The 144,179-nt window shown below is 39.8% G+C and overlaps 2 protein-coding genes across 4 annotated transcripts; one reads left to right on the top strand and one right to left on the bottom strand.

Moving 5' to 3' along the window:
- The first annotated feature begins 57,897 nt into the window (after nt 1-57,897).
- Nucleotides 57,898-105,121, top strand: DEUP1 (deuterosome assembly protein 1). The gene is made up of 14 exons (XM_068425121.1): nt 57,898-57,941; nt 65,152-65,323; nt 67,177-67,272; nt 74,481-74,615; nt 77,523-77,636; nt 79,722-79,934; nt 82,994-83,139; nt 83,768-83,873; nt 85,438-85,635; nt 86,663-86,749; nt 89,627-89,826; nt 97,313-97,450; nt 102,418-102,463; nt 104,951-105,121. Exons 1-14 carry the CDS (start codon nt 57,898-57,900, stop codon nt 105,119-105,121), a joined length of 1,866 nt encoding a protein of 621 aa, XP_068281222.1.
- Nucleotides 105,122-111,792: 6,671 nt separating this feature from the next.
- On the bottom strand, nt 111,793-142,415 carry SMCO4 (single-pass membrane protein with coiled-coil domains 4). 3 transcript variants are annotated; one of them, XM_068425123.1, is made up of 3 exons: nt 142,207-142,415; nt 137,605-137,676; nt 111,793-114,253 (listed from the first exon to the last, which is right to left on the bottom strand). In XM_068425123.1, exon 3 carries the CDS (start codon nt 114,131-114,133, stop codon nt 113,954-113,956), a length of 180 nt encoding a protein of 59 aa, XP_068281224.1. In that variant the 5' UTR covers nt 114,134-114,253; nt 137,605-137,676; nt 142,207-142,415; the 3' UTR covers nt 111,793-113,953. The 3 variants fall into 3 exon arrangements, with proteins under 3 accessions (XP_068281224.1, XP_068281223.1, XP_068281225.1); XM_068425122.1 differs by lacking the exon at nt 137,605-137,676; XM_068425124.1 differs by lacking the exons at nt 137,605-137,676; nt 142,207-142,415 and adding an exon at nt 134,329-134,408.
- Between the last annotated feature and the right edge of the window lie 1,764 nt (nt 142,416-144,179).

The following is a 144,179-nucleotide window of genomic DNA, read 5'->3' as shown; positions in this document are numbered from 1 at the left end:
ACATTGGAAATTTGTAAAGTCCTCTAACTACTTGCCCTTAAATGCATCAAGTGTCCTGATTTACAAAGTACTATATGAAGTACAAACAGCCTGAAAAGAAACAACAGTACTGAAAAGAAAGTACTGAAAATGATATGCTAAAATCTAAAACTCCTTAAGAAGTTATCTAGTTAATTTTTTTTCCAAAATCAACCATTCTATTTTTCTCTTTGCAAATCTTGCTTGATCTATTTCTGCTTTGAATGTTAAACGGCAGCTTTGCAAATGGGTAAAACTGACCCTTAATCTCTTTTACAGTCCTTAGTCTCTTTTACATCTAACATGATCTAAAAGAGCTTCACCATAAGCACTGTGATCCAAAGTACGTCAAAGACAATGGGAACCTTCCTACAACTTCAGTAAGTTTAGTGTCAGGCTCTAAATAGTGACAGATCCAAAAGACTAAAGCACTAATATGAATGTGTCGCTTAATTAATGAAGAATCTTATACTTACTTGAGCCCAACAATTTTTATAAATAGCTCTGTGAGTAAATATATACAGAACTAATATTTTGAGCCAGTTAATTTAGCAATAATTTCCTGCATTGCAATTAATGAGATCCCATTGGAATAAATATTATCATAGCTGATCCAAAGCAGAAGCATAATCAAGCAAGTTTGGGAAAATAACATATTGTCATGATAAATGCCAACCAGATTTGTTTAATAAATGATACTCCAGGCAGAGTCCCCAAACAAAATATCCTTAGAGACCAAAGCTCCTTGAATCAAGTTTCCACTAATGAATGATATATGTGCAAATCTGTAACCTCTGTAGTAGTCAAAGACCAGATCTAGGTCTCAGGAGAAGATGTTCGTAGAATCATAGAATATTTTGAGTTGGAAGGGACCCATATGGATTATTGAGTCCAACTCCCTACTCCTTGCAAGACTACCTAAAACCAAACCATATGACTAAGAGTGTCGTCCAGACACTCCTTGAGCTCTGACAGGCTTGGTGCTGTGACCACTCCCCTGGGGAGCCTGTTCCAGTGACCAACCACCACAGCAACAGCCCCCAGGCAATTCACAGGCGCTTGAAAGGCTGAGTCCCACAAAATATCTCCATTGAGATATTTTGATACGTTTTTTTTACAGATAAAGAATGTCAGACCTTGGCAGGTTGGGCGGCTTGCTCCAGCTTATACGGTAGTGTTTCATTAAACTGTTGGGAAAGGAGAGAGAAAAAAATGGAGTTGTGACTACTGGACAACACTTTTTAGGGTCTTCTTAGCTCAAAAATGCTTTACAAAACTTCAGTTATCCAAGATAATCTTACTCTGTGTGGGAGGGCATGGAAGCATTGCACAACAATTTAAGGATCTTCAGCTAAAGAAATCTAAGATGATCCTCAGCTTTTCTGAGGATCTGATCCTGTAAAACAAATAAATCATTGCAAAAGAGCTGATCCCTTAAATCAATCAAATAAGTGGAAATAAATAAAGCAACATTATCCACAGTAGTATAACAACATTGCTTCAATTTCAATATTAGTATGCTGAAATGATGTCTAATTTTTCCATTAAGAAAAATAGGGTTTTTAAGAAAAAAAAGGTTGAGAAATCTCCATTAATTCAAAATATCTTCTGCAAAAATGTGAAAAGAGTGTATTTAGCATGCAGTGTGGAAAGAATTTTTCCTGACTGATTCCAAGGGATGGTTTATTCTGTTTTAATTCCAGTAACTTTGCACATTTTTTTCTCAGATACTCATAGTAATGATCAGATATCTATGCATGCCTTTCACACGCACACGTGCACTGGGCGAGAGCTTATACAGACTAATCTGTGTCTTAAAATTCTGCCTTCAAAGTGCTTCTGAGTGGTTCACATTTCAAATACCAAAACTATCAATCTAGTATTTATGGCTAGCAAGAAATGCAAATCCATCTCATCACTGAGTATTCATGTAGTACCTGTCTTCTGTCTGATCTTTAAATAGAAGTTTAGTTTATCCTGACTTTGTTCCTTTTGCATTGTCACTGGAACAGATGGAACAGATCATTAAACAGAAAAATGGTTCAAGAGTAATTTTCAACAGAAAGCTTCAACTTCTCAAATATACATCTCAACACTTATACTCCCTCCTCAGTTTGCTTGGCTTTTCTGGAGTCACGTTTACTTCTTACGGTCAGCTTCTGTTCCCAACCAGTGCTCGGGCCAGCCTAGCCCATGAAGGGGTCCCTGTCTGATCCCCATGCTGCAGCACAGGGAGAGGATGGAGAGGGATGCTGGGAATGTCATGTGCATGGATGGGGCTTGATGCAGCAGGAATGGCACTCCCTGTGGCAGGGACTTCTTTCCATTGGAAAGCCTTTCACTGGGAGAAGATGTTTAATCATTTAATTATTAGGGTCAGTTATTTCTGTGATTTCAGTTAATTTACAGTTTTCATTTCCTCAAATCCAAAGGCAGCTTCACTAAAAATAATTGTCCTCAGTTGACTGGGAAAAGCAACTGAGGGACGGGGCTTTGAGCAACCTGATCTAGTGAAAGGTGTCCCTGCCCGTGGCAGAGGGTTTGGAACTAGATGATCTTTAAAGGTCTTTTCCAACCCAAGCCATTCTATGATCCTATGATTTAAGACATGTTATACCTTCTATTTCAAAACAAGTTTTTTCATCAGTTATCTTTAAAATTTGAGTTTGCAGACAGTATGTCCCATGGGAGATTTTGTATGGTACATAAAATCTGTGTGTGTGTGTGTGCTTGCACATGTGTGTGCACCTGGTTCTACCTTGATCTCTCCAATGTAAGGCCATCGCAGATGTCTCCAGTATCTCTCCACTGTGATGGGAGACGTAGCTCCTGTGCTCCCTTTCTCCACAGAGCTCATCCCACTTATCCCAGAAGGCAGCCTCTTCCGCTTTTCCAACCTGCTATGAAGAAACAACTTCTTGAGGGACTGTAATTGTGGTAAATCTAATACAGGAAAGTCCTTCTGGAGAAACATTTCCCTGGTGAGTCTATCACACACTTCCTAGGGATGGAAGATAAAATATTCTGTTCTACTTTCAACAGCAGGAACCATAATTTCAAATTAAATGGGCCAAATGAATCCTGAGTTTATGACAGATGATGTTATTCAGTGCTCAGCGAACTGGTCTTCCACCAACAGAAGATGTGTAGTAGATAGGTCACAATAACCTAGGCTCTCACCTCTCTACTGTGACAGCCTGGGGTGAAGGGGGCACAGGGAACAAGTCAGAAAGTACTGATGACAGAGGAGCCAAGCTGTGGTGTGCTGTGCTATTCAGTCCTCAGTATTATGTTTGAAAACTCCTTATAAGTAGTCCAAATACTCCCTAAAAGTTAGGTGAGAGACTGGACAGAAATTATTTTTAACATACAATCTTCCAGACTCACATGGAATGGGAAGCAAGTACTCATATAGCTTGTGTATTTTAGTTCTGTTTGGTTCTTGCCTCCTTTCTGGAAAGCAATGCATTTATTACAGCGCTGGTCACATAATCTTTTGTCTTTCTGTGCCCAGGAAGAATGCAGTTTTCACTGACTATATTTTAGCTTCTGTTTATTTGCACAAAATGTTTTCCCTCATGTGATAAGCCATATTATTCTGCTGCACAGGCCTAAACCTGATACAATTTCAGTGGAGTTCCCCTGGGGACAGAGGAATGGAGCATTAGGATCACTAATTGTGTTTCTAAACATATCTCATAGTAGCCTAACAGTCTGTGAAGAATTCCGATATCTATAAGGAAAAGCTGGACAAAAATCAAACACATGGCTCATACAGACAAATGGTGGAAATCTGCCAGTAATGGCAACATCATTTTCTTCCCAGCTCTTTTTGGGGACAATGCTCAAATTATTTCTCTAATTGACCCTCTTCAGAAAAAAAAATCTTTCCCTGCCAACTGTTTAATGTCTGTATTTAGAATGGGTTATAAAGAAATTATATTGACATAGGTTAGCTTGTAGGGTTTAATTAACACAGCTGAGAAGTCTGATGCCCAGAAGGCATAGCTCCTTTAACGTGGCGTGAGCTGGTAGAGCCAGAGCCCAAGTGCTGAATATGGATTCTGCACTTGTCAGAGAAGGGCTGCTGGAGACCTCCTGGAGTTAATCTGTAGGGTTAGCATGTGCTCCTTGCCAGAATGTACTACATGGCCCACAGCCTTGTGGAGGAAAGCACGGTGTTAGGATCAAAGTGAAAATAACCAGGCAGGGAATGTTTGTGAATTTGTCTTTTGTCTTCTACAGAGGACAAGAGAGGGACTTCACTGTACATTATATATGCACATGAACACGAGAATCATCCATCCCCATCCTTCCTACTGCTTTGCTATCCAACCCATGACTATAGTCCAAGTAATACAAATTTTAATATGTACATTTAATATAATACATTTTAATACAAATACATATATAGTATGTATTTGTAGGTATATAGTACATACTATATATGTGCTATATACTATATGCTATATTATATATAATATATACTATATAGCACTAATATATACTATTTTATATCTATATCTATATATCTTACCTTGCTATTTGCAATTGTCATAGCAATAATCAAGTGTGAGGCATCTAAGAGCAGCTGAAAATCCATATAGTTATTTGTATTTTCAGGCATGTAAGAATCCTTTAAAATATGTTTTGAGATTTAGGCTTCTGAACAAGTTAAGCCTGTTTGAACCTGGAATTGTTAGTGCTAGGTCAGTGCTAGGTTAATGGTTGGACTTGATGATCTTAAAGGTCCTTTCCAATAAAAATGGTTCTATCATTCTATGCTTCCATGATTCCAACCAAAAAAAATTCTATGATTCTATGATTCTGTGCAGTAGTGAAACTCTGCATAGCATAAAAAGTGAAGGAAGTTTTGCTATAGTTTATTTTTTTAACTTGGGCTAGGCTAGGTGAGTCTACTGCTGCTGCTTCAGCAGGACATTGTCCAGGAGTAGAGAGCCAGAAGCAGATATCAATAATTTGACGGTGCCTAATGAGCAGGCATTTCTCACTCAGAGACTGGATTTTGGCAGGTTATCTGAAGTTTTGAAGTATTTGGACCAGGCAGACAACAAAGAGCATTCCTAAGTTAAGATGACCCTATGCACTGAAGTTCTAAAAAACTGAAATACTTTTTCTTTAAAATTGTTAGCCTGTTTATTCTCCTAATTACCCTGGCAAATAGCCTGGATTTTATGGTTCCTTTTCTGTTAAAAATCTTCTGATATTAGTTCAGAAACAGGGTTCTCGTGCACATTTGCGATGAAAGACATTGCCCATCTGGTTAACTGTGGAGTTGGCAATATGGAAGGAAATAGATCAAGTAATATTGTGCAAATTTCCCTGGACCAGGCAAAACTTATCGGACTAAGTAATTAGTGGAAGATAAATGCAACAGAAATAGCTGCAGTGTTTCCAGATGAAAATGTGTTGTCATGTTAGTACTAAGAATAATAATAATGACATTCATCTGATATGCAGCGACTGTGTCTTTTTAATTACCACAGTTCTCTTTCCCTCATTTATTGTCCTAACAAAACTGTTGAAGAAATTTCATTTTAAGTCTGGAACTGATACAATTAGAAATATCAATTTCAATCTTAACTGAAGTCACCCAATTAGTTAGTGTAATTAATGGCAATTTTAAATCAGTTTCCATTAGAATGTGGTGGGACCTGACTCTCATAGGATCAATAACCATTTTCTAGTTTTCGATAAACAGTGTCTGGAATAACAAAAGGTAGAGGAAGTAAATAGATACTGATGTGATTTGAGGACTGGAGGTGTGGAATTCCCATAAAACATGTATTTGGATGTCAGAGTGCTCACATTGGGTACATACACCCAACTGGTGTTTTCAAAGCTTTGTACTTGTACGTCATCTTATACAAGACCAGACTTTCAAAGTAACTTAGCTTCCATTTAGGCCCAAAATACATGGTCAGGTATTTTTGGGTGCATTTCAAGCACTGAGGTTTTTTTGAAACCTTATTTTCATGACTTTCCTGGAGCTTAAACTTCCAATGATGTGATTCTGATTACGGAGCTAATTCTGCTCTGCCAAAAGCATTTGGAAAAATCCCATCTAACTCTCTGCAAGGCAATACTCAAGTGTGATCTGGGGAAGAGCTCACTCCCAGGACAGCTCCCAAAACACACCATGGGTGAGACTACACCATTTTTTTCTGGTTCCTCCAGTGCTGTTGCAGAAAGACCAAACACCTCCCAGGTGCCCTCATGCCACGTGTTAGGCCTGGCAACATGTACCTGCAGTTTCACGCTATGAAAACAACACACCAGTAGGCTCAGAATCAGCTCTTACAACATTACAGACACCCCAAAATGTGAATACACAGAAGAGTAACCTCATTGCAGGGCTTACAGGGGCACCAAACAGCATCCAGGGGAGACTCATGCTCAAGTGCAAGGCAGTGTGGATGCAGAGGGGCAACTTGCCTTCAGCTATGTGGACTTGGCCCAGGGGTCAAGGATCACACTCATTTAATCATGTAAACAGGACCTCACCTTACAGTTTGGATGGTAATGAGATACAGGTCTCAGGACTTCAGGCTCCTTCACAGCCTGAGGACACATTTGAGGTGTACTCTCTAGTTAGTACCAAAACTTGGAGAAAACCTGCAGGAGCAAGATCTACAACAACTGAATCATAAAGCATGATAAAACTGCTAAGTTAAGGTTGCATATTCAGTTTCGGAGTTTTGTACAGTTTAACTACTTTTATTTTCAAACTTACTCCTCGTTTAGACGGTGAAGCTCTGTAGAGCAGAGAATTGATTTAGTTATGTTTGGAGAGCGACAGCCTTACCAGGCTGTAAGCCCAGAAGTAGTGCTACATAATATGAATAAAACATTTCTAGTAGCACTCTTTATTTTTACTGATTTAATGTATCATTCATGAATAAAATTTTCAGTAGAAAGCTAGGTAGCTATCACCTCTCATCTTGCTTTCGGTGCAGTTTAAAGGGTCAGATTCTGTGCCAATGCTACATTCATTCTACTGAAGTAACTGGACCTGTACTGATTTACACCAGGTGCTGCTTTAGTCCATTTGTAAAAGCACAGCAATTTGTTAGATACATCCATGGTCGATGGCATGGTTCTTTCATGAGCTAGCCCAGCTAGTACTATTTCTGCCTTGTAATTTCTTATTTTTAGATCAATACAGTAAGTACCATTAAGTATTCTTTGATTTTAGGCTTTTATGCCCCATTATATTACTTTTAAATTGGCAGCCAGATGATATAACAGATAACATGATGGACAAATCTGGCACCAGTTAAGACTTAAAAGCTAATAATGGTCTAAAAATATAGATGTTTGGAATTACCTGAGAACAATTTTATCAGAGCATCTTTAGACATGAGTAGGTCTTTTATTCTAGCAGTAAATGATCTTATCCTATGGCTCTCTTGCTCTCCACAAGTACAAGTAGAGGTCAGAAGGATATTCCACTTTTGAAAGTAGAGAGACTGGCAGAGGGATCCTTGTTCTCTAACTAGAAGTAGGACAGAGATTCCTTCTCAGCCATGTTTGTTGCACATTGATTGGAGACATATCATATCACTCCTGCATGAAAAAAATCTAGAACTTGGAGCAGGTAGAAAGGAGACTGAGAGATGCACAGTGAGACTTTCAGCTTTTATGTTTAGCAAACTAAAAAAATTTAGTTCCTAATAGAAAATCCAGACAATGAAGATAGGACAAGTATTTACGAAGGAAGTCAAGTTTAACTGTGCTACAAAAACTTTGTGACAGTGTGAATGACTTCAGTTAAACAACTTCTGACTTACAATGACACGTGAGATCTAGATGTTCTTGGAAATACAGTATTTACATTTGATGTTCAGTTTCCAAACATATATTTGTTTAATTCATCAGCAGTTTGGGGTTTTTTCCCCCCATATTCTTCTCTTCAATTTTTTTAACTCATAGGAAGGAGGGGAGAGAGAAGATTTTTGGTTTGTTGACCAAAAGATCCAGTGGAATAAAGCTGCCCAGGAAGTTTTCATCATTTTTTCTCCTCTTTTTCTTTTCTATAACTTTATCTTCTCTGTACTTGGAAGAGTTTTATTTCCCTCATGCCAAGCTCTTTTGTTTTTTTCCAACTTAAGAAGTGCAAAAAATAAAACTGAAAACTGTTAAGATTGTTCATTCTATTACATCTAATGCCAGAAGATAAGAGGAGAAAGAAAACAGTATCCAAACTATGAAAACTTCTAACATGTTTTGGTTTGAAAAGTTGAAAGAACAAGAGGTTTTTTGTTTCATTTTAAAGATCAATAGAATCATGAATGAGGAGACATAAAGCATCCCCAGTTGAAAGAATCCAGCTGAGAAATGCATTTCCATAAGAAATTAGGCTGATATAGAAATTCTTTGCAGTGTTTTTTTTTTCTGACCAGAATAATTTCTGTAATTTCTCATACTCCTGTTACTCTGTACAGGACTTTGCATGAACAGAAGATATATAGTCTCTATTTTGTTTAATTGGAGCTTCATTATTTAATCTACCCAGAAATGATTCAAAGTGTTGAGCATAAAAGACCTATAATAGCTGAATAAAAGAAATTTAGTCTCCAAAACTTCCTAGCTGTAACTTAGGTGCTCCTCATATCTCTGTCACTGTAAAGCAACTTCAAAAACTTTTCACCCTTATAAGCTGAAATTGGTAGATGATTAATAACTCCTACATAGCAATAAGTAAGTGATAAAATAAGTGTTTAGGCTACTTAGGCTATGCCTAAAAAGAAAGGAAAATTAATTCTTTCCAGAAAAAAAAAGTCCACAGCAAGAGATTTTATGTGTGTGTGTGTATTTGTCTGAAGAAGACTCTAGTCTGACAAGAGAATTACATTCTTGGCAAAGGAAGACTTAAAAATGTAGGGCTTGCCTTGCTGGGCGGGTCTGAATGGCTGTTTGTCATGTGTAATGTTTTGAAAGGTTTGAAATATGCAATTTTGTAAGACAGTGGGGCCTAGATCCTGCCCACCTCTGAGAAAACAGCCTAACAAAGCCCTGGGATAAGAACCAGCAGTTGCCATTATGCAGAGTAACCCTCAATTTGCCTTGTTCTATTGCAGCAGTCGGTCCCTGAGCTACTAGGGATCCACAGTCTGGATTTTGCTATGCATGAGGCTGTGGTGTTTGTATTGTTCTCTTTACCACCCATTTACAGGTCACACTGAGCAATCAAGGAGGTAGAAAGTCTATTCGCATTTTATTCTAGAGCTGTTCTAGCAGCAAAGCTCAGAGCCCATATCTGACTGACAGTTTAAGATTGCATCTTTTCATACACTGTTTAGTACTTCTAACTCACCAAGAGCAGTTCCTTCAAACCCTTTCTAATTAAGTGACTAAACCACACAAAAGACTAGAGGTTGATTAAGAATTTTTATGATGTTTTATACAGACATTAGGTGGTGTGTGGAGCAGTGAGCATATCGTGGCTTGTGGGGGTTGTTGCAATGAGTTGTAAGAGCAGCTCTGCTTACTCACCAACAAGTACCCGTAGAGTCTTTATTTCTGCATGTGGCACAAGTAGGTGAGAGAAGATGCTGAGAAGCTGTGCCGAAGCGCTGTCATTCCCCGTTCCCGTTCAGCTTTACACTTCTCCATAGGCAAGGCTGTGTCATTCCCTGGGGAATACCTGTGACACTTCCTGCAAACCAGAGGCAGAGAGAAAGTGAAATGCAGGTGGCCTAGTTCCTATCTCAAGTCTCAAAATAAGCTGCTCCTTAGTATCTGAAATTAATTTCCCAGGTAAAATGTCCCAAATGTGGCACTTGGCATTATTTGCTTCAGAAAACAAGGTGGAAAAATCTATCTATCTCCAAAAGATGACTTACCCTTAGAAAGGGCTCTCTGTGAGCAGAATTCGTCCTGTCTCCAGTGGAGGAACCCACATCCATCTCATGTGGATTCATGAAAAACTCCCATCGAGAGTCCTTGCCTTTGCCTTTGCTCACAGGCAAACTCAGCTCGGGAGGTTTTGGTGTCCCAGTGTCACTCAGTTTTAGCATTGGGTGAAGCAGGCAGCAAGGAAAGAAAGGTGGTAACGACACTGCAGAAATGACAGTGAGCTCTGATCTGAAACCCTGTGTACAGCTCCACACGCCCCAGGCCAAGAAGAATAAATTCAGCTGAAACAGGTGCTTTGAAGGATGGTTATTTCAGTCAGAGGAAGAGAAAACCTGTTTTGGGAGGAAATCTCAGAGCTGGGCTTACTTATTCTAACAAAACAAGAACTGAGACATAGCTGGCTTAGAAGGTAAACAGCAAGCAGAAGAAATATTTAAGGTAAAGAAAGAACATGTAGCTATAACTGGTTATGAATAAGTTTTAGGCTTCAGATTGGAAGAATGTTTTTAAACTGATTCAAGTTGGAAAAAGTTTCAAAGAGGATTAATAAGGGAAAGGAAGGAAAATTAGTTTTAAGTTTTGCCAGTAACAAAAAGGATGGTGTATGATGGCTTTCTGTACTGTGAGAACCTGGACCCACTGATCCAGAAAAGCCTTTCACAGTTCCTGAACTTCTTTATTTCTCTGCTGAATTTAAAAAACTCTTCAAATCTCTTCATATATTTTCAGAAATATCACAAACATAAAGAACCATATGGGGTTCAAAAGAGCTGAGCATTTAATGTGGAAAAAAAAAAGCTGTTTGTTTGATAATATTAGCTTTATCTACTAGAAAAGTAGCATCTAACCTGAATGCCTTTGCAGATCACTTTCCAATTCATGCCACAATTTCAAACCTTTATGAGTAAGAATAATTGAAATCTGTCCACACCACTGGTTGTTACCCTATAAGTAATATCAAAGATCAAATGGATGCCTAAATGAAGATATGGAAGGGTCTAATTAAATTAAAGATTACATATTATATAAGGAGAAATAATTATGTTTAAAGCAGACGATACTAAGTGTCAGAGGGAAGTTATATCATTCTTTTGATTTGAATAACAATCAAATGATACCTATAAAAACTCTAAATGCCTTAATGCGTAATTAAACATACACCTATAGATTGATATTCACCAAGAAGCAATAAATATTCAGTTGAGAGCAACACTTCAATACAGCCAGAAGCATTAAATAATTATTTATACATAACAAACTCCTCTGGACAATAGAGCAAAGGAGGAAAAAAGCCTTTTCCAGTTGTTATCCTTTGGAACATGCCATCAACTTTCCTTCAGATCTGATCTTGTCTCACTGGCAATAGTGTTGTGTGTTTGTCAGAAAACTCAGTTGCTGTACAACCAACACAGCTGCCTGATGAACACCATATCTCGCGATCTAGTACTGACAATGAATGTGGCCTCATGAGAAGTTTTACAGAAATTGTTACCAAGAAAGTTCAGACTTTAAAAACTAAATCTGGATCAAAGTTGCCTGCAAAGGACGGCTTTACTGCTTGTGTCATAAATGTCCTAACAAATGGCTATATCAGCCGATATAGATTTTTTTTTTGTGACACCAGCTTGTCCGTGACCACAGGTTATAAAGACTTTTGATGTGCCTGTGCTTGATTTACAACTGTAATATATTTGTAATGATTAATAATGTATTAATCCCTTAATAAACCCTCCATGAACAGAATCTAAAGATCTAGACAAGTTTAAAACTGACATTCCTGGCTGTGATAGTTGTGTCAGAGGCTTGTAACATATATCCCATATTCCCCAAACACTAAAATAAATCGTGATACATAGAATTTTAAAAATATGTCACACACTGCAGTCATAGAATAATTTTAGGCCAAAAAGCAGTGCATGTCAATGTAGATGATGGACAGATTTTTCTCACACAGACACCACTATTCATAACCCTGTCTCAAAGAAGTGAATAAGCAATTCAGAGTTAACGTTGACTAGTGGAACAGACACCTGTAGAGTGCAGGAGTTACTAAACCACAAATATATGCTTCAGTAGATAAAAAAAAAAAAAAAGTAGGGAAACATCTTTGGAAGCAGTAATTTTAAAAAGCTTCAGAGAAAGAAAGCGAGCATCATTCTCTGTGCCTCAGCCCAGTGCCTCTGGCAGCTCCCTTGACCACTATCCCACCCCGCATCCCATAAGCTCTCAAATTCTACTTTGAAGTTAGTCCTGTGGAGAACTTGTAGCAGGAAGAAACCCAAACAAAAGGAGAAGATGGAGTGAGATGCCAACTTTATAGGGTCTTACTTCATTTCCCTGAGCCTTTCTCATGAAAAACAGGTGAAGAACCTGAAAGAAAGTAACTCACAGTCTTGACTATCACTGCTATTCCTGCTAACTCCTTCTATGGCCCCCACAGTACATGAAACACCAGATTTCCAGTTCAAAGACCTGCAATAAATAGAGGTAAGACTGAACAAGGGATTATATGCCCATCTGTTTACCTCTTTAATTCTTGCAAGAAATTCCTTTTTACTATGGCTTTGTTTTTCTCGGGTTTATGTGCTTTTGAAGGGACACAAGATGGTGGAGTGGCACATTGTATCTAGCTTCACAAAGAGCAAACATTTTTAAAAATTGACTTGTCAGGGAAAGAGGTAGATGAGCTTTCTGGGAACTCCTGATTTTCTCCATCAGAACTTTTCTGTTCTGCTTTCCAAGCACCAGGCTGAACATGCCAGCTGTGATTCCACCAGAATCTATGAAACAGAGATGTCCAATGCAGCTGATGTTTTGGCTCTTCAGTTTACAGAGTGCTTATCTTTACAATGAGGAATAAGTCAGCCTTTTTAAAAACTATTATTTATCCTGGCAGGAGAATGGAGAGCAATGAATTAGCAATGGCAAACATTTCCAAGAAGATGAGAATAATGTTTTAAGTCTCATTTTTATGCTGGTGTCTGATGTGACTTGAAATATCTATATACTATTTCTGTTAACATAACCTTGGAACAAAGACAAAAATGAGCAGCCTTTGTTCCAGACTTTGCAATATGCCAGAAGAGTTCAACCAGCACCACAGTAAATGATGCAGCTGGCAGGTGACATGTGGGTCCTGAGCTGGAGATAGAGCTGGGAAAAGTTCAAGCTCCTCTAGTTTACACCAAATAAGGCTTTCCCTGCAAAAACTGAATAGACTCTTAAGAAACACCTGCAAATATAGACCTAATTAAAACACCGACTTGCCTACAGAGCAGCTGATTATCTTGCAGAAAATATTCTTTCTGTAACTCTATGTCCTTTGTGTGCTTCCCTGTTTATTCTCTTAAATTCTTCTTTTTTAGTTTCTTGTGTGGACACTTGCCTGAAAACAACTGTAAAGCTGACTCAGAAATTATAAACTTCTGGCTGCTTTCTGTTTACCACAGCACACAGAAATTCAGAACTATTTGTATTGAAAACAGGCAAAGCAAACCTGAAATCTGAAATATTTCCCCAAGCCATTTAATTTTTTTAAGAACACGGACTTGAGTTAGAGAAAATCTGGTCCCATATGTCATTTCTGTGATGGAGATTTCACCTCTTGCAAAAGACCCTGTATCTGTGCTTCTCAGTTTGGGAAACAAGCAGGAGGACTCCAGTGCTTGTCAGAGCTGTTCTCATTGCCATTACATTCACAATCCAAAATATACTGAATATTCTTCTTAAAAGTCAGCTTTTTGCCAGGAGTGCTCATTCCCTTCCATTCTCCCATCAATAATAAACAGAAAACTGCTCACAGACCTGCCTGTGCCCTGTTGCTGTGGGCTCTGCTGCCATCAAGTGGAAACCAGCACAAACACTAAGGACCCCATCTGATAAATCAGGAGTGCAGGTGTATTAATGCCTCAGGTGTCACCCAGAGGCCCCAGGGATGGACTACCTGCAGTAGAGCGTAGCCGGCAGCCACCCTTAGTCACTGATGGCAAAGCCGGCTGCTCCAAAATGCTGCAGAGGACTGTGCCTCAGGGCAACTGGTGAGCAGTGGTGCAAGGCCATTCTTTGTGAGAAATGAGCATCACTCATCCTCATTGAAGTGTTCGAGTCAGCAATATCTGAAGTACAAATATCTAAAACCACCTATAAATTGAGATGTCCCTCCAGAGTGTCAGGCAGTGGTGGGGCGAGGGCAGGAGAGACGGGGACCAAGGCTGCGGCAAAGGACAGGGCAGTGCCATTCCCACCGTGGTGATGTCCCACAGCGCCCAGCCAGAAGAGCAGAGCAGGGACAGGGATGGGGACTGGGGTCAGCCACAGCCCAGGGATGGCCAGACCAGCCCACGGCGATGGGCAGGTCTCGGTCTGGCAGGAATTAAGTTCACATTTCCCACCAACCTGAGCAAACAGCACAAGTATGGGCTCGTCCCAGTGATGCCTTCCCATCACCGCTGTTGAAGCCGAGCTGCTTTGCAGCAAAGTGTTCACAGGCGCTCAGACCAGCAGTATGGTGTGCTCTCCTTTGCCTCCTCTCCCTCTGGGAACATGTTTCTCGTACATCATTGTTTTGGTGCAGAGAGAAACTTCTCTGTTTGTACCATTCACAGCACATGGAGACTTACCTGGCTGGCTTCTGTGTGCTACAACATTTAGAGTCACATTCACCCCACAGATGCGAATAAGAAAATAAGCTAAAAAACAAAATAGTAAAATAATTTCTGTTTTGTAGACTTCTGGTGCTAGTATGTATTGAATATAGCCACTACTGAGGATGGTGCATGTTTTCAAAGACTGAAAATGGTGTAGAAATCTTTTCTAGACATCATCCAATGAGTGCAAGGAGAGCAGCAAAGAGCAGGCGTTTAACTGCTTCTCATGCAGGAGTGGCCCCATTTCCCTTCTGACACCAGGCACAAGGGTGGCCAACTCTCCAGCACAAATCACACCACCAATAACAGTGACCTTTCAAGCACCCTAAAATATGAAATCAGCGTTCAGCTGTTGTCTCTCACAACGATAATCCTGGAGGACAGCCCGTCTCTCTGACAGCAGGTTTTTCCTGGGAGGCAAAGGCAGCTTCTACGGTTTTTTTTCCTAAGCCAATTTATGGAAACCACACCTGCAGACCGAACTACAATTCCAAAAGTTTAGGATTAATGTTGCTCACTGAGAAGCAGTTTGTTTTCAGTTTAGTGTAGACAATTTGTATTGCAAATCTCAACTTTTTTAGGAATGAGACTACATATCAGATTTTCTGGTTCATGTTTACCCAGGATTCAGTCATCAAGGATTCAGCCCAGCGTACAGATACATTTCAGCAAAATATTCATCCATGCCAGTATTGACACGATGCATGGCAGTAGTGCTGGGATCCTTTGATACATTTAATGCTGGATTTGTAGGGAATGGTCAGCACTGAGAGAAGTGAACCCTTATACTCTGTAAAGTGTGTATAAGGCACAAAACAATCACAAAGTTCTGCTTTTATCCCAGGCTACTATATCATATAAGTCTTTCATAAACTGATCAGGTTCCTTCCTAAACATACTCTTGTCTATTCTCTTTAGTCTCCATAAATTTACTTCTCAGATAGACAGTTAAAAATTTTATAATTTCCTAACTAAATTCTTTCACTTAAGGTGGTTTGGGATATTTTGTCAATTTTGTCTTTCAGTTTAAATCATCTTCACTCAGAGTATATTTCCCTGGCTTGTCTGTCCTGATGTATTTATATGGAGCAACTATATTTCTTGCTAACCTTTGGTGTGGAAGGTTAAACAAGCCAAAATCTTGCCAGATCTTTCTGCATTAGTAGTATCAAATCAGCATGTACTTGCCTTCCATTGCACAAATGAGTATGACCAAGTAAAAGAATGGCAACTGAAAATAAGGACGAAAAGTATTGGGAAAAGGGGGAAGAAGCTCAGAGCCCTTTAAATGGGGATGGGAACATGACAGACATCTCTGCTCCCGCAGCCATACTGAAAAATCACAGCAGTTATTTGGTCTGAATCGAAATACAACATTTCTATTCAAATGTTTCTACAAAGTAAACTGGGATGAATGTTTTGGTTTAAGTGGAAATCTCTTGTTCAATCCTAAATGAAGTGTTTAATTTTGTTGTCTTTTTGATTATTTGGTCTTTTTGTAGGCCTTGCGCTCCACTGTCGTGTTTAGAAAAGTGGTCTTTTTTAGATGCCATTTAAGAATTCAGAACTTTGTAGGCTTCAGATAGATAATGTCAAAACAAACATTTCAGCAATACAGAATACTTCATTCTGAAAATGCCAAAATGAAATGTTTTGACATTTTCACAATTTATCCTCTTCTTTTGCAGTCGTAACTATTTATCAGATTCACAGTGACCTCAGAGTTTGCTTAACTGAAACATCCGGTTTTGGCAAAGTTACTATCCTCAGAAAAGAAAATGGTCCATATCTGCCTACTGGATCTGCCTCATCTTACTTTTCATCCCGGGAAAAAAGGTGGTTGATAGCGGTATCAGCAAAATGACAAGTAAAATGGAGATGGTGAACAGGATTCAGATGTTATCTGCTTCTCCCAATACAAAAGCTAAGAAATATCAAATGTAGGTAGCAGATGGCAGTTTAAAAAAAAACATTTTCACTGTAGAGTTCATTTGTACAGAATATCATGGAAACTATGAAGTTTACATGGGCTAGAGGGATACATTTCTGGAAAAGAGACCTTAGAGAATGACTAAAAACATAGACATCACCTCTGGCTCAGGAAGTCCCAAGCTGCAAGCTGCTAAAGGCTAGAATATTATGGCGAACCAGTCATGTGCTTTCTCTGCTCCCTGCGGATGTACTTCTAGACATTTTCTGAGGAAGGATACTGAGCTAGAGAGACCTTTGATCTGACCCACTCCTCTGTTCTAAACCGAGTTAGTGCCCATAACACAAAGAAACAGAACTAATGAAAGAACTAAGCTTGGCCACTCTGCCTGTTGAGCATAGCTGTGTTTCAATGGTCCAAACCCTATTAAAAATGTTAAATTTGATGTCTGCAATGCTATCCTGAGTTCCTACTGAAAAGTGAGCGGCTGCCCTTCTGGGAGGCTTTAACAACCCAGATATTATCTGTTTTATTTCCCTATTGGTAAGCTTATGATAGCTTGTCCTGTCAAACTGTTTACTGTACCATACTAGTCTACTTTATTTCTTCTTGTCTTATGTAGGGATTCAGATCTCTTGAAAACAACAGTGTCAATAAATAAGCAGAAGGCAACCTGCTAAGATCTTAAAGCAAAAGAAGAGAAGTAGAGAGGGGAAAAAAAAACATAACTTCATTTAGATGTTAACTCAATAGCTTTCAGCCCATCAAACACCAATACTTTATATTTCCCTTCACTCCGCATAAACATTTAGCACAGCGTGGGGGTGAAGCTGCTCCTCAAACCCAGCTCTGCCTGCTCAATGCTGATTTCTTTTCATCCTTTACAGAATGGGCTGGCAGCATCATTCTGCTTTCTATTCTAAAATGAGCAGAGAGAAAATTAAACTGATTACACTTTTTGTGAAGCCTCAGTCCTTTAGTTGGGTTCTTAAGCATCATGGTGACAGCTGTTGGTCTCACTTGAATACGTAGCCTCGAAAAAGGACTTGAAAATCTGCTCTGTGATACATAAGCACCATGTGGAAATCACTGTCAGTGGAGCTGAAGAGCCTGTGCATGGAGCACTGCAAGAAGAGTCAGGCGGAGGGGAAATCCCAGTTTTTGTAACACCTGTAACAGCTATTTCATTAATTATTACTCAAAAGAATAATTATTTTTGCCACTTTCAAAAGGATATTAAGTGCCTTCACAAAGAAAAAGATTATAATGCTATAGAAAGTATAAAAGTGAAAGTGGTTCTCAAGCCTTGGTTCATGGATCACTTGCTAGAAGTTTGTAGAGTTAAAAAAAATGCAGTTGGTACCTTCTGATTCCCAGCTGCATTAAAAACTGCAAATATTCAATATTGTCAAAATATTATTTTCTCTGTCAACAGCTGCTGATTTTGTTACTGGAATGGTGCAATACTGTAATTGGGACTTTATTGTCCATGGTGGTAAAGGGAGTGACAGAGTTCACAAAAGATTATGTGAATCACACACCAAAAAGCAGGGTAAGGTTGCAGAAGAAACATTATGGAAAGACTCATTGCTTAAGGACTGTGTTAATTAAATATTAATCAGGGCCTGAAGTATCATATTGAGAGCTACTGAGCTCACTTAAATTTGTGGCCCAAATTACAGCTACAAAACACTTGGAAGTGTGCCCAATGAGGCACAAAACATACTGCTGAAGTACTTGGTTATAGTTCTTCAGCTCAGTGCATGCTACTGAATGAAGGGAGGGAAAATGAGGAAGAAAAATCAGGGTGGAGAAAAACGGTGGAGGATGACATGCAGCCATAAGCATTGATGCCACAGAAAGATGCTACTGTTAGAATAGTGAGAGGCAGGTAGGTGTGGAGAAAGAAGAGAGGTGGCCACTGTTCGTAGGGAAGGTGCAAGGGAAGGGGGCAGCCAAGAGAAAGGGTGGGCTCAAGATGAAGGAAGCCCACCACTGCCGTGCCTTGCAGTAGTCTACCCTTGTCTCTACTCTAGTGCTCCCATGCGGTGCCAACCACTTACACTGGACATGCCTCAGCAAGGCTGGGATTTGCTTTCATCCTAAAGAAGAGGTCTAAAATAAGTCAGGTGTTGGAGCAGCAACTGGTGGTTTACTCTGAAGCAGAAGGTCGTACTATTGCAGCAGTGGCTTCTAGGTGGGTGTTCAGAAAGTCCCACCTGGGTCCCTTGTTTCACCAGGTGAAGGTGCCTTGTTTCATCTCTGTTCCTCAATTCCCATTCTGTAACATGAGAATAGCTCTCCTCCACCCTAAAGAACTTTGTGACAGTAAATACATGCCTAGATATTCTGAGATGACTGGATGAAATGAAGCGGTATAAAAAGCCACATGGAAAATCTCAAAAGAGAATTAATAATTTTTGTTTTCAGAGCAAGTTTTTGAAGTTTTAGAGCAATAAGGAATGGGGGTCATCCACTGAATGAGGGAAAAGATGGTGATGAAAGAGGTCCTGCAGAGAAAAAAAAAGTATTTGATGATGCACGTGATAATTAAAAACTATGTAATAATGCAGCTGGACAAGAAGCCTGACGTCGGATTGTGCGGTGTTTCATTTTTTAGTGCTAGTCTTGCAATTTTAATAACATTCATTTACTTCTAACTGGGTAACACACATCAGAGAGATCTCAGGTCACTAAATGATAGAGCATTCACTCCTTAATTGATCTAAAATATGCAGCAAGTCTTTGCATATGGTAAGATGCACTTTTTTGAAGATATCTTTTTTATGGTACTATCAAATACTTCGGTGATTTGAATCTCAATAAGCATATTGGGGTTGTTTAGCCTTGAGAAAAGGAGGCTCGGGGGAGATCTTATTGCTGTATACAAGTACCTGAAAGGAGGTTGTAGTGAGGTGCATGTCGGTCTCTTCTCCCAAGTAACTAGCGATAGAATGAGAGGAAATGGCCTCAAATTGCACCAGGGGAGGTTTAGATTGGGTATTAGGAAAATTTTCTTCATGGAAAGGGTTGTCAAGGAGTGAAACAGACTGCCCAGGGAAGTGGTAGAGTCACCATCCCTGGAGATATTTAAAAGACGAGTAGATGTGGTGCTTACTGATATTGTTTAGGGATATTGTTTAGTGGTTGACTTGGTAGTGTTGGGTTGATGGTTGGACTCGATGATCTTAAAGGTCCTTTCCAACCAAGACGATTCTGTTATTCTGTGATATCAGGCATTGAAATTACTGGTTAATTCATTGTAGCTTTGTGCACCAGGTAGCTCACAAGTACAACAGTAGGGCTGATGAATCCATCTAAGTTTTTCTTATATGTATACATATATCTATATACACAGACAAACACATACCTGCATGCACTTGTACACACACACCCCCCTTACCACTCTCATTATAACTTCCCCTTTGCCCAAGTCTCTCTCATTGAGGATATTTTAGAATTTCAAAAGAACCCCAATTATGTTCTCCTGCACTGTATGTCTTTTTAAAAATGTTTTCTTTTGCCATTTCCCCCCAGTTTGGTGGCCTCTGCAAATTTGACAAGAGGGCACACTCTTGTCACCTCCTCCAGATTTTTGGTAAAGATACTAAACAGAACAGGTCCCAGGACAGACCTATGCAGCATCCCACTTGTTAATGGCCTCCAAGGTAGAGTATGACCCATTAAATGTGACCCTTCAAGCTCAATCATGCAACCAGGTTTTACCCATTTAGTTTTACCCCCATCTAGATCATAGTGCTCTAACTTGAAACATGCTCATTTTGTTCATTTTCCTGTACACAATCCTATGTAACTAATATCAAAAGTCTTGTGTAACAAAGGTTCATATAGGTGTATATAGGAATTTCTGTTCTCATAGGAGACAAAGTAAGTTGCATCCTAAAATATGTCCTTACAATAACAGTAAGTAGTCTTATTAATGCAATGATTGTGAGAATGCTGCAAGACAGAAAAAAATCCATGTTCACATGGCACAGGAACCCAAGAGGACAATCATTAGCAGAGACATTGAAAGAAAAGAAGATGACTTAGAAAAAAGACAGTGAATGCTAATTCTCTGCTGCCCATCATTATTTCAGGGGAAACTGGACTCTTTCCAAAGCCGGGAACTTTGTGCATTACTATGCAGTAACGAAAGAGCCATTTGGGGTCAGCAGTAACTGTAAAATAAATGGACAGCAAAGGAGCCCCTCATTACTCAGCTTGACTGGAGACAGAAGAATATTTGATGATCATTTTCATATTCTGTCCCTGAAGGTGACCATAATTAAGCCAAGGCAAAATGATGATGGCTAAATGGGATGCCACTGACATTCAAACATTGTGTAGAATCCTATGGCATGTGAATTCAGAGCCAGTAACACATTTCTGTGGTCTAATTAAAAACAATCACACATATCTAATGAACACTGTGTTAGCGCAATGGGAGAAAATTTTATTTTAAAAATTGTCCCAACAAGGGAAGGTGGAACATTTGTGAGAGCTGAAAAAAAAGCCAAGCTGATCAAAGGAACAAAAGGTCAAACATATTTCATTATTGCTTTTAGTTTTCTGCAGGAATTATAAACAGAAGGTTCACCGAGAAACTTGGTGCAAGAAAAATAGCTTTAGCAGCCCCTGAAACTATAGTGGGCAAAGGTATTTCAATGGCATTCATTGTAGCCTGAAAGAAGCAATTGCTCACTTTTCTGGGTGAAACGTATTAACCTCTAACAGGGAGTGAGTCAATAAAAATGACTTAAGACTTCTTTCTGGCCTTAAACTCTGCGAATCTATGAATACGAGATGACACCTGTGCAAAGCCAACTGTTTGTCATTCACACCATGATCTTCTTTATCTTTCCCAAAGTATTAAAAGGACAATGTTCTCTATCTGGCCACTTGCACATCTTAAAATCGGCTGTAATCATAAACCAGAGACTTTGTGAGTTGTTGCTGCCCTCTGGATGACCTACTTGGAAGCTGTGAACTTGGGATATGTGCGCAGAATTGCAGCTATGCTGCTACCAGCACATGATAAAAGTGGGAATACAACTAGGTCTCAGTTCTTTTATTTTTATCAAATCCTTCTTTCCAAACTATGGATTTCACATAAATCCTGTAGCTCTCACAGCTTTGTCAGGACATAAACAGCAACAGTGACTGCAGAACATGAGCCCAGGTTTTACTCCCATCACAAGACACAGAAGGCAAGGGCATCTTCCAATGAAACAATTCCTTAATCACAAAGTTTTGAGCACGTACTAACATGAAAAGATCTTCCATGAGGTAGGGAGCAAAATGTAAGTACCTCTTAGAGAGGATGTAGGTGAAGGAATGGTTTTCCAAAAGCCAAGATGGATGGGAAGGGTGACAGGCATAGAGAGAGGGGAGGTTGTTGGGAAGTCCTCTCTCAGTGCTCAGGCACTGGCATTAGGGAAAGCACCCCAGGTCTCTCCCTGACTGCAGAAATCAGCTGCTTCCCTGGAGGGTCAGGGGGGATGTATTGCCCTGCTGCAGCCCTCATCAGAGGAATCTGCAACTTGTGTGATGCCAAGGGCTTTCCATTTGCATCTCTGCTCCTTTTCCCTCACAACACTCTGGTCTGCCGGTCACTCTTCTGTGCAGCTGTGCACCTTCATACCCCGAGGGTGCTGGGGCACAGTTTTGTACCCCTCTATCCAAAGTGCTGTCATCCTCCCAGCTTTGCACTCCCAGTTCTGGACCACAGCCATGGCTGTTGCATTGGATTTCTTATGAGAAGCAATAGCCATCACTGTGTGAACCACCCTTTTTATCTTTCTCTCCCTCTTCCCCCTTCGTTTTGTGGCTTTTAGTGTATAACATTGTTAGGGAACACATAGCGATAAGAGATAGCAGTGTTTTAGGTAGCCAACAAGCCTTGCCCAGTATACATTTGCAAAAAGCCGAGGAACCAGTTAGTGTGGACAACGCGTGTGCGATCAAAATGTGCTCTGAGCAATATGAGTAGCATAATGAGGAAGGGTGACTAATAAAGAGATGGAGCACATCGGGGTGAAACCATATAGTTACTGTAGGAAGAACATCTGGGGGGATCACCAGCTACACTGGAGAGGATGACTGTCTGGGGAGTGCCCACCAGCACCACCAGCACCACCACCACTGCTTCATCTCCTGGCTAGCTGCTGCAGAAAATTTCCTCTTCTCTTTCCCTTTCCCTTTTTCCTTTCTCATATCTTTTCCCTTTTCCCCCTATTTCATTTTCCCTTTCCCTTTTCTCTTTTCCCCTCTCTTATATCTTTTCCCTTTTCCCCCTATTTCATTTTCCCTTTCCCTTTTCTCTTTTCCCCTCTCTTAAATTTGTATTTTTTTTAGTCTTTACATGAAAATGTCCATTCCCACCAGAGCTGATGTCCCTCAGTTCTTTATATCAGAAGTCATATCCTGACACACTCTCTGTAAAACATCCATGTGGATGTCGTTGGATAAAACAGTTGGGTAATGAGTCACTTCAGTGACCTATTGCTGGTGCCTAGGGTGCCTAGGGTTTCCATTTTTAGTTTTCTAACGATTTCCTCTGAATTATTGCCTAACGAGCCTAAAAGGTCTTGCTGCTTCTTGTCTGTTCTTTTTGCATTTAAAAACTCTCGTCCACAAAATGCTGTATCTTTATCTCTGAGCCAAACATTTATTCTTTCAAAAAACTGTCCTCTGTGCCTCTCTCACATTCATCTAACAGCCTGGAAGAATACCTACTGGATAGTTACTGTGTCAGGAGCACTGCTGGTCATCTCTGCACACTGTTTTATTACCCATAACCCTTTAAGCATAAGGTTTCAGAATAATTCCTTATAGCATCTTCAGGTGATGAAAAATGGGGTAAAGTCTTTATCATATATACTTGTAAAACTGCAGTCTCAGCATTTTTAATATCACCTCAAGATCCTGCTATACTTTATAAGGCCATTGTGGAAGGCAGCATGCACCAGTGGACAAGGCAGTGTACTAAGACTCAAGACTGCTGGGGTCTATTCCTGTCCACGTGACATCCTTTCGGCAAGTTATTCCACCTCTGTGCCTTCGCTTCTTTATGTGTGGCAAAGAGAACATTGATACCAAGTTCTCACTGTTGTCTGCAAAGTACTTTGTCTCTAGAGATGAAAAGGGATTTAGATAAGTATGGGCATCTTTTGTTAGATCCAGCTTGTTGACAATTAAAACTGTATGAGCAAATAGGTCCTAAAATTAGACCATTGTGAGGTCAGTTTATTTCATTTCACCAAATCTAGGAACTTGGTGACAGCAGAGGACAGAAGCTGCTGGAAGACGCGTGGAAGTGTGCCCAGTCAGTTTCTGCTACTGTTCTTTTGTACAATTGGTGTAAATGAAACATTCACGATTCCCAGCTAATTATTAGGAGTGTGACTTATTTCACCCGTTTTACCCATGTAGAAAGTAGGAGTCTAATTCAGACATCTAATTTCCTGCTATAGTCGAGGGGTAGAAAGTCAGATTCATTGAAGAGCAGTCCATCCACCTGTTAGGACACTACTCTGCACGGTGGCATCTTTATCTGGTACTTTGTCTACTACGCATACTGTAAATGCAATGTCCTATCATTATATGTACATTTTTGCAGTTGAATTTCTTTGGTTGCTCATAATCTTTTTGTGAAAAAGTTGTCTGCTGAAATCCTTCTTCTCAGTTGTTTTCAAGAGATGTCCTCTAAGGTGACTGCAGAAATTCTTTCTATTATTCCTTAAATTCATGATTTGACATTTTATGCTGTTGAATTTTTTTTCCATTTCCAGTACTTTGAATCTAAAGATCATCTATTTCTTGTGTGATATCCTGAACCTCTTCTATGTTGATCACTTCTCATAACACAGTGTCATAAGCAGGTTTTGTCAGCATGTTTCCACATTTAATCCTAAAATGATATGAAAATATTTAAGAAATCAGTCACTAGGATGCTCTTTGAGGAACTCCACTCCTAACTTTTCTCTACACAGTACATTCCCCTTCAAAAGCACCTACTGCTCTTTCTCCTTTAACTAATTCGTTATTCACCTGAAATTTCTTCCGCTAATTTGCATCTTCTCCAATTTCCCGAGTGGCATGGTAGGCCAGACAGATGACATCGATGGCATTTCTTTCGTCTAGAAAACGAGTTAGCAAAGAAGGATGTCAGGCTATTCACACCCGATTCACATTCAGTAAACCAAGCTGCAATTTATCTCATTCTCCCTTTTTTCATTGTCTCCGGTTTCTTTTTCCATTAAAATATGTGTCAGGGCCCTGAGGGCACTAATAGGTCTTAATTGCCCTGACCAGCCTTGCCTGAGGCCTCCACCCAGCCCTTCCAGCTCCTCTGGGAACTGCCAGCCCTGGCTGTTCCCTGACAGTATGTTCTTAAACTTCTCATACCTTTGAGATCAGAATAATGGGCCTGTAGTTACATAAACAACGCTTTCAGCCATCCTTAAATAACATCACTGCATTTTCATGCTTTCCCTGACTTGTGATCTGTGTTGGAAGTACTGCTATTAGACCAATTGCTTTGTGTATTCTCAGATCTCTTGACAGAGAAATCTGTAATGGAGATGACACACTCACACTGACTTGAACTCATCAATCTCTCTGACATTTTTGTGTGCACCTCAGTTCTGGTAATTTTTATTTCTATATTCTTAATCACAGAGCTGTCCTGCCTTTGCCCATATGTTCAGCGTCATTGTCTTTACTAACAACTAAGAAGTACAATGACAATTATTGCTTCATTGGAAAACTTTCTGTAGATCCTCATTCAGTTAGGTTGGTCAGTACATGCCTAACTTAGAGGCCAGTGGGAAAATTTGCATGTTTAAACACTTCACTCTGTTGGACACTTGCACCCAGTTGCTAAGCTTGCTGTCACAAGATTAGTGACATTCTGCACTTCAGCTCACATAATGTAGACTTCAGGCATCTCAAGGAGCTGACACAGGTGTCAAGAGACACTTTCCAAGACTAAATATTGGAGCTTGCATTTTAATACAGTACATTATTACAGGCAGGTATTCTCATCTAGCAGCCATGCACCATATGGTTATCTAGTTTCAAGCAGATTGCTAACCCCAGACCGCCTTAATGCAAATAAATCATGGCATTCTCTTAGTATATTGGCGACTGCATCTGTTATCCTGCACCTGTCACTACTGCGGCAACAGAATGATTTATGGTTCTAAACTTCAGCTCGTTACGAAATGGCACATGGATAGACACATGTGCCACCATCAGTTTTGGGGACAGATGGAAACGTGGCAGTGTCATAAACTTCAGCCATTATTTCCTGATAATGTCAAAGCTCTCTGATGGACAGTTATTTTGAGAAACACACCCAGAAACTGGTTACTCACCAACATCTCCATGTTTCTTTCATAACTGGAGCAATGCTCAACATCTGCTGGTTTAACTTGTTATTATATGAGGTTCATTTAAAACATTTGTCCACATAGGAAAAATGAACATCAGTACATAGCTTTAGAGTACAAACAAGAAAAGAAATTCTCTAATTATTTGTTGGTTGCAACTGTCTCGAATGAGTGGCATGCCCCTCACTCAAAAGAGAGAAGCAGGAATATGTTTTGTAGAGGTAAAAATAATAATTTGACCAAGTTCAATAAATTCAATGGAATTTTATAAAATTTAACAGTGGTTTACCAATGTTCAATAAGTTTGATGGCAAGGTGTACCTTATTAATTACTGCATGGAAGAAACATAAAAAGGAAAATTGAGTTAGACTCGAGTTAGAATGATTCACACAGAGAACAGATATGCAAAAAGGTAAGGAAGACCCTCTTGTTGAGTGATGAGGTTTAGAGTGGACCTGCTTGCTTTCTGAACTCCTAATGGAGCTTAGGTGCAGCTAGATCCAGTCTTAGTCTGAGACTTGGACAACAGTTTATGTCTAATGGAAATATCTACACAAAGTTTATAATAATTAGCACTTAATAGCTCCATGAAAGATCTGACATTGGTAAAATGTCTGCCTGCCTCGAGGAGGAGCAGCCTTGAGAGGTGTCTGAGCTCAACGGGAGATCACCATCATGCAGCCACACTGCCTAGCAGGGAGAGCTCAAAGAAGGCTCACTTAGGACTTCATATTTATGGAATAAAGTGATTGGCTCGTAGTCAAATTACATGTGATGGAAAACGTATGCATGAGACTCCTTGTACCCACAAGACTCCTCAACAAATGAGTCTTGGAAAAGCTACCCGCTATTTGTGTGTTAATCACATGATCAGTGTTCCAAGCTCATATGCCTCGATGCTCACTGTGTCACTCTGTTCCTTTACGGGTTTCAGAGAACAGATTGGAACTAGAGGGGTTCATGGCCCAGCTATGGCTCAGGCCGTTACCTCCTTTGGAGCCTGTACCAAACTACTGTAACTTTGTTTAAGTGGTCAAGTGCATCTGTCACAACAACTCAATTTAAAGGTGATTTTAAAGGAATTGATTGTATATATATAGAATCATAGAATCGTTTTGGTTGGAAAGGACCTTTAAGATCATCAAGTCCAACCATTAACCTAACACTACCAAGTCCACCACTAAAGAATATATATACAGCTTAGAGAGAAAACAGACCTACTACTTGTTCAAGAACGAGTGATGAAATATATTGATAGCTTGGTGAATAAAAAATAACTGCAATCTTGTTTTCAAAGTACTCTTTCTTAAAGATAGGATGAATTTCACCTAACCTTACCAATCTAATATAAACATATCTGTCTCTTGTGGCCCTATGGACAATGAAGGGCAATTCCTCCAATCTTAAAAATAGATGTCAAAGATAACTATCTCTCAAGTAAGTGCAGAAGACATTTTTCGTAGTGCGTGCCAAAATTTAATCACATAAAAGAAGATCAATCCCAAGACTTTTCTAAACATCAAGGTTAGGAATTAGCATGGATTGCTCAGATGAAATTATTAATTCATTTGTTTGCCCTAATTTTTTTCACAAGCTCCTTGCCCTAGCTTCCATCTACCTGTTGACTGTACTATCATATATTACCAAGAAACTCTTATTGATGTCTGGTCTTTTCAAAGTGTTTAAACATAACTGCTAATAATTTCAATTACAATTTCAATTGGTGACTGTTTGAACACCATGAAAATGATTCAAGTAGCTTGAAGTATTACCAAACACCTTGAAGAAATTTACTTGGGAGAGTCTTGGTTTTTCCTATTCTTCCATTTCAGCTTTCAGAATTACCACACTGTATACTTGGGGAGCAGCAGAACATGGTTTTCTTCATTATCACATAAATATAACACCTGAGACAGCAAGATGAGATGGACCAGAAATGTATTTCTGTGTAGTCTTTCTTCTCTTCCATGACCAAATTGGAGCAACTGAATTTCTAGTGCCTAATAATTTCATACGTCAGTACAGGCAGACTATTTTTGATTGTGCTTTTATTTCATATCAAGAATCTGTAAATGGCACCTGATCTGGTCAGAAATTTTCTGTAACAAATTGTTGTACTGGAGTCTTTCATTCACATTACTTTTTTGATGGTTACTCACCTGGTTTCATGCCAGCTTGCCTGCTTCCTCAGCAGACACCAAGAGACACGAAAAAAACTTCCAGTTCCTCAGCTTTTGAGCTCTGTGACTACAGAGGATTAATCATGACAGCTAAATTCACTATTTCTTCAGAAAATTGCTGGCTGAAAGAGCATGCACTTGAGTAGTTACCTCTACATTCAGGTTCTTAAGAGCTTTACCATGTCCCAAACAAGAAAACCTGTTGGACTTCCAACTCCAGAGCTCTCAGACTCTATCACAGGCCACCAAGCAGGAGCTGTCTAGATCCCCGGACTGTATCTGCAGCTAAATATTGAGGAATTTTGGCTCCATTAATATTTCTGGAGTATTAACTTCTCGTCCCAGTTCTCAAAACTATTTTTCACAGATGTAGAATTTGCTTTTTCAGCAAGCTGTGAACTAGACACCTTGCACTAACAGATGTTACTATACATCTCAGTAGACATCTCACAGCTCACTAGAGCTTTTATATTTGTTTGATGCCACAGTGCAAGATTTTTGGGGTTTTTAGATGTGCAAAATTGTAGCTAGGGTACTTAACAGTATTTTTGAAAAAGCCTATAGACATCTAATTCCACTGATTTCAAAGGTGATTTTGCATTCTGTATGCTGAAAATAAGCATTTGTGAAGATATTATTATTGCCTCCGTGGCAAACACTCTGCAAAGGAGGACAATGCTCCCTAGATTAGATTTTTTTAAAGTTTATATATATTATGAGAATTATTGATGTTCTAAGGTTGTGCTTTAGATCCTAGAATTTATTTAAAAAGCAAAATTATTGTCAAATTGTTAGCAAATTATCACTGTTTTCTAAAAAATGCATGCATGTATTCCCATACATGAACGGAAACCGGCCTTTGAGAACACACATAAATAAAATTCAGGATATTGGCCAAATTCTGCCTTGACATAAACACAGTAAAATCTCACTGTTTTACTGTGAATTCATAGATTGTAAATCAAGACAGATTTTGGCCAGTGCTGAGCAACAGAAACATACCAGCCTTGGAGGAGCTGTAAGTCACAAATTTAATTTTTCTATTAAAATTGAGCTGGCTTAGACCAACTGCAATTCTCAGTCAACAGCTTCATCCATATGAGAAACAAAAAAATACTACGCCAACCTTATGCTTTCAAGTGAAAATACATCATCAATGTTATTAGTTATTTAAGGATGGATCCAAAGCCTGTGGAAGTCTCACACTTATTTTAATAGACTTTAGAGCAAGTCTTTCAGAATCATAAACAATCAATAGTAAATAGAAAATACTGCAAAAAGCAATATCTCAATCATCCTACATTGATTTATATCTCCTACAGCTGGAAAACTACCCTGTGGAAGTTATAAACATATTTCTGATATGTGAAACTGCATATGCAGGTGAATCTGCATTAAGAAATAAACTTTCTTCATGGTTTATCTTTTGTTTTCTGCATTGTATATGTAGGCTATCTCAACTTGAAACACAGCAGCCTGAAAGGAAGTGGGAAAGTTGGTAAAAAAATATATATTATAGTTTCAACATTCTGAATGAAATAGAAAAGACAAAGGAATCATTGCTGTCTGCAACTGTATGAGAGAAAGCTATTTTTAGTTGAGCATAAAATATTCCTGTAGATTACCAACAATTACATACAAATAGACTTCTTTAACAAATGAATGGCTGTCAGATTGATATTCTTTGGGAAAATTACTAATGATACCAATTTTCTAAATTTAATCATAAATTTTGTGATATTTAGTGCTTTTCTTGTAGTTCCAGATTCCTTGAATACAGTAATAATGTAATTCCAGGTTTCATTGGAAGCCAAATTAAGTTTCTAATCCCTAGAGCCAAAGAGAAAGCAGCATGCCAAGGGCCAAACACCAAACAGCTAACAAAAGGATCAATTAAATCTGCAGGGGTTTTTATCCCAAATCATAGTTATTTGAACTATTAGGATTTAGCAGCACTGAACTATTGTTAAGGATGCAAACAGGCTATGCTTGCGTCACTTGGAGACTTATTATGTTCTCATTATAACATTATATGATTATATTCACATTTATGCTATGTTAATCAGTGTAATTTGGGGGCTGAAAGTAGAATTTGGTTTGTAAGACAATTTTTCTTATGTTATTGGCAGTCCCTTTATCCCCCTCCTGAGATACACACTGGTCACAAAAAAGACTGGAACCCCAGGCAGTACCCCCAAAAGAGTCAGTTTAGCAGAATCACTCCAAAAGAGAGCAGCAGCAATGGTAAGAGATTCAGAAAATGTGGCCTGTCATAAGAGGTTGAAAGAACCAGGATTGTTTAGCCTAAATGAAAGAAAAGGGAGTATGTTTGTATGCTTTTATATAAAATATTGCCAAAAAGTGGAAAGGATTAACTCCTGTGATGGACAGGATGAGAAGTCACAAGATTAAACTGTAAGAAGGATCATTTAAGCTAGATATTAGTAAATGTAATTTGGTATGGTTTTGGAATAGCCATTTGACCTGTCCCTTACAATCCCTACCACTGAATGTGTATTAGGGAAAAAGAGGATTTGTATAGAGGGTATTCTTTATATTCTTAGTAACAGAAAAAAGAATAAGGCATTCAAGTGTAAATCTGCATAATTACCTAGATTCTTTGATTTGTGGAAAGCAAAAAGATCAAGAAGGTAGAAAAGTGGAAATTGGCGACTTAGATTTGGTTTTTCCATACCCTTCAAGTGTACATTTTATCATAATGAATCCATAATGCAGGATTACACACATCCTAGAGGATTTATCCCATCATTCCCATTCAATTAAAAGAAAATTAATCAAAAATGTCCCTTTTAAGTCATTAAGATCGAATTTATACACTCAATCATAAGTTCCACACAACCTACAAGACTTTGATGTAAAGGGCTCATTATGCCAACCACTGAAATTATGAATAAACTTCTGCCAATTGCAACTCCTCGTTTCAGTCCAAACATCATGTAGTTACATTTACTCACTCCTTTTACCTGGAGGTATCAAAATGCTTGAGAAACTTTAATTCCCACAACAATCCAACAAGGTAGCAAAGTGTTACTGTGACCCATTTAAACCACAAGAAAACAGAACGACAAAGACTAAGTCACTTTCTCGAGATTGTACAGAAAATAAGGGGCTGTCGTTAGAGCAGAGTGAATAATTCTTCTTTTCTATTCACTAGATAGCGCTTCCTCTCTAACCATGATAACATCATGATTGCTTATTTACGGTAGAATTGTGCTGAAGTAATTCCACTACATTGCAATAACTGATGGAAATAAAATGAGAATCTGGTCCATCAAGGGTGGCATTTCTACTTCTGTTGTCATTTGCCCTTTGTCTCAATTTTAACACACAAATTTGGTGTTTCATATTAGTGTCTGATCAAATCGAGCTTCCAGAGCATTCAATTCGCTGAAGCTGAAAGTGAAATTCCTCACTAGGGAGAGTCAGACTTGATGGAAGCGGTAAAAGGTCAGCTACAAGATATTTTGCTTTCTAAACTGCATGTGGAAATGATATTATTTGTGCAGTACCATAATAGGATGGATCTCCATTTGACAAGGTAACAATACAGAAACCTTATTGTGCTAATACCGTCTTTCAATAATGTAATTACTTCGTTAAATGAGGTACCTGATTCTTTAATTAAAATTAAGGAATAGAAAGGATTTTAAAATTATTTAATTGCTGTCCACCCGCATATATTTAGAAAAATAACAATGGATTATCTACAGGTTGAGTAGAAAACTCACTACAGCAAAAAGCCTTTTCAGACACAGTGATTTGCAAGTTTGACTTCTTTGACTGTCTCATTAGATTTCACACCGAAGATAAAACACTACATTGAATGTTTTTATTAATGTGCTCGGTTACTGCCTGGGATGCTACACCGTCAATCTAGACATACAAAGCTTTCTGAATGACAGAGTAGAAAATAGTTTTCTCAAAACAGTCTTCAAGGTTGCTCTCAAATAAGTTTATAGAAATGAAAGTGTATCAGCCACAGTTTCATTTTGGTGAATCCTAGTAAAACAGTCTTTGCTAAGTTTACATTTAGCTGACTTCAGTATCTTTTTGTCTCTTTAACAGTTTTAAAACTATATTAGGTTCCTGAATTACTATTGCTAGACATCACCCATACGTATTACAGCATAGAAATTAAAGATTAAAAAAAAAAAGCGTAACACTTCTATTTTGTCATTCAGTAAGTCTAATTCTTCTTTGTCATTCAGGAGTGATTCTTAGGGGCTGTTTCTGAATGCTTTGACAACTCCAATCCCAAATTACCCTAGCACTGAGTGTACACCAACTCTTCAGCCAAAATTTCATTGTAGGAGGTATTGTTAACTTTTTTGCTGATAGTTTAAAATATACCTTATAAGCTATATCTGAGTTTCTTCAGATCCAGCTGATCATGTCCTGTCCCCAGTCTGGATGACAGTGAACCATCATGCTTCATCCTATGTATTAAGCTCTTCAGATGACTGCAGATGAGAACAGACCTACAGCAGATGGGAACAGACCCTGGTTCCTCAGTGGCAATTGAAAGCTTTTTGTCCACCTAACAGAATATACACAGTAGGTTTTGTCCATCTCCGCTTTACCTCTGTTGACATTAATTAATGTGCAAAGTAGTTGTATAAAGTTATATTAGACCAGTGGCTGTCATTGAGTGCTCACCTGGGCATCTCTGCACTGCTTCTCAGAGGCCCCCTTAAGGTAGTTAAGCAAATAGATCTCAAATGTCTTAAATTTGCTTCAGTGAAAAGTTTCCAACTGAAAACCATTATTATTAAATTGGATCCATCTATTCCTTTGCAAGAGAAAATGGAATAAATCCATCAAGAGAAGTGAGTTAGCTCTGTGATAATTTTTTTTAAAAAGTATATCTTTAAGCACATAATGGTGTTTGTTATTTCATTTCTGAATTCTTCATAACCTCTTTTTGATATCGAGGTGCCCAGAACAGTTCATTGTTTTGACAGCCTCTAATATCTAATAGCCATTTAACACCTCTGTGCACTCTGGTCTGCTGGACCTTTTCACAGTAGGAGCTATATATTCTCTCTGCCCCAAGGGCACTAACTAGTCTGTAGTTCTTTTTTTTCTCTTATTTTACTTACTTTTTCTAGGAAGACAGTATGATTAATGTCTCCCTGGAAAATGTCAGGCAGCATTCACTCCACTCTAAGTCAGCTGTAACAGTTCCCTTCTAAATGTATTAAACAAACCAGTCCTGTTACTACCAGCACAATTATTACTCATTAATTATTATTATTAATTATTACTGTTGGAACACTGCAGTGCCTCAGTTTCATCCTGTTAGGCACTCCAGCAACTCATAGGAATGATTGAACCTGTTCCCAAGCTAAAAAAGAGGAAACAATGGATATGACAAATAAATGAGAAGTGCAAGCTAATAATACAAAATATTTTATGCCAAATTTATTACAAGGGGGAAAACTGAGGAAATAAATGTAATTCTGGTGACAGGTAGGTGAGCTACTCTGTATATGTAATTACAAACAAGGTGCTCTCTTCTCTAAAATATTAACAGGCCAGTCTGGAAAAGGCAGTGCATCCCAGAGTGAATCCTCTTTCTCTTTGGCAGGTAGGAGGTCTTATAGCAAGGCAGACACAGAGCCTTCAGCACATTTGTAGACTCCTTCTACCCTGTCTTGTGATTTTAATTAGCAGATGTCCATGCACTCCCAGTTCTTCATAAGCAGCTTGGTATTTGGATACTGTGATCTCCTTAAGGGCATGAACAGACCCTTGAACCCCTAAAAGTCCCTGTTGTAATAGAACTTCACTGGCTTTACTGTTTTCAGGAATTCACATTTCTTTTCATATCCAATATCATCTGCCCTCTGGTGCATTCACAATTCATGTCTGAATTGTGAGTGTAGTCATAATGTTTGAAGAGCAGTAATATTCTGAAAACTAATATTCCGAAAAGAAACCTCAAATGGCACTGTATGGGTGCACCTTTTATTGCCTCCTTGGTGCCTGTAATGCAAGCTGGTTACTTTGGCATATTTGAAAGACCACACTGTTATTTGTCCTAAAACTTGCTGCAGATTGATTTGATAATCATGCCAAGTTCTCTCTGTGATGTCTTCAGTCCTAATAATTCAACTCATTTATCAGTGGCAGTAAAGAAATGGAATGCCTTTTGCTGTGCAGCGCTCGCAGAAGTATGAGTGAAAGAACTTTATCAATGTTACATGTCCAGAAAGTGCTATGAAACACTCAGGACGGCTCCTATATGTTATACTTCTGAACTCACACAACTGTAACCATTCTATTTGGTCCACTTTGCTGACTTTCACTGTATGTTCAGAGTAGTCCTGGACACATGTGCATTCAGCCCACTGAGGACACAATGCTTTAATGCTCACATTGAAAAGTAGATCATCAGAAAGATTAGTTTCAATCCTTTGGTAGTTATAAACTTATATTCTGCTTTTAAGAAATTAAACTCGAGGGAGACTCAAAATTACGTGGTCTAGAAATCTACCTGCACATATTTCCCCCAACATTTTATTGATTTTTTCAGGTGAAATTGTCACAAATGTAAATAAAAAGACTCAATGTTCCTCTGGAAAAATTCAGCTCATGGTTACCATTTGCATCCACTTTCAAACTTCGCAGCTCCTTGATGAATTACTCTTTATATTGCATTGGACACATTCCGAACGAGTGTGACTCCTTTTCCTGTGCTGGGGATCCTGGCATATCACAACACAAAAGCTACTAATCTCAGAGTCAATATATAGGTAATTTGGAAAAGGCAATCAGCTTGCCATACAACAAACTTGACATGAGGTGTGGATAATCTCTGAAGAGAGCCTGAAAGAACAAACAGAAAAAAGCACTTGATTGAAGAGTGCAGGTGATCTGAAAGGAGCTGTGCAAAAATGAGCCACTAACACTGAAGTCTCTATTCGTGGAATTTGATGTCTCAAGGACATCATTATTTTTTAAGTTTATCATAATGGAAGATAATTGGTTCAACATACGACAAAATAATACAGCTAGCAAGGTAGCAAATACACTTCTGCAATTTGGCTACCTTTATGTAGGTACTACATCTTACATACCTGTGTGGCAAGACAATTTCTACTCTGCAGCTGTGGTAAAATCTATAGCAAAATCTTATTTTTCCTTTGTACCTTCAAAAAAACTAAAAATCTGAAAGAAAAAAATGTAAGTAAAACATGGATGCATAATTGACTTTATTTTGTATTCCTTACTTTATCTGCTCATCAAATATGGGTAATAATTTTTTTCTCTGTATCCTCTAAGCCTGTATGTTCATAAACCTTGAAACTGGATGCAAGCTTTACAATATTCTTGTTTGTATTGTGAACAGTATGCATTTCATCATATACATATGTTCATTTTCTCCTTCCAGTCCTACTTCAGTGCTAAACACAGAATCAGATTTACTGATACATAGTTTGGTCCACTATAAACCACAGCGAACAAAGCACTTGGATATTTTGATGCTTTTAGGACTTAGTGAAACTAAAATGTAAATGCATACTAAAGTCATGGGCTTCAGCTTGGATGCTTCAAAGGAAAGGGGAGAAAAGAGGAGCTATCACAGGCAGCAAAAGACAGCTGTTATGTTCAAGTACAATGTCCGATACGATGATTTCCACGGCCTCTGGGTCCTTTGAAGGAATTCTCTTTCTTTACAAGTTCAAACTGTGACTACTAATGTTACAAATGTCCATCCTTCCTGTTGTAGTCTGTTCATACTCTCTCCTACTGCAAATAAAGAATACCCTGTAATCTGTTTCTTGAACAGAAGTAAAAGCAAAACATTCAAGCTCTGTAATATCTTCATTTCTTTCATCACAGCTGGGTGGCAATATAGAATAGGGAGACTAATGACTTGTAATGAAGGAATACTCCCCACACATTCAAACACATTTACGTGTCATTTTTCCACCTTCCCCAAGTAACATGAAGAAATCCAGGCAGCATTTTTAGAAAAAAAAAGTCTATACAAAAGTAGATGAAACAGGAGCTAAAACCAGCAGGCACCAGGTAACCATGATACTAATTAGCTGTGATTTTCTTTCAAGCCTTTGTCTAACCCACCTATTTAGATTGTACTGTACCATTAGACTGTCTCTTCTTTCTATGAATATACTTATATTCCAGGCTCTCTAATCCAATTATAACATTTTTGGAAGTCATTTTGTCTTTAAGTCATATAAAATACATGAAGACAGGCAACAAGGATCAGGATGCAAGACTTCTTTCCTCTCATCAGAGCATGTTCTCTTCTCACCAGTCTGCAGAATCCATCTCTCTTTATTTTTTCTTCTGGTCTCATTAATCCTGAATTCTTCTACACACAGTAGCTCGATCAAGTTCCAATAGAAGCGATAGAAAGTACACTCTACCAGAGATCCTCTAGACTTTGGAAGGGTAAGATCAGTTTTGCAAAATTGTTTTTTTCTAAAATTTTCTAACCACAAGGTTGCAGTGCAAGAAATATCTCACACCATTTCTGTCAAAGTCCAACATTTGGCTCTCTGATTCCTGAAAGACATAGGAATCAGACATTAAACAGACACATGCTCTGGTAAAGCCACGTTCCATCTCAAATACAGCTCTGCATCTTGTGTTTCCTATTGCTTTCTCCAGTTGGGCCCTTCAGTGTGCTATGTAAAATCAGAAGACTGTCAGTGTAAGGTAAAGAAGAAATGTTAGAGAATTTTCATGTTAATACTTCTGGCAGTAAAGACAGGAAAATAATAGCAACATTAAATAACCTGTGATAATTTTAAAATACTTCTAAAATCCTGTAATCATTATATCAGTCAGTCTTTTGTACATGGAATTTCTTCACCAGAAAAAGGAGACAATACACTATAACCAAAAGCTTCAAAATGTAGTAAAAATGTGGCAGCCATTGAACACAAAGATGTGACAATGGGCCATATCCCATGGGGTAGGGGCCTGGAGAGAAGAGGGGTCCAGCAGAGCTGGTTGATATTCAAGGATCACCACCTCCAAGCTTAAGAAAGATCCATCCCAACAAGTTGGAAATCAAGCAAAGGTGGCAGGAGAGGCCTGCCACAGGTGAGGAAGGAGCTCCTAACTGAACTCAGACATGGAAGGAAGTGTACAAAAGGTGGAAGCAGGGGTGGGTTAGGAAAGCGAAGGCCAACTTGGAGCTGAATCTGATGAGGGATGTGAAGGGCAGCAAGAAAGGTTTCTGCAAGTACGTTAGCAGCAAAAGGAAAACTAGGGAAAACATGGGCCCACTGCTGAATGAGGCAGAGGAACTGTTGACAAATGACATGAGAAAGGACAAGGGTCTCAACGGCTTCTTTGCCTCTGTCTTTACTTGTAAGCCTGGTCTTCAGGAATGCCAGGCCTCTGAGACCAGAGGGAAAATGTGAGACCGGAGGGAAGACATACCTTCAGAGGAGGAGGAGCAGGTGAGGGAGCACTTAAACAAACTGGACATACAGGAGTCCATGCGGCCTGATGGGTTGCACCCACAAGTGCTGAGAGAGCTGGGTGATGTCACTGCGAGGCCATTCTTTATTATCTCTGAAAGGTTATGGCAGCTGGGAGAGGTTTCTGAAGACTGTGAGAGAGCAAATGTCACTCCTGTCTTCAAGAAGGGCAAGGAGAAAGATCCAGGGAACTATAGGCCAGTCAGGCTCACCTCAGTCCCTGGGAAGGTGATGGTGCAAATAATCCTGGAAAACATTTCCGAACTCATGAAGGACAAGAAAGTGGCTGAGACTAGTCAGCATGGATTTACAAAGGGGAAATCATGCTTAGCCAACCTGATAGGCATCTACAACGAGGTGACTAGCTTGGTGGATGAGGTGAGAGGAGTGGCTGTTGCTTAGCTCATCTTTAGTAAGGCTTTTGACACTGACTGTCTCCCACAATATCCTCATCGACAAGTTGACAAAGTACAGGTTAGATAAGTGGACAGCAAGGTGGATTGAAAACTGGCTGAATAGCCAGGTCCAGAGGGTTGTCATCAGCTGCAAAAAGTGCAGTTGGAAGCAAGTCACTAGTGGTGTGCTCCAGAAGTTGATACTGGGACCTACATGTTTTAATCTCTTCATTAATGGACAGAATGCACCTTCAACAAGTTCACAAATAAGACAAAACTGTGAGGAGTGGCTGATAGACCAGATTGGTGTGCTGTCATTGAGATGAACCAGGACAGGCTGGAGACGTCAGATGACAGCAAACTCATGAAGTTCAAAAGAGGGGAATGCAAAGTCCTGCCCCTGGGGAGGAATAACACCAGACACCAGTATATGCTGGGGACTGACTGACTGAAAAGCAGCTTGGCAGACAAGGACCTGGGGGTCCTGGTGGACAACAATGCTGACCATGAGCCAGGAAATGTGCTGTCATGGCAAAAAAGGTCAGCAGCTTCCTGGGTTGTATTAGGAAGAGTGCTGCCAGCAGGTTGAGGGTCTGCTCAGGATTGATGAGGCCACATCTGGAGTACTGAGTCCAGCGCTCCCCAGTACAAGACAGATGTGAACTTACTGCAGTGAGTCCAGAGCAGGGCCACAAAGATTATTAAGGGACTGGAACTTGTTTCATACCAGGAGAGGCTGAGAAAGATGGGATTGTTCAGCCTGGAGAAGACATGGCTCAGGGAGATCTCATCAATGTGTATAAATACCTGGTGGGAAGGAGTGAAGAAGAGGCAGACAGACTGTTCACAGTAGTGCCAACTGAGAGGACAAGAGGTAATGGACACAAATTAAAAAACATTAAATTCCATCTGCTCTCACTCACCCTGCTTGAGCAAGGGGATTGGACTTGATGATCTAAAGAGGTACTTTCCAACCTAAACAATTCTGTGATTCAATGACAAAACAACAAAAAATCAACTAATTTCTCCAAAAGTGACTGCATTCATGAATTAAGACATAGTAAAACACGCTGAATGCCTCATTCTCAGGAAATAAAATAGCAATTTGGTCTTACAGAAAACATAGTATCACAAAGGACTGAAATAACAGCACAATGTTTCTACAGAAACACCACCTAGCTCTGGAAACCAAAATCCTCTGTAGAATTATGACTATCAGTCATCTTGAATCACATTAGAACATATTATTGTGAGGAAAGACAACAGACTGTTAAATCAAATGAAATACAAATTCTGCTCTCTTTTAAAAGCCTTGCTTTCTCATTTAAGAAAGCCTTAGGAAAATTCAAAGCTTACAGAAAGTACTATTATTGAAGCAAAAGGTATCTAAAGGAAACTGCCAAATGAAGATGGTCAGGTTGGACAGTCTGCTAAAAAAGTGTACATTTTTCATATATCATACCTCCTATGATATTTGTCATAGATAAGCAAAGTAAAAAAATTCTGAATTTTGAACTAGGAATGAAGTCCATGCCTTCTGATTCTGTTTTCTCTGTTTCTTGATTTGAAGTTTTAGAGCAGGGACCTCTGTATAATGTCTGATAAATGGGGCTTCAGATCCTGTGTGTATCCTGTAGGAGTCACTACAATGCAAGTAAGTAAGTACAGCATGGAGGGGACAAGGTGAAAAACAGATAGAAAAAAGAAATAATAAAAATAAAATTGATGTAACTTAATCACCGATTCCTGGGTGAAAATAAATTTCAGGAAAGAATCTCTAAAAAATATTACATCTCTAAGATAATTCATAACTCACTCTACAGAAGACACACAGCTTTCTCTTCTCTTTAAAATACCCTTGCCGCAGGGAAAGGGTGTTATAAAGCATGGTCAGTCTTTCTGGGTGGAAAAGGAAAAGGAATGGAAGGCTGATGCACAAGCTTCAAGGGAGCCATAGCATGCTGGAACACCTGGGTAAACCATGGAGCTGTACAGGCCATAAATGAGAAGGCCAAAGTGATCTTTTTATCCTGTTTCCAAAACAGCAAAAATCAGTTGGTTCTATTTGCTGAGGACAAGAAGAAAAAAAAAAAGGTAGGGTTTGGGTGCCTAAACACTGATGTCTGGTACCATAGTAGACACCATAAGGTAACTGAGATATCTGCTAGCATATAAGAAACATAGAGGAAATTAATCAGGGGCAGAGGAACACATCCAGATGAGAAAGAAATCATTTAGTGGCACATACAATGGCATTATTTGTAGTTACAGAGCTTCAAAAATAACACAAAGCTCCTTAGATTTCAATAAGCAGGGCAGTCACAGAGGAATAATTGTTTGAGAAAGCAGCATATACTCACATTAACTTTGTGCCAAAAGTAAAAGCTAATCAATAATAGTGTAGAAGATAATGATTGTTCAAGATGTTAGAAAAATACTCATATGTAATATATGGATTCTTGAAAAAGAACCTACAGATTAGGACAGAATTATCTAAGGCACTGATTATCGGTATGACTGCAACCTTGGCAAAAGATCTGCCAATAATATAAAAGAAAGAGAGCGACTTAGTGACCCTACCAGCAAAGTAATTACTGAAAATTCACAAGTACAGACGTACACAGAACAATGAACTGTAGAACTCTCTGATGGGTTTGTTTCAATATTTCCTTTCATTAAAAGTATTCCAAAATTATAAAATGAGAATAAAACCTTCAGCTTCCAAAGTGAAGTATAATGGATAAAATGCTGTGTTGTAGTTTAACCCCAGCTGGCAACTAAGCACCACCCAGCTGCTCGCTCACTCCCCATCAGTGGGATGGGAGAGAGAATCAGAAGGGTAAAAGTGAGAGAACTCGTGAGTTGAAATAGAAACAGTTTAATAGGTAAAGCAAAAGCCACGCAGACAAGAAAAGCAAACCAAGGAATTCATTCACTGCTTCCCATCAGCAGGCAGGTGTTCAGCCACCTCCAGGGCAGCAGGGCTCCATCACGCGTAATGGTGACTTGGGAAGACAAACGCCATCACTCCAAATATCCCTCACATCGTCCTTCTTCCCCCAGATTTATGCTGAGCATGACGCCATATGATATGGAATATCCCTTTGGTCAGCTGGGGTCAGCTGTCCCAGCTGTGTCCCCTCCCAACTTCTTGTGCACCCCCAGCCTGCTCGCTGGTGGGGTGGTGTGAGGAGCAGAAGAGGCCTTGGCTCTGTGTAAGCACTGCTCAGCAGTAACGAAAACATCCCTGTGTTATCAACACTGTTTCCAGCACAAATCCAGAACGTGTCCCCATACTACTGTGAAGAAAATTAACTTTCTCCCCCAGTTGAAACCAGCACAAGCTGAAAGTTATTTTTACTTCAAGAGAATGCATGCCTCAGAGTGAACAAAAACTTTCAACAGAAAGAGCTCACTGCCGCACTCACAAATAACTGTTCTCAGAGCATAAATGGTATACTAAAAACACTGGTGTCCGAATATGACCTATACCATCCAAAGCAACCAATACCAAGTTTGCCAAACACTCCATATCTAAGGAGCAGCACTTTCTGAAAGTATCAGAAAAGAGTGTGAAAATGCTAGAATGCAAAAATACCTTAAAAAGACACACAACCCTAACGGCAGTACTATCTTCTTAATCAGAATTAGTCATGTGGAACGCCTCTAAAGAATAACTTCTAAGTGGGGAAACCTTCTCCATTATATGCTGTTTAGAAACACTCCAATATAAAGTCTTAGATCTCAAAAGGAAATGTGTAGAAATAAAATGTCAATAATCATCTGGCTTTGGGGTCCTCTGAGAGGTTACAGTCCTCTACAGTTAGACCAAATAAACAATACTTGAATAACTTACTTTTAGAAATGTCACAAGGTTACTCTTCAAGCTGGGATTAAGTACTTATCGCTTCCTGTTCCCCTGCATTCAAAATCATATTCAAAAAGCAGTCTTTAAAAAAAACCCCAGCAAGTCAAGGAATCAAAATTCTATTAAATCATATTTTTCACTTCCCAGGACATTGTTTTGACGAGCTTCCCTATATCATTTCATTAGCAGCAGCATTTTTAAAGAAAGGAATGTCACATTGAGTAATAGGACTATATATTCAAACTGCCTATGCAGTATTTGCTGCTATTCTAATTACTTTAGACACTGGAAAGTATCACATTGATGTGAAAAGTGTTTCCTGAGTTTAAGATTCAGTTCACTTAGCTTTAGACATATAATATACAGTTTTATACATGAACTAGGCATCCTAACTTCCCTTTATAGTTACTGGACAGAAATAGGGACTCTGAAGGCAAGTTTCATCAACCTCTTTTTAGATATATACATTAGGAAGAGATGAATTTGGCTTAAAAATGCTTGTCTCTTCTCATGGACTGTCAAGGACCAGACAGACAGAAATTTCAGCTGTAGACAACTACTGGGTAGACCTTTATGGTCTTAACACTTTGATTAACTTCATTTGACCTAAAATAATAGAAAAGAAGCATTATTTTTAACCAGATTTTGAGGAATCTGTTGCATACCTAAGTGACATCTAGGTATTTATGTTAATTGTAGTTTTAAAGGTATAGGTACATTAAACATACATATGTATCAAATGTATTTTTATGTAATACATATATTAGAAAATTGATATAATGTAAATGAAAAAATTGTACACAGTTTGACTGTATTCCTCTTTACTTCCTATATGTCATTTACCATGGGGTCAAAAAGACAGTGGAAAAATCATAGAATTATCAGCAAGTCTATTATCACTGCAATCTCTTTTTTTATTCCTTTGTCTGTTCTTGGTCTTCTTAAATTACAAAATTTCTATGGAAGGAATTTCTTACCAGAAGCTTCCTTAATTGAGGGCTAAACGAGCTTAAATTACTTCCCATTTGTTGCATACCAAGAACACAAAAATGTGAAATTACTATGAAACGGCTGCTAGACAGTAACTTGTTGAAATGTCTAGACCACAACTTGGCACCCAGAACCTACTGCTATAGAAAAGATATTTAATGAAATAAAAATAATGCAATTGAACCTGACTTGACTGAAATAAAAAATGCTCGCACAATTGGCTCCAAAGAACTATAAAATAGTTTTAAAATCTATCCTTGGCCTTGTGTAAATTAAACAGCTACAGAATTATTTTTTCATGTATCCCATTGCAAGAGATTATTGAGGTACAAAGGATGATAAGGCCTGGGAAAAATCCTTGGTAGCAACAGGCAATGTGTCTTTACTGAAGCTAATAGTACAGGGGTTATATGTGCAAAATGAAAGATACCAAAAAGGGAGTTGTAACAGGGAACCGCTTAATAAGGAAATAATGTATTAACAATTGACTAGTGATTCCTTCAGGCATTTTTTCAAATACAGTTCAGCAAAATCCTCTTCATGATTCAAAGATTTCACCTTACGATGCTTCACTCTGCATTACACCAACTATGCACACTATACCTTACACAAACTATGCACATACCAAACATATACCAACCATAACTGGCTTTCCAGACAGTGAGAAGGATGCAGAATTATAAGCCTGAGTACACACTAAAAGTGATAGAAGATATCTCCAAATCCACCATTTGTACAACAAAACATGTCAAGTTTTATAACTATGAAAAATAACCTACTAGGACCTCCAAAGATGCAGGAGGCAGAAACAGAAGTGTTCGCAGATTGGGCTCCATGTGGCAGTAACAGACGACTAGCCATGTGGCTTGGGAGTGCTCTTAAAAAAAAAAAAAAGAGTAACATTCACTTCCCAAAGCTTAAGGAAAGGAGAGCGATGTTGTGAATCTTTTTGGAAAGCACACTGTAAATTTGCAAATCTGGTTACTCTCTACGCACTGATGAAGAATTCAATACCTCAAAAGAATGCAAGCTTTTTTCCCCAAGGTTTGAAAAAATGCAAGGAGAACACAAAAAAATCTTTATCAGCATGTCAGTTGATGCTTTGATCTGTGGGATTTTGCCAGCAGAAAACTCTGTGGGAAAAACCCTTTACACTCTATAACAAGAACCATCAAAGCAGCTTAATCTTAAATGGTCGAAACTGGCTGCTTTTTAGCACAAAGATGCTAAACTGCAACAAAGACATTTACAGTGTTTCTACACAAATAAACTCTTATTTAAATAAATAAATTGCAAAGCATATTAAAAACCTAATTTCCAGACATGGTAATGCTTAAAGGCCATATAAAAATTTCCAATATCCCACTGATTCTGATACTCTGAATGCACTCCCTCTGACTTCAATACACCTCTAACAGTCATTTTGTAAAATGATCAATGAAATGTGTCGAACAGCACTGAAAAACAAGATGAGAATGCAGAACAGCTTTTCATTACAGTGTATTAACAGAAACGTTAGTTTGGCCTAGATTTCTCTTTCTCTATCAGGCAAGATGAAATTTCATTAAACTACTTTTGCTGAAGTGAGTAAAAAGAACAATCTCTGAATGGAGAAAGTATATGAATAATTAATGTCATGGCCACTGAGTTATTGAATCCCAGCCAAGAGAATTATTGGATGTAATGGGAGGACTTGATTCTGTGGACTAATGGACTGTGATTCTGTGATGCTGTGACTTGCTAAGCAAGCCGGGACTCTGTTTCCTAAACATTGAATGTACAATAAATAGGAAACGGTCATTGCTGCAACAGCCAAAGATAAAGGATAGATAGACAAATGAGAATATAATTAATATTATATCAAATTTCCATATCTGGAAATTAATCCAAATGGTTTCCTGAAAAACACATGAAGCCTATGACAAAGTTCAGAGTCGAGTCCAGAACTCATGAGTTCACAGAGCCACCCTCCTTCTCTATTTGCTAAAGGTTATGATTTGGCCTTCATAGTTTCTTTTTCTGCAGTAACCATACACAAGAAGTCCTAAAATCCACACAGACTGACTGCTTTCAAGCATCCTCTGACACTTTAGGAGACCAGTTATCCTACTGAATAGTTCTATTGACGTAAGTGCATGTTTTTGGCAGGAAGCATGAAATGCTTCAGGAAAATCACTGAAATGTAGGTGTGGCTGCCCCATCTCACTGGCCTATACATTATGTAGGAAAAGGAATTTTTTGGGTGGGAGAAGTGAAACTAAGTAAACAAAAATCTTGGACAAAGACCAAAAAAATCCTTGCACCAGCAAGCTCTATCTGCCTGTTGAAGAAAATCTCCGGAAGAGTGACACTGTTTCAATCAATAAAATCTAGCCTGGATATAAAGATCATTAGAAATGGCCTTTAAAGATCATTATGGCCTTGAGAGAAGTAGGTAATGCAGGAGATTCTTTACAATACTATGAAACGAGGAGGGAAAGCTATTTTTAGTCAGCAATTTTATACTTGGTTTTTCAATTTAAACTACTGGGAATGTGAAAAGCTGAAAATATTGCTTTAATATCTCCCCAGCTGTGGACTTTGTCTGATAAGACGGAAAATACTAATATCACCTTATATGTATGCAGCTGCCTTTGTCCCAGAGGATCCTAGGACATCAACAAGCTATTCATAAAGAAAAGTATATTCACTCAATCATAGATGGCAGCAATCAGATATTAGTCAGGAATACAAAACCAGTTAGCACAAGAGACTAAACAAGGACATTTTGGACACTGATCTTGTATGCAAACCCCTGTGCTTACAGTGTATGATTAGACAACCCTTAAAGTCAGTAACTTAATTATTCTATTGGGTTTGAAAAGTGGCACCAGAAAGGGAACAGAAGTGGAGCCTTTCCTGAAATGGTAGAGGATGCAGAATACAGCATTTCTAGTCAAAGGTATTTTTTTATCTGAATATTCCTAAACAAGACTGTGCAAGATAGCTGTGAAGGATTGTTGCGGAAGATTTTAAAGAGATGGAAGTAGAATTGTTTTAAGGCAGAGGAAGAATATTCAAGATTGTGAAAGGATCACTACAAAACAATTCCATGGTGGCTCACATGTTACTAAATAACCATGTTATTTAGTTATTTAGAAAACAATTACATTCTTACTGAACCAAGACCTTCTCTGCAGACCTATGTCCACAGTACACATGGTTTTAGTCGAACATTATGAGAGTAGCTAATAAAGTTCTGGAAATAAAACTATATTCACCATTCAAACTTTCTCCTTCATACCTGTTGCAAAAGTTTCAAAGGAGGATTGATTCTCCATTTCCTATTTGTTCAGCCCTCTGTTTCAGCTGACCTGTAATCCTTTCCTGCTCCAGCAGCAATGGAGCCATGAAAGGCAGTGTGCCTGCATGCACGATGAACTCGACAATTACATAACACAGGTACATCATAAAACTGGACCAAAAAGCATAAATGTCATATTATGGATACAATTTGTCTTTTGAATGATCCTTTGCCCAGCACCAGTGTGTGTACAGCTAGGAACTAGCAGCCCAAACAGCCCCAAATATACCAAGGCAATTTTGGTCCATACTGGCAGAATCTCATTCCTCTTACTTTACAGAAAACTATTGTTCTCCCAACTCCCTTCACACATGTGCTGTGTATCTACCCTGTCTGCACCAGTGCTGCTCCCATTCCCCTTATTCTTTCATATGCCTAGTCCTTCCTCAGCCTTTCTCAGCTCTTCCCTTAATCCTGGTGGTTTTCACACACCACGCTGATGTCTGTGAGGGCTGCTACAGAACCGTCTTCTTCCTCAAGTCTTGTGTTTCAGATAGGAAGAAGGAAGCAGAAAATAAAGCCCTTTGCTCAAAGGCCAGAGACAGAAATAAAACCCGGGCTGACTTCTTTCCTACTTTCTTGTCACCACTTTACAGTAATGGTATCAGCTTCTAAAGTATGCACACAAAAGAAAAACAGATCTAATTGCTGTTTCCTAGGAAGGGCAATGGAAAAGGTGACTTTTCCATTGAAGAGGTTGAAGTTCTTGAAATTCAACAGTGATGCTCCTTCTCATGCTGTTGAAAAACTGGCTCAAACCCTGGCCAGTTATTCATGAGAAAACATAAAATTCAACAATGTCCAGGTAAAATCAGTCTGCGATATCAGTAGCATTAGAAAACCATTTCCTGGATATACACTGTCTTTGCTGTTGTTATCTTCATTGCTTTGCCTTGAGACCTGGTCAAGGTCAGGTTGGAACCAGCAAGCAGCAGAAGGCAGGTCTGATTGTAGCAGTGAGGAAAAACACAGCCCCCAACCCGAGAGGGCTCAGCCACGTTCAGCCAGGGAGGTCAGCAAGAGCAGCGCTTCAAGGAGAACTCTGCCTAACGCCCCAGAAATGTCCAGCAGCAACTTGGCCAAGCCACTCCAAAGCTATGAAAGAGCAGAGGTCAGTGTCAGCTGTAGTATTTTTCTTGCCGCACCTACTGAGTTGGGAGGTGGGATGCTTCAAGAGCCATGCCTCTCCAAAGATCTTTTGCCCCGGACAGTCAATCACCCAGAACAGATATAAGGTTCAGCGTGCACATTTGTGTTTGTGTTTGCATACACGTGCATGTCTGTGTGTTTCTCCATGGTCCTGCGCATTTTTCCCCTCTAATTTGACCAGCTACTCTCAATGAAAACTAAATTGACTGTGGCTTATATCTGACCAGTTACCCTTTTGGATAACGCCATAATGCTTACCATATAATAGTTAGTGATGCCTGCGATGAAGTTGTAACGTGTTCTTATGAGGTCGTGGTGACCAGGTTGGGAGGGAAAGTCAAGGATTAAGGGTCCACCCTTAGAAGTCATCTGGTTCCTCTGCTGAAGAGTGGGAGAGCACTCCAACCCTCATTTTCAGCTTTTATAAAACGTAGAGTATTTCTGTTAGCTCAAATTCTGTAGGAAAACCTTGCTTGCTTTTGCTTTTCCCAGTAAGCTGAAGGAAAGTTTCCATTGTTGCTCTTGCTGTTATATATCTGAATGCAGTTTGCCCTGCAAGGAGCACTCATACTAACTGAAGTTTCATCACTGTGGACTGCCAACTGTTAAGCAGAACTTGACATTCAAGTGGGTACACTGTTTGCTCAGCCCAAACTCAGCCTTGAGCATACAAATGACCAAGAGCCTGCAGAAGGCAAAGAAAGTAAGAAAATGTTGTGTTACTGTTAATTGCACTCTAAATAGAATGACGACTGCCAAGGTCAGAAGGTTGAGCTTAGATGTTAGATTGTTAAAAAGCAGTTTTCTGTTTCTAGAGAAAAGCAAGAGAGTGACATAGCCAGTATCATATCTGTCTGCCTCTGAGTCCCTAACCTGACTGAACAAATATCCCTTTACAGTCAAGTCAAATGAGGGCTTAACTTTGCCAGACAAGTCAAATAGCTCAGGCCTCATAATGAACTTCTACAGATGGCAACATAGCAGTACATTTTAATTGCTCTACTGCTATACCCCAATACTAATTCTAAAAATAATGACATTCAGATCATTAGAAAACTAAACGGTGAACTCAAAGATAAAAGAAATAATATTAGTTAGGGCAGAGTACATGATCATCGAGGCATAACCTGAAAATGCCATCTTAATATAACTAATATAATGTTGCATTCTATATGAATACATTCTTATGCAAGCAAGTAGTATGAACTCCCATGTCATCTCCTCAATTGCTAACTCTGAAACCCTGAATGACAACCTAAATGTCAGCACTGTTAATTATTCTCTACATGTTATTTCAACAGAATATTCACTTAATATGCTTGAGTCAAAAAAGTAAATCTTAAATCTATGCAAGATTACAAAAGTTCCAATTATCTACCCTTCAGTTGTCAAACTTAAATGTGACCAAAAGCAGCTTCTACAATTCTTATCACATTTCGTTCCACTGAAAACTAAAATTGTAGAGATATCACAAAATAATTTAAATTTAAGATGAAACAAAATGCACAATTTGCTTTCTGTAATCCCTTCAGACAGTATAAATTCAAATTTATGCTTTAGAGAGCTTATATTTTTCTATAACTTGCTTATTTTAACTACATTAATTTTTAATAAATCCTTTTGTCAGTGTGGCACTATATAGCAACTCTAGCAATTGAAGCATGAGATATAGCAACAGATGAAATGCACGATATGAAGTTTAACAGTCTTTTCTTCTTTTTTTAACTGCAGATCATCACAGACAAGAGACTATTGCATTTTACATTTAAAAGAAAAAAACAAGTTAACCAAGAAATATTCTTGTCTATAGAGCACTAGAAACCACCCCCATGCTGCTAAACCATAAAGTATTATTTTTATGCTGCATTAGCAATAGCTACAAAGGAAAGACTATGCCATGCTAAAAGCTGTTGTGGTAATGCTAAACATTATTATGAGTTTCCAGAAAAATATAAGCAGAAAGCTTTAAAAAAATACATTTTTCTTTTGTGCATACGTTATCTAGCGTTAGATAGATGAGAACAAACAAGTGACAGGTCCTGCCCTTGGGGCACAACAACCCCATGCAACACTACAGTCTGGGGAAGAGTGGCTGGAAAGCTGCCTGGCAGAAAAGGACCTGAGGGTGCTGGTCAATGGCCAGCTGAATATGAGCCAGCAGTGTGCCCAGGTGGCCAAGAAGGCCAACAGCATCCTGGCTTGTATCAGAACTATTGTGGCCAGCAGGACTATGGCAGGGATCATCCCTCTGTACCCAGCACTGGTGAGGCCGCACCTTGAATACTGTGTCCAGTTTTGGGTCACTCACTACAAGAAAGACATTGAGGGGCTGGAGTGAGTCCAAAGAAGGGCAAAGAAGATGGTGAAGGGTCTGGAGAACAAGTGTGATGAGGAGCGGCTGAGGGAACTGGGGTTGTTTAGCACGGAGAAAAGGAGGCTGAGGGGACCTTATTGCTCTCTACAACTACCTGAAAGGAGGTTGTAGTAAGCCAGGTGTCAGTCTCTTCTCCCAAGTAACAAGTGATAGGACGAGAGGAAACGGCTTCAAGTTGCACCAGTGTAGGTTTAGGTTGGATATCAGGAAAAATTTCTTCACTGAAAGGGTTATGAAGCAGTGGAACAGGCTGCTCAGGGAAGTGGTGGAGTCACCATCCCTGGAGGTATTTAAAAGACGTGTAGATGTGGTGCTTAGGGACATGGTTTAGTGGTGGACTTCACAGTGCTGGGTTAACAGTTGGACTCGATGATCTTAAGGGTCTTTTCCAACCTAAATGATTCTATGATTCTATGATTATTTTTGTCATCATTAAAGAATGACAGAAAGATTAACTTGTAATTGTCACATCAACAAGCCTAATGGCACCTTTATCCCCTTTCTGCATTCACTCAGAGCACTACCCTTAATTTTCAGGTTTCCTACTACAGGATAAATTCTTACAATTCTCCACTTTTAGACTAGGTCCCAGCCTACAATATGACTTATCAATCGGTTTACCTGGGAAATCCAACTAAATCCCAGCTATTTCTGTTCTTCCCTTCAGTGATCTCATAAGCCGCTTAAGAAAAGAGTAGTTTTCAGTTTAAACTAGAAACAAAATATTTAGAAACAGCACTCTGCCTCTATGTCTGTATTATGTCAGGATTTATCACCTCCTGCCAGTAAATTAGTTAGGCACCTTCAGAGTCCTCGGGCAGATTTCATGCCTGTCTCATTTTCACAAATGGAAATCCCTCTTGCAAAGGTTCTTTTTAAATGTCATTCTTCTCTTATTGCTTCTTAGGGATTTTTTTTCATAGGTTTTATTGTCTCTCTGTGACTTCTGCGTATTTGTTGATGGATGGCTTATACTGAGCTATTCCTTTTCCTTTCTGTCTGTCACTTCTAAGAGAGCTCCTGTAAATTACGTTGGTATGTTCATAAATATCCAAACTAACATACAGAATGTAATTATTAAACTATTACAGAGCTGCTACGAATCCATCACATAAATATCACTAAACCCAAGTGCTTTCAATGCTAAAGAAATAAGCGTGTTTCTTATGAGAGCTACCCTGAGCCTACTGCAACAAAATGTTCAATCTAATTTGTCATCTGAGATTGCAAGGTAAGGTATGAATATGTCCTGTAAATAAAAACTGTATTTAAAGTTAAATACACAAATGCACTTAGCTTTTACCTACTATTACATATTACACTACAAAAATAACATATATTGAAGAATTCAAGTGACAAATATCTAGGAAGGATAACCAGTAGGTACATGATCATTTATCACTTAAATTGCATCTCAATTATGCTACTCCCTTAACACCACCTCTTTTATTCTGTTCTGGAAATATGCTATATTGAATTGTATATTATTGATTTATTATCAGAAACATTCCAAACTCTCAGAATTATTATTAGACTAAAAGCATTTTGCTTTACTTAGGACTTCTTTAAAATCTCATATTACAATTTAGCGGTGGAGTAGATTTGTTAACAGAATTAATGTTTCCTCTCAGCAAAGTCTGTTAAAATAGGTATGTGCTTCACAAACATTATCAACAAAAGCTTGACAACTTCATGTAAAGCCCACACCAGCGACAAAAGACATCTGTACAACGAGACACACTTTCCATGGTTCTCTCCAAGACAGGAACATCTGTGGCATATATTCTGTTGGTGATAGGATACCTGTCAATAATATGTTGCAATTCAACATAAAAGAGAAAAGGCGGAAAATAAATTCAGAGTTGCAATATTGAAAGATCAACATTTCTCTTTACACTGCTTCTTCCAGTTTTTCTGCTGGAGCTGGTAATCTCACCTTGGTGCATGCATCCCAGGACCAGGCTGAGCAAGGGGCATGCTATTGAAGGTATAGAACGTTATATCCCCTGGATCATTACTTGGCTTTCCCTATACTCTCTTGTTACCAGCTAGTTGTGAAAGTGAATAGAATAGAATAGAATAGAATAGAATAGAATAGAATAGAATAGAATAGAATAGAATAGAATAGAATAGAATAGAACTATTTGGGTTGGAAGGGACCTGCAATGATCATCTAGTCCAACTGCCTGACCAATTCAGGGCTGACCAAAGGTTAAAGCATTAAGGGCATTCTTCAAATACCTCTTAAACACCGACAGGCTCCGGGCATCAACCACCGCTGTAGGAAGCTTGTTCCAGTGTTTGACCACCCTCATGGTTAAAGAAATGCTTCCTGATATCCAGCCTAAACCTGCCCTGGCGCAGCTTTGAACCATTCCCACGCATCCTATCACTGGATACCAAGGAGAAGAGATCAGCACTTCCTTCTCCACTTCCCCTCCTCAGGTACTTGTAGAGAGCAATAAGGTCACCCCTCAGCCTCCTTTTCTCCAAACTAGACAAGCCCAAAGTCCTCAGCGTCTCCTCATAAGACATTCCTTCCAGCCCGTTCACCAGTTTTATTGCCGCCTTCTGAACGCATTCAAGGATCTTCAAATCCTTCTTAAATTGTGGGGCCCATAACTGCACACAGTATTCAAGGTGAGGCTGCACCAACACTGAATACAGTGGGATGATCACCTCTTTTGACTGGCTGGTTATACTGTGTTTGATGCACCCCAGGTTGCAGTTTGCCCTCTTGGCTGCCAGGGCACACTGCTGACTCATATTGAGCCTGCTGTCCACCAGCACGCCCAGATCCCTTTCTGCAAGGCTACTCTCCAGTCACTCCTCTCCCAATTTATATTTGTGCCTGGCGTTACTCTGTCCTAGGTGCAGGATCTGGCATTTCAACCTGTTAAACTTCACCCCATTAATCATAGCCCAGTGCTCCAATCTGTCTAGATCCCTCTGCAAGGCACCTTCCCAGCTAATTTCCCTTGTTTTTGTACAAATCTCAATGTTGTACCTTGTCTTGTTCGACATTTGGTCACACTCTGTTTTGTCCCTGGCCTACCTCCTGTTTTTCTGCAGAAATGTGCTTATAGCTTTCCATTAATTTTAATCTACAAGACGATTTGAAAGTAGTTTCTTTTTTTTTTTTTTTGCTGGCTGTCACAATTTGTAAAGCATGTGTAAAGCATGTTCTCTAAAGTCAACAAGTGAAAGTTTTGCGTCTCATAAGACAAGCTCTAGTCAAGAGATGATGTGGTTGAGCAAAAGCAAATAGAAAATGTCAACAATTTTATATGGGATTTTTTTAATATAGTGAATGAGATATTTAAAGGCACATCAGGGAGTTAGAAACACAACTCTGGCTAGTGGCAATGGAATTGTCCTTCTAAAAAGCTTTGAAAATGTTGATATGTAATTTTAAAATTATTTTCCTGTATTTTTTTAAGTTGCCCCCCCCCCCCCCCAGTTCTATTTGGCCATGACAGATGAAAGTTAACTGATTACCACTGAGAGAGGATGAGACAGGGAGGAAATTAAAATATATGCACTGGGAAATGGATGAAAAGTTCACTTCAGTTGCTGCAGATGAACAAATGGAAATTTGCTGGCAGCTACATTAAAAATAATTTCTAGTACATAATACTTTAAATCATCCTAAATTTAAGTATTTAAAATAAATCATCCTAAATTTCACTATTTAAAAAAAAAAAATCTTAAAACAGTATTTCAGTTAGAAGAAATTACATTTGAAACGTCTCAAGTATCAAAAATGAAATGTTGCAGTGTGATTTCTTCACATTAATTCTATTACAGTAAGTAAATAATGAAGAAAAGTTTAATTACAGAAGTGTAATGAAGAAAATGTTTTCAGGGCTCTGAGTGCAGCAACAGGTCCCACAACTTCCTCCCCTCTTTCCTAAGGGTTTGGCTGCCTGTCCTCCAGGCCAGCTCCGACATGGTGCAGCCATAACCTGGGGTCAAAGCTGCTACAAGACAGAGCTGTGAGATGCTGTCCTGGGGATCTATGCCCTCAGCTCGGGAGCAGCATTTCAGCTCAGGGCCGTGCCCCTAGGCCCTGTCTGAGCAACGCTGTAGCTGTGCCTGTGCTCAGCACTGCACCTCACTGCTCCTCATTTTGCTGACTTGCCTTCCGGAGTCACCTTGGATCTGCCCATCACCACGGGCTGGTCTGGCCATCCCTTGGCCATGGCAGACCCTGTCCCTGTCACTGTCCCTGTCCCCACTCTGCTTTTCTGGCTGGGTGCTGTAGGACTACACTGTGTTGGGAAGAGCACTGCCCTACACCTCACCATTACCCTCAGCTCTGGGCTCGCCTGCCCTCACCCAGCAGCTGCTCCTGCTGCTCCCTGACAAATAAAGATCTAAAGTGTTCCTGGGATATTCCTGAAATGAAATACAGCCATGAAAAAAGTATAAAGCAAAAATAAAAACATTTTTTGTAATCTTTGAGAAAACTACAAGGGAAAATTGTCAATTTTCTAGAGCGAGTAAGCAAACTTTGTCAGGAACTTTCCTGAAACTCTGCATATAATTTTATTTTAATCTTTCATTTTAAAAAATATTTTTCATAATTCATAGCTTGAAACCATATTTCTGCTGACAGGAAAACCATATGCCTTAGCACAGTAGGTAGGAACCAAATGAAATAGATTATTCCTTAGAACTGGTATTAAAAATGCAGTTCACTTGGCTAATTTAAGTAAACAATCAAAGCAAAACAAACCAAAAGCTCAAAGTTGAGTGTACACAAATAGATCAGCAGCTCCTGAAAATGCTCTACGCAATTTTAGGACAATAAATACAAAGTGAATTGTACTGTCCTGGTAGAAAAATTCCCTGGTGTTTGAAGAGATCTATAAACCCTAAGTTTGGAAGCACAAATTATTACTGTAAAAAGCTGAAATAGCTGTGATTCTTGAAAGTGTTTTGTTATTGAATAAGACAGACTGAAGTTCACAAAAATGTAAAGAGAAGTGTCATCCAAACCTTGGTTGTTTGCTCAATAATCTGAAAACCATTTGAAGCCATTTTACAAAAGCATAGTTAGTCATTCAGAAATAAAAGGGTTTATGTTCAGCCTCCCTACGACTGTGTTTCCTCTCTAGCCCCTTCACCTTCAACTATTATGCAAGACAGAAGCATGTAAACAGGCTTGCTACCAGGTCTGCAATCTTCCTGCTGTTATTCCTGCTCCCAGCAGTGTCACACACAGCCTGAACTGTGTATTTAGGCAATTAATGGTAATGTTACAAACCTCTCTATAGGACTGGTCCTTTCTCCTTTATAAATGCTTCAAAATTCTTGGAAGACACTTCTACCCAGCAGCACTCCCCTTCCCAACACTGGCAGGCTGGGAGATAGGTTTACAGACTGGGAGGTACTCCAGCTTAGTTAATTAATACCATTTTTTGTGTTTCCCTAATGCAAAGAAGGGATACAAGGCTGTATAAATGCTCAGGGCACTGTGTCTGCTCCCATCTCCATGCCTGCCTTGTCCCTATCCTCCCAGCTTTGGAGATCAGCAATCTTTAGTTTTGTTTCTTCTCTTTGCAAGCTAGAAAAAGATGTACTGCCCAAACGAGCTTGCAACTGAAGGGCAGGTCAGGACAGCAATATGAGAAGAAAATCCCACTGATACCAGTGAGAATGATGATGGAAGGTGGTCCAAGCACAACAGCTTCCTACCATCCTCAGCAAATGCAGGAGAGCATCAGATGAGAGGATGTTAAGAGGGCCAGCTAATGATGCTGGAAAGGGCCAGTGAGTGCCAACACCCAGAGGTGGAGAGATATTTAAGAAGCTAATGTGGGACATTGTGGCTAGCAGGTCAAGGGAGGTGATTCTGCCCCCTCTCCTGAGACCCCACCTGCAGTACTGCATCCAGCTCTGGGGTCCCCAACATAAGAAAGGACATGGACCTGCCTGAGTGGGTCCAGAGGAGGACCATGAAGATGATCAGAGGGCTGGAGCACCTCTCCTATGAAGACAGGCTGAGACAGTTGGGGTTGTTCAGCCTGAAGAAGAGAAGGCTCTGGGGAGACCTTCTAGCACCCTTCCAGCACCTGAAGGCAGCCTATAGGAAAGCTGGAGAGGGACTTTTTACAAGGGCATGGAGTGATAGGATGACGGGGAATGGTTTTAAACTGAAAGAGAGTAGAGTTAGATGAGATATTAGGGAGAAAATCTTTAATGTGAAAGTGGTGAGACACTGGCCCAGGTTGCCCAGAGAAGCTGTGGATGCCCCCTCCCTGACAGTGTTTAAGGCCAGGCTGGATGAGGCTTTGAGCAACCTGGTCTAGTGGAAGGTGTCCCTGCCTGTGGCAGGGGGGTTGGAACTAGATGATCTTTAAGGTCCCTTCCAATCCAAACCATTCTATAATTCTATGATTCCACATTCAGCCATCTCATTATCTAGGAATAACAGTGTTTTAAAGGGAAAAAAAACCCCAACAAAACAACAGGAGAAAAAAACCCACCCTGCCTACTGATTTCTGAAATTATGTCACAGCAGCAGTACGTGTCCTTTACCCCGGGTAGTATCTCCCGAGGTGAAATTCACGCCAGCTTCCTTCAAACCCGTGGGCGGCTGCTGGCGGGACGCCGGGCCCTGCCCCAGGCACGAGTGACACCGGGACGCCCGCGCCGTTCGCGCTGTGCCCGGCAGCTCCCTGACGGCCCCGCGGCGCCTCTTCGCACCCTCCTTCCCTTCGCGGAAAGCAGCCACAGCGCTGTGACACCCGAGCCCGCCGAGCCCTGCCCCAGCCCCGCCGCCCTCCCCTCATCTCTCCGGCAGATCCCCGCCGCCCCCTCCAGCGTGCCCTCCTCGGGCCACCGCCTCGGCCTCGCTCCCCGCCCCACCGCCTGCCTCGCCCCGGTGGCCGGCCCGCCCCTCCCCGCGGCCCCCGGCCGCCCAGCCGGCCGCCCGCCTTCCCGCCTCGCCCTGCCGCCCCTTCGCGTTACCGCGGCGACGGGAGAAGCTGCCCGGCGCTGCCCGCAACGGCCGCTGGGAGCGGCGGGCCGGGGCGGCGACGGGCGCGAGCTGGGGCGGGATGAGGGAGCGGGCGTGAGCGGGCTGCGGAGCTCCTGCCGCCGCCACAGCGACAGCGGGTGCGAACGGAGCGGCGGGGGGAGCGCGGCAGGTAACGGTCGGGGAGGGGGCGACCGCGGCACCGCCGCTCTCGCCGCCTGTCCTGCGGCGGGGGCTCGGGGGGCGCCGTGGGGGCCCCGGTCTCCTCAGGTGCCCGGCACAGCCGAGGCTGCCGCGGTACCTGTGTCACCTCAGGTGCCGGTCCCCTGTGGAGCCAAGGGTGGTGGTCCTGTGCCTGTGTCACCTCAGGTGCCTGTCTCCTGTGGAGCCAAGGCTGGTGCCGCTGTGGCAGTGTCACCTCAGCAGCCGGTCCCTGTTAGAGCCACGACTGCCCCAGTGACAGTGTCACCTCAGGTGCCGGTCCCCTGTGGAGCCAAGGCTGCAGTGCCATGTGGCAATGTCCGCACACCCATATATACTGGTACCCACGCCCTTGAGAGCCCCACTGCTCACCCCCTCAAGGAATTAGGGCTGTTTCATGCCACCCTGTCACCCGTTATGTGGTTGGTTCCCATTTTTACATGCAGCCAGGCTTGTCCCATGTCCTTGTGTCCTGCTGGACCCACAGAACTGGACTGTTCCCAGCAACAGTTTTGTTCTCATCTTCCTGCGGAGGTACTTGGGGTTTGTGGGTCTGCATCAGCTAAGCAAGGGAGGGAATAGTCAAGGGGAGTCCAAAATTCTGTTTGAGAGCAATTATAGCCTGGGTATAGGTTAATTAGGGTGTGTGAAGCTATCAGAAATGGTTGCTGAATGCAGCCGTGGATCTATGACAAATTTAGGTTTATGTGTTTTAAAGTGTCTTGGCAAATCATTGACATCACACAACAGGGAATGATCCAAAACAAACTTCCTCATGGAAATCCAGGGCTATCCTCACGCTAGCACCACCTCTAGTCATCTCAGTGCTGCACCAAGCGTGAGAGCTGCTGAGCTTACTCCAGAAGTTTTCGTCTTGCCTATTCCAGCCTGTAATCAGAGCTACACACCCCCACCCTTCTTGTTTGCAACAGGAGAGTTACAGAAATTGAAAGGAACGCATAGAACTATCCAGTGTGCACTACTTGGCTGTGTAAATGCATATATTTAAGAATCTGAATTATTTGATTTTTATTGTTTCAACAGGTAAAAAGATGATCAGTAATATGGAGCAGGACTTAGAAGTGTTTCACGAACAAGCTGTCACTAAGTAAGTAATGACTTACTGCCTGGGAGTTGAATATATAATGGGATTGACTTATGTGGGTTTATTAAAAATGGAAAACACAAAATATTGTTATAGAAGCAAATGCGATTCTTTCTCAGTTTCTTCTGCTGCTTTCTATGCAAACTGGAGAGGTTACTGGTAATTAAGACAACACATCTTATTGCTTTATCTAGTAATCTACTGACTGTTTCTGTTAGTTATTTAAATTTTAAAAAACTTCATACCTGAACAAAAGGGGGAAAAATGAAAGCTATGTGGGGTTGTATTAAGAAGTTAAGAAATGTTATTTTAAGCTGTTTTAAAAAATAGTTGAAGTTGCTAGGCTACAGCAGTATGAACTTATATATCACAGCTCTTAAAACATTCAAAAATCTTAAAAACAAGGCTATTAATTGCTAAAGCCCTAGTCTTATTTTGCACAGGTAATACAGAACAATTGTTCTTTCCAAGTATTAAGTGCACTTTTCATCACAACACAGTCATCTTTTTTTGACATAATCGAAGTTTAGTTCTTTTAGTGTTAATCTAAAAAAAACCTAGTACAGCACAAAATCTTTCTAAAGAAGTGTAAACATGGGTGAAATTTGATGTAGGACCTCATCCCATCCAGCCTGTTCAAGGAACACAGCAATATAAAAAGTACTTCCCCATATGAGCAGGTAAATAGAATATTTATCTATTATAATTTGTGAATAAACTTGTTACCTGTTTTTCATATAAAACAGTTTCTTCTATCATTATCACCAAGAAGCAATCCAAGGTAATATGATGCATATTAAGTGTAAAAGTATTTCTTAAAATAACAGAAACATACGTATTCTAACACACCTTATTCTGGCCCAAGAAAGTTTTAATAGGATTTGAAAGTGTGCTCTGTTGTACTGAAGAATAATGTGTGCATTTTTCATGACAGAAAAAAATTGCTGCAGTAAAATATTATATTCTGAACGTGGCCCTTTTTTTTGGCTTTGAGGGGCATTCTTTTTGTTAGTGATATGATTGGCAAATATGGTCATATAAAAACTTGAATTTAAAAAAAAATCAAAATATTGCTATTCTTTGGATACTATTTTAACAGATCAGAAGACTATTTCAAGAGTTCAGATCCTGCCTGGCCTTTGTTGTAATCGACATGCGTGAAATTTCAGGCCATTACAGATGAATCTAGAGTGTGATTTGTCCCATCATAAACCAGGTGTTATAAGGAGCGATTTATTTTCATTAACTATACAAAGAATCTGGAAGGGTAGTTTAGAATACGCATCCAATGACAGGAGACATTTGTCTCAGTCTGTGCTAACAGTATCCAGAGATAATGCAGATAGCTTTAAAATTTGGGAAGATGGCTGGGTAATGGTGGTGGAAATCATGACGATTACATCCTAGCTGCAAGAACTCATAAATCGCAAATTATCCATCCACAATGTGTATGATTCTGTTTGGCTGAAAATTGTTAAATAAATTAATTGTAGTTCATAGTTGTTGGGGTAGGAGATTCTAATGGACTATTGTATCACAACCGGTTTATGTATTTCCTATTCTTAAAGCCAGTTTTAAGAAGAGAAAAGGAATTAATATTGGCTCTAGAAGCTGGGTTAAGGATCAAAAACTAATGAATGTACTATGTAAGATGAAAATCTTTGTTAACGTTGTTCTGCATAGATTTTGCTTGTGTTTGCATAAATATGGTCATACATATTTCCTATTTGTCAGCAAACCTGGGTAATAAGGGAAGAAGGCATGAAGTAGAGACTGACAGTATGAACCAAACGTTTCTTCAAATGTCAGTTTCTAAATTAGAACTTTATTCCAAAGTGTATGGACGATAATATTCTTTCTATGTCTATTAGGAAACAATCAGAAAAATACAGATCTGTGCAGAACTGTAGACATATAAATAGAGCTAGAAAGGTCTAACTAGTGCAAGAATCTTTTGTGATAAAGGCTTGGAGTTGGTAAAAGTTACTGTCTGGATTTTGGTTTGTCTAAATTTGGAAACATCTAGATTTTACATGAAGATAAATAGTTATTAATGACAGCAGAATATGAATCATCTCTGTTTTCACCAATATGGAAATAGAATAAAAAAAGACTAAGAGCTTGCCTGCATCACTTTAAAAATGCAATACCTTTAAGTGTTTTGAGTTGTTTCAAAGTAAATGCAACCAAAAACAGCTGTCACTTGCTTAAATATGAGTCATTACTTCCATGTATGAAGAAGCCATGTGATGTATGCCTTCAGCAAAGTGGGAGTGCTGGATGCATATGGGTAAAACCCCCATACTTCTTCATTTTATGGGAAAACTTGTTCTTTGTGAGTTTGTTTACCTAATGGCATATTAAACAAAAGATACCAGAGTTTTCTGTTTCCACATCCAGTGATCAAAATAAATTCTCATGATTATGATACCATATGATGACCATATTCTGAAGGGAATAACAAGCACTCTTTTCAAAACAGTGAAGGGACTAAATTAATAGTTAACAGCAGCTAGTAGTACCTCTGTGCTAGTAGGTGGGGATAACTGCCAAATACATCTTTATGCAGATCTGTTTGTAATGCCACAGCCATGATACAGAGTAGTTCTGGTAGCCGAACAGCAGCAATAATCTACAGCTTCTGGTACAGCTTTCCTTTTTCAGCTGCAGGTGTACCTAGAGGATCTGGGTAAGGAAGTAGACAGAGAAGGTGAAGACAGACTGAGAAGCTGTTTCAGAAAGGATTTTTCCTTCAACAGCTCTCTTTATGTATTGGTGGATCTACGTTCAAGAAACATGGAAGAACTTTGAGAGATAATTTTCTAGCAACAGCTTCAGATCTTGCCTTGTGGGAGATGATCTGAAAATGATAGGTAAAACTTAAGAGAAAGATGTCAGCCATGGTGGGTCTGAAAGGGTAACCTGGTGATCCAGGCTAGAGGTTGCATTTGCACTTGCATAACAATATTTAGATGATCCATGTGTCACACCATAAAGAAAGTACCTATTTCTGAAGGCTAAAATTAGGTAGCTGAGTCATTGCTGGTGGTTCACCAAAGTGTTGCCACCTGATCATACCTGAGGCTGGAAGGGCCCAGGTCGTTATAACAGTATCATAGAAAAAGTAGTCCTGATGCAGTATCGCAGTATCTTCTGCAGTATCTTCTGTTTTTAAGATCCCATTTTATATTCTGCCCAGAAGGAATCAAAAGTTTGCTGCATCATTAATGCTACTTTGAAACGAGTTTCAGGCACTTGGAAAGGGAGCTTTTTTGTTTTGCGATATGTACATCACAGTGTGCTACTTGCTTGCACTTTGATTATTATCATTCTATGACTCATATTAAATTTTAAAATGGCATTGCTAACTGTTTTAACATTAAAAAAGCATTATGTGTGTATTTTAAAAGCCTTTCCAAGCTTAATATTGATAATGTTAAAGTTTCAAGGATTTGTTGATATAAAAAAGTTTTAAAGAATTCCTTCTCTGGAGATATTCAAAACCTGCCTGGACAGGAGCCTGTGCAACATGCTCTAGGGGAACCTGCTTTGGCAGGGGGTTTGACTAGATGATCTCCAGAGGTCCCTTCCAACCCAAACCATTCTGTGATTCTGTGTAATTTTACTTTAAAAGATCATGTTGAGTTTTACTTATGATATAGTAAATCTAACAAATTTGCTCCAGTTTCCTGTAATAATTATCAAAACAGGGCATATGCACCATTTAAGCACCCAAAAAAAGATACTCAGTAAAGACATATCCATGTTAAGGAGCTCTTTTTAGTGCAGTGCGGTCAGAAGTTGAGCATGCAGGATATGAAATGCAGAGAGTGTGGGACCAGCGCTTGACCCAGAGCACAACCTACAGACAGGGGACTTCAGTGTGTCTGCATGGGCACTGGGAGGGCAGACATTTGTCCAGTTGGCTGAATAGCTGGGATGTGAAAGATTGCCAGAAAAGAGAGGAAGCATTTTCATGCTAGCATTCTCACAGGATGCTGGTATCAACTACCAGGAGTAAAAGCATCTGCTTACTATAGGGCTTGGTTTGCACAGTCATTTACATAAGAGGAGCATGTTAGTTAGCTTACTGTTCCTCAGCGATGTGCTGGCAGCACTCTCAGCATTTGAAGGCTCGCTGGCAATAGGGATATACCTCAGTGCATGGCTCAGCTGGTGTTTGGTTAAGCGCGGTTCTGCGAAAGTATAGCTCCTAATTGCTTGCCATATTCTTGGTTGCAATGTCCCCCAAAAACATATGCCAGATTGTAATGTTTGTGACACAAAATGGCAGTCTGTGCGGATTTTGGGTCTTGAAATCCTCACCAACACTTCCTAGGATGTAGCAGTTACAGGCATACTGCTGTGCTTTTTATCGTTAATCCTTTCGTAGGTTGCTGCTACATTATTCAGATGCTGCACCATTTTTTGTCTCTGTGTGACTGTCTCTATGGCAATTGTTTCATAAAATAATATGTGTGCTCATTTTAAGGAAATAGCTATGCTCATTTTAACAAACCGTCATGCCATAGGGTTATTAGAATGACTGCAAACCGATCAGTGATCGTAAAGGGCACTTTACATCCACACAGAGGTGCACACAGACGTGTATACCATCAACAGCCAAGAAAATACATAGCTTTCAAATGTTTATAAATGAAAAAAACAATTGAATTATAACCAGTGACAATCACTTTTACTTTTGGGGAAATGTCAGTGAGATAAATAATATTATTAAAAGGAAAATGGAATGTGTCATAACTCAAAACCATGTCACAGCATTCTTAGATTATTTTAAGTGTAGAAGCTTGTTTATCAGAATGCTAAATTTATCATCATGAAAAATAATAGGTTAGAATACATTTTCTGCATCAGTTTAGATATCAAGAGGGGTAGTTAACAAATTATGAAAAAATACAATTGCCGGTTTTATCAACAGGAAATTCAATATAGGCTTCTAATCAAAACCGAAAAAAGAAAGAAGAGACTTGAAAATTATGCAACAGTATGAGGAAATGGAAGTTAGATGCAGATTAAACTTCAATTGTACAATGAATAGTCACTATGACAGATGAAAAATGTGAAGAGAAAGCAGGTGTACCACTAACAGTTTACTATCAGCATAACCGGTTGAGATAAGGGTTTTATTTGACCTTCATTTAGATATGGCAGTAATTGGATACAATAATCTCTAAATCATTGCAGAGGGAAAAATGCAGAAATTTTCACAATTATCAGATCATACCATTGAGAAGAATAATTTGAAGACTTTAAATGAGACTTTTTTTTCATGGGCAAGATAGGGTTGCAATGACTAAAGATGACACATTTCAATACATTCCAATATGTGATAAAGATAAGATAAAAGTATGTCTTCTAAAGGAAGTGGTAAAGCTGTGTATTGGGGTAATTTATAAATAAAATGTCTTATGCAGAAAAAAATGTAAAGCAATTAAAACTAGAACAGGAAACAAGAAAGGTATAAAAAAAGCTCTAAAAAAGAAGTGGAAAAGAAGTAGAAAAGTTTATCGACAGTTAACTCATGAGAACAGGATATGCAGATAACAGATGCCACTAAAAAATTGTGTGGAAAGTAAATGTTTACAGAAAGTGAAATGAAAGAAATGCTACTCCTCAAAAGTTTAAAAATTCAACACATTATTTCACTACCTAAAAACAGTCAGTGAAAGGTTTTCCTTCACTCCAGTGAGATACATGTGCCTTTTGGTACTTAGTACAAAAATATCTACATCCAACATTCTGTGAGCTCTGAACATACTAAAAATGCTTAGAAGTTGTGGTATTTTCAAAAAAAAAAAAATGAAGTTGATAAAAATAATTTTATTTCAATAAATGACATGAAGCAAGCATTACACTGGTGAGTAAGTCTGCTAAAGGCTTTTATCAAAAATACTGTCTTAACTAATTCTGATCTTGTATCTCAATTTAAGTAAACTGAGATCAAATTGAAGTCTGTAACGGTTGACAAATGACAGTGGTTTTTTTGGGATGTGTAATTAACCACAGTGATAGAAAACAGTCTGATTTTTTTTTCTGTATGACTCAATGAAAATTAAGTTTTATAGAAAATGTATGGGCTCATATACATAGTTAAGCAATTTGTTCAATAGATAACTCTTCTTCATAACAGGCCAAAAGCAGCTCTGAGTGTTAATGGAATAAAATTCCCCTTCTTTATTTTATGGGGAGGAATTAGGCAGGAGTGTACATTGTCTCCTTTATCTTTTCCCAAACCCTAGAATCCTAGGTTAAGTGGCAAGAGGCAGTAAGTCAGGAAAATAAAATGTTCAGGAACATTTCAATAAATAGTTTTATTTAATTAAGTTATATTTTTTTTTCTAACTGGAATGTTTCACTGAAAGTTGAAAAGATTCATGAGTTCTAGAAAGATTCTGACTTATAAATAAGTCATTGCAGATCTGAAATGCCAGCTGTAAATTTACAGATTGAGAGAAGCTATCAGTTTGTAAAACAATCGAGGTTAACTGGGCAATAAACTCTCCAAAACACTTCAGGAAAAGAATCTCTTGTACCCTAGAAGGACTGTAAAATTTTAATGTGAGACAGTAATTTCTACACATAAAAAGTTTTAGAGTGTAGAAAGAATTATGCAATTCTTGCATAAAAAAGTATTCACAGCCAAATTTTCTATAATCTATATCTTTCTTATTTCAAATTTTTCTTATGCTCATCACCAAATACAAAGTTGGAATGGATATAGAATAAAGAAATCTCCATACTAAAGTTCAGATACTTTGTATGTGGCTGCTAAATATCTTCCATCATTATGTGCCCTTAGTGGGAAGTCCTGTGTCCATAAGCAACTTAATAGTTATCTTCTCCCATTCTTGTCCATTGAGGTTTGGGTCTGGATACTTTCAACTCAACTCATGCTGATTTGACAGTTCATCCCTGAAAGACTGAGAGGACATCAAACAGCATTTAACCTAGGCAAAAAGTCCAGAATATGCTAAATACTCTGATTTTGACTTCAGGCAAACTTAAGACAGATGAAGTGAGATTCCACCTACATTTGAAGGCATCATTTGGCTTTCCTATTTCTTTCTTTCTGATGTTGAAAAGTGGTTATTTCCATCTGAGTTAAAACAAATTCTTAGCAATGTAAATAAAAATTTGTTTTCTCCCATATTCTTTATTTGAAAATATAAATCTCTCTTTTTTATATTATTAGAGTTTCTCCATGTGAAGCTGAACTTCAGGAATTAGTGCATCAAATTGACATCATGGTAAACAGCAAGAAAGTGGAATGGGAAAGGAAGATGAAAGCTTTAGAAGCAAAGGTGGATATCCAGGATAAAGAATTAGCAAGTACCCAAAGCAAACTGGATGAAAAAGGTCAAGAGGTATTTAAGAATATCACTTTCTATAAAGAAACTATTTATTCTGGGAGTTAGTTAATAGTATGCTCTAAATGCTTTATAAGGAGACCTGTTTTTCTACCACGTAAAAATACCAAACGCCCTTTAAAGGTCACTAATTATCCTTAGTGTTTTCTTTTAAAGTGTGCTTCTGTTCTGAAAAGTGGTTGTAAAAATGTAATTGAAAGTCCCATATTTCTTCTGCTTCCCTAAAGTCTAAATTAAATATTCTCAGTTTAGCTGTAAAAAGATAATTTGATGTTTTTTCTAAATGCCAACACTTCTAGTTCCCTCAGAAATTTTAAATGGAAACATACAGTTCAAAAAGTTTCACAAAATTATGTCTTTGTAATTTCTGTTTATACCTGATTTATATCATCTTACGTTATATACTGTCTTAGTATGATAATTTTATTATTAATAGTGAAGATTCGTATTGTATTACCACTTAGACTTACTTATCAAACTGAAAGCCCCGGTGTACCTGATGTTGTCTGTACTTCACAGTCTTGTCTGCTCAATATTCATTCAGAAGCATCAGTAAATCCTAGCACAGCATTCAGTTCCAGTTTAAGACATCTGAAGTTAGGTGTTTACACATGGGCATCCTTGTGTGAGCTAGGTGTCTAAACTGCCAGTGGGAGTTTTGAAAATGAAATAACTCTCCCTAATGAGCAATTAGGAACTTGCCCTTAAGTCACAGCAGTCAGAGGAGCCAAGAGAATAATTCAGCTAGTCAATCCTTAAAGCATCAATCTATTTGCCTGTACAGTTATTGGAAATATTTTAGCATATTCCATCTAGCTTCCAGCTGCCCCTCCAGAAAAACATAGGTGTCATATATGCTCTTTGTCATATTTCTCAGATCCCTGCGAAACTCTGAGATAACTCAAGATGTCTCAAATGGCACTGTACTTAGGGAGCTGAAATGAGTCTAGTGTCTCCTGATAATTTTACATAAGTAGCTGAAAGTCATTTATATGATTATACAAGCCATCCAAGCAAAATTTTCACAACAGCGCACAGCAGTTCAGTCAGTTATAGGTCAGAAATGCTTTCATTAAATGGTTTTTCATGACAGAGTCATATGTTGTGTTTGTTAAACGATAACATAAACATACAATGACATATTTTACTATAAAATCCCTAACTTGATCTTGATACAATCTGGGTTTGTGGTATCCAGTTTTATTATTAAGTTACTGTGTCCACTTCTGGGCCCCCCAGTTCAAGAAAGATAAGGAATTACTGGAGAGAGTCCAGCGAAGGGCTACAAAGATGATCAGAGGACTGGAGCATCTCTCTTATGAGGAGAGGCTGAGGGAGCTGGGTCTGTTCAGCTTGGAGAAGAGAAGACTGAGAGGGGATCTTATCAACACTTACAAATACCTTAGGGGTGGGTATCAAGAGGATGGGACCAGACTCTTCTCAGCGGTGCCCAGTGACAGGACAAGGGGCAATGGGCACAAGCTGAAACATGGGAAGTTCCATCTGAATATGAGGAGGAACTTCTTTACTTTGAGGGTGCCAGAGCACTGGCACAGGCTGCCGAGGGAGATTGTGGAGTCTCCTTCTCTGGAGATATTCAAAACCCTCCTGGACGTGACCCTGTGGAACATGCTCTAGGGGAACCTGCTTTGGCAGGGGATTGGACTAGATGATCTCCAGAGGTCCCTTCCAACCCTTAACCATTCTGTGATTCTGTGAATGAATATACATTTTTAATATCTATCTTTTAAGGAACAGTCTTGTTTCAAAGTTTCAAATGACTATTCCAAAAATGACATCTTTTGGAACACTTCAGAAAAGGTAAATGTGAATGCTTATTCTAACTGTAGGTGGGACTACTTCGACAGAAACTGGAAGAGTTACTGAAAACTAAATACGAAATGGCTCAGAATTATGAAACTCAGCTTCAAGCACTGAAATCTCAAGTAAGAAAAATGTCAGTTTTACTATTTTATGATTGCAGTATAAAGAGCTTATAGATGCCTAATGGTATAGATGTACCTTTATGGATTTGGGAAAGATGAACTGTGTCATACAAATGATGATGACTACAGCTTCCTACTAGGCTACATTATCATTTCTGTACTGACATGTCCAAACTCTTTGGATGGATTTTGATGTGATTATGACATCTGTTATAAAGGCAGATACTTGATTTCCTGACTTTGGACTAATAACCTAAAACCTTGGTGAATGAAGAAAACGGATAATTAGACTCATGCTAGTAAGACTCTGATGCACATTAGGAATTTTAAGACTGAAACTGTTCTTGTCATGTCTTTGCTATAATTTCTACTGGGTTTACTTTGCTTGATTTACAGGGATTATTAAAGTGGTCTGATAGCTTTCCATAAGGGAACATGGTATCAAAACTAGAGTAGCCTGGATTATTGACATTGGGCATTTGTTTTGGCTTTGTTTATTTCGGTGTGCGCTTGCAGCCCAGAAAGCCAGTCGTATCCTGGGCTGCATCAAAAGAAACATAGTGAGCAGGTCGAGGGAGGTGATTCTGCCCCTCTACTCCGTTTTGGTGACACCCCACCTGGACTACTGCATCCAGCTCTGGGGCCCCCAACATAAGAAGGACATGGAGCTGATGATAGAACGAGTCCAGAGGAGGGCCACGAAGATGATCAGAGGGCTGGAGCACCTCTCCTATGAAGACAGGCTGAGAGAGTTGGAGTTGTTCAGCCTGGAGAAGAGAAGGCTCCAGGGAGACCTTATTGCAGCCTTTCAATACTTAAAGGGGACCTATAAGAAAGCTGGAGAGAGACTTTTTACTAGGGCCTGTAGAGACAGAAGAGGGGGCAAGGGCTTTACACTGAGAGTAGATTTAGCTTGTACATGAGGAAGAAACTTTTCTTCAGTGAGGGTGGTGAGACACTGGCACAGGTTGCCCAGAGAAGCTGTGGATGCCCCCTCCCTGGCAGTGTTCAAGGCCAGGCTGGATGGGGCTTTGAGCAACCTGGTCTCGTGAAAGATGTCCCTGCCCATGATAGGAGTGGTGTAATAGATGATCTTTAAAGGTCCCTTCAACCCAAACCAGTCTATGGTTCTATGATTCTCTTTGGCTGTGTTTGCTCTGTGCCTGTATTTTTGTTTCTTCATTATTTTCCACTTCAATCAAGAATCTAAATTCTTAGCAAACTTCAGTCTGTTCTGTTTCTCTGATTTTAACAACTTAACATACACAATTCTACATTGTGTTTCCTGCTATTCTACTTTTTCCTTCACTGTATTCTCCTACCAGAGATTTAGGATTCCATTCCATTTTCAATTACTTCCTTGGAAGTAATTAAAAATTTCCAGTAATCACACTTACAGTAGAATCATCTTGGATTGCATAAATTGGATATCATTATTATCATTTGGAGATGATAACACCACCTAAATCCATCAAACCAATAAATGTATAACTTATGTTTAAGGTTATGTTGTCTTTAATTTATTTTTTCTTTTTTATACAGAAATTGATTTGGCAAACAGTTCTGTGAGTAAGCAGAGAATGTTTTGGTTGCTATGTAATTGACACTTTTAATCATTTGGGAAAGTAGCTAGAAACAAAAGCTGTTTTATAATTTACACAAATCACAGAAAAGAACATCTCAGCATGATTATTGAGAAGATAAACATCAAACAATGAAAAACGGTGTGACTTTTTACATATAAGTTGTAAGATACCTTTAGCAATGCAGAACTATCACCCAAAATACAGCAGATCTCTCTTTTCTCATTCTTTTTCACATTTCATGCAATATTTTTCGCTTCTTAATTTTTTTTGTCACAAGCTAAAAATTACTGGTTTTATGTTCCATATTATTGCTAAGAGCTTCACTGAAGTTGAACTTCCTGAAATTGAAACTCCAGGTAATTTTTCAGAAAGATTTTGGGTTTGAAGTTGTTAATTACCCTACAAGTCCTTTCCATGGTGTGGTGGGTTGACCCTGGCTGGACACCAGGTGCCAACCGAAGCCGCTTATCACTCCCCTCCTCAGCTGGACAGGGCAGGGGAAATATGACGAAAGGCTCATGGGTCAAGATAAGAACAGGGAGATCACTCAGCAATTACTGTCAAAGGCAAAACAGACCCAACTTGGGGAAATTAGTTTAATTTATTTCCAATCAAATGAGAGTAGGGTAATGAGAAATAATACTGAATCTTAAAACAGCTTCACAGAATGTTCACAGAATCACAGAATGTTAGGGATTGGAAGGGACCTCGAAAGATCATCTAATCCAATCCCCCTGCCGGAGCAGGATTACTTAGATCATGTCACACAGGAACGCGTCCAGGCGGGTTTTGAATGTCTCCAGAGAAGGAGACTCCACAACCTCTCTGGGCAGCCTGTTCCAGTGTTCAGTTACCCTCACTGTAAAGAAGTTTTTCCTCATATTTATGTGGAACCTCCTGTGTTCCAGCTTGCACCCATTGCCCCTTGTCCTGTCAAGGGATGTCACTGAGAAGAGCCTGGCTCCATCCTCATGACACTTGCCCTTTACATATTTATAAACATTAATGAGGTCACCCCTCAGTCTCCTCTTCTCCAAGCTAAAGAGACTCAGCTCCCTCAGCCTCTCCTTATAAGGGAGATGTTCCACCCCCTTAATCATCTTCGTGGCTCTGCGCTGGACTCTCTCTAGCAGTTCCCTGTCCTTCTTGAACTGAGGGGCCCAGAACTGGACACAATATTCCAGATGCGGCCTCACCAGGGCAGAGTAGAGGGGGAGGAGAACCTCTCTTGACCTGCTAACCACACCCCTTCTAATACACCCCAGGATGCCACTGGCCTTCTTGGCCACAAAGGCACATTGCTGGCTCATGGTCATCCTGGTGTCCACTAGGACCCCCAGGTCCCTTTCCCCTATGCTGCTCTCCAACAGGTCTGTCCCCAACTTGTACTCCCCTCACGCCTCCCTTCTTCCTGGGTTCAACTTCACTCCTGATTTCTCTAACTCCTCCCTGCAAGCGGCACAGGGGGACAGGGAACAGAGGTTGTGGTCAGTTCATCATACATTGTCTCTGACGCTCCTTCCTCCTCACACTCCTCCCCTGCTCCAGCATGGGGTCCCTCCCATGGGAGACAGTCCTCCACGAACTTCTCCAATGTGAGTCCTTCCCACAGGCTGCAGTTCTTCACAAACTGCTCCAGCGTGGGTCCCTTCCATGGGTTGCAGTCCTTCAGGAACAGACTGCTCAAGCGTGGGTCACAGCGGGGTCACAGGTCTTGCCAGGAGCCTGCTTCAGCGCGGCTCTCCATGGGGTCACAACCTCATTTGGGCATCCACCTGCTGCAGTGTGGAGTCCTCCATGGGCTGCAGGTGGATATCTGCTCTACTGTTACCCTCCGTGGGCTGCAGAGGCACAGCCTGCCTCACCACGGTCTTCACCACAGGCTGCAGGGGAATCTCTGCTCCAGTGCCTAGAGCATCTCCTCCTTCTTGTTCACTGACCTTGGTGACTGCAGCATTCTTTCTCTCACAAGTTCTCACTCCTATATCTGGCTGCAATTGTTGTTGCACAGGCTTTTTTCTCTTTCTTAAATGTGTTATCACAGAGGCGCTACTGCAGTCACTGGTGGGCTCGGCCTTGGCCAGTGGCGGGTCCGTCTTGGAGCCGGCTGGCATTGGCTTTATTAGACATGGGAGAAGCCTCTAGCAGTTTCTCACAGAAGCCACCCCTGTAGCCCCTCCGCTACCAAAACCTTGCCATGCAAACCCAATACACATGGGCAAATACAATCTGTTTTCTCTTTGTGTTTTTTGAAGAATCTGACACTTGCTAACTTACAAGCTTCTCTCTGTAAACCTGATTATACTTCTTTTAGTTACCACTCAGACCACCTAACCTTTCTTTGAGCTTCCTGATTGCTTCTCCTTTTGTCTTTATGCAAGAAGTTTGGATTTCTAGCTCTTAAGAATAAACATCACTTTTCCAATCTATGCCTCCAAACACTTCATTCTCTCTCAGTCATCCTATTTATTTTACCAAAGGTTCCAGCACTGATACTGTTTGCATTTTATTTTCCAATTCCCATTCCTCCCCTTTTACCAAACCATATTTCTTCATGAAATATCCATCCAGTACACATTGACCGAAGGAGGAAACTGTTAAGTGCCTGAGTCAGGAGGCCTGCCTAGATTCTCTAGGTGATAAACAGAAAGTTTGCCTGTCAGAACAATTCCAAGCACCTATACTAGACAGTAGGACTATTCCACTCTGCTCCTCTAGCTTTTACTACGTTTCCTTGTTGAGTTTCTTTCTTAAATTACAGTGCTGCAGTGTCTACAATAGAATGACTTTTATGTCCCTGATTCTCAGCTGCACAAACTCATATCTAAAATACAGAGCTCCCCTGACAATATTAATCTTTGCCTTATCTCCTTTGTCTCCCTTCCTTTGGTTCTTATCCTCACTTGAAAGTTATACCTCCTTCTACACTGTATAATCTTAAGAGCTACAATTTAGTTTTGCACAAATGGTGTGTGTTGCTATTTACCAGCAGCATTGTATCTTTCTCTGCAGAGGTATTCTTAAAATCCCTCCCAATTTTTGTTCCTTCTTAATCTTGGTAGAATAGAAAGGATCACTTTTTCTATCTCTAAGAATGCTAGGCTATTCAGAACAATTTTCTCTCTGATATAGTGCTTCTGTGGTCCTCAGTGCTTTTTACCCTTGCTATTGATAAAAGCAGCTGTTTAATGAGCAACATTCCCATTGAATTGATTGTGTGCCTGTCGAATGCAGTAAAACCTGTATTTTTCTTGTATTAGGGAAATAAATCCTAATATGTAACCTGAAACTCTTAGGCCACACTGCTGCACTCATTCAAATGCACAACGCTTTGTCATAATTAAATAGCAAAAACTTTAGGGGTTCGTCTTCATCACTTTCTTCCTTCATTTTTTTCTATATTAATCTTTAGTAGTTATTCTCATTTTGAAAATGACAGAAATCCCTCAGCAAAGGAACAAGAATCCATTTTTGCTCTAAGCACTTTAGCAACTAATTGCCTCACTTAGACATTTAAAAGCTAGATGACTATGTCTGAGCTACCTCAGGAGGGAAGTGGACAGCCCTAGAATATAACTCATGTCAGCGTATGATGAGGATTTAAGATAGCTGAAATGACTAAGCATTGGGAGGCAGCTTTTTCTAACGCAGAGAAGTTCAAGCTTGGATGTCTAACTTTCAGAAATCGAAACTTAGATGAATCCAACCCCAGAACTCACTAAAATGCCTCAGGCAAAAAGAACAACTTGGACTTTATTTTTAAAGCAAATACCTGGCATTAAAAGGAAAGATTCTTGGCTTTTAGTCTAGTTTCTGGTTGTGATAACATCCAGACTATAATCTGTCTGAAATATCCTACTTTCATGAAATAAATCTAATATTCAAACTAAATTTTCTCATTTTGGCCATTCTGTTCCTTTTTAGACTGATTTGCTGAGGTGTTGGATCCTGTATTTCCTAGCTTTTTTAGCATGAACAGTCTAATACCTATCTTCATCTGGGTTTTCTCTTCCCAGGCAGTTCTCATGTTCCATAATATATTTAAGAGCAAAAATCCTGTTATTTGAAAAAGGATGTCTTTCTTCCAAAGACAATGATTTCCATGTTGTTTGATAATCTGGATAATCTGACCCATTTTAAATATTTTATCTTAACTGTGTTCTTCAGCAAGGTCAATTTCAAATACAGGCAGCTTCTCTTCAAGACTTTTGATTTCATTTTGAAGGTGATGTCTCAGCTCTGTAAGTCCATGTTACAGGATTTCTATTCAGAAATTCCAAGTTGGTCAAATCTATCCCTGGACCTCATCATTTCATGAAAATATCTAGTCTAGGACATTCTATCTTCTGGTCATCTTTTCAATTATGTTTGCTGTTCCGTATTATGAGTTCCCAAAATCATCTCAAATGTCTCTAGGAAGTTTCCTGATGATTTTTTTAACTCCAGTTTCTGTTCTGTATCTTTTCTGGACTTTTTTGGCCATCTTTGTTATCTGCACAGACCTCAATTGCTCATTCCAGGTAGGTTCAATAGGATTCCATTCCATTTCCAAACACTTCCTTGGAAGTAATTTCTTTTCCAGACAGTAGTTTGCTTGAGCAGTTAAGAAAAATATGAGATTTTATGGATTTTGTTTGGTTAGGCAAAGAACTTTATGTTAGAGTCAGAATTTTTTAAGTTAAGCTGTAATTATTACGGAGAATGTAAGTCGTCGTATATACCTGAATTTAAAGGAACAAAACCACAAGAGACATGATCAGTATTTACAGTTCTAAGCTTCTTTTCTAGTCAACATTCTTTGCAAAGTTCTTTCACTCTTCTTCCCTCAAGACCGTATTTTCAGTGTTTCCTTTGTCAATCATCTCCTTGGTTTTCCTTTTTTTTTCCAAACCCAAATGTATATAACTCTACCAGACAATGTCAGTTCGCTGTATCAAGCCTGTTAACGGCCACTAGCCCCTTTGCTTGTGTAGTATAGCTAACTGTTGATCAGACTGGCCATTTCTCTGAAGAGGCTGGTACCTTCTGAAGAGGCTGGTGCCTCTACTGGTACCTTCCTTCCTCTGCCTCTGACTCCTTTGCCTCTGCCTCCTAAGCCATGCTTTCGTGGTAAGATCAACAGGCACAACGGTATCAAGTATCTAATTCTCATAGACACTCTTTGGTACTTAATGGTTCCAGAAGAATGCAATCATCACATACATAACATTTCAACAATTTTCATGATAGAAGAGAAACATGCACCTTTAAAATACGTTAATGATAATCCTTCATTCTGGCTAGTGAAGCACCCTTTAAAAATGTCAACACAAGATGGCAGTAAACAAGTGTAGAACATTTCATAGAACATTGTGGAGGAAATGGCACTAAGGGTAACAGTGCCATAAAGAACTTCAGCAGAATTAAGTAGCTGTCAAATGAACCCATTTGAACAGTTAACATTTATATGAAGCTCAGTCTTGTTCATCTCTAAGAAATTAACTTTATTAATTGATTCTTTGTTACATTGATTAAATATTTAGAATGCTGAAGCTGCAGTTGGCTATTCTAGTTTAAAGAAAACTTTGGCCCTGTGGTCATCTTTGGTAGATTCTAGATGTTCAACTCTGCTTTCATTTTTAGTTTTCAAAGTTGACACATGGTTATGAAAAGCTACAGTCACATCAGTTAAAACAAAAAAAGGTTGAAAGTAGAGAAGAATGTGAGGAAAGCCTAGAGACACCATCTGAACTGAGCAATGTATACAAGAAACTGGAGGTAAGAATACTTTGTTATTATATTCTAATTTTAACGTGCCTTTAGAACTAATTTGTGGTTTACAGTTGTAAACTTTAATTTCCTGATAATTCTGAAAAAATTATATCATTTTCTTGCTCTGGCAAGAAAAGCTGCATAGTTTAATATTCAGGTTTTGTTCTTTTATCCAAGTTTTATTAGTGTTTTCTGTAGTTCTATGAGTGAATACAGATAATTTTCTTCATAAGTGTTACTATAAATACATTTTTGCTTTTTTCCTGATTAATACATATATGTACTGGATAATATAATCTGTTGAGGCATGAGACCTTTTAAATATGCAGGATACTGTCACATAATACCTACCATTAATTCAAGTTTTATAGACAACTTTGACCATGTAGGGCTAGATAGAAAAAGGATTTAGAATTGGCAACCTGTTTGTTATACACCTATCTTGTCAGCATCCATGTGCCTGAGGCAATCCACAACCTTGACCTCAGTACCTAGTTTCCTTAGGTAACATATGAGGAAGAATTAGGCACTTAAAAATACTTTCCACAGAATCCAGCATACTGAGTAGGGGCTAGATACTATGAGATGCTGAGGACAGGATTCAGTCATATTCCTTATCGCTCTCGACACCGAATGGATTTTAGCCGACTTATTCTTGGATACAGGAAGATGCCAATTTCGGATCATAATTCCCAGCCTTGACTTCTTAGAGTTAGAAGTTACTTCATGACCTGTGGCGTAATCAAATAGTTATTGGGCCAACAGGAGAGTGAGCCAGCACAGAGAACTGGCATACAGAGAGCGTGCCTCCAAGCGGTGGCTTCTCCCCAGATGCTCTTCTGGCTACATTCACTGATGCAGAAACGGATATCCAGTCTCATTTCTTATAACTGAGCGATGTAATCTCAAGCTGTACTAATTTTTGCCTCTTTTTTACTTATCCAGTAAATTTGCTGGTATCCTGTGCAAAGTGAAACAACTTCAAAAGGAAGAATTCCTTTGAAAACTAGTCTTCCACATACGGGGAGAACAGTCTAACCACTAGTCTGATGAAGCAGAGGAGGATCACAAAAAAAATTTACTTTTTCTCTGGCCATCCTTTGTAAAGAGCATAATAAAGTCTTGCAAAGTGTGTGCTTCGCATGTTTACTAAACTGGGTCCTGTAGGGAAAGTAAGCAGAGGAATAGCAGTTGAAAGTGTGAGCTAGTTGCTAAGCATTGTGAAGACTTACAGGCTTATGATGTAGATTTATGTACATATATGATATAGATTATTTAGATATTTGAGAATTTTACAACCAAAAATTTAAGATCTAATAGATTTTAAGTACTTTCATACTTAAGCTGCAATTAAGAAGGGTTTTAGAATCTTTATTTTGAGCTTGCCTATCTTATAGGATATTCTATAAGATACAGGACTAACTTCTGTGACCTTCATGTGACTGTTCCTACGTAACAGGACATATCCCAGACACATCCTAGGTCTACATAATGTTGCTGTCTCTTCCACATGGAAGAGTCCTTACCATCGGAAAAGCTACTACACTTTGGACTGCAACATAGCTGCCAACATCTGCGACTACAAGAATAATAAATGGGTTATACATCTATCATTGACTAAATATATCACTACTGTGAAACTGTCTGATCCAGCTGATTTGAGAATGACCTTATTGAAGATTAAAATGTGAAAATAATGTAACACAATGCTATAATTTGATTAATTATGCAGTATGAAAAATGAGTGCTTGGAATATATTCAGCAAATTCTAGTATTCAGGAAATAATTACTGTGTTGAAAATCTACTAAGCTCAGCAGTGCTTTAGCAAGGCCTTGAACCTGCAGTCCTCATTAAATAGTCTGAAACTCCATTTGTCTCACATTTTGTAAAATGGGAAGATGTTTATTGCTTTAAAATGCCAAAGCAGATATTAGGAAAGCTATAAGAGAAGATTTGTATTAATCTATGCTGGAAAGCATTCAATTTTGTTCTAGTAGCAAATAAAATATTTTTTAAAAATTTAGGGAATATGCCAGTTTATGATAATTATAAAAAATCATCTGTCTTTTTAGAATCAACATTTCCATTGTGAAAAAGGAAGTTCTCATAACAGCTTGTAAGTGTTATAGTTTTTACTGTGTAAAACAGTATACTGTTATTTTGCTAATTCTTCAAACTAAAAGAGCAACAGCTCTAGTAACTGGAGTTCTACTTATTTTGTAGGATACTGCCTTTAAAGCCTAGTTGTGAACATATAAGATCTGATATGATTTAAGAGCAAATTCAAATACACTATAAATAGGAATATAAGTGCAAATACAAAAGCAATATTAGATAAATCTGATATAATAGAATTTAAGCAAGTTTCTGTTTAAACTAGGTGAACTCAAAACCAGAAGCAGCAATTGTAAAGAGCGCAAGAAGTAAAATTTATTCACAGTAGCTGCTGTCCCATTTGTTCAAAAAAAAAAAAAAGAAAAAAGCAAGCACTCAAAACATTTGTCTGAATACTAAGGGTTTGGTTCCCTGCTGATTACTCTACTTGACACTGATATAGTTTAAAGTCACAGGAACTACCCTCCAATAAAATGGTTGTATTATAGTCACAAGTCTAAGATCTACAGCAATGGAAGTGATTTAAAATATTTTATCAATTTTATTCAGTGATTGTGTTTACCACCAATTTTTTTCAGATTAACAGCCCTTAAGACTGGTTTCTTGCTCGTGGGGATGGCTGGATGGCTGCTTTATATCATTGTTCTTTTTTTCTTCTTTCCAAAAGTATGGAAAGGTTATGTATTAATTAAAAAATCTAGATTTTTCTTAGAACTATACAAATTACAAAGTTATTTAGATTAAGGAAAAAAGTTATTCTCCCTGTGTTTACTAGCCTTATTTTGCTGTCTTTCAGGAATTTAAGGCAAAATCAAGAGAATGGGATAAGAAGGGGACAATCTGCCGAAATTCTCTCATTTATTTAGATGCTCAACAAAAATTATTGTCCGAGAAACGTAATTTGTTTCAGGTAAAATTCCTACCCTCCTGCTTTAGGAAGAAAATGAGAATTAAATTAGCTGTTAGCTCAGCTAGGGTTATTTTAACTTAATTTAAAAAATCTGAATACCACTGAGGTTATAGTGAATCTGGCAATACATGGATATATTGGTAGTGAATACATTGCTTTAGGTAAGGCAGACCCATATTCAAAGATCTAATTATATATACAGTTATTTTAATTTTATTTTTCTCACGCAAATGAGAAACTGAATAAGTATCATTATGAAAATTACAATATTTCTGATTTTAAAAAACTGCAAAAAGCAGTGCATGCTCCTTTTTACTTTTTTAAGTATAGTGGAGATACTTTTATCTTCCATGCTATTTACTAATATGCAATTAATTGTGATGACAAGTTATTGAAAAGTATCTTACCAAGTAAGTAGTACATGCCATTATTATGTTTACTCAAATATAAAGTTCCCTCAAATCTAAGATAGCCGTCATTTTTTTGACGATCATAAATATACATTAATATAATTTACACAGAAAAATGAATTTCTATATGCTACTCCAAAACCACACTTGGAGTTGTTTGTTAGACCACTTATCCCTTTTTTATCATATTTTTCAGCTTTCAAGTTACCATTCAGTCCTTGTTTGACTTTGTGTTTCTTTTTTACTTGCCAATTTGCTTATTACTTTTTTTATACAGCCTATTGATCTAGCATCAATGTTGGTTATGTAGTTAGACAAGTCAAAACAGAGTACTCAGGGTCATCATCCACATTTTTTCTGTTGGGTTTACATCACTGCCATCAGTGAACTTTCTTTGAAGACAATTTGGTTCACAACTGTGACATAACACTGACTAGTTTATCAAATAGAAGTCTGATGGACTGTTAGCCCTTAACTGTCTCAAAAGCATTAATTCGTCCTGTGTCTTTGTCTCAAATTCCTCTTTTGTGAGATCTTTGATTTCCAGCTGGAGTCTTGCACTGTATTTTTCACAGGATGCTCTGACATTTTGCTGTGTCAGACTCCATAACTTTAGATGTCAGGGGGACCCTAATTTATTATCTATAGAAATCAAACTTACCTGCAAATTTCTTTGGCTTTTTATTTGATATGCAGCCGGTGGTCAGTTCTGCTTAGGTGTTCAGCTAACACAAGTTATGGGAACATAGTCAATGGCATCAGAAGCTGTCTAAAGCATGCCTTTTTGCAGTCCTTATCAATGAAATATGGTATTTGTAACCCTGCTTATTTTTAATATACATTTCTTGCTCAACTTGATCTCTGCATATGATATATGGTTTCCAGGTGATATTTTGTTGTCATTTTTTAGCTAATCCTCAGTCTTCTGAAAGATTACTGCTGCTTGTTAATCTCCTGGTAGAGAAATCCATGTGGATAATTTTTTAAACAGCAAAACCAGTTACCATAGTAATTATGCTTCATCACAATGCCTTGAATTCACAAATACTGGCAATAGCAGTGTTCTGAAGTTTTGGTTTTAGGATTTTAATTAGTACAAGAAACTGAATGGAGTGTGAAACTCTGCAGAATGTGCAAATGATTCTTCCCCAGGTTTAAGGATAATGATATCAAAGAAGTACACTTACTGTAGTAAGTGAGCTGTTTATACATGGACTGTGTAATGCTAGCCCTCTAGTCAAAGGTTAATATCTATCCTGAAGCACACACACACACGGCTCCTACTGAGTTCAATGAATCAAAGAAGAACATTTCTCTCAAATTATTTTTTATAGGTAACTGCTTTGAGCAGGTCATCATAATCACCTTTTTCACATTTGGGGCTAATTAACATTAAGTGCTAGGGAAATACACAGCAGAGGAGAAAAATCCTTGGAAAAAATCTGTGCCCTTGAAAGTTTCTGAAGCATTTTTTCTTACTGAGGGCAAAGAACTTGAGACTAAAACAAGGAAATGTCCTTTAGAGAAGTAATGCAAACTGTTCCAATTGTGCTGTCTTTTCTAAGCAAATACTGGTGAAATGGAAATAGCTTTATGATTTTAGTAGTAATGGTTTGTTCCTAACAATTTACATATAATTATTGTATTTCATTTAAAAGATTTTCTTGTTTTATAGAAGCAGACCCAGAATTATCAATTCCAAATAAGCAATAAGAAACAAACCCAAGAAGAGGTAATTACCTATGGCCAGCCTGAAAGTGAAAAGGATGAGTTGATTATTGAGAAGCTAAAGGCAACTGTGAATGAAATAGCAATAAACAAGAATAAACTAGAAGAGGAAAATCAGAAACTCCGGGAGAATCTAAAAATGTACCAAAACCAGTGCCAGGTAGTAATAATTTTTCTTTTTCATGATGACTGTGGAATTGATGTTGGAGCATTAATTACTTAGGAGTATACTTTAAAAAGTTGTACTGAGATGCCTATATAAAAGATTTGTACATTAGGCAGAAACACAGAATGAGCTGCGAACAATACAATTTTTTGAGTAACACTTAAAGAGAAAACAGAAATATGTTTGATGTGTAGTAGTATATTTTATTCTTGTCTGTTTATCTAGGGTTTTATAACTTTGCTATATCTGTAGCATCTACAGGAACTTAGTCTAGTTCACTTGGTTCCTTGTATATAAATTACTTCTATGAAATCTCTTTAACTGATTTACACCTTGTACACTGTGCCATGTAGCTAGTAAATAAATATATAGAAAAGTGTATGGTATACTTTATTCTTGAGAGAAGATTTTGCAGTCAATGAATTTTTAAGTTGCCAGCCGTGTGAAGAACCATCGGTTTTTATCTTATCCCTACTGTACCGTTTTTCAGTGTAGCACTGATCTATGAAGACAGCCATTTGGGCCTCTCCTTTTGGTCGTGATATATGAATTCTGACAAGACTGAGATAATACAAGATCTTTACAGCCTTTTTTATTAGCTATGTTTGAAACAGATCAGGAATGAGAGTCTCATTGCTGTTTTTTTCTGGTAACATATATAAATTATACTTTTGCTTAATTTATTTAAGCACTTCAAGGTACAGTAATATATTGAGTGGCCTACAGTGACTTCGACTCTTTCTGGAGAAAGACAATATGTTTCTCTTTATAGACAACCTTGCAGAGTTATAACTTCATATGCAATATACTTTATAGGAATCAGCATATATGTGGTGGAGGTTAGTTTCAGGTGTTGTGAGAACAGCCAAGCTTAGCGCATGTGTTGTTTATACATTTTCATTTACATATTATTTCACTGAGTCATTTGCCTGTATACAAGTTATCGGTATGCAAGCGAAAACCTCTGTTTTGGGGCTCTTAAAAAGGCCACCATCAAAAGTAGTGGGACTAGAATATGGAGTGGAACAAGTCAAAGTGGAGAGAGAGGTGCTGATCTCTCCTCCCTGGTATCCAGTGACAGGACACGTGAGAATGGTTCAAAGCTGGGCCAGGGGAGGTTTAGACTGGACATGAGGAAGCATTTCTTCACTGAGAGGGTGGTCAAACAATGGAACAGGCTTCCTAGAGAGGTGTTTGAAGCAAAACTTTTCACAGAAGAAAAGAGAGGATTTGGTTAATTTTTCAACTTGAAACAGACTCTTAAAAAGTTATATTTTATTACATATTTTCTAAAAAAATCCCTAAAGTTTTCTGGTTCAAAATTAATTTTCGTTTTGGTGTTTTAACTAGATGCAATAGATATTTCCTAAAATAATAACTGGCACATATCTAAATGATTTTTTTGAAGTGATGTGTGAAACTCTTGACCTGAAGTTCTGTTTCAGTTATTATTGTGGCTGCTGCTGTGGCTGCTGTTGTTCCTGCTATTAGTATACTTCACAGAAGGATATACAATTTATGTAAATATGTATGATGACTGCAGTCTGCCACAGATGATATGACTTCCACCACACAATTGTGCAGCATTCATTCCTCTTATCCACCCCAGAATGAAATCAGAGGGGTAACCCTCCCCCAAATTTATATGTTATAAAATAATTGTGGCTATTTCTTGAATTTTGAAGTCATGAAGATGACTTCATGATGAAGAAAGTCTTGCAGACAATTTTAACAATTCATTAAGCTTTATTTCACTTGAATACCTCCAAACTTGCATTTCAGGGTTTAAAAAAGCTCTCTCAGGCTTAATTTAACAAAGGATAAGATGAATGAATCTGTATATGTAGTCCCTATAAAAAACGTAAAAGCTCTTCATATCTGTCTTGAGCAGCCCTTTCAGCCAGAGGAAAACCACAGGCTTCTTGGAAGGAAGGTCATTCTAATATGAGGCTCTAAGGGAAATAAACCTTTGAAGTTCCTTGCTTGCGGTGTCATTTCTGGATTCCAGTTGTCTTTTGGAAGTTTAAAGGCTTTATTTTTGCTTTTAAACCTGGAAACTATATTAAAATAAAATTAAGAAAATATGAAAAATACTACTGTTTTTAGTGTGATAGTTTTAAAAGCAAAGGATTGACATCCTTGGAAAATCTTATTTTTTTTAATCTGGAACATGCTTTTGGCTCTTGGGTGAGAGGAAATAAGTATTCTCTGGATATTATTTTTGCACAAATCTGATTATTATTGCTACTTTTGTTATTTGTGGGTTATATTTCCAAGTTCTTTAGTATGTTTTCAGTATATTTTTGGGGAATTCTGATTTTTGGGTAATACAGATTTTATGATGCCAAATATAACATGTACCTTCAGGTTGTCCGTCACATTATCAATCAGAAATTAAAGGTAAAATAGAGACAAGATTTGTGGAGTCCCTATGAAAAATCTTTTTGTGACTATTTAAAATTTTGTGATGTTCATTTAAATAATCAGTTAGCTCCATGCAGGTAGAACTAGTTTTGGAGATGACTTGAGCACACACCTTATGTAAGTGCTTGTCTAGATGTATCTGCTCCAAGCTTCCAGGCAATGTTTAACGAAGACATGTACCTAATTCTGCCTGTACTTTCCAAGCTTATAAATTTGGAAATGCTGTTAGGAAAACAGAAAATACAAGTTACTTATGGCACTAATTCTTGCATGTGAAGCATGTTCTAGGGTGCAGAACCTGCTGAAACAAGCAGACTATGTATTTTAGATGCGTTTAGTACAATAAAGAACTTCTGAATTATGTTTCCTAGGATAGTTTCAGAGACAGATGCATTAGAACATTGCAAGAGCTAAGGAATATTCAGCATCTGATTTTTTAGATGATATTACTGGAGAAAGGAACTGACATGAAAGCAATGCCTTTTTCAGAAATGAAACTCAAGATAAAAGCATGTATGTCCTTTCATACAAATTATACAAGTATCAAAAATTATGTGTTAAAATACAGCATTTTGAGCTAGTACTGCCTCATTTTATTTACCTGTTTATGTATTTGCTTGTTTGTTTAGAACATGGAGGCAGGCTTTTCAGAAATGAGAAATGAGCTGCAGTCACGGGATGCTGTCTGGAGAAGGATACAACTGGAATGCCAACAGTTGCATACAGAATTATTGAAAATCAGAGAGTATAAAGATATGCAGGAAATTCAAATAAAGTATGTATGTTGAAGACAATATTTAAATTAAAAAGTACTTCTGAGCTAATAACTTTTCTTACATTTGGTTTAAGTTAAGTCAGTTTAAAAAGATACTCTGGATCCAAATGTCAGATTCTAAAAAATTTTAGAATAAACATTTTCATTGGGAATTATATATGACAAGGTTGCAGGCAATAGATGCAGGCTCTGTTAAAAGGCTTTAATGCTGCATAGGTCTTTACAAATCAATGCATTTCATTTATTTCTATTTATATGTTTACAGTGCCTTTCATGTTCTCAGCATTAGAACACTTCGGAAGTAGCATGATTAAGATTCTCCCTAACCTTCTTTGACTAAAATGTTCATCTTTTAATGGTTTATCTAATCTGCCATAGATATTTGAGATTATATGAAATACTAATCTACAAGACATTTCAGGATCCTTTCTGCCTGCACTTGCATTGTCCTTAATCTCTAGATATCTATCCAAAGATACCTTTGGTTTAGGCCAAATCTTTTGTTTGGTTGTTTTTTTTTTGTCAGTGAGCAAATCTTCCACAGTTTTATACTGAGGAGAGGATAGTGTAAGGTAAGGGTGATTGAACATTCTGCCTGTTTCATGTTTTGTTTATTTCTTATTTAAAGGCATCAGTCATCTTGTGTACAACTTACTGAGCAACTAGAAAATAAAAACGCTGAGTTATTACTATTAGCACAAAGTCAAGAACACCAACGAGAAAAGCTAAACAAGGTATTTCATACTGTTAAGTGTTTCCAGATCTTAAATGCAATATGGGATTTTAAAGAGAGCCAAGTACTGGCCTTGGGTATGTGCATATGCAGAAGAGAGCAGGAGGATAAATTGTGGCTTTAGGAGAGTATGAAGTTTTCATATATGAAAAACTTTTCATATATGATGCATTTCTGGAGGTAGTTGGATAGCTGTACAACTGACATTATGATTCTCTGCACTAACAACAGAGCTAGCTACTTCATTGAAATAATGGAAGAGACCATGCTCAAGCATCACTGTGATTCAGATAATACCTTGCAAGTAATAAACCCTCCAAGGCTATGAGTAATTCATAGGCTACAGGAGGTAAGTAGTAGTTTGTAGGTGGTCTCAGATGTACGATATGCTAACAGATCAACTGATACATACAAGTCGCTACGGCATGTACCCACACAAGGCTAAGCTTAATCAGTCACCTGCTGCACAGTCTAGGGCAGTGCGCTTCTGTTTGAACTATGCATCACATGTTCAGAAATGCTGTGTGCAAGCAGTGGTGGCATGGCGTTGTGGGATGGCATATGGCTTGGCAGGCCAAAACACTTTGGGAGTAGAGGATGCTTAGAACTCTTACAGGCATATTGTGGTTTTGCTGAGTAGCAATGTAAGCAGGAATATCTCTAATTGGATGCAGCTGACTTGGATGCAGCAATTTTGGCATGATAGTTGTGATCTGGCACTTAGTTTTTTTGCGTCTACATCTATTTGCTTACAATTCTAGCATTTCTGTGTAGTTTGCATAAATAAAAATGAAATGCCATCTGCTACTGATTGTGTACAGTTCTGTGAGGAATTATTAAAATGGGTTCAAAGGTTGTTATGCTGGCTTTTGTAGTTTTGTTTCTTACATAATACAACAATCTATCAGTACTAAATTGTTGGTTACAGTAGAAAGATTATGAAAACAGTCTTTGTGTTGATTCTTTGGAGAACTCTGCACAGGAGATAGATGATAGTGCAGAAAGTTTGACCTTAGATTTTATATATAATGGCAGGAAAGATTCTCATAAAGTGATTTACCACATATACACTTTATTTCTAACATAGTTTCTCATTAAAGAGTCTCTAGATTGATTTATTTGTATTGCTCCCCAGTTAATTTAGGCTGTATTAAACTTATTTTAAACCTAAATTAACTTAGGAGCAATATAAATAAATCATACTTAGGTTTATTGAATGGATAATTCCTTGGATATTTTTTTGTCATACATTCCAATTCTTAAAATTAACATCATTTTTTATTACATTCTTCTTAAATGTTCATTTAAATGCCTTGTATTTTATTCATTTCTAATACTAAAAGGGCAAATGAAAACACAAGAGAAGGGTTGAAAAAAGATGTAAAAGTAAAGCTATGTGCACTGGCTCATGAAGACATTTTATTAAAACATCTCAAAAATCTCTGATTAGCTTAGAAGAGTTGGTGTCTTGGAAGCAACAGCAACAAAGGTCACTAGCAGGTAGCAAGTGATGCAATCGTATTTACTGCACAACACTTTTTCTTTTTGAAACATATTTGCTACAGATAAGAAACTATCTTTATCGAGAGGAGCAGTCCCATCGCTCTGAGCAGGAAAGAATGAAGACAGAAATCTCTGACCTGACAGAAGAGCTTCATCAGAAGGAGATCACTATAGCAACTATCATGGAGAAAGCTAGTCTTCTGGAAAGGCAGTTAAAAATGGAGTTGGAGATAAAAGACAAATTGTTAGCAAAACAACAGGTATGCAAGCAGGCAAAACCGACCTAGATCATTTTACTCCACACTATTGATAATGACATACATTATCGGTGAAAAAAGACATCACATTTCTTGCTGTAGCTTTCATCAGCAGTGCTGTAATATCTGTGAAGTATTACTAAAGCAGCCAAATTGATACTGGATCAAGAAAGCACCAGTAAATGTCAACTGTACATCTAAATTGCAATTCATTCTGACCGTCAAATGTAGTTACCATTTTAATGTGCAAAAGATCTTGAAAACTTCCAGTTTGTTATTATTTGCACTTTATCATTAGAACCATTTATTAGATTATCTAGAATGTTTCTTAATTTGTCAGGCTTTTTTAAAGTTTTTTGAAGAATGTTTCAAATCTGCTTAGAAAATCCTAGTAATTTTAAAGCTGAAAACTGTAAGATACCAGTGTTTTAATGGCAAATTTCAGTTTTAAAAACAAATATGTTATCTTCATTACTTAGTTTTGTAAACCAAAAAACGTTCATATTTAGAGGTTTCTGAGAGATCTGAGATCTCTGAGAGAAGATCACTGCATATTGAAAATTGTGATTAATTTAATACTTTATTTTTGACAATAGGAAAGTTAGTCTTTGGGAAAATGAGAGACATCTGCTACTGTACGGCACTCTTTACCAGGCCATATTCCCTATCACATCACTAAAAAAGTGGATGTTGCTCCTAGGCTTCATGACTAGGATTTCATCCAGTTTCAGTGGCCTGCAAAATCTGTCCCTCTTTGTATCTCATGACTGCATGTGTACTCCCTTATTTTCCTAAGTGATTACTTCTTCCAAAAAGGTAAATAAAATCAGAGGCGTTGCATTTGTATATCTTTTATAGATGGTTTAAGACTTCTTTCTGCGTTAGTATTACTGTATTTAAAAAAAATTATTAGTTTCTTAATTCTTTATGTATATTTTGTAAAATTAAACTTACATATATCTATACTGAGTGTTATTTCAAGTTAACAGTAATATTCTTGTATTTAATTACGAATTGAATCTTTTCCTAGTTGTTGGATTTCCAGTACAAAGTTATCAAATCTGAAAACACACATCTAAAAGAGATGGTGGAAAACCAGGAGTGTAAAAGTTGCACGGTAATTTTTTTTCAATCTATGCAATATGCAGAACAGTTACTTATATTTATTGTAAATGTAGCTTGAGATCACGGCAGATTTAGAGATTTCTGGCTTGCATAAAATAAATAAATAAAAATAAGGTGTGTGACATAATCAAAATCAAGTGGTATTCACACACAGCCTGAAGATGGGTATAGCTAGGAATAATTTTGACCTTAATTGTAGTAAACTAGAAGTAAGCTAAATTTTTCAGTAACTGTCTAGACACTAAACAGTTTCTGGGAGCCTATTTTTTGTAACTCATGTCACTTATTTCAGAAAATACTTATTTTTAAACATTCTCACAGATACAAAAATATGTCCTTTTTTTACTATTTTACCCCTTTGTTCATATGATATTAAATAACAGTGTAAAAAACTAACACATTTTGCCCCCACCTAGCTTATTTTCAGATTTTAGTGTGTATTTCTCTCCAAACAGGGTATATTTAAAGTTTAATTCATAAAAAGTGTGCCATAATATCATGTAGAACTATAGTTTATATGGATATAATAAATATTATATACACTGCCTTCCACAAAAAGCTTCAAAACATGCCCTGCTTACAGAATACCTGCAGTTATTGTATCTGTCACTAGAAAAAACACTGGTATGTTGACTGTAAATACTGCTGTAAGTACATCTTGGGGGGATTTGTAACCTGGTAATTGTCTTACTGTAGACTGACAAATGCATGAGAGACTCTCACATTTTTCCACATCCTTAAAATAGTGTATATGTCTGTCGGTGATGTATCACCTATGCATACATATAAAATATTATGGATATATGTATGTGTATATATGATATATTATTGTGGAAACATAGACGGATGTGGGCATGAATGTCTAGCTGTTCTCTACAGTGATATTCCTCATGAAGCTTGAGAAGATCTGTCTGACAAGAATCTTGGTAGATATCACGTGTTTGTTAAATTTTAACAGTAAAGTCCAGTTGCTAGATATACTGAGGTCACTACCCATATCGATGCATTTGTGGACTTCATAATTCTTTCCTACTTTACTAGTGTATTGTGAGGATCTAAACATTAAAGATCATGAGCAGTCTACAGCTACCTGAAGGGAGGTTGTAGCGGAGTGGGAGTCAGCCTCTTCTCCTGGGCAACTAGCGATAGAACAAGAGGACACAGCCTCAAGCTTCACCAGGGGAAGTTCAGGTTAGACATTAGGAATCATTTCTTCTCAGAAAGGGTCATTAGACATTGGAACGGGCTGCCCAGGGAGGTGGTGGAGTCACCATCTCTGGATGTGTTTAAAAAAAGACTGGACATGGCACTTAGTGCCATGGTCTAGTTGACATGGTGGTGTCAGGGCAATGGTTGGACTCGATGATCCCAGAGGTCTCTTCCAACCTGATTGATTCTGTGATTCTGTGAGATATTTGATATTAAGATTGCAGGGAGTGGAGAGATTTTTATGGATGTGTTTGTACAGTACAGTAGGGCACTACACACCCCTCAAACAAGCCAGCCTATGTCAGTATGGTGTAATGCATCATCAGGCAGGGTTACTTGTTTAGATTTCAAAAGCAATGTAGTTGTGCCAACTCTGTTTGGGGTTCATGCCATTATAACTGTACTGCTGATTCTAGAGCTATTAGTGGTAGGGTGACTTAGCACTCTCCTTCCTCTGTTCTGCCACTTCTCTCCACTTGGGAGACATAGCTGAGCCCCTGCTCCCCATCCTTGCACAAACTATTAGATTTTCTTGTACTTTGTGTCACTTCCATGCCAGCTTGGCTCATAAATTTCCCCTAAAACTAGCTAAGCAAGGCAACGTTTACAGAAAGAGATAACATCAGACCAGTTAGTGCGAGGAATAGACAAGCTTTCAGGTGTGGGAGCTCAGTTGTGCTAGCAGTATACTAAGAACCAAATCCTTAATACTCATGAGTTACTGGGTTGCAAAAGAATAAGGTAAATGTAGAAATATATGAAAGTACAACTTAATAAAATGTATGGCTTTTTAGTCTTTTGTGTGTAATCTGATAAATCTTTCGAGAATTTTCTGTTGGTGACAGTATACTGTTATTGCAAAGATATTTACACAGTGTAATGCAGTATTCTGCAGAGAGGTAGCTCCATATCAGCTAGCTCAAGTGTGCAGCATAGGCTTCATGGAATAAGTGATGGGTCAAAAAAGGAATGGGGTATCCTGGCTAGCCAACTTCCAGAGCTAATCTCCATCTTTCCCTCTTGCTGTCCTAGTGGATGGGCCTCTTTAGCCCCTGGTCACAGAGCACGTGTTGCTTGCACTTTCAGTATTTTGACTTGTATGCCATGTGGGCTAATGCACCTGAGAAGCAGGGTTTAGTAACACAGACGGAGAGCACTGTGCTAACATGGCCTTACTTTAGTGCTTCTGAAACTGAAGGTGACTGTATCTTGACACAGATATTAAATTGTGCCTGTAGACATACCCTGTATCTAATATAGTAATGAACTTCTATAATTTTTCTTGTTATTTTTGGTGGAATTGTTACTGGAGGGAGCAATACAGCCTGCAGCTATAGCTGTTATGGTTGCCTTTATGTCATAAGTTTTACAAAGCAAGTGATGAATTTACAACAATAATATTTTGCCTGCACATTTGTTGAGAAATTTTAATTTCTTTTATTGTGTTATAGAGGCTGTTATCCCTTCTTTTCCATTTATCTACAGTGTGTTTTTTTCTGGAAGCAATTCTCTTGGTTCACTATAAGTGCATGATTATATATGGTAGCTAGGTCTTTCTTTAGCATAGAACATTGTTTTGTGTTTGCTTGTTACAAATGCTGACATCCATTTATTGTGGAAAAAAATAACTATTTAATGATGGTTTTATCTCCTTTCACAGAGTATAGATTTATCCGACAAAGAACATGGAAATTTCACAGCTTCCATTCACAAACTGGAAGATGAGAATGTAAGATTACAAAATAGTCATCTTAAACTACAAAATGACACAGGAACATCGATACTGCATCGCATTGATACGTATGGAGAAATAGAGCATAGCTACCAACCCCATTTGCAGATGCAAGGAAAGGAAGAGAGGTAATATTTAGATTGTACACATATATGAAACTTCCTGTAAGTTTTTTGGAGGCATCTAACTGGGCCAAACTGTTGAGCTTTTTTCTGTTTCTGTTCACTCAGAACTCCCACCAACATAAATATCAGTCCTAGTTAGTATATTTGTCAGAATTTCCTACGTTTTTCTGGGTGGCTAACTGAATTTGGCAATAAATGAAGTTCCATGATCATTATTTTAATATTTGTCACATGAAACAACTAAAAAAACTTTTTATGTGCTGCTTAAGTTATTCTTAGTTCCAGGTTTTGCAAAACAGGACAGAATGTATTTTTACTGCCAAATAAAAACAAGACAAGGAAAAGATATAAAAACCAACATGAGAGGTAAACTGCTCCACAGGAGGTTATCTTAATAAGCAGTTTGAACTACAACTCCTGCTGAAAAGCTGTGTCCTGCCAGTTTCATTTGTTGGAAGTTTCATTAAATGTATTTTAATGCCTTGTCTAGTTTTGGTGTTCTTGAGTGACCTGATTTTTAAAAGAAACATAATTTCAGATGCCCTGAATAAATCATTACTACAATAATCCTATTGTTAGGGAAAAATAGTAAGACTTAACAATACTCGGACTCATAGAAAACATATTGTAGTGATGACTTCCTTCTTAATTCCCTGTATTCAGTGAAGCACTGAATTACCTTCAAACATGTTATAATCATGGCATTGCAGTAATAAAAAGAAAATTAAACTCCCTGCTAAACAATATTTCAAAGTACAGGAGAGTAAAAATTAACAGGAACCTAAATATTTTGATCCTTTGTAATAAAGAACTTACATGATAGCACTAATGTAAAACAGTTCTGTGCAGCAAAGTTTAAATAACTGGACCAAAATTGTACACGTTAAGATTTCAAACTCATACATTCAGTCTTTGGCAAAATTCAAAGCGATTTGCTTTCTGCAAAATAGAAAGGCACCCCATTATATGTAGCTACATTCCTGCCTAAAGTTGCCTTTTAAATATGACGTTTAGTGTTGGAGGTAGTACTCATGTGTATGTAAATATATATATGTATGTATGTACACATACATATGTACATATGCATAATACACATACATATATATATGGAAGTGGTAGGTATGGCTGTTTTCCTACTAAGTTTCAAATGATGTTGAAGGTCTTGCTGAAACAAATATTTACAAACCAAGATATAGACTATTCTGCACCTGTAGGTCTCATAATTTCACCAAAAATTGGTTAGCACAGTTTTTGCTCATACTTCCACTCTTCTTAAGTGAGAAAAAGTAAGACTTTTTCCCATTTTCTCAGGAATTACACTTGCTGTACATGAGGAACTGTGAAGTTTCATTCATGAGAATTTAAGTGTAAAAGACAATAGAACTAGGCAGGCAATTTTCAGGTTTTTGATTTCATAGAATCATCATAGAATCATAGAATCATAGAATGGTTTGGGTTGGAAGGGACCTTAAAGATCATCTAGTTCCAACCCTCCTGCCACAGGCAGGGACACCTTCCACTAGACCAGGTTGCTCAGAGCCCCATCCAACCTGGCCTTGAACACTGCCAGGGAGGGGGCATCCACAGCTTCTCTGGGCAACCTGTGCCTGTGTCTCACCACCCTCACAATAAAGAATTTCTTCCTAATATCTCACCTAAATCTACCCTCTTTTGGTTTAAAACCATTCCCCCTCGTCCTGTCACTACTTGCCCAGTAAAAAGCCCCTCTCCCACTTTCCTGTAGGCCCCCTTCAGGTACTGGAAGGCTGCTATGAGGTCTACCTGGAGCCTTCTCTTTTCCAGGCTGAACAGCCCCAGCTCTCTCAGCCTGTCTGCATAGGAGAGATGCTCCAGCCCTCTCATCATCTTCATGGCCCGCCTCTGGACTCGCTCCAACAGCTCCATGTCCTTCTTACGTTGGGGGCCCCAGAGCTGGATGCAGCACTGCAGGTGGGGTCTCACGAGAGCGGAGTAAAGGGACAGAATCACCTCCCTTGACCTGCTGGCCACGCTTCTTTTGATGCAGCCCAGAATATGATTGGCCTTCTGGGCTGCAAGTGCACATTGCCGGCTCATGTTGAGCTTCTTGTCAACCATCACCCCCAATCCTTCTCCTCAGGGCTGCTCTCAATCCATCCTCTGCCCAGCCTGTATTTGTGCTTGGGATTGCCCCGACCCACATGCAGGACCTTGCATTTGACCTTGTTGAACTTCATGTGGTTCGCACAGGCCCAGCTCTCAAGCCTGTCAAGGTCCCTCTGCATGGCATCCTTTCCCATTGAAGTTCAATGTTAAACCAAAACTGGGAGAGGGAAACCTGGGAGAGCTAACCTTCCTCACAAATCTCAACCACACTACTGAACACAATTTAAATTATGATTCTAATTAATCTGATGAAACAGATATATTGAGCCTGGTTTTCAGGGTCTAAAACATGCATTTGATTTCCTAAATCAAAAGCTATTTAGCTAAATAAATACATACACAAACTTTAAAAAATGTGCAAATTCCGCATGTACTGTATATACACATCAGCCAGCCAATCTTCTCAAGATTGGGCCCTCTCTATACTGTCAGTTCTCTGTTCCCAAACCGGGAACTACCTCAAGTTTTTCTCAAAAAACGAAAATTAAATTTTCAACTATCAAATGTATGCAGGTAAACCAGGTGGTTTAGTTAAACTCTGGAGTATGTTTTATTTATTGTGAGCATAAACCATGTTATTTCTGTTTTAATTTGCAGTTCTGTTTCCATGGTAATTATGGCACTGGAGAAAGGGCACAAAGAATTTTTTTACACAGTAAAAAAAATAGAAAATGTGGTGTTTGTGCAAGGGAAGGGGTGTTAGTGTTTTAAATAGTAATTTTCAGAAGCTGTACTTTTTGCTTTTCCTGTTTGCATTCAGAAACCTAGAAAGGTTTGCACGATGAAAACAAAGTCTTCAACCAAGTGTATTCTATAATATTTTTAGTCGTGTCTCACATCAGTACTAGAATCCTCGGCATGGACACAGTCATTAGACAGGAGACCTCTAGAGAAAATACAGGATATTGCAGGAAGTTGTATTGGAGATTTAGAAAGAGGCATGATTGCTTCTTTCTTTCAGTATGCAGTGAATTTCTAAATATTACAAAATAAGATACGCAGGAGTGGCATCTTTTTGCTAAAAAAGACTGTGGCCACTTCCTACCTATAACCACTATAATTAATTACTGTTCTCATATATGATAATTGACTTCTAATTGCCATTTACATAAGCTTTCCCCAGCCTCAAGGTTTCAATCCTTTATTTAGACCTTGGCCACATAAAGTTGATATAAATTTTGGCATGGTTGAAGAGGGCTTTCTCTGATGAAGCTGATGTGTTTAGCCTGTTTCTTCCAAAATTGAAACACAGAATCATAGAATTGTTTTGGTTGGAAAGGACCTTTAAGATCAAGTCAAACTGTTAACCCAGCACTGCCAAGTCCACCACTAAACCGTGTCCCCAAGCATCACATCTACTCGTCTTTAAATACCTCCAGGGATGGTGACTCCACCACTTCCCTGAGCAGCCTGTTCTAATGCTTCATAACCCTTTCGGTGAAGAAATCTTTCCTGATATCCAATCTAAACCTGCCCTGGCACAACTTGAGGCTGTTTCCTCTTGTCCTATCACTTGTTACCTGGGAGAAGAGACCAACGCCCACCTTGCTACAACCTCCTTTCAGGTAGATGTAGACAGCAATAAGGTCTCCCCTGAGCCTCCTTTTCTCCAGACTAAACCACCCCAGTTCCCTCAGCTGATCCTCATAAGACTTGTGCTCTAGACCCTTCACCAGCTTCGTTGCCTTTCTTTGGACTCCAGCACTTCAATGTCAAAGGGGCCCAAAACTGAACATAGTATTCAAGGTGCAGCCTCAACAGTGTTGAGTACAGGGGGACGATCACTCCCCTAGTCCTGCTGGCCACACTATTGCTGATATAAGCCAGGATGCTGTTGGCCTTCTTGGCCACCTGGGCACACTGCTGGTTCATATTCAGCCGGCCGTTGATCAGCACCCCCAGGTCCTTTTCTGCTAGGCAGCTTTCCAGTCACTCTTCCCCAAGACTGTAGCGTTGCATGTGAGTTCCCAAATAAAAGGCTACTTATTTACCATAAAAATATACACAAGATAGGTAATTGGTCAAGCCAAAGTGCACTTTCATCATGTGGCAGAAGTGAGGGGGTAAAGGCTAGGACTGCATGCCTACTAGGGTAGCTGGGGATCTCTTAAAGGATCTGTGTTGACAGTAGCATATTTGTCTTAAGGAGATTTTCACTACCCTTTGGAGGTCACACACTCTTAGTCATAGTCACTGCTATATCAGTTGTCACAATAGATAAACTTGAAGCAGAACAATCATCTCTTGAGGAAAATACTTTTTAACCATTTTTAAGATCAAGCTAGCAGTTACACTTGCAAGGTAAAAGCAAAAACACAAATTCTGAAGACATTCTGGTCATTAAAGACCTGTTGTTTTCTTTCTCAAGACTAGGGTATGTCAACCAGCACAAGCTGTGTAAGGAATTTGTTTTGCACCACTTAAGTCATTGATCGTAAAGGGACCAGGCTGATTTTATATATGAGTCTGGAAAAATCAGTCCTGTCTGTATAAATTGCCTTTTGGAGGACATTGTTCTGTCACTTCTTGTCCCGTATGTCATCATGTCAACAGTGGTATTATTTTTGTGAAGTATGTGTATATATTAAATACTCTATGACAGTAAACCCACTGAAAGCGTAAGTTATTCGACTGCAGTTATTGTGTATTTGCATCACCAGTGTTAACAAATGCCCATTTTTTTACAAATTTGCAGATATTTGCCTACCTTTACATTTGTATTCAAACTAGAACTCTGTTTTTAGATATTATTTTGCACTGAACTGGCAGAAATTTAAACCCCAACTGTGAAGTCTGTCTGAAGTGAAGGCATAGTATCCATATCAAAGCACCTAAATGTAGGTGTCATGTTTTTCCAAGATAGCAAACAGCCCCAGCAGTCCTACGGATTACAGTAGGAAGTGGAGTTCCTTTAAAAAATCAGTCTTTTTTTGCGGGGCGGGGGGAGGTGTCTGTTTTTGCTATCTAAAAACAACCATAACTGTAGGCACCCAAGTCTGAAAATTCTGGTCTTAGTGAAGTAAGCTATAACATAACAGTAATAACTGTTATTAAATATATAGAGAAGCAGTTCTGGGGGAAAAAAGAACACAGATCACATAGACTTTACTGTGGGTTTACAGAGGAAATTACTTCCAAAAAGGTCAGAACACAAGATGGAAAAAAAAAAAAATCTGTGATTTTATTATTCATGCCATCTATCTTCAGTTGTGGCGGTTATTTCACTGTGCCCTTCATCCAAACATAGATGGAATGGGCTTTAAAATGGGGGGGAAGAAAATAAGTGTTCTCCTGTGCCCAAAGAGCAAAGCATGAAAGAAAGGAGAAAACTCTGCCCTGCAAAAAGATAAACATTTTAGGTGATTTAGAAAACTGAAAGGTTTGGTGAATATTCTCAGTGTTATGTTAGAATATATAATAATAATAACATAGTAATAATAATATGATAGTATCATGCTTATAATTTGCTTTACTGTAGCATTCAGAGTATCTTAATCACTACTTCTTTTATAATCAGAGAAAAACATGTTCTTCATTAGTTCTCTGAATTGTTCTGCACAGTCCATTTATGGGAGACTCAGTTTCATGTTTCAGGGCTTATGTACAAGCAGGGTCCATTAAGACTTCACAGCCACCCTCTCCCAACACCAAATATTTAAGTAAAGATTAGAAAATGATGGTGTGATCTTTCTGCAGAAAACACTGTCCTTTCCCTGTGCTTGGCAAATTCTTCTTCTTTATTTAAAAAAAAAAAAAGCCCTTTTCTTTGTATCTCAGCAGCACTGCATACTCTTGAATATTTATAATAATTATATTTTAGTGGCAGAGAACTTGATCTTTAATAGCTTTTATAGCTGCATTTCAAATTAGTAAAGTGTTTTAGGATATTTGCAATGATAGGATATTTCAAACAGCTATCATGTTTAAGGATAGTAGTTACTTCCCAAGACTAAAATTGCAATTTTATCATAAGCACAGACCTCAGTACAATGGAAATTTTTACATCAGTCAGAAATATTGTAACAGAAATGTAATAAAATCTGAAATAATTTATTTTTTTTGCATATTTTGGTACATAATACAAGTAAAGATGCAATTGAAAATTAGTCTAATTCAGCAAACATCTGGGCACACTAGTCTCAAAAGTCTCTGCTCTTATCAGAATTGTTCAGTTAACTGTCAGGAAAAGAAGATATTTTGAATGGAAAGAAAATAGCTCTCTTTTTTTTTTTTTTTTGAGGTGCTATTAACCAGAATAGTTTTTGCTTCACAGAACTGCAAATGAATACAAATACATGCTTTCAAATCCATTCGGATCACTGTAAGTGGGATACAAGAGTTATGGAACACCATAATAAAGTACTTAAAAATTCTTTTGTAAACGTGAAGATTTCACTTACTGTTACAAAAGCATGTTCTTGTACAATTTTTTAAAAAGCATATTTAAAAAATTTCTTTATTTCTCATCTTAATCTCCAATGTGTTATCATTATATCAGTGGCAAAATTCGTACTGCAGTAAAATGCAGGACCAAAGATTCCTGTACTATTTTTTTATTTAACCTATTTAAGCATTTATTCTAAATTCTAGCTACTTGAACATAGTTGTTTAAGGTGATATTAGATGAAAATTGACTAATTATCCAACCACTAATAATAGTTTTTGTTTCCCATCTCATTTATACTTTCATATTTCATCCCCTCTATTTGTGTGGCTAATTTCAGTCTAGCTCCCATCATACCATAAGCTAAGTTATCACGACATGGCTGAAGAGTGCTTACATAGCTTCTTGCACTGAAAAGCTAAAGGGATGATAACCTGTGGCAAAGGATAGGTAACAAACACTTAAGGAGTATTGGTACCTTCAATACCTGAAGCGAGTTGGTGTTTTAGCTCTTGTCCTGGCACAATTATATGGCAAAGTTACTCAACTTAAGCTCCAGTGAAAGGGTTTAATTTAGTGTGATTTAAGTCACAGCTGAAGCAGAGAGAGAATGCACACTCAGACATTTACAGTGACTTAGGTGGAAAGTTGCTAGATTGCTGCAACTTGGTAATGCTTAATCTTATGCCCATAACTTGATGTACAAACAAATAAAATAAAAAAAAAAAACCTTGGCTTTGCTGTGATAGCTTAGGGTTTTAACTGGTTTTCATACTTTAATTTTTTCTTCTCTTTTAGAACTTGCCAAAAGAAAGATGCATGGGAAATGGAACGTCAACAGACTGCTATGATGTTCACGGCCAGTGGATACCACAGAAGCTGTAGTCCTGCTTTATATGGCCAAGGCAACATCACTGGTTCAAAAAGTGATAGCACTTTATCTTTTTACACACTTGACAGAGGTCATGAAAAGAAAATAGATGATAAATCTCCATCACCACCAATGGGCTATCCTTTGGGATTTGGTGGACTGTCTCCTGAAAAGGGCAGAACAGGCAGCTTACTGAGCCCTGCTTGCAATGCAGAAGAAATCAAATTATCTGTAAGTAACTATTTTCCTATAACACATATATTCTCAAAGATCCATCTGTGGACCAAATACAGCCTCGGAGGAGACAAAAATTAGATCACCCCTGTTGTCATTATTATTTATGCAGTGCCAGCGCAGCAAAAATGGAAATACCTTATCCTAACATCAATGCAGTTTTTCTGCAGATTAAACATCCCCTACTGGGCCAAACCTCTGAACTAATAATGATGGTGATAATTACCTGCCATTATGTGACTTCGAGAGAGATTTTACATTTTAGCTCATTGCCTATGTTGTGGCACTCTTCTTCTTATTGCCTTCTGTAAGGGCACTCTGCTTTAAGTTTATTTCCATAATGCCTGCAAACTTGCTGCCTTAAGTGGTGTTAGACAAATCAAGTTTCTACACCATTCGATTGATGGATGAAATTAGAGGAATTGCAGCAACTATTTTCTATGTGTTAGCTATTGTATTTGAAAAGGAACAGAAATGATAACTGCTGTAATCCATATTTTTCTTCAAATGAAAGAGTAATAATGCAGCACTCTTTCTTTCAGCCTTTGTAGGCTGGAGATTACCAACTTCCATGACAAGTGGAATAAATCCCACTTTGCCTAGGGCAACTTCTTAGGAAAAACTTTCCATAATTCTTTGACTTTAGTTCTCTCTTTAGATTTGAGCTTTATACTCTTCCTTAGTATCTTCTATTGTTCCTTAGTCCTCCACTACACGCCACTATTTTTTCCACTTGAAAACTTAGCACTTATTTTCCAGACCTCAAACCATGCAACCACACCATCATTAAATAATGGAACTAACACATTAGTAAGGAATGGAGTGTAGCCATCTCTCTGTCCAGCTGTGATACATGCATCTTTGTACCCAGGAGATCCTGAACTGCAGGTGTGTGGCTGAGCCTTTAGAGAGAGAAGAGGGAAAACTTCGGCATTTACTGGGGGGAATCAACGGGCAATTTTCTTGCCACTCATCACCTTAAGTAGGAGAGAAAAGGCATCATGACACCAGCAATCATCTTCAAGCAGTTTGTGTTTGTCGTACCCTGATTCTGCTGTCCACTTCAGAAACGGAACGACATCCTTTCCTATTGGAGACGTGGCTGCTGGAAGACTGTCTTCATTGCCCAGAATCTCACTGTAGATAGGCAGCACCACAGTGATGGCCTGCCTGGGAAGCAGGGATTGCAGCGCAGCCCTTCACTGACCATGGTCTCAGCAGTTGTGTTCCAGTAGTCAGAGAACAGGGAGAGAACCACATAGTCCTGGGTGTTTGACCTCACTTCCATTTTTTTATTCTTATGCTTCACAGGAATTTTAAGTAAATGCCAACTGGTTTCTCAAAGCTTGGGAGTCTTGCTCTTTAAACTGCTAATTGTGAAAAGAATTGTTTGGACTTTTTGAGGATAGTCTGATAAACACCTATTCTCCTCCTCTTTTCTGTCAGAAGTGTCAGACAGAGACACCAGACCACAAAGCTCTGTTTCCAGCCAGCCCAGGGAAAATGTCCATTCTGAGACACTTTTGCAAGCTGCAGGGAAACTATTTCCCAGATGGCACTCAGGACAGGGGCGATGCCAAGACAGTTGACTAGATTATAAAGAAAACACTTTCCAGCTGGTGTGTGGGCAAAATGCGTAATAAAACTATTAAGCAAGGTATAATTCTCATACAGTGTCTAAGTCCAAATCAGTGGCATTGAAGCAGGTACAAGTTCAGGAAATCGCCAAAATTAAATCGTCACTCAGACTGACATTGGATACCACAGCTTTAGTGCAGAGATGATTCAACAGTCTGTTACTTGAGAGCACTGTGTTCAAATGGAAAGCCATTGCATCGAGCAGAAAGAGGAAAAAAACATAGCATATGTTGTAAACCAGAGTTCTTCAACAGAGTTTTCAGGACTGATGTTTCACCTAAGTGAAATCTCCAGTATGTTCAAAACTTCTGAAGATGTTATAACGGACCATTTTTCTGAAGAATATTTGTAGCACCAATTGAAAACATCAGAATTGCAGGTGATGTCGTGAAACCTACCAAAATTACTCTGTTGGTATTTAGGGAAGAGAGAAAATAGTCTCTAGGACTTTAGACAGAGACTTCTATATCTCCTCCCAGTAGAGAGTCTTCAGACAACCCTAGTAAATGTTCCACTGGAACCTCTGTCCTTTCACGTTCCTACTTAGATGTTACATATGTAGAGAAAGTCACTCCTGCCTTAGAGTAAACTAGAAATTCTTGTTTCAAGGCTTTCCAAATCTAGGGAAATACTCTTTCTCTGAACAGTACTTTGGGGTGTGTTCTCTTTCTGAAATTAAAAACTTCAGAAAATAGTTGCCTGATCCATTCCCAGTCTCTGGGAATCAATTCCGTAGAACAGTCCAATGTCCAGCTTCAATTTTAATCTTTCCCACAGAAAATACATAAATAAATACATATATACATACATGAAATAGACAATAAGATTATTTGCCACTTCAGAATAGTCCATTTCTACACAATTTCCCCATTTCAGCTGGAGCAAGCAGTTATGTACATTGTTCTTCCCAATCTGGATCTTTAACTTGTAGTCACAAATAGCTTCTCATGTTTCTCTTCAGATGATGGACAGACATTGTCTGTTCTTGCTTTCAAGACTTCAAAAGACAAGAAAGACTTAAGCTGTAGCAAGGAGAATTTAAATTAAGCATCAGAAAACTTTCTAAAGTTAAGGATGGGAAATTGCTTAATAAATAGATTGCAATGGAAAGTTGTGGAAATTCTATCACTAGACATTATTAGGAATGATTTTGACAGTCTTGAGCCTACCCTGAGGCATGCTGTGGTCGCTGCCTCTCACTCTTAGGTATTACTGTTACCTAGCTGGTTAGGTACTTAGGCCCTCTAAAAACCTTCCTATATGGCTTGGCAATTCCCTAGGCATCGCAATTTTTATATTCATATATGAGCAGAAGCATATTGAAGACAGGTATCTCTACCTGCTGCCTAAGATGTATTGCAGTATAGGGTTACCCTCAAACTCCCCCAAATTTAGTCACAGTGAGACTAAAAATAGCCAGACCAATTTCTAGTCTTAGTGTTACAAGAACTTTCCTGGAAAGTGGAAGGGACTAAACATGAGAAGACTTTTAACCCTCTGGGATTTGACCACTCATGATTTGACCACTAAATGTTAGAATATCCCAAGTGTTAAAGCTTTCTTGCTGCCCTGCTGAAGGTGCATCCAAGAATGCTGGGACAAGAAAGAGATTAACTCTAGGCAAATTAATTAGGCAGTCTGGGAGAGAGAATAGACTTAACTTCCTGAAGTGCTTCTCCCCAGCAATCCAGAGTTAATTCATAAGCACTTTGGGTAGTTCTTGCTTAAGGAGAAGACATATTTAGCACATATTTCGTATGTAGAAAAATGTATCTCTATAAGGTGCACTCCTTCATTTTCCGCAAATGATGAGGCAAAAAGGTGATTCTCATTACTGGTCTACACCAAAGAAATATGGGATCAGCTGACACTGTAGAAATGAAAAAGTACAGTCCTTGATGCCTAACTACCCAAACAAGTTAGGTTGAAATCTTACCAATGAACCCATTCCTATCCAGCTCCAGTTGGAAAACCGAAAAACATGAAAGAAGTGTTATCTGAGGAAAAGAAATTCAAAACTAGGGACCATGAATCTCATCTGAGACATGGATTAAAGCAGTTTCTTTATGGTTTTTCTTCCTCAGGCACTGAAAGTAAAGACAATAAAGAATGTAGTGAAAGAACAGACCAGAGGCTTGGAAAGCAAAGCTGAGTTGCTAACAAGAAATGTTGCTTTTTAGACCTGTTTAGGTACAACCTTTGCTCAAAGTGCATAAAAAACAGTGCATTAGGGACCTATCTAAAAACGATAGTCAGTGATGTCTGACCCTTGGGTAAGGAGCTGTAGGGAGCCATGTCTGCTTATTCTAAGTGATAAACATTCTTCTCTCAACTAAGGAAATTCAGAAATGTCTCGTTTGGAGTTTACAGGGTATTTCAAGAAAAAACACATCCAAAGTAAGTACCAGTTGAAGGAAAGGACACTAGCATTTTAGGAAGATAGCTTGATCATGAAGCCAGTATGTTTCTAATGACAAGTCAGCAATTATAAACATTGTTATAATGAATCTCTGAGGATCTCTCATAACTTGATATAACATTTCTGAAGACTAGCACTCATGTAAATCTGCTGTCCATATGGAAAAGCTTAACATGACTTTTTTTTCTCTAGGTGATGACACATTAAATTCATGTTTCAGATTCACATTTTCCCACTTTCTCATGCTTCTCACTGGAAGTACTTTATTTGCTCAGTATTGAATCAGTGATTGCACAGCTGGTATTAGTAAGTGAAATACATGATGATTCTTTAAGGAAAGCCTCCAAATCCAATGTCTTCTTCATAATATAAAAGCCTTCTTCAAATATTTCAAAATAATATTGCCAACTCTGTCATTGAATTCAAAGGTCACAAAATATATTTGTGACTTAGCCCATGAAGTAATAAATATGCATATAGCCATGGCATTCAAAATCTCAGGAGCAGCTCTTCATATTTCACAACTCTTCAGTTTCCTGGAGAAACTGACTGCTCACGGCTTGGATGGGCGTACGCTTCACTGGTAAAAAAACTAGCTGGATGGCCGGGCCCAAAGAATTGTGGTGAATGGAGTTAAGTCCACTTAGTGGCTGGTCACAAGTGGTGTTCCCCCAGGGCTCAGTATTGGGGCCAGTTCTGTTCCGTATCTTTAGCAATGATCTGGACGAGGAGATCGAGTGCACCCTCAGTAAGTTCGCAGATGACACCAAGTTGGGCAGGAGTGTTGATCTGCTGGAGGGCAGGAAGGCTCTGCAGAGGGATCTGGACAGGCTGGATCGATGGGCTGAGGCCAACTGTATGAGGTTCAACAAGGCCAAGTGTCAGATCCTGCATTTGGAGCACAACAACCCCATGCACCGCTACAGGCTTGGGGAAGAGTGGCTTGAAAGCTGCCTGGTGGAAAAGGACCTGGGGAATGTTGGTCAACAGCCAGCTGAATATGAGCCAGCGGTGTGCCCAGGTGGCCAAGAAGGCTAACAGCATCCTGGCTTGTATCAGCAATAGTGTGGCCAGCAGGACTAGGGAAGTGATTGTCCCTCTGTACTCGGCACTCGTGAGGCCACACCTCGAATACTGTGTTCAATTTTGGGCCCCTCACTACAAGAAAGACATTGAGGTGCTGGAGAGAGTCCAAAGAAGGGCAACGAAGCTGGTGAAGGGTCTAGAGCACAAGTCTTATGAGGAGCAGCTGAGGGAACTGGGGTTGTTTAGTCTGGAGAAAAGGAGGCTGAGGGGAGACCTTATTGCTCTCTACAACTACCTGAAAGAAGGTTGTAGTGAGGTGGGTGTTGGTCTCTTCTCCCAGGTAACAAGTGATAGGACAAGAGGAAATGGCCTCAAGTTGTGCCTGGGGAGGTTTAGATTGGAGATCAGGAAAAATTTCTTCACTGAAAGGGTTGTCAAGCATTGGAACAGGCTGCCCAGGGAAGTGGTGGAGTCACCATCCCTGGAGGTATTTAAAAGCCATGTAGATGTGGTTCTGGGGGACACGGTTTAGTGGTGGACTTGGCAGTGCTAGGTTAATGGTTGGACTCGATGATCTTAAAGGTCCTTTCCAACCAAAACGATTCTATGATTCTGTGATTCTACGATATGAAAACAATGATGATTTATGGATGGGAAATCATTCATGTGTTTATGAGGAAAACCAGGAGGCAGATGATCTTGCTCCAGAATTTCTCAAACGTTGGAAGATTAACATTCTTTCTTATCCCTGCTAGTGCAGGGATAGATAGAAGAGTGTTGTGGCACAAAGTGATCCAATACCTTTGGGTTCCTTATTCCTACATGGCAAATCAAGTCACTTTTTCTTCCCTGCCCTGTTAAAACACCAATTTGGAGGGACTGAGAAAAGGAAGATTCTGCTTTATCTGTGAATTTCATTTTAGGAGACCTATACATCAGAAAGCCTGTCTCACTCTAGAAAGATGCTATTACATTCAGAATTTATTTCCAGCTATTGCTTACTTGCTGTACTTTGAAAAGAAAGGGGATTTCCTATAGGAAATCTCTAAATTTCTTCTCACGGTCTGCTGCAGAGCTTGAGTAGTGCTTTAAAAGCATTTCTCTAGTTAGTATCTTTTGGTCTGAAAAGCTGCTAAAGGGCAGTTTTAAACCAGGCTGAAAGCAAAGACCAAATCTGCCTCTAGTTGATGTGGAAATAGGGAATACCCCATTCTGATACAATGAAGCCTAGAATAAAAATTTACAGGTCTAATAGGACTGGCCTTTTCCACAAAACATTTGAATATTTAAATCATTTGAAGCCATTCCTATTTGATGTGATGACAGATAAACTCTCATTTTTACATTCTAGGAAAAACAAAACCAGAGATTCTAGACTAATTACTCAGTTATTAAAACTATTTAACATATGGTTTAATTAAGATAAAAAATGTCAATCATCTTTCTCAATGTAAGATCATATAAAGACAGAAAATGAGATTTCTGTTACTGAGTATTACAGCTCCTATGCTAAGTTTGTTCTCAGTCGACTGTTAAAAATTCATGTCATGAAATTGTATTTATCTATACAAATAAACATTGAATTTATTTAAACAAGCATAGTATCTCTAGGCAAAGAAAAATTATTTCATCTTTCTTTTCATAAAGACATTCCAGTGAATGCATCTTAAGTATTAGCAAAAAGAACTAACAAAAATTGCTGCCTAAAAATTTAGAACTTGTTCCAGCAAAGACTCACTCATGTCTCTTGCTTTATACAACTTTGCATCCCATGGCAACCATTTTAAGACCGATTTTGTTATAGTTTATGTCTCAGTCTACTAAATGCTCATTAAATGGAAAGAAAATTTTTCAGTGAACTACTTGCAGCAAATAAAATTTAGTACATTCTCCAGAATATCAGGGCTTGAAGTTGATAGCACTGAAATGAGCAGAGGCTTTCTTTCTGTCCTCAGAAAGCATCACATCCCTGAAGCAGAGAGCTGAAATTACAGAAGGCAATCAGCAGTACCCAACACTAGTTATATTCTGTAATTCCAAAAACCACATTACTGTCCTCTGCCCTGGTCTAAATCGTACAAGTGACAAACATAACCTTTAGCTGATGCAAAGATTTTAGAGGTTCTGAAGCAGCTTAATTCTGTCTAATGGGATATTTAAATTTTTAATGGCAAATCTACATCCTAATGCTGTGAATATCACAGGTATTCAAACATCATGTTCACCTTATGTCATTTAGGCACCTGAATGCCTTTAAAAATGAATGCCCAAATTCACGTTTTCTTAGAGTGATATAAAGCATTATAGCTGTTGTAGGTTAAGATGCTTTTCAAATCTAAAATTTGATAATGCAAACATGTTGTAGTACTTGCTGGTTTTTACTAACCGTGATTTTCTATTCATTGCTTAGTCTCCCCCCGAGATGTCCTTCCTTGCAACAACAGAAAAGTTCCTTCAAGAGGAAGAGAAACATACAAAAGAGTTTGAAGAACGTTTAAATTCGCACATTGAAGAACTGCAAAGATGTTCTGAAAATACTCTAAAAAAATATGCCAGGATACAGCAAAGCAGGCATACTTAAGCCAGTCACACAAGAAAATAAAACCAAGTGATCACCCATTGGTTTCTTAGAAACAAAATCCGCAACTAGCTGCTTAATATATTTAGGCACATTGCCAATAGCATCTATTTTTAACACCAAGGTTTCAATAAGATAATCATTATCCTACAGATTTAGGTATATTGTAACTTGACTATATCACAAAATATTGTACTCTAAACATATTCTAAAATATACAGGTTGGTTTTGCATAGTTAGATTGTGTGCAGCAGAGACCCTGTTGCAGCATTGTAAATGAAGAAAGATACTTTCAATTCTGTGATGTACAGAGCACTAATAAGTTGAATTGTTCCCTTGAAAATATCACCAGCCAAGAGAAATTCTTCAGATAGATTGCACAGAACAAGAATAATAGGGGCCTTTAGCCATGGCATAGCTCCTCGCATAAAGAACTTATCTTTATGGTTATCTCTGGTTATTCTTGGCTATAGAAATAGCCCTTGGGACTCTTGAAATGAGAACTTCGACCTCTTTCTTTCTTATGCTGTAAGCCATGCCGGTCTGTGAGGGGAACATGAATAGACAAAGCACATATTTTGAAGCCACCTGTATTGCCCCTTTTACCAGACCTATAGACTTCACCTGGGGCAGAGCCTGAATCAGGTGCTTTACATGCTTTACATTAATACTTAATGATTTTTAAATCCTGTCTTCTTGTCTGGGACAAGGGGCAATGGGCACAAACTGAAACACGGGAAGCTTGATTTGAATATGAAGAAAAACTTCTTTACTTTGAGGGTGCCAGAGCACTGGCACAGGCTGCCGAGGGAGGTTGTGGAGTCTCCTTTTCTGGAGATATTCAAAACCTGCCTGGATGTGACCCTGTGCAACGTGCTGTGGGTGAACCTGCTTTGGCAGGGGGTTGGACTAGATGATCTCCAGAGGTCCCTTCCAACCCCAACCATCCTGTGCGATTCTGTGTGAAAAGCACCTGTTTTAGTACTGATGTTTCAATACTATATTGGCCCATTTAACTGCATTGGAATAGGGAAAAAACCTTTAACTTCAGACAACTTGTTATAGGTAAGGGCCTAAACTCTTTCAATTTTTCTACAACATGAGAAAACATTATAAAACTGAGCAGAGTTAATTCAACTCCATGTGCCGAAAAACTGCATAATGTTAAGATTCCTTTTATTTGCAATTCATACTGAATTCTATTGCTGTGCAAGCGAAACAGAAATTACAGACAGTGTTGATGAACCACCAATTTCAGTGAAAGAGATTCTGAAGAAGTGCTTTCCAGCATATACTGTTGCCAACTTCCTGGAAAAATCTGGATAAAAATAATATCAGACTGTCAAACAGCTCCAGTCTGTGAGTAAAAGAAGTCTCATTAATATTCAAGACCACAGCAAAAATGTAAATTGTTTTTGGAAGCTATATTTCCATTAAGACAAAATACACTACATCACACTTACACAAAATACCAAGATTTTAAATACCAGTTTGGCTCGGTTTGCAATAAAATGAGTAATGAAAATGGGACATCAAAAAACCTTTTACAAGAAAATTACTAGACTCAGCTGGAGGAACGAGGACTGAATAAAAAGATGATGGCAGGACATCTGAACAAACTAAATATATATGCATCCTCAACTTAAGAAGAGATGCATCTGGGAGTTTTAAAAGAACTAAGGAAGAAATTTAGGAACCTTTGGAAATGAAGTTAAATTTTAAGCAGAGAAAGATCTGTAGAAGCAAAAAGACAGCAAAATGTTGTCTTTCAGAAGGGCAAGAGAAAAAAGAATGGGATATTAGCCAGTTAGCCAGATTCTTTTGCCACTGCAAGATTTAAACATACAACAAGACAGTATACTCCAGATCTGCAAAGAAACGTATGTGTCTCAGTCCAGTCCTGGCCTGAGGATCCCTCTCGTGATCCAGGTCTGTGTGATGATACAGAATGAATGAATGAAATTATCAAAAAAGTGAGTAAGATGTTTTTCTAAAGCTTTTTAAGATCTGACCAAGCTACTAACTTTGGCTAATGAAACAACAGAGTTCTCTTCAGCCTGGCTTTTGTGTAACGCCATAGAATAAACTCCCCGTGAAAAGCACTGAAAACTGCGAAGTAACTATATCTGAGCAGCTACTGGCTGACTGTTATTTCCTGCTCAGAGCATATTATGCCACAAATGTCCTGAGACAGTATGGATCAAAGTGCCATTTTTTTAAACACAAACTTGCCTGAAAGGTCACCCTTCTCTTCACCAGCCAAAATCAGCAAAAGTTCCTCAGGTGACAATCCCCGATTTAAGCAAGAGCCTGTTGCTGCCAGATATAGTCAGAGCCATGCTGCTGGTTCTGAATACTTTAACTGTGTTTAAATGCAGAAACTTGATTGAACTGGTGAGAGGTTTCTGAAGGAAAATACATATTCCTGATGTTATCATGCCAAAAACAGTGTGTCCAATATGTACCACATTTCAAGTTATCTGCAAAACTTTTTAAAGAATGATGGACAGCAGAAATAAAGACTGAGAAATTATATACTTTATGAACAGGGATTGGAGATGTATGTACATTGTCAAAAAAAGGAATAATCAGAAGGGTCCAAGGCTATAAATGTCTGAAAACATCAATAAAAATGAAAAAAATGAATTATTATTCATAAGCTTATTTGACAGGACAAGGTGCAATGCTCGGATTACCCAAAACATACAGAAAATTTCTATTCTACTTTGTGAATAGTCAGGCAATGGAAAATTCTTGTAAGCTGCTGAACTTCTTTTATGATTTTTCAAAGCTTTACCGACAAGCGTTTTTTTGGCTCCCAGTTGAAAGACTTGTTTTAAATAAAAAGAACAATGGTTCAGGCTGCCACCAGCTTTTTTTGCTGAAGGAAGAACAGAGGTCATGTACACACAGTTGCCAACATGTTTCGTCAAGATATAATTTTGAAATAGTTGGTGGTAAAACAGCTGCCAGACCATTGCTGTCCAGTTCACTTCCCAGAACTTACTCTGATGGGGCTGTCAGTGAAATGACAGTAACTGAACAGAAACATTTAAAAGTGGCTCACGTGGAAGTGGGGTATTTAGCCCATTTTCTTCCTACCATTTCTTACTGTCTTCTTTTTTGTACGGGAAATTTAGGAGTATAAGAATGGGAGGGTGTCAAAGAGACTGTGGGTACTCTGAACCATGCAGAGAGAAATGCAAACAGCAGCAGTAAAACACAGTGCCAAATGAACACAAAAATGGACAAACATTATGAAAAATCACAGCTTTCTGGCTCTTCTGATGGGTCGGCTTGAACAACGGCTTTAGCTTACCCCGTCAAGGGCTCACAAATTTCAGCTGTGTCAGAGATACTACAAAAAGTGCCTAAAGCCCCATCTCACTGTTCTGGGTTTATCGTAGTGTAACTGGTTATAATTCCTGATTTAACAGTGGTACAACAGCGCACAGAATCAAGCCCACCACCACTTAATAATTCAAACCCATGCTAAACACCACCAGTGGGGATGAGAAAGAAGTCATCAACAGAGACTGTCTAACAAGATGAGCCCCAGGTGATTTTACATCTGTGGTATGGCATGCCAGTCATCAAAGGTTTATTTACACAGCCAGCTCGGGTACATGCTGAACTCCAGCCAGCCCTGCTGCTTTCTGCTCCTGCGTCCCCCCAAGACCAAACAGCTGGAAGGAGGTAGGGGGCACTGGGGGAAGGTCCTTACCCTGTATTAGAGGGATGATGAGATTACGTTCCCATCTGGCTTTACAACCTACAGCAGCCAATTATAGCATTCACATTCACTTTTTTTTTTCCATATAATTCTGTACAAAATAGCTATCCACTAGATTTTGCAGCAACTGCCTTGTGCTAGGGAAGGTTTTTTTCTTCTCAGACACAGTGGTCTGCTGAGAAAATGCTAGGTTAAAGATTGTTCATAGCTCATTTGAGTTGGCCAAACCAATGTGGGAACTGTGTGTTGTTTTTTCCTCACTGTAGGGTTCAGATCTCAAAGTTCACTGTGTCTGAGTTACTATTTAATCACATAGAAACCCGCAAATCCATAAATAGGCTGTAATTTAATGTACTGCATCTAAATTTCTGCTAGCAGATTGAGCAACGCCCCTAGACACTGATACACTGTGCTCCAGTCTCCCTTCCTAAACCAACAAACTGATTGGTTTGTTCCTCTAACCTATTCTTAACCAAACTGCTGGGGGCTTTGAAACAGATTTATCAAGAATGTGTTTGCCCAGTTACCTTACGAGAACATGTTTGCATGCAAAGAACAGTCCTAAACCATCCCGCCACTGAATTTCCTGCAACAGATGGAGGATTTACTTTACTTGATGTGAATCCTTGTACAATCCCAGATAGAGCAAGAAATCCTACAGAAGTCCTGGTCCTCGGTATCCCACGTAAGCACCATAACAAGAATTTTTTTGGTTGAAATTTTTCAACCAAATAAAGGTGGTACACAGAAGACAACATCAGCTAACAGCTCCATCTGTAGCGATGACCAAGTCGCTCACCTGGGACTTGGATGGCAGGACTTCGCTTTGCTGGTGCATGGCATGTGAACTGGAACTACCTGCCCTGGTAAGAAACTTCTCCTGATAAGAAATGTCTCTGTGACACAGGTCCAAAACAGAGAATCAAAGTGCAGGCTCTAGGGGGCCCCTGACGACAAGACAGACATTGAGGTGCTGGAGTGAGTCCAAAGAAGGGCAACGAAGCTGGTGAAGGGTCTGGAGAATAAGTCTGATGAGGAGCGGCTGAGGGAACCGGAGGTGTTTAGCCTGGAGAAAAGGAGGCTGAGGGGAGACCTTATCGCTGTCTACAACTACCTGAAAGGAGCTTGTAGCGAGGTGGGTGTTGGTCTCTTCTCCCAAGCAAGAAGTGATAGGATGAGAAGAAATGGGGCAGGTTTAGATTGGGTATCAGGAAAAGCTTCTTTACCGAAAGGGTTGTCAAGCATTGGAACAGGCAGCCCAGGGAAGTGGTGGAGTCACCATCCCTGGAGGTATTTAAAAGACGAGTAGATGTGGTGCTTAGGGACATGGTTTAGGGGTGGACTTGGCAGTGCTGGGTTAACAGTTGGACTCAATAATCTAAAGGTCCTTTCCAACTAAAACAATTCTATGATTCTACGATTCTATAGTTCACATCTTCCAGAGCTACGTGAGCATTCAAACCTGTACATGTGCCATCCGGGCACCAAACATAAATCTGAAAAAAGAACGGTGCATTTTCTCTGCTGTATGTATTTAAAAGTGCTGTTTTCTGAACATCAGGATGTGAGTAAGTGAACATTTGCTTGTAGACGCATTGAAACAGAAGACCAAGACCCAATTTCTCAGAGTTCTGAAAATACATTTAGTTCTTCCTTCAGACCATGGGCAGTGTCACTGGCTTCTCTTCCTTGGTTTTGGGGAGCAGGGGCCATGGATAACACAGATGGGTGTTCACCCATTGCGAGAATACTTGACACGATGCCTTCGTTTTCTTAGCACTTTGAAGACATTTACAAAACTCCACTCAAACCTTGATCTTTTAAGTATTTGACTCAGATTTTACTTATGCTTTGAAAAATTGGTTTTAAAAAATTGGTTCTATAACTTGATTTATCAGAAGGCAATGTCAGGTTTTTAATTACTTCACCTGATAATGAGTACTCTTGGAAACCATATCATAAGCCAGTGCTGAAGAAGTATCTCAGCATGAGTTTTCTGGTAAAATGCTTGTCATAAATCATTCAGTTTTGCCCACAAGCTACTGTATGCTGGGAAAAGGTTTGAAACCCTGTTTCTAAAACATTTTTGAAGGCAACTGACACTTGGAGTAATACATACAGTTAAGAAAACAGAGGCACGGTTACACCTTCGGCTGAGTTCACAGGAATTGACATTTGGGCAACTGCCATTAATTTACCACCTGATTATTTCCCAGTGATTTTGACAGTTTCTGTCTGCAGAGGCTTCATACCATTTTTCCAAATGCGCATTCTCACATCCAATACTAGTAAAAGGGAATCTGGTAGAAAATGTCAGAATCCAACTTCATTGTTTACTAGAGAATTTATTGTTTGTTTTTTTTTTTTTAAGATTCAAACAGTGAAATCAATTCTAGCTTCTGCGTAAGGAACAATTCAGAATGGGTAACACCATTTTCCTCTCAATTAGCACTCAGTAAAACTGCACATTTCAGGGAATTGAAATACACAGTGTCTCTTATTAGCATTAAGCTATAGGTTCATATTAATAAACATTTGGCTTCGAAAAGATAATTGTTGTCACCTGAAGAATCTGCAGATGACAAGAGACAAAGGGAGGGCACTAGAAAAAGCAGCAGAAATGAAGCATCTCATTAGAGAAGTAATCTTAAATATTATCTAACCCAACTGACCTTTTACCTATTTAGTTATTATCAGCCAGTTAATTGCTTTTATGTGTCACAGACTCAACGCTTGCAGAAAATGAAGAGGGGAAAAAAAAATCACATAATGACTCTGAACAGTTTCAGGGAAGACTTTCCGAGTTATAAAATTATTGCTTGGGCTGATAAAAAAGCCCCGCAGGTGGAACGCACTGAAATAAACCTGCTACTCGGAGATGGGAAAGTCACAGGGACTTGGTGAGAGCCGTCAGAAAGTTATCACAGAATGAACAGGGACGGGAAAACCCTGGTTAAGAATCTATGGAAGAGGAAGATGAGGAAGAGGAATCTATGGAAGAGGTTAGTGGAAAGTTTGCTTCTATTCTAGACACTCGAGACGCCAAGTACCCTGCAGAACACACATATTTACACTCCACACTGTTCCTCAGGCACAAATTTTATTCAAGTTGAACACCTCCTCTCAAAAAAGAGCGAACTATCGGAGCTCTATCACAACCATCCCTGACTGAGGATAAAATAAAAATAGGACAAAAAGGATCTGGTGCCTGGGAGAACAGAAACAGCTGGGAGACAACACAATTACTTTCACAGATGCATCATTTCAGATCTCTCCAGTTGAAGGAAGCGGTTCTCAGTACCAAAGCACAGACAATTTTCGGTCTCAGTGCTTGGCTCGGTGAGCACAGGGGTCCCACAGCAGCCTTCCCGGTAGTCGCTCAGTGGGTAAACACTCTTCTGGGCATACCCCGATGACCATCTTGTCTGTGTAGTTTGTTGCGCATATATCCCAACTGTGCTGCCAACTGCAGGGAGAAAAAGCCAATCTAACAGTTCGTCCAAACTCTTCCTTTTAGTTTTTAGCAAATTTTGTATATCAAAAACATCTTAGTCTGCAGGGCCAGTTTAATTCTAGGTACGACCGACAGCGGTGGCACAGCAAGCGTCATGAGCTGCGGCCATCCCAGCATCGTTGGGTATCTGTCTCGTTCTGAACTGGGTTAGTTTATAGCTGGCCATAGACTCACCCCACTTTGGGAACACGTGCCTTAGGGCAAAGTCTCCTGCAGGGAATGGCATTTGCTTGCCTAAATTATTTGTTTGCAACACACCTTTGGTTGGCAGTAGCATTCTGCAGAGGGCCAATGCACAGGGTTAACGCAGGAAGCAAGGCATGGTCTTTCACTGGCACGCGTAAAAACAGTCCCATTGACATCCCTGGGACTATCCCTGTGCTGAAAGACAGCATGTGAAGTAAGGATTCGAGGGGTCTTTGGCTTTTGGCACAGAAATATTTCCTGCTACGCTTCAGTACACAGTAGCACGACATTCTTCCTTGCTTGGCCTGTATTTAAGCAGCAGTCAACAGTTCTCAAATTACCTCCCCAAAGTCTTCTGAAGCTTAATGCTTACTGAGTGCCTTAAACTGTTTGGATAAGAAGGGGCTGTAGAAGAATACAGGATTATTGAAGCATTTTGATCAGAAGTTATGGTTTGATTTCTTAGAATAAAACTGCCTAAGCTGTGCTCACAGCTTCCTTTAAGTGAGGGGGAGAGGGGGATGTCACGGGACAGCAGCTCACTTCAGCAAACAGCTCAGAGACCTAAGTTAAGTTACTTTTCCTTCCTTTAAAAAAAAAAATTAAAAAGAAAAATCAAGGGCTGTATCCAAAATCACCTTTTTATTGCCACTTTATACAGATTTAAATATTTAACGTTCAGATAAACAACTATCTGTGTTTATGTAGTTTGTTATTAGTTACTTTACCATACACTGGTAGAATCTCCCTTTGCAACTTCTGTAAGATTCCTTCCAGCGGATCCTGAAGTATTCACTGGGCATGCTGACACCTCACAGCAAAAAGAAATTCTTTTTGAGTGAACTATAGAGTGTTTAATGAAAAAATTATTACACCATGTAGGCGTTCACAATAAGTCACATTTTTTTGCAAAATAATTTGAAGATTCCAAGTAAGACTTCTCTTTTATTCAAAAAATAAATATATCCTTTCTGAATCAAAGCACTTCATATGACATTAAGTACAAAGAAGAAAGGTATGTCTTTGGAAGTTCTGAAATAGACATAGAAGAGCTCATGGGAGCAACATTATCCATAACAGTGATAAAAGCCAAAAGCTGATTTTTTACAAATTTATAGCAGAACACCATTTGCTTTTACAAGATAGAGCTTCAAACGGATTTAAGAAAAACACCATTTTAGGAGTCTGAAAGGCACATGAACCGGACCATAAAACATACTGGCACATTCGCTAATACATTTTATGTTACGTTCCTAAAGAGAATCTGCGGGACCCTAACCAAGAGAAAGACTGAAAATACCAGCACGTTCCTTTGTAAAGTACTAAAAGAGTGGCAGAGAGTTCCTTTTCGCTCTTGATAAAATTATTAATACCCCAAAGCTAGAAAGTCTGAAAAGCTGCATCATTCAGTTGTATTTGGACGAGTCGCTACGTAAACAAATACAACAATCAGCAGTACTACAACAGCCAGCGTGGGAAGCACGACGGTGGTGATTTGTTGCCGGGCCTCTTGCATCGCCTGTTTTCTCTCCTTTTTATCTTTGGAGGTCTCTTTTTTCGGTTTTCCTCTTAGCTGCCTCATCCTCCTCTTAGGACCTTTTGTTCACTGAAACGGGGGAGCGAAGGGAGTTGAGCTGCAGAAAATAGTCCAAGGTCTTTTGAAACAAGGGCTTGAAGAATTCCTCCTCCGTCAAGTGGTTGGCTGTGCAAGAAATTGCAAGAGAAGGAAAAAAACAATTATTTTGAGCAAGGTCTACACATACTCTAATTATTAAAATGATTTGCAGCTCCACTTGGTAAATCTTTTATCCAAATGGCACCAATATCAATGCAACTTCTTTCCAGGAAACGGAATCGCGGTGCGCTCCTTCAGCTCATCAATAACCCTTTCCCCATAAAAACTACAGCAGTTCATCACAGTGTGTGGATTTGTCCAAGAGCACTGAACTTGCACTCTGTTAAGCCAGAAACAAAGCCCAGCACCATACATTTTCTCCTCTAAGGCACACAAGATAACACAGCTAAAGATTTAATGAAAATAAGATGAATTAGTCTTGTGTCAACGCAGAGTACCACCTGCCCCTTCTTGGAACAGCAGCAGGCTCCCAGCTAAAGGCCTGTGGCTCCCCACAAACCTACAGCACGCGGAAGGGCAAGCACACGCCTTGCCGTAAGGAAAAGCATTAAGCCTTTATCATCCTCACCAGGTATTTATTGGAATAAAGGATATTCTAACAGGAAAAAATGTGGGGAACGAGCTGCTTAACTGACACTTCTGGCTCTCATCTGCCAGAGAACAAAGTCTAAATCATAACATGACTCAGTGCTGTCACTCTTACTACAGCTGTCATTTTTATAAGAAAAAGATCCCAAACGACAACCAGCCTGCTGACAAATCACGGCTGCAGACAAGCAGCCATTAATAAGGTAGTTGCTCTGAAGCATCTACTAGACCAATTTTTAAAAGCATAAGTATCTATGAAGTGAGATTAACACAAACACTGCACAACATGAAAGCCTCTCTGAAATAAGGAGCATTAGTAGGTGCTCAATATTTCCATACCCTAAGTTTTTTGCCCCTAAGCTGCCTACAACTGTGTAATTCACTGACCGTGGAGGGGAGAGGGAGGAGGCCAACTGTTTGGCTGTTTTCCTCTTTGCTGCACCCCCCATTTCTGCAGTGGCTCAATAGCTGGGCATGAGCCAGATGGATCTAAACACAAATTTGGAGGGTAACAATTACTGGTGTCAAATACTGAGTTGAATTGAAAGTAAACTACAAACTGATGTTTTTCCATCACTCTCTAACATACTCAGAATAAAACATACGTAGAAATCAGTGGGTTAATGTAACTGCCTCTTTTCTTTCCCCCTTCTTTATACCAAAATATAAAGATTATTTTAGCATGCTGCTGTAGGTGAGGAGCACATGTCAACGAGCAAAGCTGCAAAGCTCACTCAGTTCACCGCCAACACGATTTCTTCTTGATGTGTCATCTCTGGTCAATGTTACAAATTGTCTTACGACTGCTTTTTAACAAAAAGAAGAGGTTTTCACTGAAAGTGCGATGCTTTCTGTTGGTGTTAGCAACTCAACCTTATTTGTCGGCCTGACAACAGAAGCAAAACCGAACTAAAATGCTCACGTACAAAACAAGAATCCCCACCTGTAGGTTATGTGCAACTACAAAGGAGTTTTCATCCTTTCTCATAGCGGCAGCAACCTGCCTGCTGTGAATCTCATCTAGCCAGCTAGGTCGGTGAGATACTGCATCGATTAGGATAAAATGTGGAATAACTCTACTAACTCGACCCTTCAGAAGTGACCAGACTATCAGAGCACCCATGTGGTACTGAGAAATCAACAGCAAATCAATGGGTCAGTATTTCTGTCTTTACATGGCCCTTCCCAGATACGATCTAAAAAAAGACCAACACCAAAAAAAGCCATCACGTATGACAGGATCTCAGTGTTCAGCTGGATTCACCGATTCTGCACCCCATGCACACACACCTTTCAAGCAGTTGTTTCTTTCGATCATGAACTTTGCCAATTCAACCTGGACGCTGAGGAAAATACTTCATTTCAGTTTTGATAAAGCATAAAAGGGAAATTTTGGTGACTGGGATGATTTCCAGAAGAGGAAACAATAAAGTTCAAGTCTTAGAACAAATTCCTTCTGTAAGCTGCAGCATTTAGAATCAAAATGTGTAACAGATTTAAGGAGATCAGAAGTGGTCAGTGAACTTTGTAACGGGGATGTAAATAGGAACTGGATGAAGCAACTGCACATGACATCCTGTTCCAGTTTTTTAATCAAATTGGACTGCTTCATTTCTAAACTTTCCTAACTGTTTCTTCTGCAAATCCTCAGCCCTTACTGATTCAGGGCAGAGTCTTTGGTATTCCACCTTCTGCAAGCTACAGGCTTCTGGTTTGGTTTTGTTGCTTATCACTTCTCTAACTCTTGAATTTCCTCTGGGGCAAAAGAAATCTCTGTTTTACCCTTTCCACTCCTGCTCTGGTCACAAGCTTTGTTACCAAACTCTAAAAAAACTACTATGCAAAATAAAGTTTTATATTTGCCCTTTGGGGTAACTAGACAACCAGAGCGTTTCAGGCTATAGTATTTTCCTATTGTTTTGTCTCCACTGTTCTCTTACGTCAGTGGGTTTTGTATCCGGATTATTCACAAGACCCAAGAAGTGACAGACAGTAAAAGCCTTTGGGACTTTCCGTGTACCACGGTAACAAACAGGAGTTGCCATGAGACCACTCTCTCTAACAATAAAGGTATGCCTTGCTCTGCGCAGCATCACTTGCTACCCAGACATTAAAAACATCAGGATGTTTTTTTAAGTCTCTTTTGAATGAATATTTAATTCTGAAGCAAAATTATACCAAGTTAATTACAGACACTAGCTAACATCTGATGTCTTAGAACAGAAAGCCTTCCCGCAAATGTCAGCGCCACTTGAACTGCGAGCTGATGCTCTCCGGTTTGGGAATCTGGCATCCATCTCCAAATACGTTCCCAGTAGACTGGGTTACTTGGCTTTGCTACTGGCAGAGATGGACTCGCACAGAAACTGGCCCACCGTTTTCAGAGAGATCAGCCCCAGGGTTCATCTTAACTGAACCATAAAATGGAAGCAGGGAATCTCTGCAAGTTGCTGCCAGGCCCCTGCTGCCGCTAAGAGCCTGGACACGACTGCCAGTATCAGGCAGTTGCTGCAAGAGACAACACACCCCCACAGGAAAGGTCCGGGATGTTGTACATGCTGCTGTGTTCATGTTGGTACAAAACAGCACTTAAAAACCAGTGCTCAGCTGCGTAAGACGAAATTCTGTGGTCCACGTTGTGCAAGCGGAGTCAAAGAGCCACAGCTATCCCCTTCCACTGCCAAGCCACTTACCGGCCACCCATGGCCTTCTCTGGAAGGCAGGTGACTACTGACAATTATGGAAAGGAAAAAACAGATACAGAAAATACAGCCAAGTGAGGGCCAGGGCTGGGATTACAACGTTAGGGTCTCATTCCCTGTGGCGTGCACAGCCCAGGAGAACAAATTATCTCACGTTACTGAGCTATGTCCTCCTTCAGCCAGTAATCACCCTGCTTGTGCACTGGGAAGGCAAAACTCAGGCAAAGGGAGGAAGGAAATAATATAGCATTGGGATGGGTGTAATTGACAGTCTAGTTAGCACTGCTCATTTGAAATGTCTCGGAGGAAGCAGCTATCAGAAGGGCAATGAGAAAGTGATGTCCCACAGGTACTGCAATCTTGTGGGAACTGGAACCTTAGTGATCAGCTAACCTCACCGTGCAGAAGAACTGGAAACGCACCTTTTCTCCTCAAACGGAAGCCGAGAGTCTCCTTCCCCAGAACAGGAGAGGGCTCACTGCAACAGACTGTACGCATCCCCCTAGGGCTGCTTCTCATTTCTATTAACTGCTCAACCTGGCCCAAGCATCTGCCAAGGCTGGAAACCATCACCAAACTAGTTCAACTACTGCTTTTACTGGAAAGTCAGCGACCCCCTCAACTCAGACATTTATAGGAATAGCACAGAAGGGATTAACAGACTGTAGCAAAAGTGGAACATCCGTAGTCTGCAACAGCGTGCCAGGAGTCTGGCACTAGCCAGGGACTGTAACTTCACCTTTCTTTTATGAATTTCGCAATTTAAAATTTCATAATAAAATTGCATGGGGTGATGAGATTATTTTTAAGTTCACTATAGGAAAGTTACCCCCAAAAGCAGGAACCTGCTGGCTACGAAGAAATCATCTCAATTGCCAAGTCAAGAAAATGAGTGTTGGCTTGGTATAGTTGTTTGAAACATCCATTTCACAGAGACTGCCTCATCTCTCTGACACTTTCAGCGTCAAGTTGGAGCACTGCAAGCTAAGGTTTCAAGCAGAACAAAACATTAAAAAGTTACTGAAGACAAACCTAAAGACATCACTCTTCAACATAATAAAAATTCACAAATTGAGCACCCTGGCTTGACGTCTAGAGCAATTACATTCCTCCTTGCCCATCATCCAAATTGCTTTTTATATATAAAAGTGCTCTTCATTCTACCTTCTGGGTTAAGTTACTCTGAACTGTTTTGCAGAGCCACCCTCAAAACCTAAGAGCATAAATCAGTGGACTTGCTGAAGTCACTCATACCAACGCTGAAGCATTTGCCAGCATCTTAAAACAAGTCAGCAATGGTTAAGCAGGGGTAATTTTGTACCAGAAGGCTGTAGAGAAACTCGTGGGGACTGGTATCCTTCAAAACATGCCAACAATCAATCTTCCAACCAGAAGAATTTATGGCAATTGGCTGTTTCCACTTTTTTTTTTTTTGTAAAATTAACCCTGACCATTAGTAATCAGCAATTAAAAGCTCCTCACACTACACGTGGTTATTCCTGTGAGTCAGGAACAGCAGCCCTGACTCTGGCTACAGCAGCGCTTGCTGAGTATTGCAATTCTGCATCTTCTTCTACAGGCAACACATGCACAAAAGATTGCATTTATCTGCCCTTAGTGTAATCGTGCGTCTAGACATCTAAAGAACTTATTATCACCAACGTTACAGCATGAATGTATTAGCCATGTTAAGCTGAATAATTTTTCTCCAAATCCAAAATTACAAGTGTTTGCAAGCCAATTTGGATTAACCTGGTCTAACCTGATACTGTAACATTTCTGGAACAGCAAAACATCTTGAAATTCAAACGATCTGACAAGAATTAATTTTTATAATTTAAATTTTCCCCCAGGGCCATGGATGTTACTCACACATTAAAAAGAGCCCACAAAACCAGACAACAAACCAGCAGACAATCAGGACACACTGTAATCAAATTTCCAGCCAGCAGCAGGGAAGAAGGACACAAGACACCTAAGCAGACAATGCCCTTCAGTTTATTAGCGTTAAAAAGCCCCAAAACCAGCAGTTCCCAATCGCCGGGACGCATCAGCATCAGAGTCATGAAGAACTAAAACCAACGATCTTACCAGCTTGTTACTTGTTTCTGCTGCTGGGCTGGTTACCTTCAGGGTACTGCAGCCGGAGCTGCTGTACGGAGGCTGGAAGAGTCGAGTCCAAGAGATGGCAGAGGAGGAGGTGAGGACCCCAGGGCGCAGAGCAAGCCTGGGCAGCAGGGAACCAGTGCTAAGCACTGCGCGGGCAGTAAAACGGGAGCGCTCCCTGGCCTCGTGATAAAGATCATCCCGTTCCCACCAGCGAAAGAGGATTGCTCCTGGCAGCGCTGCCGAAGCCCTGGGCCACACACGCGGAGCGTGGGCCCAGCAGAAGGGAGGCAGCGGCTCCGGGCAGCCAGAAGCAGCTGTGCAGGGTCTCCTACACTTGAGGCTTTAATCCTCCCTGACCTCGTGCAACTTCAACTTCACTGCTGCCAAGCCAGTGGCCACCGCAAGGAGATGGCAGCTCCTGACAGAGCCGAAGGAAACCTGACATGGTGCCCCAGGCAGCATGGGGAGCCTGGGACCAAGCTGGCTGAAGTAATACCAATCTTGCTTCTACCCTTCATTAAAGTGGAGTCTAAGCAACAGATAACACATTATCTCCTACCTTTGAAACGATGCAAATGTTTTTGGTTTTTTTTTTTTTTTAAATAAATGATTGAACTGCACGTAATACTATTACACAAACCCTGGGTACTATTTAATAAAGGATAAGTCTTGTTTTAGACTACCCCATGGAACACACATTTATTTTTTTATCATTACTCCATAACTGATTTCACCTCAAGGTGAAATACCACACTTTGGACAGGGAATTTTCTTTCCTGCAGCTCTGGCCATTGCTAGAGTAGCATCAGCAAGGTCACCATTTCCTAAGGTGATACAGCCAGCTTAGAAACACAGCTAAATGGGAATTTTAAAAAGTATTTCAATAGAAGCTTGGGACAGATTTCCAAACAGGAATACACGCGCACAGAGCTCTAGTCGGGGTCTCCAGAGACCTCAGCTCTGCACGCAGCCTTTCCATCCACACAGGTCCAACTTCGTCACTTGTTTTTTGCCTTGTGTTTCAGTTTTGGCAGGTGTAAGAGAGAAAAATAACAATCCTCACATCTTTTATGAAGAACACCTTCATCCCTTCGCATGGCTGCTACCTGGGTAGGGTTTACACGAGCACTTAGACCAGTTCGTACCCAACTCCCATGCCGAGACAGAAGCTAAATGTGCTCCTGGGTTTGTGTCGGATGCAGTAGGCACCTAATGCCTTGCAAACCTGGCTTTGAGGAGGGATTTTTTAAAAAAAAAAAAAAACAAACAAACTGATTGTCACAGTTTTTTATGCAACTGCAATAGCAATTGTCCAGCACTGTTTTCATCACATTCAAGCACAAGTATTACACTCCATTTTAAAAACTAAATGTAAAATGATAGTTAAAAAATCCCCTTCATTATTTGACAGGGTCTAAAGGAGCAAAATGTTGTGTGCAATCACTTGTTGTGGGTGACAAAGATGGATGGAGCAGAGATTTGCCAATTTGACTAAGACAGCTGAACCCTAAAGAGCAACCCTGCCCAGAGGATTAACAAAACACTTTGATCCCAGTCACATCCTCCCTCCTGTCCCCAAACCTCCCCAGCCAACCCATTTTCAGCAACACAAAAGCAGCCCCATGATGAAGTGAATATTCCAGTTGCAGGACAGTTCCTTTCACTACAGAAACACAGCTCTGTGCGACCACTAACAAGGGGAAATGATTATGACCTGCTTAAAAAAGAAACTTTGCATTTGTACAAGCTGTCCCCCTGACAAAACAAGAGCAACCTAAGCAAGCAAGGACTCTGCAGGAACGGCCACACAAGTAACTTTGGCTTCCTCACTGCCAAATGCTCTGGGTCACCCAGCTCTTACTTTTAAACAGAAGTTGCACAGCAGAACTGATGCATGGCTGAAGATAATGCTTGCGAAACTACATTTGAGATCTTAATGTTTCAGTGATGCTATCTGTCATGATTTCAGAGTGTGCTAAAAATGAAGTAAAGCATTAAGAGAAAAATTTTTGCTCTGTGAAAAATGGATTTTCACTTTACAGCATGAGGCCAATTCTTAATACCAAAAAAATTTACCTCAGTCTATTTGACTGTAGCAAGGAATTATGATTAGCAAATCAAAACAACCCTGTTTTCAAGGGGAAAAGCTTTTAATTACACACATAACAATATGGAACTATTAAGATGCTGTTTGAAGTCAGTTTAAGATTATTTTTTCGTGAGGGGTGGCAGGATTTTTTTCCCAAATTACAGACCTAAATCTGAATTCACCCATCATTACTGCAACATCACATTTACTGTAAATGTAGCTTTGAGAGTCCCCAAACTACTCACAGCATTTGGAAAATGAAAGCCAGCACTGAACGCTGCCAGAAAGTCAGAGAGAGCAAGGCCACCAAAGCAAAAAAGCTATTTCAATACGATTTTCACAATTCTGAGGACCTGGATATAACGAGTAATCTGTATTAGAAACAAAAAGCCACAGATCTCTGCATCTGGGAAGGCACTGTTAAACAGAGCCGAGGTGATGGTATTTTTGGCGCATACGGCATTGCGGCGCAATCCTGTCTGCCCTGAATGCAGCAAAGAAACAGAATAGAATTCAATTTAAAAAAAAATACAAAGGCAAGTCCTTCTGCTCCATGAACAGGTGGATAAATAACCCGTATTTTTCTTTGTAGATAAAGAACCAGCATCAAGACAACTTTTGCAACAGGCAGTCCAATGAAGAAATAGGACTAATATTTACTGAAAACACATGAAAAACAAACACGTAATTTCTGTCACTGCATGAATTCAGTTCCTAGGGGAGGCTGTAAGAGAAGAGCCTCCCATTCGCCATCGCTACAGCTACAGATGATCTTGCGCAGAAATGCGGTAAACCACAGCACCTAGTATATGACTTGGTGTTATGTGTTTGCTCAGCTGTTTTCTTAAAAAGTAATTTGCTCAGCTGTTCCTGCCAAGACTCCTTTGGATACAAAACATTTATCTTTCCAGTGTACTTACGGAAGTTCAGTCAGCTTCTAAATAGCTACGCTAAATAAATAAATAAAAATAAACAAGTCACTGGTGTCAGAGCTCCTCAAAATTCACATGCTGCTCTCCTAGACCAACCCCAAGCGTTTGACATCTGCAAGAAGGTGCAGCAATAGGAATCGGTGTGAAATTAACATTCCTGTTTTCCAGGACAGCTACATCAGGACTGTTGCTGCTAACTCACACCACGAGCTGAACTGTCACCAGAGGGTAGCAGTGCTCATCCTCTGAGCGGTGATGACCTAGATGGGAAACACTTCTACAATCCAGTGTGCGGTCTGGTTGTTACTTCTCCCATTCAAACTATGGGGTTCCCAACACAGTCGCTCTGTGAGACGGCATCACTATAAACGTGTTTGAAACAGATCCCTGAGACACGTGCCCGGCAGAACGCCAGCAAGTCCGAAGCCTGATGTTACAGTTTTGTAATGCAAACAGGAGAGCTGAGGGACTGTCGCTGCTTTTCATTATAATTCTACTGTCATTAAAACTTTGGCACTGAAAATTCGGTCCACGATAAAGCTCGGCAGGCAAAAAATGCATGCCCACAGCAAGAATGGATTGTTAAATCTAAACCCACAAAAAACACAAAGGCAAGGGATGAGCCTGGGGCAGAAGGGGTGCGTGTGTGTGCACCAGCGAGGGGAGTGATGGAGAGTGACCGACAAAAGAGAAAAGTGGAAAGAACAGCTCCCAAGATACCAGGGCAACATCTAGAAACAACACCCGTACTTCCTGACCACAAGACAAACTGTATATGCTGGACTCAAACTATTTGTGAAACAGTTTGTTTCTTCAGAAGGCACAAAGGGAAATCTCCCTTGTTTGGCTCACAATACAGAACTATCTGCAATAGAAGAAAGCAAGATGGGTGTGTACCTGGACTCCTGAAACCCTCCTGAGACAGTCCTGCAGTGGAAAACGGACAGCACTTCACCGACAGTGGCACTTACCATTTTATTTTATGAGGTAAGCTGGACGTATTAGCAGATTTAAAGTAAGCTGGATGCAGTGCCAGAGCAGGCTGAACGAGGGGTTCAGATCCCAAACTCACTGCCTTCAGGGCTTGTCTGAAGTTCTGGTTTTTCAAGCTTTTCTTGGCATGGATGGTTTTTTAGTAGGAGGCTGAGGAAAGACTGCTGGCACCGTGCCTCTCTCTCCCTGCTTGTACACGTGCCAGAGGAGGGCACTGGAGAGTAACTACATCACACCCAAATCAACCCAAATACAATCATTTAAGTGGGTGCCTGTGTTACTCCCTTACTTACTTGTTTTCCAGGCAGGGCAGGTGTTTTAGAGCTTGTGCAGTGCTGCAGTTTGGCAGATTTCATTCCCACCTCTGTTGCCTTCTATATGCTCTTGTTTGATCCAGGTAATCAAGCTATCAATGAATGAAATAAAAACCTCCACCTTACATTGGAACAGCACCACAGGTTTAGGCTAGAGCTCTTCCTCCGGCAGCCAGAAATCCATGCCTTTCCCAAATTCCTTTCAAATTACAGAAATGTTCTCAACATCAGCGTGACAACAATCCAATCAGGACACCTTTTTTTGGGGGGAAGGGAAAATAAGAACTGAGACTTGCAACACAGGATGGGTGGGGAGGGTTCTTTCTTCCTATCACTGGTCTCATTAAAATCTCATTCTGTTTACTTTCCAGCTTAAACCTGAAGTCTTATTACATTTCACTAAACAATCCCACATTATAATAAAGCAGCAGGCTTTCCTGCCATGATTGATAGACTCTGTTTGCAATTATTTAAAGAGAAGGCACATAATTACATACAGCTGGATTAGGCTGATCAAATCCCTGTTAGTATCTGTCAATATACACATAATAAGACAGTGTGACATTAATGTAAACTAATTTAAACGCAGAAAGTTTAATTAAGACTTAATAAAATTACAGGGACCGAAAGAAAAAGTGTTTTGCACAGTCTAACCAAAGGGAGTTCCCCAGCAAAGCCGCCCTGCAAACACAAGTCTGGTTTTGCCTAATCAGTTCTGCAACACTGGTTCTTGCACCGCCTACTTATGTACTCCTATTTACAGTCCTACTGCCAGGACTTTCCACCAGCTCAAAAACTCAGAAGCAAAAGCAAACGCTATGCAGCTGTGCATGTAACGAAGTCCATTACGAGCAAGTCCAAGCAGTCACAGAAGGATGTCTCAGAAGTTCCTCTACAACGTTCAGCAAACAGCTATCCATCAGTACCACAGTTCAACCACTGTGAAGTACAAGCGACCTTCTTTTAAAGCACTCACCAAGACCAAAACATTACATCTCCCTACGTAACAGTATTCATATTCTCCCTTCTCATGTATTCCTGTACAGCCTTCCTTTCCACGCGGGTTGTTTTTAAAGCAATCCGCTATATTCGCAGCGCTCTCGGAGAGTCACCGATGATACACAATCGTGCATTAACCCCAATGAGCTTAGTGCAAGAGACCAGCTTCATTCCCTGCTGAACAGATCCAAACTTTTCCAAGGGTAGTCATGCTCCTGCGCTGTCAAAGTCATCCTTTTCGTGCAAGTCACAAGCACATGGATGCAACTGAATTCCTAACCACAGTTAAATACATGGCTCTTCAGCCTGGAGAAGAGAAGGCTCCAGGGAGACCTTCTAGCAGCCTTCCAGTACCTGAAGGGGGCCTACAGGAAAGCGAGACAGGGGCTTTTTACAAGGGCAAGTAGGGACAGGATGAGGGGGAATGGTTTTAAACTGAAAGAGGGTAGATTTAGATTAGATATTAGGAAGAAATTCTGTACTGTGAGGGTGGTGAGACAGTGGCACAGGTTGCCCAGAGAAGGTGTGGATGCCCCCTCCCTGGCAGTGTTCAAGGCCAGGGTGGATGGGGCTTTGAGCAACCTGGTCTAGTGGAAGGTGTCCCTGCCCCACGGCAGGGGGGTTGGAACTAGATGATCTTTAAGGTCCCTTCCAACGCAAACCATTCTGATTCTATGAAACGGTTGGTATGGCATACAAGGCACTTTAGCTTGTGTAAGCCCACACATGCAGTGCCAGGGAGATCTGGGCATGGATGCCAAGAGTCCTGTTGTCCGCACGCATTCCCTTTCCCCCTTCGCTCTGCAATAATGACTCCACCTGTTCTGCGTGCGCACGTGTGTTACCACCATTTCTAACCCAGATGCCTTCACTGTTTGTACACCAAGTATGTTCCAAGAGAGTAACTGAGCCGAGAAGGGTGCAGGAGCGACACTGTGCCGCCACAGATCTCCCCTGCACCAGCAAGCATGCTTGTGTTTCGCTACATTAAAAAGTAGGATCTCGGATCTCACACTGGGCAATTCGCTGCTCCCCAAAGCACTGAATTTCCCATGCTACAATTTCCTAGTATGTTCCCTGCCAAATTAAATCAATTTGGGTCTCTCATTAAAGAAAAAAAACATTGCAGATTTTGATGCATTTTTAATGGTCTCTCTGCCAGTTGAGCCTGCTGCTCTGATCTGGTTTACTTGATTTGTTGGCTGCTCTGCTCAGCCACCTCTCTGCAGAGGCCCTACGGTGTTTCAAGAACTTCAGAAAATGCTGAATGACATACAGGATCCAAAAATGCAGCAAAAATTCTGAATGAGCCCATTTCCCAAACCTGAACATTTCCCACAGAATTAGCTTTTGTCAGCTGGGGGAAGGGGAAAAGGGAAACAAGGAAAAACTTGAGAAATGTTAAGTGCTAGAAAGGATTACAGTGCAATCTCCTGGAAAATATATTAAAATTCAATACTGTATTAAAACTGTCCAAAAAAATTAAGCCCTCCCCTGTTCAATCACATTCCTCCAAAGCTCTCGGCCAGTCTCTCCATGCTAGGCACAAATCGCTGTTAGATAACCTTTTCTGAACAAGTCCATCACTTATCCTAGTTTTATGTTCCATTTCCTTTGGCAGCGCAGCCATTTAAGTCACCCTTCTAAGCCAGAGCCTTTGGTAATTTTTCTTTTCTGTCCCGCTGCAATTCTTCAAAGCATCATAAAGGCAAATTTAATAAGCATCTCAATTTGTATTGCTTTCTATTTATAATTCTGCAAGCACCTGCTGCCACTGAGATCTAAGCAGGAATCTTTCTTACTTTGTATAGATTAATTCAGATTAATCTTAATAGTTTCATATTTTAAAGCAATTTCAAGAAACATTGCGCCAAGCTGTTAGGTAGGTTCGTGGGTTTTTTTCGTCTTTGGGGTTGTTTTTTTGTCCTTAGGGGTTTTTTTTTATTGTGTTTGTGGTGCAGTTTGTTCTCCCCCCACCTCCTATTTTTATTAAGACGCTGCTGACCAGTTCTTAAACAGCCAAATTCGATAATACGTCTTCTGGCGTATTCAGTAGATGCCCCGTCAGTGCAACAGCAAACCACTTCAAGTTGTACCCTGGAGCTGTAACAGTGGAAGTCAAGTCAGCGTTGGGGCCCACAGACAGTTTGGGAACAGTGAGGGTGCAGGGAATGAGTGTTTAAAGGTGCCTGCCCATGATCCAGCAGACGTGTGGTTTGGATCACGTATTAGTCGACCTTCTCTCAAACCAGGGATATATTAGTTTTTAATCTTATCTAAGTGCCTGCGAACACCAAGTGGCAGCTAAGGCTGCACAGTACAGAAGTTAAGTCCTACACCTGACCTTTCAGAGGGGCTGAGGAATCATGTCCTTAGGCGTTTCTTCAGTTTGTCTTCCACAGATTACGGACAGAATATTAATGGCTGCACCCTCGAATTTGGACATCCTCGTATCTGCAACATCAACACCAACCACTCTTGCTGTTATTTCATTTAACAAGACCACAGATAGGAAGTTTAATGCAGTGGGGGGAAAGCACAAGTAGGTGAGTGAGATAATGAAGTCCAGAAAGAGCAGTAAGGGCCCCTTAGTGTGCAAGAGAGGACGGGAAACAAAAGGAAAGAAACCAGTGCATCGAAGAAAAGCTGCATGGAAGCGAAATAAAGACTAACAGAAGCAGATGGAAGAGTCAGTCCATCGGAGAAGACTGACATTAATTACCGTTCTCATCCCTGCACTGTGTTTATTTACCCTTGGTGGCTGACAAGCAAGGTTTGTACTTCTCATCCATCTCCTACCTATGTATTTACATGTGATACAGCACACTCCTGCACAACCTGCCAGGAGATCTCACAGAAGACTTAATGGGAAATTCTGAGGACAATTTCATCACAAGGGTGACTCTCAACACCTCAAACTCCTACTCCAGAGGGATGCTGTGTTATCTGCCTCTCTGCAACATTTAATATGGGCCTTAAAGGGGTGGGATTTTAAGTGTTCCCATTAAAAACTCACATCTTAACAAAAGAAAGTCTCGTTGCTCTTTTTATTCAGCCCAGTCTTGCCAAGCTTCTTGTTAACTTCATGAGAAAGCACGCTCATAAATGCATAAAAACAAGTTTTCAAAACTGTTTAAACTGCATTTTTTAAAAAACTATGCAAATGAAAAGGCTCAGAGACACAGGAAAACATCATTGTAAGGTATTCAGTATTACGCCCCCCTCCTACTTACCTACCAACAACAAAAGCTCAATACAGCCATTATTTTGGGAATCCATAGATTTTTAACTTTCTATTAACATGAGAGAGATGATAACAGATTTCCTCAGAAAATAAACGAGACACGGAGACCTTGCATGTCATTTAAAAAGAGGAGATGCCATGTATCTTTTCAGCCTCTGGCTGCAGCTTCCAAATTACTGTCCCAAAACATCTGTAACCTTCATGTGTTCTCATCCTCTTCCACAATTACTTCTTATCACGTGGGGAGGTTTTGAACTTTTGCAACAGCTATATTGAGTACATCAGCTATAAACAGGCATGCTATAGATACTCCAAGCCGATAGCTAATTGTGATTTTTAGTCTTTTAAGCGAATAGGACAACCTAAAATGGCAAACATTGCTCTATCTACCCATCCATAAATTAGGAGTGACAATAGCGGATTATTACTCATTCACTCAGAGCATTTGTTTGGCCCTGAGAGAACTGGCTTTATTCCAAGAGCTGGCAAACATTGGTTAATATACATGTAAATATTTTATTTGTCTCAGAGTAGGCAATTTCACAAAATGAAATACCAAATTAAAGATGACCCTAGTTCTTCTGCTGATGCCTGTCTCAGACGCAGTGCTGCTGAAAGCCTTTGCAAGCTTTTTCACACCGAGTCAACAAGGAAAAAGCCACCTTTTCTTTTGAGAGTGAGACAATTTCACTGTGGAAACATGAAAGTTTTTATATAAATATTAATCATCGAAGCTGTCCTGGAGTTAAGTGGATGGAGACTGGCTTATATAAGGTTGCAGTACTGACTTGGTAATAGTGAGATGTACCGAAATGGTTTTGCAAACAGTGCTTCCAAAGAGGCTGTTCCTCCATACAAGAGCTGCGGTGCCAGAAGTAGATTCAGCAACCCCAGTGTTTAATCTGAGGATACTATAAAATAGCACTTTACTCCTAAGAGTGAAGAAGGGGCATTTTGTCCTTTGAATTTCTAGTGCAAGCGTAAAGGAAAAGGACAATGTTATTTTCTTCAAAAACTGCCACTAATTTGAACTGGGAAGAAGAGGGGAGACTAAGAAAAGGGATGGAGGTTCAACACAGAGAGGCAAATAACCCAAATATCTGGACAGAAAATCAGGCAGTGGTTTAACAGAACCTCTTACTAACCAGTCCAGAACCTGAATATTCTAAATAAAGCCAAGCATAACGCGCCCATACTCTTGAGCATGGGCTCTCCAAAGCCCAAGAGGACCGACAGGCACATTCTGTGTGTCTGGAGGCAAGGACAGTACACACCACCTCCAGCAGGACTCTGAGAACCATCTTTTTGCCATGAAGGGCTAGAGATATCAGAAGATACCTAGATCTACTTACTCCTCCTATGATACAGGCCATCAACCATTGCTCCATTGCTTACCCCTCTGTTCAACAGAGAAGTGAGATTATTTTTTTGGCAAATTAACCGAGCCTTGAAACTAGAACTACAACCCCAAGGCAGATTTTTGAGAAGGGGAAGGGAGAAGCATAGCCTTTTATCTACTGTACTGCACCATATGTACCATCTCACTTTCCTTGAGGGCACACTGAAGTTTCAATCAACTGGGTATGCTAGCAACAGGTCAAAATTGTTCATAAACCTCTAGACAGAAATGACACAATATTAATATATTTCAGAATAGCAAGTTTAGAATGAAATACAAAATGAGGTAGAAAGCACTGGCTAAGATCACAGTAACTTGATGCAACCCAAGAGCAAAAAGTGTACAGCACTTAAAAACAACCACCATCATGACAGCTGCAGTCAAAAATCACCTCCTTCAAGTGAAAGGAAAGATGGAAGATGAACAGACACTGATGGGAAGCAACAACTACCAACAGAAGACACCTTCAAAAGATACAGGACTATGTATATATGGCAAGAGGCGATGAGAAGTTCAGTTCCCATCTGGCAACTTGTCTCAGTTGCTACTACAGTGCTCCACAGGTTTCAGCCAGGTTGCTCCATGGACGTGAGCATCTGTAGCTCACAGGACAGCAGAACTGCATTTTATGGAGATAAATACATCAAAGACTGCTGGCATTAGAACTGCTCTTCCTCACATTCTCCATTTTAACAGGAAAACAATTTAGACTTTACAGCGTATTACATTAACTAAAGCTACTTGTGAAATCTTTTTCATATTTACTTCCCAGAATTATAGAGATTTTTTTAACCTGCAGAAAATTACAGAGATTATTACTGCTAGAGCAAGCACAGTGTCTAGCACTTGACAATCCTTTGCTTTGAACCTTGACCCTAATGCTGCACTTTTCAGTGCTGCTTTCACACAAAGCATACTCTCCCTCCTCTTGTATGCTGCTGCTTACATGACACTTTCAGATCCCACAAGGAAATCTGCTGAATGGAAGGGCAACACAACAGAACAAGACAGTGCCAGGTTCAGCACTGGAGAGGATTTAAAAATTTATTACAGGGTATCACTTCGACGCTCAGTGTTATACGTGGCTGAAATGAATACACATTCGTGGCAGAACGGCAAGAGAAGGTGCCTCTATAAGAGGCGACAGCACTATTACCAGCTAAGCTACCAGCTAGACATCGCCAATTACCACACTGGACAGAGATTTTCACTCGTCTAGAGAGCAGACAGCTAATCGGATTTCATAATGGGCTTCTCTCAGTTTCACTGGGGCTGGTGCATACTGCATATAGGATTTGGAAAGGGATTTTTCCCCAAATAGCACATACCACTCTGCTACAGCATTCTGTTATCATCTTGGCTTATGCTTATATAAAGTACCAGACGGAAAGCCAGAAGCTACATGAACAGTCACAAAGAGGTTAATCATTAAATTCAAGCTTTGCCAGGGCAGCAACAAAGCTGACCTCTTGAATACACTGAGGCTGGATAAAAGTAGCATTGATTTTCCTAAAGAGGTTTCATTACTTAACTCTAGATTTGTGATTTCTTTTGAGAGTATGAAGTTAAGAGTTAATCCAAATTTACAATTTCTTTCCTACCTAAACAGAAACCAATCCATTTAAAATGCAGAGAATATGATAGACCTCCCTCCTTTTCATTATTCTCTCCCCTCTGAGAGAAACTGAACTTCACAGGACTTCAAACCTCAGGGGAAAAAAAAAAAAAAAAAACAACAAAACAAAAAACCTTAAAAAAAAAACAGCTCATCTTTATTCTACAAGCTTTTCTTCCAGCACTGAAAATCCAATGCATGTTTTCTTCCAACTACTTTTATCTCTGTATTGCTCTTAACGCTTTCCTAGAAAGGAGTTTCTTTAGCACATAAGTGAAAAACTTTTAATTTGATGAAGGGCCAAGGACTGTCTGCAGCCTAGTCAGTGAAAAGACATGAGGTAAATATTTGGATATATGACATGACCCCAAGTCTTTCAGCCATATTTTCTGCTTTCCAACTCTGATCTTCCCATTTTCATTTTTAAAAAGATATTTACATCAGATATTACAAGCTATACCATTAAACAGAAGAGTTACTTCTTTACCTCCTTCAAGTATGGTAAGGATCACCCTTAAAAGCAAAGTGATCCGAGTTTCTGATTTCCCACAGGTACTCTAAAATATTTACTGAACTGTGGCAATTCTGCCTGTGACAGATGGAGTGTCTTATGGACTTGGGGCTTTCCTAACTTCCTGAAATTACTGTTTTGACTCACTCACATCTCTGGGAACATGAAACTTACTTAGATAAGGTCTAAGAAAAAGCGAGGAAGATTGGAGAGACTAAGTGGGGGAGAAAAATATGAAAAAAAACCTACATATCTTTAAGGAGAAAAGGGATATAAATTCTTACTTTCCTATTTTGAAAGCCTTGCCTCTTTCACAGTTAAGCAAAGTTTCCCCAAAGAAGCCATCACTGATTGCATTCATTTGGAATTTTTATGTAAACAAGTGTTGGAACATGAAATAGAAAGCCAAAAAAGTATATTAAATCACAGGATATAGACATCGCAGAACCTTGTATGTATCTCTTCAGAGAGCAGGAAAAAAAAATTGGACATGAAAAAGAAATAAAAGTAGACAAGAATGTGGAACCTGAAAGGCTTTTTGCTTAAGGTTCCTAATGTCTTAAGAATTTATTAAAAGACAATGTTAACACCTGAATTTCAGAGAATTACTTCAGAGATGGCTCCTGTTGCAGCAGTTTCTGCTGGAATATTTCACTCTGGCTGTCAGCCAAATCTTTGCTATGCTGATGCCAAATAAATGATACCCAATTTCAACGACAGATGCTGTTGTGTTGACACATAATTGATACGTTTATATTCAGGGCTCCCTGGAATTCTGTAACAGCAACACTTTATTCACAAGAAATACAACTGACAGCAGAATTCAAAGGGACTTGCACATAGCTGATGCTGCTACACTGCTGGTATTGAGAGTCTGGAGGGAAGAGATCACTACCTATCCAGGGTGGTCAGGAACAGAGGAGACCACAAATTTTCCAGGGTGATAGAAAATACAGAGAGATGGCCCAGCAGTGAAAGCTGACTGGCTCAGCCAGGAATCAGCTTGCTCAGAGAAACAGGAAACCTGTGAGTTTTCAACACAAGTTCCATATCCCTTTCCTGCAGAGCTTGTAACTGCGTAGGAGATGAAAGTCATAGAAACGCCACAGCACTGAAGTAACAGGTATGTCCGTAACCTCCTTCTCTCTTTGACTTCCTTGGTTTTCTAGGCAGGAAACAGATTAGCAACCTTTAAAAATACACTTAGCAAAGGTATGTTCCAAAGAAAACATTATATACCTGCTCCTTGCATGTTCACTCTCCTGTAGATAACCTGAAATTAACTTTCATAAATAGTGTTTATTTTGGAAAGCAACTATATCCGCTCCTTGAGCTTAACAAACCTTCAGCACCTACTGTAATTCTTATAGGGGAAAAAACAAAGCAGATGATATTACAATATATACCTACAACCTATATTTTCTTTATTTTTAGTAACACAGCATCGTATTATTTTCACACAATGAATAAAAACATTCACAGAATGAAAATACTCAGAGAAAAATTCATACCCATTCATATCACAAAAAAAAAAGAAAGAAAAAGCCAGCAACAACTAAAATTCAACACAAAAGACAGCAGCAAATAAACACCATGTAGCAAAGTTTTCAGTCATTTATCCAGACAGTATATGTTGTTCAGCAAACATGCACTGTGGAATATCCTGCCATGATGCCTCTTTTTAATTAAAATAAGGTTAAGCTTAAAAATACTTTTGAATTGCATTGTATGGGGATTGTCAGATACGTTTGAAGCTTACAGATGAAGAGGAAACACCACCTGGAAATCTTTTCAGTCCCTGGAAAATATATTTTATTGACTGTTTCTTAAACTGTATTTTAGAACGCTGATCACAGCCCAGAAAGTTCCCACAGCGTAATACGCTTCTGCTGCTCATGGGGCCTTATCTGGCTCTCAAATACTGTCTGCTTCTCTGCTAGTACCCCGGGAAAGATTTCATCCTCCAGTCACCTCTTTCCTCACATTATATAAAAAGGGACTGAAAATACTGATGTTAATTCTTCAGACTCTGCACACTGCAGCTCTTTCCTTTAATTCTTCCTCTCCTGTGCTTCTAAGGGTTGCTAAGGCCAAAACTGCCAGAAGACCTCTCTTCACACTGGATTTCTCCTTCAGGAGTGTCCAGCACAGAGTGTAAAGATAAAGTTATACAGGGGAAAAATATGCATTTATCATCAAAGCTCATACCTCTCAAAACCCCAAAATTGTGATTTAGTTCAGCAACATGGGATATGTAAAACATCCAGGATCATATCCTTGCAAAAGCACCAAGTGGTTGCAAAGGTCAAGGAAGTACATTAAGTAAAAAAGCTTTAGGGGCCAGTGGGTACTTTTCACTGTTGACAGAGGCACTGGAAAAAGTCTTTGCCAAGAAAACACATCCAGATATTAAAATGTAAGCACCAACTGCACAGGTACCTCTTCCGAAAATCCAAAAAAACCCCAAACCAACATAAAAACAACAACAACAACAACAACAAAAAAAAAAAAAACACAGAAGTTTTTCAGTCACAAAGGACGGCTGAGCATGACCTCCCACTGGCAGCTGGGCATCTCGGGAACACAGAGAATGAGGAAGGGAACATGAACAAACAGCCAAGCCAGCTGTCAACAGCTTTGACTTACCCGAACCAGTCATGCGGCATGATGGGGTGGTACACCACAGGCAGACCCAATCTTCCTCACTCCTGTTCGGAGAAGATCAGATGCAAACCAGCTCCAGTTCAAAAGCTGCGGCGATTTGTTAGACTGGTGCTACGCCAAGCTAAAAAAGGCCAGTCTCTCAGCATAGCATTTTAAATTGAGCACAGCGCTGGAATAACAAAGCTAGAAGGCTTACAGGGAAGATCCAACTCCTGGCTAATTATCTGAGAGTGTGGGCAGAGAAGCGTAGGTCAGTCTGCCAGGCACTGTATAGCTACACCCTGTGTTAGGAGGGGCATTATTAGTCCAGAAGGAGATCAATGTTAAGACATACAGACCCACATGAATATTTCTGCTTGTTACTGAATTTGCTCCAAAGATTTATTCTTACAGGTTTCTTTGTGTGTTTGGAACTCCCCTTGCTCCCCCTTAAGCACACACTAAATTTAATAACTTTCTTTTTAAAAAAAAAAAACCATCATGTTCAATAGTAATAACCCATCCTGTTATTAACACAGGCAAGGATTTGAAAAGTTAAATGGATTCTCACTCCTGCTTCTACTATTGGCTTCTGCATTTTGTTCTGTTTAGACACAGAACAGAAAGATCTCACTTTCTCCCACTCAGGAAGGTAGTGCTATAGGTAGAAGACATGGAAAAAACAATAAAATGACTGTATACAAGTATTTCTGTTTCTCTTCCCCAATTTATACTGTCATTTAAAAAAAAAAAGCAAAAGCGTGTTTGTTGGAGATTACTGTACCATGAGTTAACAGGCTAAATAAATTAGCAACAGAAAGAAGTAAGTCAGCTTCAACTTTTAGAAACTAAAAGACTCAGAAATAGTTCAGGTAATCAGATTTCAGAGCAAATCTTACTTTTACAGACACTGCTTCCTATCCTGTTAAATATTTCTCTTACCACTGTGGGAAAGTCTTAAACAATGGAGGGAAACTGGCTAAGGCTTGCTCTGCAGACTGAAACAATCTCAATCTAGCAGCAAGAAACAGCAGCAAGATTTCTGAATAATGATATCAAACCCAAACCTTTAGGCAAGAAATTGACACGCACCCCCTTCCTCCATGCTGAAGTCCTTCACAAGTAACTCCAAGTCTCCAAGCCTTCAAACATACTGCATAGATTGTAATAGTATAATTACAAGTCATTCCTTTAAACAGTACCAATTCCGTAAACTTGAGTTTTTCTGATGCTACATCAGATGCAGCATCGCCACCTAAACCAGATGCAGCATCGCCACCTAAACCCCTCAAGCCATTTAAGACAGATTATTACCCTTTAGTTTCTGTCCTAAATGATGCTAGAGTTTAACTGTATTCTCTCCCCTCCAAACTAGACTGCACCGTGACGGTGGGTACGGTGGGCCGATGGCGAGACACAGTACAGTAGGTGTATTAGTTTCTAAGCAGATCTAAGTTTTCAAAAACAAACAACTACAGGTGAATTCTCTGAGCCTTTTTGTGGCAGGGCTGCAGGCTCAGAGCTGTGTTTTATACTGGCACCCGTAAGGTCTAATCAAAGGCTCTGGGATCTTGAATCTTATGTGTATCATGACAGCCACGTACCTAAGCTATGTTTGAGGGTGCACTTTTTTAACAAAAAGCTGCATCCCGCAGCTTCACCAGAACAATTCCTTATTTTTGTTATCCTTCTAGTAGGGTATCAAAGTCAAGCACAAGATCTTTCCTGACGCAACGATGCTATATAAAGCGTAAGATGCTATTGACATCTACCAGTAAGCAGCCATGCTAGGAACAAACATTTTAGAGGCAAAGCACTTCAGTGAGTTTTAATAACAGATTTATACAGCACACCTCCTCTCCAGACCTGATACTAAGCACTGGACCATGGACATAGCTCCTTTCCGAGTATACAAACAAAGCCAAGGTGTCAAACAAAAACAAACTGATGTTAGGTAAAAAGCAGTGAGACCAATTTATAAACAGAAAGCAGTCTGAGAAGGAGACAGATATACACCCTGAGGTTTGGTACATCCAAATCATGACTATCCATACCTCTAGCACCATACAAAGCCCAAAATCAACATGGCCTGAACACAAGGGTTTTATATTTAGCAATTAATAAGGCTCAAGGAGCCTTATTGAAGACCCTTATCAAAGAGCCTATCTGAAGGCAGATAAAAGCAGTAAAGCCCCTCCCAGCCAACAGCTCTGACTGAATTTTTTTCCAAGTTTACCATCACGGAGCCACGGCTCTTCAACTCTTTAACTATAGTATATGTTTACTCTTAATAAACTTTTTTAGAGCTGCCTATGGCCAAATAAAAAATAATTTAAAAAAAAAATCACAACTACACAAATGCTTGTAAATAAAAGTACCAAGGCAATACAGAGTCCCAATCAAAATGGATTGGGTTTGTTACTGCCAGAGTCTAAGGGGTGTCCATATAAGTAAATATAAGGCCACATCATTCTGCACTCCTCCCACCCCAGTAGCTCATTTCAGCCTGGAGGAGTCATTTGTGCCTGCAGCAGGGCAGGCCACATTTCTACTCTTCATGTGACAAAGACACAAACACATTCGTTTAGGCAGAAGCAGCTTTTGCACCGATGCTGCTCTTTATTTTCCACTCTTTTTGTGAAATACAGAGACAATTTCTGAGCAAACCCTTTGGGGGAAGAGCTTTACTCAAAATCACTAGTCTTCTGTCTAGCACAATAAGAGCAGAGAATGCAAATTAGCTTCAATAAAAGCAGCTGGCAATCAATAAGAAAGGGCTGGTCTCCAAGAGTAAAACTGGTTCCTCCAAGGATAAGAGTTAAAAGGGGAAAAATATAGGAAGATGAATAAAGGAAGAACAAATGTAAACAACATGGGGGAGGGATGCACAGAAGGAGAAAAATCTAACGATGCAATAAAAAAAAAAAAAATCACAGAAACTGACAGAGAACAGCTGGGGGTAAAAAGTAAAGAAAAATACAGATAACTACAGTGGAAAGAAAAAGGTCATTAGAAAAAGTCTAATGGAAAACATGTGCAATCCAAACAAGATAAAATAAAAATCATGAAAGGAAGCAGGTAAGAGGCTAGCTGGCTTAAGGCACCAGTCACGAGCTCACATTCTAGCCTGGTTCGCAGGCATTGCTAAGTCTGATAATGAGTTTCAGCGTTCCTGCTACCACACATCTGGCCGTTTCACAAAAACTTGTACACTCACATCGTCTGACCTTCTGCCATAATGCAGAAAGTCAACACCCACTTGAGTGGGCCAGAACCCACCTGCTCTGCATGCAGTCAGATTCCTTTTCTACATCCCTTCACCTCAGGAAGTCCACAGGCACCTGCAGAGGACTGAGAAAAGCCCAGCATTATTGTTACCACCTGTTTAAAGAAAAAAAATTCCTCAAGATTGACACTTTCACTGAGTCTCCCTATAAGCCAATTAGAGAGCGAATACGTTATGGTCACAGAAGAAGCCTTCCCTTGCAGCTGTTACAGGTAGGACTTGACTTAAAGGGGAAAACACAAGTATTTTGGCACTGTTAGCAACCTCTGCTCAAGAGAAACCTAAAAATCAAGTGTCTCGCATACTGCAAGTCAGTGTCACAAATCACTTGCCCTCCATCTTGCACCTACAAAGCCAGCTCCAGTTTCTGGTTTTATCAACATCCTCCCCCAAACGCTTGGTTAACATGGAACTAAGGTCCCTATCTTGCACATGCCTTTAATATTGCATAGCAGCAACTGCAACATACAGTTGCTTTGCTCAGAAGCTTTTCAGCCCCAAAGAATCTCACCATCAAACTACACAACATGACTCCTTCGATCCCAAGAATGTAGCCCCATCTTTAATAAAGTAGCTGCTTAAACAGCATATATTCATTATACAGGGTGGAAAGACGTGTTTTCTATGCTCACATGAAACTGAAGGGGCAAGTCCTATCACTGCACACTATTTATTTAGATTAAGTTTTGACCAGCATACTGATGGACTAGACAGAGAAGTCTCTGCCAAGTTGCTAATATACTTAAAATTATGCTTCTACTTTCAGAACTTTAATACAGAATAATTTGATTGGGGCAGGCCCTACGAGACTTCTCATTACAAAAGCAGTCAGAAACATCTAGTCACGTTGACATCTAACAGCACAGAGCTCGCATTTTAAAGAGAGAACGAAGTGACTAACTTCTCTGCAACTAAAAACGGCGTACATGAAATCAAATGAAGCAGGATGGAGAAGTCAAAAAAAAACCCTGAAACTAAACTAGTGGTAGGGCAAAAGACAACAAAGAGAATATTATCACACATTCTCATCCCCTCAAGATACACGTGTGCCTAAAGGGCTCACAAATATCTGATCTCTGGCTGTTTGCCATATTCAACATGCAAAGCCTGCTTCCTCTATTGCCTACAGCAACTATTTTAGGGTTTGTCTTAACAAGTAAAAATCTCTCTCAAAAAAAGAGGTGGGGGAGGAGGCCTGCACTGTTGCAGAGTTTTAAATCGACAACCTCATGGCCCGCCACTACTGCTAAAACAATTACAGCCTTTTAATAGCACATTTCCCAAAGGTAGCAAGCAGCTAAGGCCTTTATATACTGAAAGAGATGCCCTTCCACATTAGCATGGCCTATTAGCCACAAACAGGATTAAGAGCTCAGCATATCCTCACAGAGCCCACATCTGTCAACATACCTCTTTCCCATAATGGGCAGAAAGGAAGGGAACTTCTCAGCTTCACAGAGTACTTACTGGAAAGCTGATATTGCAATAATTAAAAAAAACAAAACAAAACAAAACAGGAGCAACACAGAACAGCACAATCATGGAGACCTCTCAGGATCTCTTACCTTGGGAAAAAAATGCCACCTGTTACAGAACTTGTGGTCTTACAGAGCAGCCCTGCTGTAGCAGGTGGCCCTGTACAGCAGCCAACCTTAAGGCATCTCCAGAGAAGACAACCGCCAAGATCTCTTTGCAGAACATTTCTCAAAGCATGATAGGATTTCCATAATCAATCAAAAAACAGAGACATCCAGACTGGCATGCAACAGAAATTGCCATTGGACATCATGGACGTCAATCCACCCATGGATGCTTATTGCAGGGCATGATGGAGAGACTAGTAGGGAGGCAGTGATCATTTTATTCTGGAGCACCTGCACCAAAGTAGTTGAATAAAGAGATGCCAGATCCATTCTCGAAGGGCTCAGGTGGCTTTGGGAGTAGCTGGAGGACAGTAAAAGCAAATCAGCCAAATCCAGCAGCGAGAACTACTGTTCAGTTCTCTCCAACCCTGATACCACTGCAAAAGACCAATGTATTTCTCTCTGAGGGCAGTGCCCATGACAGCAGTGCTACCTGCTGAACCAGGGCAGGTCTCCTGTGACGCTTCATGGAGAAACTCTTTCAGCTCCTCTACGCCACTGCTTCTTGGTAGTGCACACACCATCGGGACAAGCCTTGTTGGGCTTCAAAGTAACAGGCAAGGGAGAAAGACCACGGAGGAGGAAAATTTGTAACAAAAACGAACAAGGAAACTGCATTATATTACACATTAAGTGCTGTGGCCAAAAGATTTAGTGTATAGTCTATCTACCGTCCCATAAGCCAGCTCCTATCACCTAGTCAGCTTGTATATCTTATATATATGCAAAAGCATTTCACTGTGTATTTAATGCATGGAAAAACACGATTAGATTTAAAATTAAAAAATCAAGATTATTTTGCCAGCATATGGATATAGCAGTGACCAGCGAGGAAACAGTCCACTCTCTCACTGTTACTGTACACACCTCCAAACAAGCAGCAACGAACCAGTGGTTAGCTGGGGAGTGTGCCTGAGGGTTGCCACCTCACACAGGGCAATTTCCACGCAAGTCTGACACTCTGGGGTAGCTTCAAAGCTCAGGTGGTGTCCCACAGATTCCACAGGAAGGAGGTGTGGGCATGCGGCCACTGCTGAATATCTTACATCTCACACAAAGCAGTCCCATCGGTCTGTGAACACCAACGACAGCCCAAAAGGGTGCTATGCATGCTAAGGACTCTCCAGAAGGAGGGCTTTCCGATGTCCACCCTAGCAGTGTCTGAAGATGCCCAGCTCTGTAAATGGCTTTTCTTTATCTGTATGTCTGCCAGTGCTTGTGTCACGCTGCATTTGTGGTCGACAGCTCTGCCAAAACCCTCTCGAGGAGCAGAATAAGAGACCTGTGCAAGTCCACGCTGGAAAAAGCGCTAAAGAAACAGGTAGTTCCTAGAGTTTCCCACGCGATAAGGGGTGACAGCTGCACCCAAAATTCCTGTTGGTAGATGTCCCTTCTCAGTTTCTCACAAGGCATGAGGGAAAGCAGCAGCTAAAAACTGCTGTGACAATGAGCAGCTCGTTTATCTGACAAAGATCAGTGAAACTTCTACCTACACAGGTTGAGAAAAGTCTAAAATCAGCTTTCTTCTTAATTTCAGTCTAGGAGGCCTGGATGTTATAAATAGGACACTAAAAGCCAGTTAAGAGAGAGAGGGAGAGCAAAAAGTTATTAAAAATGTACTAATGAGAAACTCATTTCACTTTTTTTTAACAGGGCATCAGGGAATTCCTACAAGACTTCTGCTTCATTTAAAGGAGGAAATTTTTTAACGAAGCTAAAAATAACTGACAATCACATTTTCAAAATTGAGAGGAACATGGAAACCCCAGGAGGTCCCAGCCCAGGGTGGTACCACACAGACTGATTAAAAAGTTCATACAAATTTCAGGCAGGATTGAGACCCCGAAACGGAAATCTCTGTGACACAAGACAATGTGTTTTCTCTACTGCTTTAAAAGGAGGTTTGAACCATAACCGGGTTAGAAACATAACAGATTTTTTTTTTTTTTTTTTTTTGCAACCCACAATAAGGAGAACCAAAAAGCTACGAACCGAACTTAGGTCAGCGCATCGCAGGGAGAAAGCACACTCAAGTGAAGGCACGGTGCTTAAAAAAAAAAAAAAAAAAGAGACAAAAGCCACATTTTTACATTCAGAACGGATTATCTTGATTTTTTCCCTGGGTCACCTTTTAATGCTTCCCTGAGATTTTTTTTCAATAGGCTGCTTAAACACAGGTCTCAGTCGTTTCTCAGCACAATTGTACTCGCGACCGGGAAACCGAAATTAAGACGGAAAAAAAAAAAAAAAGGCAAAACCACAAAACCTGAAAGTCTTCTGCGAGTCTTTTTAAGAGTTATTTTCCTCATAAATCTCTCAGCGGTGCTTCCCAGGGGCTGCCACCCAACCCCACCGGCGCGGCCCGCCTCCCGCTCCGCGGAGCCACACACCTGAGCTCCCCGCCCGCAGCAGCGGGACCGGCGCTGCCCGGGCCGCCCCCGGCTCCCTCCCACCCCCTCCCCGCGGCGGGGTCTCTACCCGACGCGGTTTCGTTTCAGGGCTCGGAGCCAGCCGCCGGCCGGGCCGCCCCGCCGAGACACGCCGGGAGGGCGCCCGCGGCCCCCGCTTCGCCACACAGGCTGAGGCGGCGGCTCTCCCCCGCCCGCCCGCCGCCGGGCCACGCTCCCCTCCCGGCCCTCCGCCGCGGCACCCAGCCCGCACACCGCCTTGTAAAACTTTCCGGGTTTAACCGCGGCGCCCCGGCCGCCGGACCCCGGGCCGCTCCCGCCGCCCCGGGAAGGAGCGCTCGGAGCCAAAGTCCGCAGGAAGTTGGCCCGGCCGGGAGCTGAGCCCGCGGCTCCCCCGGGGACACCGCGGGCTCGACCCGCGCCTCCTCGGCGCTCCCCGCCGCCCCCTTCCCAGCGCCTCCAGCCGCTGCCGCCCGCACCCACCCGCCGCCCCGCCGGCCTCCCCCGGGACAGCGGGCGGGAGCGGGCCGCCGTGCACCCTTACTTGGAGTTGCGTTCACCGGAGGGCCGGGCAGCGGCGGGAGAGGGGCAGGGTCCGAGCTGGCCGCCGGCAACTTCCCCGCTCCGCCACACGTGGGGCTGAGGCGCGGACTGGCTTCGCTCAGCGCAGCGGACGTGGCAGCTCCCTCCCTCCCTCTCTCTCTCTCTCCCTCCCCGGCCGCGCCGAGCCGCGCCGCGCCGGAGGCTCCTCCCGGCCCCGCTCTGGCGGAATGCGGGGCGCCCTCTGCCGCCCGCCGAGGGACCCGCTGCCCCCGAGCCTCGCCCCGATCCGCCCCAGCCGCGGCTGCGCTGCCGCCGCTACGGGGACGCGGCCCGGCCCCCTCCTGCGGCGGCGCGGGGCGCGAGGCCGAGGGACGGGGCGCGGGGAGCTGCCACCCGCGCTCAGCGCCCGCCGCGGGGCGAGCAGCGCCCGGCTGAAGGGAAGCCCCGGGTGCCTGTGGCGCTGGGTGAGGTACACCCGTCCCTCCCCGGACCCCTCCGGTGCCGTCCCCGCTGGCGGTGCGGGACAGGGGCGCGAGAGGGGGTGATAGAGGTGTGTGGAAATCGCTGGCTGTCCCAGTGCAAATCTGACACGGTGCTGCGCGGAAAGCGTTGCTCCAAGTCACGCGATGTTGCATTTATTGGTGAATTAAAAAGGAGAATGTCAAAATAGGTAAAATCACAATAGCAGTTGCTTTCTCAGCAGGATGGAAGCGCTCGTTGAGTTGATCAAACTATTCAATAATGGGCCTAAAGTCAAAACGGAGAGCAGTCCGCACATCCTCCAGGAACAGGAGGAGGATCGAACTTGCTGAGGAACCCTGTCGCACCCAGCCCGCGCTGCTGTTACCTCTGTACCAGCAGGACCCCAAAACACCTGTAGCTGCTTCCCAGTTTCCATCGTTTAGGCTGGCTCCACCACAGAGATACTCTTCTTTCTTGCTGAGACCTCTCATCGTGTTCCTAAACAGACAGTAGTTGTAACTGGAAGAAAATAAAAAGAGCTCAGACATCTATTTGCATTTTCTTCTTTTCAGGATTACACATTTTGAAAATAAAGGGCATTACCTGGCTTCACGGTTGCGGAGCGCCTGACAGAGGTTCTCACTGAAAAGGTCAGTGGGGAGGATTCTCACCCTTCTTTCGGGTTAATAACAGCTACAAAACTCTTCCCGAGCTTAACGGTGTCGTCCTTTTCCTCATGCCTTTCCTGTAAGAGCGTTCATGTCAGGCACCTTAGTGTAACCTTAATATACCTTCTAATTGAGTGATATTAGACTGTCGTATTGTTACCTCCTGTTGCTTTTCTTTCTGCTGAAAACATCTATTTCTTCCAGTGGCGGGCGGATTTTTTAATCTCGAGGTGCACTGCCAATTTGAGATTAGAACCTGACTTTGAAGTTGTAAAGAAGTGCTGTTGCTGATGTTCAAATAACACTGAACCGCTTAGGGCTACAGCAGAGAAGAAATAAAATTGTGTTTTTCTAAAACATCTCTTGCACTGTGGTTATCTCAAAGGGCTTTATGAAGTCATGTCAAGCATCTTTAAGCATAGCAGGCATTCTGTGTGCAAACGTACCTTTGAACACGGCAATTTTTGCATTAGAGTTATCTATAATCATTTAGTAGGGCTGTTATGTATGTTTAATGATCACCATGAGAAACGTCCAATAATGGTCACCGCTTAAAACCATTGAGGAAAGATAAAGTATGTGTATATATTAAATTCCTCCTTGGGCTTACTCTAGGTAAGAAAATGCAGCCCAGTAGATTTAAGGTTAAAGTGAACGTGTGAATCTTTCCTATATATTCCAGTAAAGCTGTTACACTTATAAAGTACGTAATTTGTTGGTTTTTAAGTTATGTATTTGCGCTAAAGTACTCTAACAACAAACTATGCCTGAACTTCAGTTTGAGCAATAGATCTGTCTAATGCTGGCTGGCGCACAGTTAATTGCTACTGTAATTACTCCAGCT

Source organism: Nyctibius grandis, chromosome 2 (assembly GCF_013368605.1).
Source record: "Nyctibius grandis isolate bNycGra1 chromosome 2, bNycGra1.pri, whole genome shotgun sequence".
In the NCBI taxonomy this organism is placed as follows: Eukaryota; Metazoa; Chordata; class Aves; order Nyctibiiformes; family Nyctibiidae; genus Nyctibius; species Nyctibius grandis.
The sequence above is the reverse complement of the archived record's forward strand: the minus strand, read 5'-3'. Positions and strand labels throughout refer to the sequence as shown.

Coding starts and splice junctions, on each gene's coding strand:
- DEUP1 (XM_068425121.1), top strand. CDS start 57,898: ATGGAGCAGGACTTAGAAGTGTTTCACGAACAAGCTGTCACTAA. Junction 65,324..67,176: donor TGGATGAAAAAGGTCAAGAG/GTATTTAAGAAT, acceptor TTCTAACTGTAG/GTGGGACTACTTCGACAGAA. Junction 83,874..85,437: donor AACGAGAAAAGCTAAACAAG/GTATTTCATACT, acceptor TATTTGCTACAG/ATAAGAAACTATCTTTATCG.
- SMCO4 (XM_068425123.1), bottom strand. CDS start 114,133: ATGAGGCAGCTAAGAGGAAAACCGAAAAAAGAGACCTCCAAAGATAAA.